Consider the following 133,551-nt stretch of genomic DNA (forward strand, 5'->3'; position numbering starts at 1 on the left):
TGGGTACATGGTTGACTCAATAGCGCGCGGTTGGTGTTAAGTATGAGATTCATCACTGGGTGCTATTGGGTCCATCACGCTTCTCACAAGCTTCGTTTTGGATTAATACAATTTGGATTGAATTTCTTTTTTATTTTCTTAGAACAGTAAATACTTAAGCATAGGCTGCATTTATGGTATGTGCACTATCAACTCAACAATGCACAATTGATGTTGTCATTTATATTCATCACTGGGAATTGTTGGGTTGGAAAATGCCATGTGTTTTCTTCGTTCAGGTTAGAATTTATTATTTTACATCAGTATGTTTTGCGTTTATTTGTTGTTGCCGTGATGTGATTGGTCAGAAGTAATAGCTTCGTCCAATCGCGTGTCGGCATTTGTTTACATTTCTGTTCCGCTTTCTGCGTTGTATATATAGCAAGGTGTAATGGTGTTTGATGGTGCAGTGGTATCTGAGTTGCAGTGCAGTGTTGGAGACCTGTGGTATGGTTTTATTTTATTTTGTAATTTGTTAAATACTAATCTCGTGTTGGTGGAGAGTTTCCAGTTGCTGTGTATATGTCTGGTTACTGGGTTGTCTCCTCCAGTATGGGATGGGTTTTCGTCGATCTTTACGAAGTATATGTTGCTGTTCAGCCTCTCTGTGGCTTTAACATTATGATAGGTTGTTAAAGCTAAGGAGTGGTTGGTTTGCAGCGTGTTATTGCAACATGTTTTCTTCAAATCAATTACTTCTTACGGTAGATGGGTACATGGTTGACTCAATAGCGCACGGTTGGTGTTAAGTATGAGATTCATCACTGGGTGCTATTGGGTCTATCACGCTTCTCACAAGCGTCGTTTTGGATTAATACAATTTGGATTGAATTTCTTTTTTATTTTCTTAGAACAGTAAATACTTAAGCATAGGCTGCATTTATGGTATGTGCACTATCAACTCAACAACGCACAATTGATGTTGTCATTTATATTCATCACTGGGAATTGTTGGGTTTGAAAATGCCATGTGTTTTCTTCGTTCAGGTTAGAATTTATTATTTTACATCTGTATGTTTTGCGTTTATTTGTTATTGCCGTGCTGTGATTGGTCAGAAGTAATTGCTTCGTCCAATCGCGTGTCGGCATTTGTTTACATTTCTGTTCCGCTTTCTGCGTTGTATATATAGCAAGGTGTAATGGTGTTTGATGGTGCAGTGGTATCTGACAAGTAAACCTTACGTTTGGGTGAATCGGGTTGCTGACTGAGACACATATCAGAAAGTAGTACTAAATGTGGTCAGTATTTCAATGAAGTTGTAGGTGCGAAGCTCCAGGGGTTTAGGAGATACAGCTACCAGAACATCACATGGAAGTGCAGAATAGTCTTCATACAGTTGGAGGTAAAAGCTCTGTAAGACCTCTTGTAGCGACAAAAGGTGAATAACAAATATATGGGTACATATTAGGACTAGGGGGAAGTCATATAGTAAGGGTATACCTGACGGCGGCCATCTTGAAATCCGCCATTTTGAATTAAGGTTAAGTTTTTTAAATAGGAATAGGGTCATGTGATACATGATTTAGGGCGCAAATTTAATCAGAAGAACAATGGTGACGTTAATTTTGATTTATGCGCAATTGGTAAAAAGTTATAGGGAAATTAAATATTGTTGCAGCATATGTATTAGTCCTTTACCCCACCTTGTAAATTTTGAGTTAATGATAATAATTAAATAAAAAGCAGGTGGATAAATATTAGGTCTATGGTAAGAGTTGCCTTGATGGCGGCCATGTTCAAATCCGCCATTTTGAATCAGACAAAAGTTTTAAACAAAACGCATAAGAGTGACACCTTATTAACAGCAAATTTTACCATAAATCCAACGGTATAACCATTTTTGCTTTATCATTAACCAGCACAAAATTAAATGGGAATAGAGTTATGCAATAGATGACTTCGGGCTGATACAGCAGTAACAGAAAGCGACGTGAACATATGGCATCGTAATAAGTTCATACAACTTCAGTTGTTTACAATTTACCAGTTAAGTGCTCCTCGTTTTCGCAATATGATTCGATTCGCTTTCAATCAGACTGGATATTTGAATGAAGAACCTGGACGTTGGATCGCTCCTTACCACTACTGCTTTGACGGAATTGTTTACGACAAATGTGTCAAGTGTAACTCGATTGCCTTTGTCAGGTGTGCTCACTGTGAGCAGAGCATTTGTGCAAGTCATGCACTCTTTTCTGAACTACATATTGATTGTACTAATTGAGGACTTTTCTGGAAGAAAGACCCAATTTCAATTATGACTCAATTCCACTTTGGTCATTTTTCCTTAAATTAGCAACTTGTTTATGCGATAACAAATGCTGGTTAATGATAAAGCAAAAATGGTTATACCGTTGGATTTATGGTAAAATTTGCTATTAATAAGGTGTCACTGTTATGCGTTTTGTTTAAAACTTTTGTCTGATTCAAAATGGCGGATTTGAACATGGCCACCATCAAGGCAACTCTTACCATAGACCTAATATTTATCCAACTGCTTTTTATTTAATTATTATCATTAACTCAAAATTTACAAGGTGGGGTAAAGGACTAATACATATGCTGCAACAATATTTAATTTCCCTGTAACTTTTTACCAATTGCGCGTAAATCAAAATTAACGTCACCATTGTTCTTCTGATTAAATTTGAGCCCTAAATCATTTATCACATGACCCTATTCTTATTTTAAAAACTTAACCTTAATTCAAAGTGGCGGATTTCAAGATGGCCGCCGTCAGGTATACCCTTACTATATAACTTCTCCCTAGTCCTAATGTGTACTCATATATTTGTTATTCACCTTTTGTCGCTACAAGAGGTCTTACAGAGCTTTTACCTCCAACTGTATGAAGACTATTCTGTACTTCCATGTGATGTTCTGGTAGCTGTATCTCCTAAACCCCTGGAGCTTCGCACCTACAACTTCACTGAAATACTGACCACATTTAGTACTACTTTCTGATATGTGTCTCAGTCAGCAACTCGATTCACCCAAACGTAAGGTTTACTTGTGAGTTGCAGTGCAGTGTTGGAGACCTGTGGTATGGTTTTATTTTATTTTGTAATTTGTTAAATACTAATCTCGTGTTGGTGGAGAGTTTCTAGTTGCTGTGTATATGTCTGGTTACTGGGTAGTCTCCTCGAGTATGGGATGGGTTTTCGTCGATCTTTACGAAGTATATGTTGCTGTTCAGCCTCTCTGTGGCTTTAACATTATGATAGGTTGTTAAAGCTAAGGAGTGGTTGATTTGCAGCGTGGTATTGCAACATGTTTTCTTCAAATCAATTACTTCTTACGGTAGATGGGTACATGGTTGACTCAATAGCGCGCGGTTGGTGTTAAGTATGAGATTCATCACTGGGTGCTATTGGGTCTATCACGCTTCTCACAAGCGTCGTTTTGGATTAATACAATTTGGATTGAATTTCTTTTTTATTTTCTTAGAACAGTAAATACTTAAGCATAGGCTGCATTTATGGTATGTGCACTATCAACTCAACAATGCACAATTGATGTTGTCATTTATATTCATCACTGGGTATTGTTGGGTTGGAAAATGCCATGTGTTTTCTTCGTTCAGGTTAGAATTTATTATTTTACATCTGTATGTTTTGCGTTTATTTGTTTCTGCCGTGCTGTGATTGGTCAGAAGTAATTGCTTCGTCCAATCGCGTGTCGGCATTTGTTTACATTTCTGTTCCGCTTTCTGCGTTGTATATATAGCAAGGTGTAATGGTGTTTGATGGTGCATTGGTATCTGAGTTGCAGTGCAGTGTTAGAGACCTGTGGTATGGTTTTATTTTATTTTGTAATTTGTTAAATACTAATCTCGTGTTGGTGGAGAGTTTCTAGTTGCTGTGTATATGTCTGGTTACTGGGTAGTCTCCTCCAGTATGGGATGGGTTTTCGTCGATCTTTACGAAGTGTATGTTGCTGTTCAGCCTCACTGTGGCTTTAACATTATGATAGGTTGTTAAAGCTAAGGAGTGGTTGATTTGCAGCGTGGTATTGCAACATGTTTTCTTCAAATCAATTACTTCTTACGGTAGATGGGTACATGGTTGACTCAATAGCGCGCGGTTGGTGTTAAGTATGAGTTTTATCACTGGGTGCTATTGGGTCTATCACGCTTCTCACAAGCGTCGTTTTGGATTAATACAATTTGAATTGAATTTCTTTTTTATTTTCTTAGAACAGTAAATACTTAAGCATAGGCTGCATTTATGGTATGTGCACTATCAACTCAATACTGCACAATTGATGTTGTCATTTATATTCATCACTGGGTATTGTTGGGTTGGAAAATGCCATGTGTTTTCTTCGTTCAGGTTAGAATTTATTATTTTACATCTGTATGTTTTGCGTTTATTTGTTGTTGCCGTGATGTGATTGGTCAGAAGTAATAGCTTCGTCCAGTCGCGTGTCGGCATTTGTTTACATTTCTGTTGCGCTTTCTACGTTTGTATATATAGCAAGGTGTAATGGTGTTTGATGGTGCAGTGGTATCTGAGTTGCAGTGCAGTGTTGGAGGCCTGTGGTATGGTTTTATTTTATTTTGTAATTTGTTAAATACTAATCTCGTGTTGGTGGAGAGTTTCCAGTTGCTTTGTATATGTCTGGTTACTGGGTTGTCTCCTCCAGTATGGGATGGGTTTTCGTCGATCTTTACGAAGTATATGTTGCTGTTCAGCCTCTCTGTGGCTTTAACATTATGATAGGTTGTTAAAGCTAAGGAGTGGTTGATTTGCAGCGTGGTATTGCAACATGTTTTCTTCAAATCAATTACTTCTTACGGTAGATGGGTACATGGTTGACTCAATAGCGCGCGGTTGGTGTTAAGTATGAGATTCATCACTGGGTGCTATTGGGTCCATCACGCTTCTCACAAGCTTCGTTTTGGATTAATACAATTTGGATTGAATTTCTTTTTTATTTTCTTAGAACAGTAAATACTTAAGCATAGGCTGCATTTATGGTATGTGCACTATCAACTCAACAATGCACAATTGATGTTGTCATTTATATTCACCACTGGGTATTGTTGGGTTGGAAAATGCCATGTGTTTTCTTCGTTCAGGTTAGAATTTATTATTTTACATCTGCATATTATGCGTTTATTAGTTGTTGCCGTGATGTGATTGGTCAGAAGTAATAGCTTCGTCCAATCGCGTGTCTGCATTTGTTTACATTTCTGTTGCGCTTTCTACGTTTGTATATATAGCAAGGGGTAATCGTGTTTGATGGTGCAGTGGTATCTGAGTTGCAGTGCAGTGTTGGAGACCTGTGGTATGGTTTTATTTTATTTTGTAATTTGTTAAATACTAATCTCGTGTTGGTGGAGAGTTTCCAGTGGCTGTGCATATGTCTGGTTACTGGGTTGTCTCCTCCAGTATGGGATGGGTTTTCGTCGATCTTTACAAAGTATATGTTGCTGTTCAGCCTCTCTGTGGCTTTAACATTATGATAGGTTGTTAAAGCTAAGGAGTGGTTGATTTGCAGCGTGGTATTGCAACATGTTTTCTTCAAATCAATTACTTCTTACGGTAGATGGGTACATGGTTGACTCAATAGCGCGCGGTTGGTGTTAAGTATGAGATTCATCACTGGGTGCTATTGGGTCTATCACGCTTCTCACAAGCGTTGTTTTGGATTAATACAATTTGGATTGAATTTCTTTTTTATTTTCTTAGAACAGTAAATACTTAAGCATAGGCTGCATTTATGGTATGTGCACTATCAACTCAACAATGCACAATTGATGTTGTCATTTATATTCATCACTGGGTATTGTTGGGTTGGAAAATGCCATGTGTTTTCTTCGTTCAGGATAGAATTTATTATTTTAAATCTGTATGTTTTGCGTTTATTTGTTGTTGCCGTGCTGTGATTGGTCAGAAGTAATAGCTTCGTCCAATCGCGTGTCTGCATTTGTTTACATTTCTGTTGCGCTTTCTACGTTTGTATATATAGCAAGGTGTAATGGTTTTTGAGGTGCAGTGGTATCTGAGTTGCAGTGCAGTGTTGGAGACCTGTGGTATGGTTTTATTTTATTTTGTAATTTGTTAAATACTAATCTCGTGTTGGTGGAGAGTTTCCAGTTGCTGTGTATATGTCTGGTTACTGGGTTGTCTCCTCCAGTATGGGATGGGTTTTCGTCGATCTTTACGAAGTATATGTTGCTGTTCAGCCTCTCTGTGGCTTTAACATTATGATAGGTTGTTAAAGCTAAGGAGTTGTTGATTTGCAGCGTGGTATTGCAACATGTTTTCTTCAAATCAATTACTTCTTACGGTAGATGGGTACATGGTTGACTCAATAGCGCACGGTTGGTGTTAAGTATGAGATTCATCACTGGGTGCTATTGGGTCTATCACGCTTCTCACAAGCGTCGTTTTGGATTAATACAATTTGGATTGAATTTCTTTTTTATTTTCTTAGAACAGTAAATACTTAAGCATCGGCTGCATTTATGGTATGTGCACTATCAACTCAACAATGCACAATTGATGTTGTCATTTATATTCATCACTGGGAATTGTTGGGTTGGAAAATGCCATGTGTTTTCTTCGTTCAGGTTAGAATTTATTATTTTACATCAGTATGTTTTGCGTTTATTTGTTGTTACCGTGATGTGATTGGTCAGAAGTAATAGCTTCGTCCAATCGCGTGTCGGCATTTGTTTACATTTCTGTTCCGCTTTCTGCGTTGTATATATAGCAAGGTGTAATGGTGTTTGATGGTGCAGTGGTATCTGAGTTGCAGTGCAGTGTTGGAGACCTGTGGTATGGTTTTATTTTATTTTGTAATTTGTTAAATACTAATCTCGTGTTGGTGGAGAGTTTCCAGTTGCTGTGTATATGTCTGGTTACTGGGTTGTCTCCTCCAGTATGGGATGGGTTTTCGTCGATCTTTACGAAGTATATGTTGCTGTTCAGCCTCTCTGTGGCTTTAACATTATGATAGGTTGTTAAAGCTAAGGAGTGGTTGGTTTGCAGCGTGGTATTGCAACATGTTTTCTTCAAATCAATTACTTCTTACGGTAGATGGGTACATGGTTGACTCAATAGCGCACGGTTGGTGTTAAGTATGAGATTCATCACTGGGTGCTATTGGGTCTATCACGCTTCTCACAAGCGTCGTTTTGGATTAATACAATTTGGATTGAATTTCTTTTTTATTTTCTTAGAACAGTAAATACTTAAGCATAGGCTGCATTTATGGTATGTGCACTATCAACTCAACAACGCACAATTGATGTTGTCATTTTATTCATCACTGGGAATTGTTGGGTTGGAAAATGCCATGTGTTTTCTTCGTTCAGGTTAGAATTTATTATTTTACATCTGTATGTTTTGCGTTTATTTGTTTTTGCCGTGCTGTGATTGGTCAGAAGTAATTGCTTCGTCCAATCGCGTGTCGGCATTTGTTTACATTTCTGTTCCGCTTTCTGCGTTGTATATATAGCAAGGTGTAATGGTGTTTGATGGTGCAGTGGTATCTGAGTTGCAGTGCAGTGTTGGAGACCTGTGGTATGGTTTTATTTTATTTTGTAATTTGTTAAATACTAATCTCGTGTTGGTGGAGAGTTTCTAGTTGCTGTGTATATGTCTGGTTACTGGGTAGTCTCCTCCAGTATGGGATGGGTTTTCGTCGATCTTTACGAAGTATATGTTGCTGTTCAGCCTCTCTGTGGCTTTAACATTATGATAGGTTGTTAAAGCTAAGGAGTGGTTGATTTGCAGCGTGGTATTGCAACATGTTTTCTTCAAATCAATTACTTCTTACGGTAGATGGGTACATGGTTGACTCAATAGCGCGCGGTTGGTGTTAAGTATGAGATTCATCACTGGGTGCTATTGGGTCTATCACGCTTCTCACAAGCGTCGTTTTGGATTAATACAATTTGGATTGAATTTCTTTTTTATTTTCTTAGAACAGTAAATACTTAAGCATAGGCTGCATTTATGGTATGTGCACTATCAACTCAACAATGCACAATTGATGATGTCATTTATATTCATCACTGGGTATTGTTGGGTTGGAAAATGCCATGTGTTTTCTTCGTTCAGGTTAGAATTTATTATTTTACATCTGTATGTTTTGCGTTTATTTGTTTTTGCCGTGCTGTGATTGGTCAGAAGTAATTGCTTCGTCCAATCGCGTGTCGGCATTTGTTTACATTTCTGTTCCGCTTTCTGCGTTGTATATATAGCAAGGTGTAATGGTGTTTGATGGTGCAGTGGTATCTGAGTTGCAGTGCAGTGTTGGAGACCTGTGGTATGGTTTTATTTTATTTTGTAATTTGTTAAATACTAATCTCGTGTTGGTGGAGAGTTTCTAGTTGCTGTGTATATGTCTGGTTACTGGGTAGTCTCCTCCAGTATGGGATGGGTTTTCGTCGATCTTTACGAAGTATATGTTGCTGTTCAGCCTCTCTGTGGCTTTAATATTATGATAGGTTGTTAAAGCTAAGGAGTGGTTGATTTGCAGCGTGGTATTGCAACATGTTTTCTTCAAATCAATTACTTCTTACGGTAGATGGGTACATGGTTGACTCAATAGCGCGCGGTTGGTGTTAAGTATGAGTTTTATCACTGGGTGCTATTGGGTCTATCACGCTTCTCACAAGCGTCGTTTTGGATTAATACAATTTGAATTGAATTTCTTTTTTATTTTCTTAGAACAGTAAATACTTAAGCATAGGCTGCATTTATGGTATGTGCACTATCAACTCAATACTGCACAATTGATGTTGTCATTTATATTCATCACTGGGTATTGTTGGGTTGGAAAATGCCATGTGTTTTCTTCGTTCAGGTTAGAATTTATTATTTTACATCTGTATGTTTTGCGTTTATTTGTTGTTGCCGTGATGTGATTGGTCAGAAGTAATAGCTTCGTCCAGTCGCGTGTCGGCATTTGTTTACATTTCTGTTGCGCTTTCTACGTTTGTATATATAGCAAGGTGTAATGGTGTTTGGTGGTGCAGTGGTATCTGAGTTGCAGTGCAGTGTTGGAGGCCTGTGGTATGGTTTTATTTTATTTTGTAATTTGTTAAATACTAATCTCGTGTTGGTGGAGAGTTTCCAGTTGCTTTGTATATGTCTGGTTACTGGGTTGTCTCCTCCAGTATGGGATGGGTTTTCGTCGATCTTTACGAAGTATATGTTGCTGTTCAGCCTCTCTGTGGCTTTAACATTATGATAGGTTGTTAAACCTAAGGAGTGGTTGATTTGCAGCGTGGTATTGCAACATGTTTTCTTCAAATCAATTACTTCTTACGGTAGATGGGTACATGGTTGACTCAATAGCGCGCGGTTGCTGTTAAGTATGAGATTCATCACTGGGTGCTGTTGGGTCTATCACGCTTCTCACAATCTTCGTTTTGGATTAATACAATTTGGATTGAATTTCTTTTTTATTTTCTTAGAACAGTAAATACTTAAGCATAGGCTGCATTTATGGTATGTGCACTATCAACTCAACAATGCACAATTTATGTTGTCATTTATATTCATCACTGGGAATTGTTGGGTTGGAAAATGCCATGTGTTTTCTTCGTTCAGGTTAGAATTTATTATTTTACATCTGTATGTTTTGCGTTTATTTGTTGTTGCCGTGCTGTGATTGGTCAGAAGTAATAGCTTCGTCCAATCGCGTTTCGCATTTGTTTACATTTCTGTTCCGCTTTCTGCGTTTGTATATATAGCAAGGCGTAATGGTGTTTGATGGTGCATTGGTATCTGAGTTGCAGTGCAGTGTTGGAGACCTGTGGTATGGTTTTATTTTATTTTGTAATTTGTTAAATACTAATCTCGTGTTGTTGGAGAGTTTCCAATTGCTGTGTATATGTCTGGCTACTGGGTTGTCTTCTCCAGTACGGGATGGGTTTTCGTCGATCTTTACGAAGTATATGTTGCTGTTCAGCCTCTCTGTGGCTTTAACATTATGATAGGTTGTTAAAGCTAAGGAGTGGTTGATTTGCAGCGTGGTATTGCAACATGTTTTCTTCAAATCAATTACTTCTTACGGTAGATGGGTACATGGTTGACTCAATAGCGCGTGGTTGGTGTTAAGTATGAGATTCATCACTGGGTGCCATTGGGTCTATCACGCTTCTCACAAGCGTCGTTTTGGATTAATACAATTTGGATTGAATTTCTTTTTTATTTTCTTAGAACAGTAAATACTTAAGCATAGGCTGCATTTATGGTATGTGCACTATCAACTCAACAATGCACAATTGATGTTGTCATTTATATTCATCACTGGGTATTGTTGGGTTGGAAAATGCCATGTGTTTTCTTCGTTCAGGTTAGAATTTATTATTTTACATCAGTATATTTTGCGTTTATTTGTTGTTGCCGTGATGTGATTGGTCAGAAGTAATAGCTTCGTCCAATCGCGTGTCTGCATTTGTTTACATTTCTGTTGCGCTTTCTACGTTTGTATATATAGCAAGGTGTAATGGTGTTTGATGGTGCAGTGGTATCTGAGTTGCAGTGCAGCGTTGGAGACCTGTGGTATGGTTTTATTTTATTTTGTAATTTGTTAAATACTAATCTCGTGTTGGTGGAGAGTTTCCAGTTGCTGTGTATATGTCTGGTTACTGCGTTGTCTCCTCCAGTATGGGATGGGTTTTCGTCGATCTTTACGAAGTATATGTTGGTGTTCAGCCTCTCTGTGGCTTTAACATTATGATAGGTTGTTAAAGCTAAGGAGTGGTTGATTTGCAGCGTGGTATTGCAACATGTTTTCTTCAAATCAATTACTTCTTACGGTAGATGGGTACATGGTTGACTCAATAGCGCACGGTTGCTGTTAAGTATGAGATTCATCACTGGGTGCTATTGGGTCTATCACGCTTCTCACAAGCTTCGTTTTGGTTTAATACAATTTGGATTGAATTTCTTTTTTATTTTCTTAGAACAGTAAATACTTAAGCATAGGCTGCATTTATGGTATGTGCACTATCAACTCAACAATGCACAATTGATGTTGTCATTTATATTCATCACTGGGTATTGTTGGGTTGGAAAATGCCATGTGTTTTCTTCGTTCAGGTTAGAATTTATTATTTTACATCTGTATATTTTGCGTTTATTTGTTGTTGCCGTGATGTGATTGGTCAGAAGTAATAGCTTCGTCCAATCGCGTGTCTGCATTTGTTTACATTTCTGTTGCGTTTTCTGCGTTTGTATATATAGCAAGGCGTAATGGTGTTTGATGGTGCATTGGTATCTGAGTTGCAGTGCAGTGTTGGAGACCTGTGGTATGGTTTTATTTTATTTTGTAATTTGTTAAATACTAATCTCGTGTTGTTGGAGAGTTTCCAATTGCTGTGTATATGTCTGGTTACTGGGTTGTCTTCTCCAGTACGGGATGGGTTTTCGTCGATCTTTACGAAGTATATGTTGCTGTTCAGCCTCTCTGTGGCTTTAACATTATGATAGGTTGTTAAAGCTAAGGAGTGGTTGATTTGCAGCGTGGTATTGCAACATGTTTTCTTCAAATCAATTACTTCTTACGGTAGATGGGTACATGGTTGACTCAATAGCGCGCGGTTGGTGTTAAGTATGAGTTTTATCACTGGGTGCTATTGGGTCTATCACGCTTCTCACAAGCGTCGTTTTGGATTAATACAATTTGAATTGAATTTCTTTTTTATTTTCTTAGAACAGTAAATACTTAAGCATAGGCTGCATTTATGGTATGTGCACTATCAACTCAATACTGCACAATTGATGTTGTCATTTATATTCATCACTGGGTATTGTTGGGTTGGAAAATGCCATGTGTTTTCTTCGTTCAGGTTAGAATTTATTATTTTACATCTGTATGTTTTGCGTTTATTTGTTGTTGCCGTGATGTGATTGGTCAGAAGTAATAGCTTCGTCCAGTCGCGTGTCGGCATTTGTTTACATTTCTGTTGCGCTTTCTACGTTTGTATATATAGCAAGGTGTAATGGTGTTTGATGGTGCAGTGGTATCTGAGTTGCAGTGCAGTGTTGGAGACCTGTGGTATGGATTTATTTTATTTTGTAATTTGTTAAATACTAATCTCGTGTTGGTGGAGAGTTTCCAGTTGCTGTGTATATGTCTGGTTACTGGGTTGTCTCCTCCAGTATGGGATGGGTTTTCGTCGATCTTTACGAAGTATATGTTGCTGTTCAGCCTCTCTGTGGCTTTAACATTATGATAGGTTGTTAAAGCTAAGGAGTGGTTGATTTGCAGCGTGGTATTGCAACATGTTTTCTTCAAATCAATTACTTCTTACGGTAGATGGGTACATGGTTGACTCAATAGCGCGCGGTTGGTGTTAAGTATGAGATTCATCACTGGGTGCTATTGGGTCCATCACGCTTCTCACAATCTTCGTTTTGGATTAATACAATTTGGATTGAATTTCTTTTTTATTTTCTTAGAACAGTAAATACTTAAGCATAGGCTGCATTTATGGTATGTGCACTATCAACTCAACAATGCACAATTGATGTTGTCATTTATATTCATCACTGGGTATTGTTGGGTTGGAAAATGCCATGTGTTTTCTTCGTTCAGGTTAGAATTTATTATTTTACATCTGTATATTATGCGTTTATTAGTTGTTGCCGTGATGTGATTGGTCAGAAGTAATAGCTTCGTCCAATCGCGTGTCTGCATTTGTTTACATTTCTGTTGCGCTTTCTACGTTTGTATATATAGCAAGGGGTAATCGTGTTTGATGGTGCAGTGGTATCTGAGTTGCAGTGCAGTGTTGGAGACCTGTGGTATGGTTTTATTTTATTTTGTAATTTGTTAAATACTAATCTCGTGTTGGTGGAGAGTTTCTAGTTGCTGTGTATATGTCTGGTTACTGGGTAGTCTCCTCCAGTATGGGATGGGTTTTCGTCGATCTTTACGAAGTATATGTTGCTGTTCAGCCTCTCTGTGGCTTTAACATTATGATAGGTTGTTAAAGCTAAGGAGTGGTTGATTTGCAGCGTGGTATTGCAACATGTTTTCTTCAAATCAATTACTTCTTACGGTAGATGGGTACATGGTTGACTCAATAGCGCGTGGTTGGTGTTAAGTATGAGATTCATCACTGGGTGCTATTGGGTCTATCACGCTTCTCACAAGCGTCGTTTTGGATTAATACAATTTGGATTGAATTTCTTTTTTATTTTCTTAGAACAGTAAATACTTAAGCATAGGCTGCATTTATGGTATGTGCACTATCAACTCAACAATGCACAATTGATGTTGTCATTTTTATTCATCACTGGGTATTGTTGGGTTGGAAAATGCCATGTGTTTTCTTCGTTCAGGTTAGAATTTATTATTTTACATCTGTATATTTTGCGTTTATTTGTTGTTGCCGTGATGTGATTGGTCAGAAGTAATAGCTTCGTCCAATCGCGTGTCTGCATTTGTTTACATTTCTGTTGCGCTTTCTACGTTTGTATATATAGCAAGGTGTAATGGTGTTTGATGGTGCAGTGGTATCTGAGTTGCAGTGCAGTGTTGGAGACCTGTGGTATGGTTTTATTTTATTTTGTAATTTGTTAAATACTAATCTCGTGTTGGTGGAGAGTTTCCAGTTGCTGTGTATATGTCTGGTTACTGGGTTGTCTCCTCCAGTATGGGATGGGTTTTCGTCGATCTTTACGAAGTATATGTTGCTGTTCAGCTTCTCTGTGGCTTTAACATTATGATAGGTTGTTAAAGCTAAGGAGTGGTTGATTTGCAGCGTGGTGTTGCATCATGTTTTCTTCAAATCAATTACTTCTTACGGTAGATGGGTACATGGTTGACTCAATAGCGCGCGGTTGGTGTTAAGTATGAGATTCATCACTTGGTGCTATTGGGTCTATCACGCTTCTCACAAGCGTCCGTTTGGATTAATATAATTTGGATTGAATTTCTTTTTTATTTTCTTAGAACAGTAAATACTTAAGCATAGGCTGCATTTATGGTATGTGCACTATCAACTCAACAATGCACAATTGATGTCATTTATATTCATCACTGGGTATTGTTGGGTTGGAAAATGCCATGTGTTTTCTTCGTTCAAGTTAGAATTCATTATTTTACATCAGTATGTTTTGCGTTTATTTGTTGTTGCCGTGCTGTGATTGGTCAGAAGTAATAGCTTCGTCCAATCGCGTGTCGGCATTTGTTTACATTTCTGTTCCGCTTTCTGCGTTTGTATATATAGCAAGGCGTAATGGTGTTTGATGGTGCAGTGGTATCTGAGTTGCAGTGCAGTGTTGGAGACCTGTGGTATGGTTTTATTTTATTTTGTAATTTGTTAAATACTAATCTCGTGTTGTTGGAGAGTTTCCAATTGCTGTGTATATGTCTGGTTACTGGGTTGTCTCCTCCAGTACGGGATGGGTTTTCGTCGATCTTTACGAAGTATATGTTGCTGTTCAGCCTCTCTGTGGCTTTAACATTATGATAGGTTGTTAAAGCTAAGGAGTGGTTGATTTGCAGCGTGGTATTGCAACATGTTTTCTTCAAATCAATTACTTCTTACGGTAGATGGGTACATGGTTGACTCAATAGCGCGCGGTTGGTGTTAAGTATGAGATTCATCACTGGGTGCTATTGGGTCTATCACGCTTCTCACAAGCGTCGTTTTGGATTAATACAATTTGGATTGAATTTCTTTTTTATTTTCTTAGAACAGTAAATACTTAAGCATAGGCTGCATTTTTGGTATGTGCACTATCAACTCAATACTGCACAATTGATGTTGTCATTTATATTCATCACTGGGTATTGTTGGGTTGGAAAATGCCATGTGTTTTCTTCGTTCAGGTTAGAATTTATTATTTTACATCTGTATGTTTTGCGTTTATTTGTTGTTGCCGTGATGTGAATGGTCAGAAGTAATAGCTTCGTCCAGTCGCGTGTCGGCATTTGTTTATATTTCTGTTGCGCTTTTTACGTTTGTATATATAGCAAGGTGTAATGGTGTTTGATGGTGCAGTGGTATCTGAGTTGCAATGCAGTGTTGGAGACCTGTGGTATGGTTTTATTTTATTTTGTAATTTGTTAAATACTAATCTCGTGTTGTTGGAGAGTTTCCAATTGCTGTGTATATGTCTGGTTACTGGGTTGTCTCCTCCAGTACGGGATGGGTTTTCGTCGATCTTTACGAAGTATATGTTGCTGTTCAGCCTCTCTGTGGCTTTAACATTATGATAGGTTGTTAAACCTAAGGAGTGGTTGATTTGCAGCGTGGTATTGCAACATGTTTTCTTCAAATCAATTACTTCTTACGGTAGATGGGTACATGGTTGACTCAATAGCGCACGGTTGGTGTTAAGTATGAGATTCATCACTGGGTGCTATTGGGTCTATCACGCTTCTCACAAGCGTCGTTTTGGATTAATACAATTTGGATTGAATTTCTTTTTTATTTTCTTAGAACAGTAAATACTTAAGCATAGGCTGCATTTATGGTATGTGCACTATCAACTCAACAATGCACAATTGATGTTGTCATTTATATTCATCACTGGGTATTGTTGGGTTGGAAAATGCCATGTGTTTTCTTCGTTCAGGTTAGAATTTATTATTTTACATCAGTATATTTTGCGTTTATTTGTTGTTGCCGTGATGTGATTGGTCAGAAGTAATAGCTTCGTCCAATCGCGTGTCTGCATTTGTTTACATTTCTGTTGCGCTTTCTACGTTTGTATATATAGCAAGGTGTAATGGTGTTTGATGGTGCAGTGGTATCTGAGTTGCAGTGCAGTGTTGGAGACCTGTGGTATGGATTTATTTTATTTTGTAATTTGTTAAATACTAATCTCGTGTTGGTGGAGAGTTTCCATTTGCTGTGTATATGTCTGGTTTCTGGGTAGTCTCCTCCAGTATGGGATGGGTTTTCGTCGATCTTTACGAAGTATATGTTGCTGTTCAGCCTCTCTGTGGCTTTAACATTATGATAGGTTGTTAAAGCTAAGGAGTGGTTGATTTGCAGCGTGGTATTGCAACATGTTTTCTTCAAATCAATTACTTCTTACGGTAGATGGGTACATGGTTGACTCAATAGCGCACGGTTGGTGTTAAGTATGAGATTCATCACTGGGTGCTATTGGGTCTATCACGCTTCTCACAAGCGTCGTTTTGGATTAATACAATTTGGATTGAATTTCTTTTTTATTTTCTTAGAACAGTAAATACTTAAGCATAGGCTGCATTTATGGTATGTGCACTATCAACTCAACAATGCACAATTGATGTTGTCACTGGGTATTGTTGGGTTGGAAAATGCCATGTGTTTTCTTCGTTCAGGTTAGAATTTATTATTTTACATCAGTATGTTTTGCGTTTATTTGTTGTTGCCGTGCTGTGGTTGGTCAGAAGTAATAGCTTCGCCCAATCGCGTGTCTGCATTTGTTTACATTTCTGTTGCGCTTTCTACGTTTGTATATATAGCAAGGTGTAATGGTGTTTGATGGTGCAGTGGTATCTGAGTTGCAGTGCAGTGTTGGAGACCTGTGGTATGGTTTTATTTTATTTTGTAATTTGTTAAATACTAATCTCGTGTTGGTGGAGAGTTTCCAGTTGCTGTGTATATGTCTGGTTACTGGGTTGTCTCCTCCAGTATGGGATGGGTTTTCGTCGATCTTTACGAAGTATATGTTGCTGTTCAGCCTCTCTGTGGCTTTAACATTATGATAGGTTGTTAAAACTAAGGAGTGGTTGATTTGCATCGTGGTATTGCAACATAATTTCTTCAAATCAATTACTTCTTACGGTAGATGGGTACATGGTTGACTCAATAGCGCGCGGTTGGTGTTAAGTATGAGATTCATCACTGGGTGCTATTGGGTCTATCACGCTTCTCACAAGCGTCGTTTTGGATTAATACAATTTGGATTGAATTTCTTTGTTATTTTCTTAGAACAGTAAATACTTAAGCATAGGCTGCATTTATGGTATGTGCACTATCAACTCAACACTGCACAATTGATGTTGTCATTTATATTCATCACTGGGTATTTTTGGGTTGTAAAATGCCATGTGTTTTCTTCGTTCAGGTTAGAATTTATTATTTTACATCTGTATGTTTTGCGTTTATTTGTTGTTGCCGTGCTGTGATTGGTCAGAAGTAATAGCTTCGTCCAGTCGCGTGTCGGCATTTGTTTACATTTCTGTTGCGATTTCTACGTTTGTATATATAGCAAGGTGTAATGGTGTTTGATGGTGCAGTGGTATCTGAGTTGCAGTGCAGTGTTGGAGACCTGTGTTTTGGTTTTATTTTATTTTGTAATTTGTTAAATACTAATCTCGTGTTGGTGGAGAGTTTCCAGTTGCTGTGTATATGTCTGGTTACTGGGTAGTCTCCTCCAGTATGGGATGGGTTTTCGTCGATCTTTACGAAGTATATGTTGTTGTTCAGCCTCTCTGTGGCTTTAACATTATGATAGGTTGTTAAAGCTAAGGAGTGGTTGATTTGCAGCGTGGTATTGCAACATGTTTTCTTCAAATCAATTACTTCTTACGGTAGATGGGTACATGGTTGACTCAATAGCGCACGGTTGGTGTTAAGTATGAGATTCATCACTGGGTGCTATTGGGTCTATCACGCTTCTCACAAGCGTCGTTTTGGATTAATACAATTTGGATTGAATTTCTTTTTTATTTTCTTAGAACAGTAAATACTTAAGCATAGGCTGCATTTATGGTATGTGCACTATCAACTCAACAATGCACAATTGATGTTGTCATTTATATTCATCACTGGGTATTGTTGGGTTGGAAAATGCCATGTGTTTTCTTCGTTCAGGTTAGAATTTATTATTTTACATCAGTATATTTTGCGTTTATTTGTTGTTGCCGTGATGTGATTGGTCAGAAGTAATAGCTTCGTCCAATCGCGTGTCTGCATTTGTTTACATTTCTGTTGCGCTTTCTACGTTTGTATATATAGCAAGGTGTAATGGTGTTTGATGGTGCAGTGGTATCTGAGTTGCAGTGCAGTGTTGGAGACCTGTTGTATGGATTTATTTTATTTTGTAATTTGTTAAATACTAATCTCGTGTTGGTGGAGAGTTTCCATTTGCTGTGTATATGTCTGGTTTCTGGGTAGTCTCCTCCAGTATGGGATGGGTTTTCGTCGATCTTTACGAAGTATATGTTGCTGTTCAGCCTCTCTGTGGCTTTAACATTATGATAGGTTGTTAAAGCTAAGGAGTGGTTGATTTGCAGCGTGGTATTGCAACATGTTTTCTTCAAATCAATTACTTCTTACGGTAGATGGGTACATGGTTGACTCAATAGCGCACGGTTGGTGTTAAGTATGAGATTCATCACTGGGTGCTATTGGGTCTATCACGCTTCTCACAAGCGTCGTTTTGGATTAATACAATTTGGATTGAATTTCTTTTTTATTTTCTTAGAACAGTAAATACTTAAGCATAGGCTGCATTTATGGTATGTGCACTATCAACTCAACAATGCACAATTGATGTTGTCATTTATATTCATCACTGGGAATTGTTGGGTTGGAAAATGCCATGTGTTTTCTTCGTTCAGGTTAGAATTTATTATTTTACATCTGTATGTTTTGCGTTTATTTGTTGTTGCCGTGCTGTGATTGGTCAGAAGTAATAGCTTCGTCCAATCGCGTGTCGGCATTTGTTTACATTTCTGTTCCGCTTTCTGCGTTGTATATATAGCAAGGTGTAATGGTGTTTGATGGTGCAGTGGTATCTGAGTTGCAGTGCAGTGTTGGAGACATGTGGTATGGTTTTATTTTATTTTGTAATTTGTTAAATACTAATCTCGTGTTGGTGGAGAGTTTCTAGTTGCTGTGTATATGTCTGGTTACTGGGTAGTCTCCTCCAGTATGGGATGGGTTTTCGTCGATCTTTACGAAGTATATGTTGCTGTTCAGCCTCTCTGTGGCTTTAACATTATGATAGGTTGTTAAAGCTAAGGAGTGGTTGATTTGCAGCGTGGTATTGCAACATGTTTTCTTCAAATCAATTACTTCTTACGGTAGATGGGTACATGGTTGACTCAATAGCGCGCGGTTGGTGTTAAGTATGAGATTCATCACTGGGTGCTATTGGGTCTATCACGCTTCTCACAAGCTTCGTTTTGGATTAATACAATTTGGATTGAATTTCTTTTTTATTTTCTTAGAACAGTAAATACTTAAGCATAGGCTGCATTTATGGCATGTGCACTATGTCTGGTTACTGGGTTGTTTCCTCCAGTATCGGATGGGTTTTCGTCGATCTTTACGAAGTATATGTTGCTGTTCAGCCTCTCTGTGGCTTTAACATTATGATAGGTTGTTAAAGCTAAGGAGAGGTTGATTTGCAGCGTGGTATTGCAACATGTTTTCTTTAAATCAATTACTTCTTACGGTAGATGGGTACATGGTTGACTCAATAGCGCGCGGTTGGTGTTAAGTATAAGTTTTATCACTGCGTGCTATTGGGTCTATCACGCTACTCACAAGCTTCGTTTTGGATTAATACAATTTGGATTGAATTTCTTTTTTATTTTCTTAGAACAGTAAATACTTAAGCATAGGCTGCATTTATGGTATGTGCACTATCAACTCAACAATGCACAATTGATGTTGTCATTTATATTCATCACTGGGTATTGTTGGGTTGGAAAATGCCATGTGTTTTCTTCGTTCAGGTTAGAATTTATTTTACATCTGTATGTTTTACGTTTATTTGTTTTTGCCGTGCTGTGATTGGTCAGAAGTAATTTCTTCGTCCAATCGCGTGTCGGCATTTGTTTACATTTCTGTTCCGCTTTCTGCGTTGTATATATAGCAAGGTGTAATGGTGTTTGATGGTGCAGTGGTATCTGAGTTGCAGTGCAGTGTTGGAGACCTGTGGTATGGTTTTATTTTATTTTGTAATTTGTTAAATACTAATCTCGTGTTGGTGGAGAGTTTCTAGTTGCTCTGTATATGTCTGGTTACTGGGTAGTCTCCTCCAGTATGGGATGGGTTTTCGTCGATCTTTACGAAGTATATGTTGCTGTTCAGCCTCTCTGTGGCTTTAACATTATGATAGGTTGTTAAAGCTAAGGAGTGGTTGATTTGCAGCGTGGTATTGCAACATGTTTTCTTCAACTCAATTACTTCTTACGGTAGATGGGTACATGGTTGACTCAATAGCGCGCGGTTGGTGTTAAGTATGAGTTTTATCACTGGGTGCTATTGGGTCTATCACGCTTCTCACAAGCGTCGTTTTGGATTAATACAATTTGGATTGAATTTCTTCTTTATTTTCTTAGAACAGTAAATACTTAAGCATAGGCTGCATTTATGGTATGTGCACTATCAACTCAACAATGCACAATTGATGTTGTCATTTACATTCATCACTGGGTATTGTTGGGTTGGAAAATGCCATGTGTTTTCTTCGTTCAGGTTAGAATTTATTATTTTACATCTGTATATTTTGCGTTTATTTGTTGTTGCCGTGCTGTGATTGGTCAAAAGTAATAGCTTCGTCCAATCGCGTGTCTGCATTTGTTTACATTTCTGTTGCGCTTTCTACGTTTGTATATATAGCAAGGTGTAATGGTGTTTGATGGTGCAGTGGTATCTGAGTTGCAGTGCAGTGTTGGAGACCTGTGGTATGGTTTTATTTTATTTTGTAATTTGTTAAATACTAATCTCGTGTTGGTGGAGAGTTTCCAGTTGCTGTGTATATGTCTGGTTACTGGGTTGTTTCCTCCAGTATGGGATGGGTTTTCGTCGATCTTTACGAAGTATATGTTGCTGTTCAGCCTCTCTGTGGCTTTAACATTATGATAGGTTGTTAAAGCTAAGGAGTGGTTGATTTGCAGCGTGGTATTGCAACATGTTTTCTTTAAATCAATTACTTCTTACGGTAGATGGGTACATGGTTGACTCAATAGCGCGCGGTTGGTGTTAAGTATAAGTTTTATCACTGCGTGCTATTGGGTCTATCACGCTACTCACAAGCTTCGTTTTGGATTAATACAATTTGGATTGAATTTCTTTTTTATTTTCTTAGAACAGTAAATACTTAAGCATAGGCTGCATTTATGGTATGTGCACTATCAACTCAATACTGCACAATTGATGTTGTCATTTATATTCATCACTGGGTATTGTTGGGTTGGAAAATGCCATGTGTTTTCTTCGTTCAGGTTAGAATTTATTATTTTACATCTGTATGTTTTGCGTTTATTTGTTGTTGCCGTGATGTGAATGGTCAGAAGTAATAGCTTCGTCCAGTCGCGTGTCGGCATTTGTTTATATTTCTGTTGCGCTTTTTACGTTTGTATATACAGCAAGGTGTAATGGTGTTTGATGGTGCAGTGGTATCTGAGTTGCAATGCAGTGTTGGAGACCTGTGGTATGGTTTTATTTTATTTTGTAATTTGTTAAATACTAATCTCGTGTTGTTGGAGAGTTTCCAATTGCTGTGTATATGTCTCGTTACTGGGTAGTCTCCTCAAGTACGGGATGGGTTTTCGTCGATCTTTACGAAGTATATGTTGCTGTTCAGCCTCTCTGTGGCTTTAACATTATGATAGGTTGTTAAACCTAAGGAGTGGTTGATTTGCAGCGTGGTATTGCAACATGTTTTCTTCAAATCAATTACTTCTTACGGTAGATGGGTACATGGTTGACTCAATAGCGCGCGGTTGGTGTTAAGTATGAGATTCATCACTGGATGCTATTGGGTCTATCACGCTTCTCACAAGCGTCGTTTTGGATTAATACAATTTGGATTGAATTTCTTCTTTATTTTCTTAGAACAGTAAATACTTAAGCATAGGCTGCATTTATGGTATGTGCACTATCAACTCAACAATGCACAATTGATGTTGTCACTGGGAATTGTTGGGTTGGAAAATGCCATGTGTTTTCTTCGTTCAGGTTAGAATTTATTATTTTACATCTGTATGTTTTGCGTTTATTTGTTGTTGCCGTGCTGTGATTGGTCAGAAGTAATTTCTTCGTCCAATCGCGTGTCGGCATTTGTTTACATTTCTGTTCCGCTTTCTGCGTTGTATATATAGCAAGGTGTAATGGTGTTTGATGGTGCAGTGGTATCTGAGTTGCAGTGCAGTGTTGGAGACCTGTGGTATGGTTTTATTTTATTTTGTAATTTGTTAAATACTAATCTCGTGTTGGTGGAGAGTTTCCATTTGCTGTGTATATGTCTGGTTACTGGGTAGTCTCCTCCAGTATGGGATGGGTTTTCGTCGATCTTTACGAAGTATATGTTGCTGTTCAGCCTCTCTGTGGCTTTAACATTATGATAGGTTGTTAAAGCTAAGGAGTGGTTGATTTGCAGCGTGGTATTGCAACATGTTTTCTTCAAATCAATTACTTCTTACGGTAGATGGGTACATGGTTGACTCAATAGCGCGCGGTTGGTGTTAAGTATGAGATTCATCACTGGATGCTATTGGGTCTATCACGCTTCTCACAAGCGTCGTTTTGGATTAATACAATTTGGATTGAATTTCTTCTTTATTTTCTTAGAACAGTAAATACTTAAGCATAGGCTGCATTTATGGTATGTGCACTATCAACTCAACAATGCACAATTGATGTTGTCATTTATATTCATCACTGGGAATTGTTGGGTTGGAAAATGCCATGTGTTTTCTTCGTTCAGGTTAGAATTTATTATTTTACATCAGTATGTTTTGCGTTTATTTGTTGTTGCCGTGCTGTGATTGGTCAGAAGTAATAGCTTCGTCCAATCGCGTGTCGGCATTTGTTTACATTTCTGTTCCGCTTTCTGCGTTGTATATATAGCAAGGTGTAATGGTGTTTGGTGGTGCAGTGGTATCTGAGTTGCAGTGCAGTGTTGGAGACCTGTGGTATGGTTTTATTTTATTTTGTAATTTGTTAAATACTAATCTCGTGTTGGTGGAGAGTTTCCAGTTGCTGTGTATATGTCTGGTTACTGGGTAGTCTCCTCCAGTATGGGATGGGTTTTCGTCGATCTTTACGAAGTATATGTTGCTGTTCAGCCTCTCTGTGGCTTTAACATTATGATAGGTTGTTAAAGCTAAGGAGTGGTTGATTTGCAGCGTGGTATTGCAACATGTTTTCTTCAAATCATTTACTTCTTACGGTAGATGGGTACATGGTTGACTCAATAGCGCCCGGTTGGTGTTAAGTATGAGATTCATCACTGGGTGCTATTGGGTCTATCACGCTTCTCACAAGCGTCGTTTTGGATTAATACAATTTGGATTGAATTTCTTTTTTATTTTCTTAGAACAGTAAATACTTAAGCATAGGCTGCATTTATGGTATGTGCACTATCAACTCAACAATGCACAATTGATGTTGTCATTTATATTCATCACTGGGTATTGTTGGGTTGGAAAATGCCATGTGTTTTCTTCGTTCAGGTTAGAATTTATTATTTTACATCAGTATATTTTGCGTTTATTTGTTGTTGCCGTGCTGTGATTGGTCAGAAGTAATTGCTTCGTCCAATCGCGTGTCTGCATTTGTTTACATTTCTGTTGCGCTTTCTACGTTTGTATATATAGCAAGGTGTAATGGTGTTTGATGGTGCAGTGGTATCTGAGTTGCAGTGCAGTGTTGGAGACCTGTGGTATGGTTTTATTTTATTTTGTAATTTGTTAAATACTAATCTCGTGTTGGTGGAGAGTTTCCAGTTGCTGTGTATATGTCTGGTTACTGGGTAGTCTCCTCCAGTATGGGATGGGTTTTCGTCGATCTTTACGAAGTATATGTTGCTGTTCAGCCTCTCTGTGGCTTTAACATTATGATAGGTTGTTAAAGCTAAGGAGTGGTTGATTTGCAGCGTGGTATTGCAACATGTTTTCTTCAAATCAATTACTTCTTACGGTAGTTGGGTACATGGCTGACTCAATAGCGCGCGGTTGGTGTTAAGTATGAGATTCATCACTGGGGGCTATTGGGTCTATCACGCTTCTCACAAGCAACGTTTTGGATTATTACAATTTGGATTGAATTTTTTTTTTCTTACAACAGTAAATACTTAAGCATAGGCTGCATTTATGGTATGTGCACTATCAACTCAACAATACACAATTGATGTTGTCATTTATATTCATCACTGGGAATTGTTGGGTTGGAAAATGCCATGTGTTTTCTTCGTTCAGGTTAGAATTTATTATTTTACATCTGTATGTTTTGCGTTTATTTGTTTTTGCCGTGCTGTGATTCTTCAGAAGAAATTTCTTCGTCCAATCGCGTGTCGGCATTTGTTTACATTTCTGTTCCGCTTTTGCGTTGTATATATAGCAAGGTGTAATGGTGTTTGATGGTGCAGTGGTATCTGAGTTGCAGTGCAGTGTTGGAGACCTGTGGTATGGTTTTATTTTATTTTGTAATTTGTTAAATACTAATCTCGTGTTGGTGGAGAGTTTCTAGTTGCTGTGTATATGTCTGGTTACTGGGTAGTCTCCTCCAGTATGGGATGGGTTTTCGTCGATCTTTACGAAGTATATGTTGCTGTTCAGCCTCTCTGTGGCTTTAACATTATGATAGGTTGTTAAAGCTAAGGAGTGGTTGATTTGCAGCGTGGTATTGCAACATGTTTTCTTCAAATCAATTACTTCTTACGGTAGATGGGTACATGGTTGACTCAATAGCGCGCGGTTGGTGTTAAGTATGAGATTCATCACTGGATGCTATTGGGTCTATCACGCTTCTCACAAGCGTCGTTTTGGATTAATACAATTTGGATTGAATTTCTTCTTTATTTTCTTAGAACAGTAAATACTTAAGCATAGGCTGCATTTATGGTATGTGCACTATCAACTCAACAATGCACAATTGATGTTGTCATTTATATTCATCACTGGGAATTGTTGGGTTGGAAAATGTCATGTGTTTTCTTCGTTCAGGTTAGAATTTATTACTTTACATCAGTATGTTTTGCGTTTATTTGTTGTTGCCGTGCTGTGATTGGTCAGAAGTAATAGCTTCGTCCAATCGCGTGTCGGCATTTGTTTACATTTCTCTTCCGCTTTCTGCGTTGTATATATAGCAAGGTGTAATGGTGTTTGATGGTCCAGTGGTATCTGAGTTGCAGTGCAGTGTTGGAGACCTGTGGTATGGTTTTATTTTATTTTGTAATTTGTTAAATACTAATCTCGTGTTGGTGGAGAGTTTCCAGTTGCTGTGTATATGTCTGGTTACTGGGTTGTTTCCTCCAGTATGGGATGGGTTTTCGTCGATCTTTACGAAGTATATGTTGCTGTTCAGCCTCTCTGTGGCTTTAACATTATGATAGGTTGTTAAAGCTAAGGAGTGGTTGATTTGCAGCGTGGTATTGCAACATGTTTTCTTCAAATCAATTACTTCTTACGGTAGATGGGTACATAGTTGACTCAATAGCGCGCGGTTGGTGTTAAGTATGAGATTCATCACTGGGTGCTATTGGGTCTATCACGCTTCTCACAAGCGTCGTTTTGGATTAATACAATTTGGATTGAATTTCTTTTTTATTTTCTTAGAACAGTAAATACTTAAGCATAGGCTGCATTTATGGTATGTGCACTATCAACTCAACAATGCACAATTGATGTTGTCATTTATATTCATCACTGGGAATTGTTGGGTTGGAAAATGCCATGTGTTTTCTTCGTTCAGGTTAGAATTTATTATTTTACATCAGTATGTTTTGCGTTTATTTGTTGTTGCCGTGCTGTGATTGGTCAGAAGTAATAGCTTCGTCCAATCGCGTGTCGGCATTTGTTTACATTTCTCTTCCGCTTTCTGCGTTGTATATATAGCAAGGTGTAATGGTGTTTGGTGGTGCAGTGGTATCTGAGTTGCAGTGCAGTGTTGGAGACCTGTGGTATGGTTTTATTTTATTTTGTAATTTGTTAAATACTAATCTCGTGTTGGTGGAGAGTTTCCAGTTGCTGTGTATATGTCTGGTTACTGGGTAGTCTCCTCCAGTATGGGATGGGTTTTCGTCGATCTTTACGAAGTATATGTTGCTGTTCAGCCTCTCTGTGGCTTTAACATTATGATAGGTTGTTAAAGCTAAGGAGTGGTTGATTTGCAGCGTGGTATTGCAACATGTTTTCTTCAAATCATTTACTTCTTACGGTAGATGGGTACATGGTTGACTCAATAGCGCACGGTTGGTGTTAAGTATGAGATTCATCACTGGGTGCTATTGGGTCTATCACGCTTCTCACAAGCGTCGTTTTGGATTAATACAATTTGGATTGAATTTCTTTTTTATTTTCTTAGAACAGTAAATACTTAAGCATAGGCTGCATTTATGGTATGTGCACTATCAACTCAACAATGCACAATTGATGTTGTCATTTATATTCATCACTGGGTATTGTTGGGTTGGAAAATGCCATGTGTTTTCTTCGTTCAGGTGAGAATTTATTATTTTACATCAGTATATTTTGCGTTTATTTGTTGTTGCCGTGCTGCGATTGGTCAGAAGTAATAGCTTCGTCCAATCGCGTGTCTGCATTTGTTTACATTTCTGTTGCGCTTTCTACGTTTGTATATATAGCAAGGTGTAATGGTGTTTGATGGTGCAGTGGTATCTGAGTTGCAGTGCAGTGTTGGAGACCTGTGGTATGGTTTTATTTTATTTTGTAATTTGTTAAATACTAATCTCGTGTTGGTGGAGAGTTTCCAGTTGCTGTGTATATGTCTGGTTACTGGGTAGTCTCCTCCAGTATGGGATGGGTTTTCGTCGATCTTTACGAAGTATATGTTGCTGTTCAGCCTCTCTGTGGCTTTAACATTATGATAGGTTGTTAAAGCTAAGGAGTGGTTGATTTGCAGCGTGGTATTGCAACATGTTTTCTTCAAATCAATTACTTCTTACGGTAGTTGGGTACATGGCTGACTCAATAGCGCTCGGTTGGTGTTAAGTATGAGATTCATCACTGGGGGCTATTGGGTCTATCACGCTTCTCACAAGCAACGTTTTGGATTATTACAATTTGGATTGAATTTTTTTTTTCTTACAACAGTAAATACTTAAGCATAGGCTGCATTTATGGTATGTGCACTATCAACTCAACAATACACAATTGATGTTGTCATTTATATTCATCACTGGGAATTGTTGGGTTGGAAAATGCCATGTGTTTTCTTCGTTCAGGTTAGAATTTATTATTTTACATCTGTATGTTTTGCGTTTATTTGTTTTTGCCGTGCTGTGATTCTTCAGAAGTAATTTCTTCGTCCAATCGCGTGTCGGCATTTGTTTACATTTCTGTTCCGCTTTTGCGTTGTATATATAGCAAGGTGTAATGGTGTTTGATGGTGCAGTGGTATCTGAGTTGCAGTGCAGTGTTGGAGACCTGTGGTATGGTTTTATTTTATTTTGTAATTTGTTAAATACTAATCTCGTGTTGGTGGAGAGTTTCTAGTTGCTGTGTATATGTCTGGTTACTGGGTAGTCTTCTCCAGTATGGGATGGGTTTTCGTCGATCTTTACGAAGTATATGTTGCTGTTCAGCCTCTCTGTGGCTTTAACATTATGATAGGTTGTTAAAGCTAAGGAGTGGTTGATTTGCAGCGTGGTATTGCAACATGTTTTCTTCAAATCAATTACTTCTTACGGTAGATGGGTACATGGTTGACTCAATAGCGCGCGGTTGGTGTTAAGTATGAGATTCATCACTGGATGCTATTGGGTCTATCACGCTTCTCACAAGCGTCGTTTTGGATTAATACAATTTGGATTGAATTTCTTTTTTATTTTCTTAGAACAGTAAATACTTAAGCATAGGCTGCATTTATGGTATGTGCACTATCAACTCAACAATGCACAATTGATGTTGTCATTTATATTCATCACTGGGAATTGTTGGGTTGGAAAATGTCATGTGTTTTCTTCGTTCAGGTTAGAATTTATTACTTTACATCAGTATGTTTTGCGTTTATTTGTTGTTGCCGTGCTGTGATTGGTCAGAAGTAATAGCTTCGTCCAATCGCGTGTCGGCATTTGTTTACATTTCTGTTCCGCTTTCTGCGTTGTATATATAGCAAGGTGTAATGGTGTTTGATGGTCCAGTGGTATCTGAGTTGCAGTGCAGTGTTGGAGACCTGTGGTATGGTTTTATTTTATTTTGTAATTTGTTAAATACTAATCTCGAGTTGGTGGAGAGTTTCCAGTTGCTGTGTATATGTCTGGTTACTGGGTTGTCTCCTCCAGTATGGGATGGGTTTTCGTCGATCTTTACGAAGTATATGTTGCTGTTCAGCCTCTCTGTGGCTTTAACATTATGATAGGTTGTTAAAGCTAAGGAGTGGTTGATTTGCAGCGTGGTATTGCAACATGTTTTCTTCAAATCAATTACTTCTTACGGTAGATGGGTACATGGTTGACTCAATGGCGCGCGGTTGGTGTTAAGTATGAGATTCATCACTGGGTGCTATTGGGTCTATCACGCTTCTCACAAGCGTCGTTTTGGATTAATACAATTTGGATTGAATTTCTTTTTTATTTTCTTAGAACAGTAAATACTTAAGCATAGGCTGCATTTTTGGTATGTGCACTATCAACTCAATACTGCACAATTGATGTTGTCATTTATATTCATCACTGGGTATTGTTGGGTTGGAAAATGCCATGTGTTTTCTTCGTTCAGGTTAGAATTTATTATTTTACATCTGTATGTTTTGCGTTTATTTGTTGTTGCCGTGATGTGAATGGTCAGAAGTAATAGCTTCGTCCAATCGCGTGTCTGCATTTGTTTACATTTCTGTTGCGCTTTCTACGTTTGTATATATAGCAAGGTGTAATGGTGTTTGATGGTGCAGTGGTATCTGAGTTGCAGTGCAGTGTTGGAGACCTGTGGTATGGTTTTATTTTATTTTGTAATTTGTTAAATACTAATCTCGTGTTGGTGGAGAGTTTCCGGTTGCTGTGTATATGTCTCGTTACTGGGTAGTCTCCTCCAGTATGGGATGGGTTTTCGTCGATCTTTACGAAGTATATGTTGCTGTTCAGCCTCTCTTTGGCTTTAACATTATGATAGGTTGTTAAAGCTAAGGAGTGGTTGATTTGCAGCGTGGTATTGCAACATGTTTTCTTCAACTCAATTACTTCTTACGGTAGATGGGTACATGGTTGACTCAATAGCGCACGGTTGGTGTTAAGTATGAGATTCATCACTGGGTGCTATTGGGTCTATCACGCTTCTCACAAGCGTCGTTTTGGATTAATACAATTTGGATTGAATTTCTTTTTTATTTTCTTAGAACAGTAAATACTTAAGCATAGGCTGCATTTATGGTATGTGCACTATCAACTCAACAATGCACAATTGATGTTGTCATTTATATTCATCACTGGGAATTGTTGGGTTGGAAAATGCCATGTGTTTTCTTCGTTCAGGTTAGAATTTATTATTTTACATCAGTATGTTTTGCGTTTATTTGTTGTTGCCGTGCTGTGATTGGTCAGAAGTAATAGCTTCGTCCAATCGCGTGTCGGCATTTGTTTACATTTCTCTTCCGCTTTCTGCGTTGTATATATAGCAAGGTGTAATGGTGTTTGGTGGTGCAGTGGTATCTGAGTTGCAGTGCAGTGTTGGAGACCTGTGGTATGGTTTTATTTTATTTTGTAATTTGTTAAATACTAATCTCGTGTTGGTGGAAAGTTTCCAGTTGCTGTGTATATGTCTGGTTACTGGGTAGTCTCCTCCAGTATGGGATGGGTTTTCGTCGATCTTTACGAAGTATATGTTGCTGTTCAGCCTCTCTGTGGCTTTAACATTATGATAGGTTGTTAAAGCTAAGGAGTGGTTGATTTGCAGCGTGGTATTGCAACATGTTTTCTTCAAATCATTTACTTCTTACGGTAGATGGGTACATGGTTGACTCAATAGCGCACGGTTGGTGTTAAGTATGAGATTCATCACTGGGTGCTATTGGGTCTATCACGCTTCTCACAAGCGTCGTTTTGGATTAATACAATTTGGATTGAATTTCTTTTTTATTTTCTTAGAACAGTAAATACTTAAGCATAGGCTGCATTTATGGTATGTGCACTATCAACTCAACAATGCACAATTGATGTTGTCATTTATATTCATCACTGGGTATTGTTGGGTTGGAAAATGCCATGTGTTTTCTTCGTTCAGGTTAGAATTTATTATTTTACATCAGTATATTTTGCGTTTATTTGTTGTTGCCGTGCTGTGATTGGTCAGAAGTAATAGCTTCGTCCAATCGCGTGTCTGCATTTGTTTACATTTCTGTTGCGCTTTCTACGTTTGTATATATAGCAAGGTGTAATGGTGTTTGATGGTGCAGTGGTATCTGAGTTGCAGTGCAGTGTTGGAGACCTGTGGTATGGTTTTATTTTATTTTGTAATTTGTTAAATACTAATCTCGTGTTGGTGGAGAGTTTCCAGTTGCTGTGTATATGTCTGGTTACTGGGTAGTCTCCTCCAGTATGGGATGGGTTTTCGTCGATCTTTACGAAGTATATGTTGCTGTTCAGCCTCTCTGTGGCTTTAACATTATGATAGGTTGTTAAAGCTAAGGAGTGGTTGATTTGCAGCGTGGTATTGCAACATGTTTTCTTCAAATCAATTACTTCTTACGGTAGTTGGGTACATGGCTGACTCAATAGCGCGCGGTTGGTGTTAAGTATGAGATTCATCACTGGGGGCTATTGGGTCTATCACGCTTCTCACAAGCAACGTTTTTGATTATTACAATTTGGATTGAATTTTTTTTTTCTTACAACAGTAAATACTTAAGCATAGGCTGCATTTATGGTATGTGCACTATCAACTGAACAATACACAATTGATGTTGTCATTTATATTCATCACTGGGAATTGTTGGGTTGGAAAATGCCATGTGTTTTCTTCGTTCAGGTTAGAATTTATTATTTTACATCAGTATGTTTTGCGTTTATTTGTTTTTGCCGTGCTGTGATTCTTCAGAAGTAATTTCTTCGTCCAATCGCGTGTCGGCATTTGTTTACATTTCTGTTCCGCTTTTGCGTTGTATATATAGCAAGGTGTAATGGTGTTTGATGGTGCAGTGGTATCTGAGTTGCAGTGCAGTGTTGGAGACCTGTGGTATGGTTTTATTTTATTTTGTAATTTGTTAAATACTAATCTCGTGTTGGTGGAGAGTTTCCGGTTGCTGTGTATATGTCTCGTTACTGGGTAGTCTCCTCCAGTATGGGATGGGTTTTCGTCGATCTTTACGAAGTATATGTTGCTGTTCAGCCTCTCTTTGGCTTTAACATTATGATAGGTTGTTAAAGCTAAGGAGTGGTTGATTTGCAGCGTGGTATTGCAACATGTTTTCTTCAAATCAATTACTTCTTACGGTAGATGGGTACATGGTTGACTCAATAGCGCACGGTTGGTGTTAAGTATGAGATTCATCACTGGGTGCTATTGGGTCTATCACGCTTCTCACAAGCGTCGTTTTGGATTAATACAATTTGGATTGAATTTCTTTTTTATTTTCTTAGAACAGTAAATACTTAAGCATAGGCTGCATTTATGGTATGTGCACTATCAACTCAACAATACACAATTGATGTTGTCATTTATATTCATCACTGGGAATTGTTGGGTTGGAAAATGCCATGTGTTTTCTTCGTTCAGGTTAGAATTTATTATTTTACATCAGTATGTTTTGCGTTTATTTGTTTTTGCCGTGCTGTGATTCTTCAGAAGTAATTTCTTCGTCCAATCGCGTGTCGGCATTTGTTTACATTTCTGTTCCGCTTTTGCGTTGTATATATAGCAAGGTGTAATGGTGTTTGATGGTGCAGTGGTATCTGAGTTGCAGTGCAGTGTTGGAGACCTGTGGTATGGTTTTATTTTATTTTGTAATTTGTTAAATACTAATCTCGTGTTGGTGGAGAGTTTCCGGTTGCTGTGTATATGTCTCGTTACTGGGTAGTCTCCTCCAGTATGGGATGGGTTTTCGTCGATCTTTACGAAGTATATGTTGCTGTTCAGCCTCTCTTTGGCTTTAACATTATGATAGGTTGTTAAAGCTAAGGAGTGGTTGATTTTCAGCGTGGTATTTCAACATGTTTTCTTCAACTCAATTACTTCTTACGGTAGATGGGTACATGGTTGACACAATAGCGCGCGGTTGGTGTTAAGTATGAGTTTTATCACTGGGTGCTATTGGGTCTATCACGCTTCTCACAAGCAACGTTTTGGATTATTACAATTTGGATTGAATTTTTTTTTTCTTACAACAGTAAATACTTAAGCATAGGCTGCATTTATGGTATGTGCACTATCAACTCAACAATGCACAATTGATGTTGTCATTTATATTCATCACTGGGAATTGTTGGGTTGGAAAATGCCATGTGTTTTCTTCGTTCAGGTTAGAATTTATTATTTTACATCAGTATATTTTGCGTTTATTTGTTGTTGCCGTGCTGTGATTGGTCAGAAGTAATAGCTTCGTCCAATCGCGTGTCTGCATTTGTTTACATTTCTGTTGCGCTTTCTACGTTTGTATATATAGCAAGGTGTAATGGTGTTTGATGGTGCAGTGGTATCTGAGTTGCAGTGCAGTGTTGGAGACCTGTGGTATGGTTTTATTTTATTTTGTAATTTGTTAAATACTAATCTCGTGTTGGTGGAGAGTTTCCAGTTGCTGTGTATATGTCTGGTTACTGGGTAGTCTCCTCCAGTATGGGATGGGTTTTCGTCGATCTTTACGAAGTATATGTTGCTGTTCAGCCTCTCTGTGGCTTTAACATTATGATAGGTTGTTAAAGCTAAGGAGTGGTTGATTTGCAGCGTGGTATTGCAACATGTTTTCTTCAAATCAATTACTTCTTACGGTAGTTGGGTACATGGCTGACTCAATAGCGCGCGGTTGGTGTTAAGTATGAGATTCATCACTGGGGGCTATTGGGTCTATCACGCTTCTCACAAGCAACGTTTTGGATTATTACAATTTGGATTGAATTTTTTTTTCTTACAACAGTAAATACTTAAGCATAGGCTGCATTTATGGTATGTGCACTTTCAACTCAACAATGCACAATTGATGTTGTCATTTATATTCATCACTGGGAATTGTTGGGTTGGAAAATGCCATGTGTTTTCTTCGTTCAGGTTATAATTTATTATTTTACATCTGTATGTTTTGCGTTTATTTGTTTTTGCCGTGATGTGATTGGTCAGAAGTAATAGCTTCGTCCAATCGCGTGTCTGCATTTGTTTACATTTCTGTTGCGCTTTCTACGTTTGTATATATAGCAAGGTGTAATGGTGTTTGAGGTGCAGTGGTATCTGAGTTGCAGTCCAGTGTTGGAGACCTGTGGTATGGTTTTATTTTATTTGGTAATTTGTTAAATACTAATTTCGTGTTGGTGGAGAGTTTCCAGTTGCTGTGTATATGTCAATTACTGGGTTGTCTCCTCCAGTATGGGATGGGTTTTCGTCGATCTTTACGAAGTATATGTTGCTGTACAGCCTCTCTGTGGCTTTAACATTATGATAGGTTGCTAAAGCTAAGGAGTGGTTGATTTGCAGCGTGGTATTGCAACATATTTTCTTCAAATCAATTACTTCTTTCGGTAGATGGGTACATGGTTGACTCAATAGCGCGCGGTTGGTGTTAAGTATGAGATTCATCACTGGGTGCTATTGGGTCTATCACGCTTCTCACAAGCGTCGTTTTGGATTAATACAATTTGGATTGAATTTCTTTTTTATTTTCTTAGAACCACTCCGCTCCGTATGTTTGTACATATAGCAAGGTGTAATGGTGTTTGATGGTGCAGTGGTATCTGTGTTGCAGTACAGTGTTGAAGAGCTGTGGTATGGTTTTATTTTATTTTGTAATTTGTTAAATACTAATCTCGTGTTAGTGGAGAGTTTCCAGTTGCTGTGTATATGTCTGGTTACTGGGTTGTCTCCTCCAGTATGGGATGGGTTTTCGTCGATCTTTACGAAGTATATGTTGCTGTTCAGCCTCTCTGTGGCTTTAACATTATGATAGGTTGTTAAAGCTAAGGAGTGGTTGATTTGCAGCGTGGTATTGCAACATATTTTCTTCAAATCAATTACTTCTTACGGTAGATGGGTACATGGTTGACTCAATAGCGCGCGGTTGGTGTTAAGTATGAGATTCATCACTGGGTGCTATTGGGTCTATCACGCTTCTCACAAGCGTCGTTTTGGATTAATACAATTTGGATTGAATTTCTTTTTTATTTTCTTAGAACAGTAAATACTTAAGCATAGGCTGCATTTATGGTATGTGCACTATCAACTCAACAACGCACAGTTGATGTTGTCATTTATATTCATCACTGGGTATTGTTGGGTTGGAAATTCCATGTGTTTTCTTCGTTCAGGTTAGAATTTATTATTTTACATCCGTATGTTTTGCGTTTATTTGTTGTTGCCGTGCTGTGATTGGTCAGATGCAATAGCTTCGTCCAATCGCGTGTCTGCATTTGTTTACATTTCTGTTGCGCTTTCTATGTTTGTATTTGGTCTAGGAATTAATTCGTGCGGGTGGACAAGAGATGGCGCAACGAACGGAGCGTCCCACAGTTCCGTGTATCCACACATGTGTTGCAAACCAACTGTATCGTTCCAACTGTATCCAGTTGTATCGTTCGTAGTATAGGGCAGTGGATTAAAGCGTCAACAACACCAGTTTGTAGTTAAGTGAACATATCGCAATTTGTGCCTGATAAAGTGTTTTTGCGGGGTGTCCTGCTGCATTACTTTAACATGCAGAAAAGTGCGACTGAAAGTCATCGTATTTTGGTGGAAGTGTATGGTGACCATGCTCTAGCTGAGCGAACGTGTCAGAAGTGGTTTGCACGGTTTAGAAGTGGTGATTTCGGCTTGGCAGACCAAGAGCGAGCTGGACAGCCAAAAAAATTTCAAGACGATGAATTGACAGCATTGCTCGAGCAGGATTCGTGTCAAACGCAGGAACAACTTGCAGCAGCAATAGGCGTTGATCAAACAACAGTCTCCAAACGCTTGAAAGCCATGGGAATGATTCAAAAGATGTCACATTGGGTTCCACATGAATTGAAAGACAGAGACGTTGAAAGACGAAAAACCATTTGCGAATTGCTGCTTCAACGACAGAGCAGAAAGGGGTTTCTGCATCGAATTATTACGGGTGATAAGAAGTGGATCCATTATGAGAACCCTAAACGAAAAAAGGCCTGGGTGAAACCAGGTGAACCAGGTCCATCACAACCAAACCGAGATATTCACTGTGCAAAGGTTATGCTGTGCATATGGTTGGATATGAAAGGTGTGGTGTACTATGAGCTGCTGCAACCGGGTGAAACTATGAATGGAGAACGTTATCGACGACAATTAATGCGTTTGGAGCAAGCTCTGGCCGCAACACGACCAGAATGGGAGAACAGACATGATAAACTTATTGTTCAACATGATAACGCTCGCCCACATGTCGCAAAACCGGTCAAAACCTATTTAGAAAATGTCGGATGGAAAGTTTTACCCCACCCGCCGTATTCACCAGACGTTGCTCCTTCGGACTACTACTTGTTCGATTGCATGAACAACGATTTGATTGGACAGCGGTTTACTTCTTCAGAAGATATCGAAACATGGGTCTCTGACTGGATCGCTTCCAAGGATGAGGACTTCTTTCGCCTCGGAATCCGTACATTGCCTGACAGATGGGCGAAGGTGGTGGCTAGCGATGGACAATATTTTTCTTAAGGTATTTATGTATTTTGTGTTTGTACTACAGCTTCAACGTGTGCGTACCAACCGCACGAATTAATTCCTAGACCAAATATATATAGGAAGGTGTAATGGTGTTTGATTGTGCAGTGGTATCTGAGTGGCAGTGCAGTGTTGGAGACCTGTGGTATGGTTTTATTTTATTTGGTAATTTGTTAAATACTAATCTCGTGTTGGTGGAGAGTTTCCAGTTGCTGTGTATATGTCTGGTTACTGGGTTGTCTCCTCCAGTATGGGATGGGTTTTCGTCGATCTTTACGAAGTACATGTTGCTGTTCAGCCTCTCTGTGGCTTTAACATTATGATAGGTTGTTAAAGCTAAGGAGTGGTTGATTTGCAGCGTGATATTGCAACATGTTTTCTTCAAATCAATTACTTCTTACGGTAGATGGGTACATGGTTCACTCAATAGTGCGCGGTTGGTTTTTAGTATGAGATTCATCACTGGGTGCTATTGGGTCTATCACGCTTCTCACAAGCGTCGTTTTGGATTAATACAATTTGGAATGAATTTCTTTTTTATTTTCTTAGAACAGAAAATACTTAAACATAGGGCTGCATTTATGGTATGTGCACTATCAACTCAACAATGCACAGTTGATGTTGTCATTTATGTTCATCACTGGGTATTGTTGAGTTGGTAAATGGCATGCGTTAACTTCCAGGAAAAAGGAGATGTAGACATTACACATGAGTATACGGTAATTTATAGAATATAGTATTGTCAACGGACATATGTACATGAAGTTCTAGGTCTTTGCATAAGTGGTAAGCTGACAAGTGACAACTACCCTTCCAGGAATTCGCAGAATTAAAAGAAAGAGAAAAGAGAGAGGGAGAGAGATGAGAAAAGAAAGTTTTGGTTGTACTGCTGTTTATGAGTCACCTGATTGGAACAACTTGAGCGAGGCAGAGAACTAAACTTGACGCTCGACTCGGGAGGTAAGGAAAAATTATACCGTCGCAGGGAGTTCAGGTTTTACTGTTGCCATGTTTTCAAAGTTAAAGATAGAAGTTTCCTTACTGTGTTTTTTTCAAAATCTAAAACAGACATGGCATAGATATGTGTCTCCTCTAGGTTTATTCAAATTTTGACGATTGTAACTTTAATAATAAAGAAGAAAATAGTGAAAAACTTTGCTGTACTTTTCAAATGGGCTAACTTTCAAGGTTGCTAGGGGTACCAGATCACCTTAAGTATATTACTTTTATGGTGTTTTCATATTTTTAGACCACCCTGTATAATATCGAGCTACACTTGAAGCTTTCCCTTCTGCAGCGATGTTATGAAAGGTGTGGATCTATAGCTGGATACGATGTACAAAACCCACTACCGGGCCCGGTATATGTCCACTACCGAGATTTGGCGCACTAAAGAAGTTTATGCAACCACACGCCCACCAGGAGCTCTTTCCTTGCTCATAATTTCGTTGTGTTATAAATTTGGGAGTTTTTTTTTTTTTTTTTTTTTTTTGCCTTCACTTCAATGTTTGAACCCATGGATGTAAAATAAAAGGTGTTTGAGCCAAAGTAGGCACATTTATTCCAAAATATACATATGACATTAGTAACATTTTTAACATGTAAATTATTCCCATATATGATAAAGTTAGATAGAAATATTAAACTAGATAATCGTATGAGGAAAGTATTTAATTACTCAAAATTCTTACTGTAACTCTATGAATTGAAATATCTAAACACATACATTTCAAAATGTGGACGGTGAAATATATATATGTTGTACTTTGTTCAAAACCCCAACGTAATATAAAATAGAAATATTATTGTTGAAAGTGATATACTTATTTCTATGTAATGTCTATGTTCTAAATTAGACGGAAATAAAAGTTTAATGCTAACTTTAGAGAAATATTACTGTGAACAAGGTTAGATAGATTTATACAATACTTTCGCAAAATAAGTTTCTCTTAGAATACTATTTACATTTTGGTATTTCCTACACGAAATGTCTATCCATTAAATACTGATTTAACTATGCGCAGGCACTTTCTGTCTTAACGTTTCAGTTATGAAGAGATTTTGATACACTGTATATTTTATTGCATATATATACTCTCAACTGGCCGTACTCATACGATACATATATGGAGACAAATGCAAGACCATTATGTACTCGAATAGCAATTTACACGCGTAATACGTACACTTCCATCGCCTTCGTTCATGGCTATTGTTTATTTGAGATAGTGACATCTTGAAAATCAATATTAAGCTTGTCCTTGATTTAAGAAGGTGATGTAAAGCTTATTTCGCCATAAAGCGTGTTTCTCAGTTACCGAGTTATGAAAATTGCTATTTGTTTTAATAATTTACTGATTATACAGCTTTTTTTTTATTTCAATCAAGGGTGTAAGGTAGCAAAAATTACAAACTTTAGTCAAGTTGAAAATATTTTGTCTGTGTATTGTCAGTAGTTTTTAATAAAATATTACATAGGCCATATTCATGTTTGTGCATTAATATATTAATAATCTACTTCACGATGAAATGGTAATTTTCAGAATAATACCTTCGACGGGAAAATAGTGCAGTGAAAGTTTTACATAACTTTTTAAAATATTTTAATGGTACTTTGCAATCCAAAACAATAGTATTTCTTTCAATTAATAGTACAGTACAAGCACTCTTTTCAGTTAGCATTATTACTTATGCTATTTGTAATCTTATTCAGATCCTAAAGTATGTTTTAACTGTTTACGTTAATTTAACCTTTTAGTTTATCATGAATCATTCTCCCTTCTAATTTCATAAACATTAATTGCGGTGCAGGATGATTAACCTTATGCACTGTTTTCTGAATTGAACTTTAATTTAAAATAAGATATGATCTACGTAGTGGATGATAATTTTATGGAATTTCAAGATATTTCGTATTAATTTGAAATAATCTACATTCATAACGAATACTTGTTCCTTAATTGATCACGACGCTAACCTTCGGGTTCCGTATTTTCCCTTTAATACCATAATATTTATTTATTTATTTATTTACTTTTCCATTTCTTAAACAGGTGGGAAATATTTTTACTGGATGTTAGCTAACAAAAGTTAGTAATCTCCCAAATGGTCACTTCGCATGTTGAAACTATTAATAGTCGTCCATTTCTTCGTCTGATCCCGGATTCTCCTGTACTTCTTGGTAATCTAGCTCCAGTGCTGCTAAATCTTCTCGAGCTTCTGAAAATTCACCTACAATGACAATGCAACAAAATAAATTGAAAAGAGTACAATATGTAACAGCAATTCTTGTCTATAGTAAACTGGTCTAAATGAATCATTCCATAATAACAAGAATGATCATTATATATAAGTCAAATTTACATCGATCACATTTCGTTCTCAGTTGGTTCTAAATACAATTTTGTAGGTAATAAATTATAACAGTATATAATAACTAGGAGAGTTATATAACAATCCTCAGTAGCAGTACTGTGTTATAAATTGCAATAGTAGATACAAGGTATACTGTATCTACCTGTCACGTAAGAGATTAACTTATTTCTAATGTTTACTTAGCTCATAAACTAAGCATCAGGGTGATACGGGTATCACGAATAAAAGATAAGAAGTTGGATTTTTTTCTTTTATTATAAAAAGGAATGATGATGAGCTAATGGAGTGAAATTATGAAAGATCCGATGTTATTAAATTAGAAAATGAGATAAATTGAATTTTGAAATGCCGATGAACGCTTTGACCTGAAGAGTCGCGGTTTCGGTCAGTTGTCTCGTTAGCTGAAGGCTAACCAATGGAGACGTCTAAACTGTGAATGCAAGGCTATGTGTATTTAAATAGACTTAAATAGATTTAATAAATGTGTGTGTGTATATAACTTCCTTCTTCCATAATAGTATGATTCACATTGATTGAAGTGATTGTGAATGAAACTAACAATTTGAACATATCGGTAAATTTGTTTTACCGTAACAAATTAATGTTAATTATACCGTTTCGGGGAATACTTCCGAATGGGAGGTCAGATTTGCATTAGTGTTACAAATGGAATTAATTGTCTGAAGTAGTTCTCTGTTATTTTGCAAATCTATCCCGTACTCTGAATTCTAATTTGTCATCGCGTTTGTCTTATAAATAAATAAAAATGATTGCCCTTGTTTCCTGATAATCTTTTATTGACAACTATTTTTCGACAACAGCAACGAAAGATGTTCTCCTAAAACAGTTAAAGTGAATTTAAAGTTGAACATCCCTGATACCAGTAAATGAATATTAAGCATGTTATATTGCAAAATATTCGTTTTAGGTAAATTTTAACGTAGTACAAACTCACGGTTTCGAAATATCTGTCGTAAACATTTTTCTATAAGATTTTGTTATATTGGGTTACAACAAAAAATATAAAACCTAATGACAATCGAAGCTCTGGGCAATCTCAGCAGAATAATATTTCTTCTAGTGTCCCCGTCCCTGAGCCCAGTGCTATTTAGAACCTCAGACGACGGGAAAACAAGGTCTTGGCCCATGTTGGCGGAAGAGATAGTAACTCTTCAATGTCATATGGAAATTTCTTAGCATATGGAATATATCCAGCAAATGCACCTGAGTTATCGCCGTAGTACCTACATCATCAGGTGTTTTGGAGTTTTATTAGTATTTACATGTGTATTAAGCTGGATCTTATAATAAGCAGAGTTATTCTTATTACAATATACAGTCTCACTAGAGTCCATCATAGAAAACCATCTTCAAATAATATGTCGAATCATGACTTAGTACTTCAACCACTTCAGTTTACAAAACATCCTCGTTTTGATTTGCGATTGAATCAGTACTAAGGAGATGAACCCTATTTGCAATCCTGCTAAGATACCGGGCAGCAGAATTACAACAAAGTAATCTCTTTTGACTGCATAACTCTCTCACTTGACCTACAGTTAAAGGAAAATCCCGATTAAAATGTAGTAAATTTATTTAGTCAAGTCATCATGGCAAATGAATTAAGAAAGTAAAAATTTTCTTATATTAAAGTAAGGGATAAATCATTTTGTATGTAACCATCTTATCAACAGCCTGAAAGATCGGAAGAGTTACAGAAAGTCATAGTCAATTTTGTGGATAAAGTGATAGTTGAAGAAGTATGCTTTGTTTCTTGGCTATTTTCCCTGAAAAGTTTAAATGTGTTGTTATAAACTATGATTATATCAATATAAGAGTAAGTATAATAGCAAATACCTTCTCTACTCTATAAGATGATATTTGTATTCCTAACTTGTAACTACATACACTTCTAAGTAAATTGAACTGCAGAAGATCTGCATTTTATCAGTAAACTACGTAGTAAAATCCGTGCGATCTATGCAACCCCTCGAAGGCTTCTCCAACATACGTAGACCTCTTTCTATTGGTTTATAAATAGGGGCGTTGTATTAAGAATTTTTATTCATGGTAATGTAAGTTTGATTAAGCAAATTCATGAATTAAGGATCTCGTTAGTGAATATTTATATATATTTTATTACGATTTGTTAATTCCTTCTTATTGTATTAAAACTCGGAGAAATTCTGAAACAGGTATTATAAATACTAAATACCTTGCCTTTCAGTAAAACTAGTTACTTCCATCCAAAACTTTAATACGTTTGGACTTTCTAGAGGTAGGGTCTAACTTGAATAGTGATAAAGATCTAGGTGTGAAGAGAACCTGCGATCCAGAAATCCGTAACATTAACGTACATAAGAGCGAACTTACAGAAGTAATATTTAAGAAAATGTCACATTCATCTCCATTAACCTAAAGAGCATGGACGTGAATGCTAAATCAAAGTCTTAGAATTCGTTAAGTAGAACTGTGTTGTGCTATATTTAAATTATATATCACGATATAAAATTAATTCTGTATCTAGGTCATCATGTTTTTTTAAAACTAAATATGTAAAAATCTTACTTAAATATGTTTTACCTTCTTCCATTCCCTCTCCCACGTACCAATGCACAAAAGCTCTCTTTGCGAACATCAGATCAAACTTGTGGTCTATTCTTGCCCAGGCCTCCATAATGGCTGTTGTATTGCATAAACTACATACGGCACGCTCCACCTTCGCTAGGTCTCCCCCAGGAACCACGGTTGGTGGCTGGTAGTTAATTCCCACCTAAAAAAAAAAAAAAAAAAAAAAAACTCATTTATGAATAAACTCGTGTCACAGTGAAAAACAAGATGAGTGTTAGAAACATAGAAAAAATCACAATCAACATTTTATATACTTTGAACAAAAGAATATAAAATTATTATTTCGGAAAAGAATATAATTATTACTTCAGACTAAGAATGTTAGTAGAGGAAGGTACTACATGGGACTTCTAAAATAGCAACAAGTATTATGCCGGTAATAGTATATTTCTGATCACAAAAACCTACACTACCTTACAGAGACTAAGTCTAGAAAACTAAACCGAAATCCTTAGATCCCTAGGATCTGTGCTTACAGGAAAATTCATTTTTCCTCCATTCTGACAAAGTAACATGCGTAGCCTTACATTATCAATAGACTATTTTAACGTGTCGGCAAAGTATATATAATTGCATAGAATACTAGCGTTAGTTACCCGCTTCGCTCGGTTAAATTAAGAAAAAATAGTAATATGTTTCGTTAGTCAGCCACTGTTTACTATTACTAAAGCGCTCCTTGATAGTGGTCATTTTCGATGATTTTCATATAGCCCCTCTCCTCCCTATGTTGCGGGCCACGGCATCGAAAGTGTCATTGTTTATCTCAGCGACCCTGAAAAGTATGAATTCGACACTGATATTGGTAATTTTGAATATATATATATGCAGGGTGGTAGGTAACTGCACCGACAAACTTTGGGAGGTGATTCCTTATATGAAATGAAAGAAAAAAAGTTCTAATAAACATGGGAATAAAAAAAAACGTCTCCTTTTAGAGTTATGAGCCGCCGAAAACTGGAAAATTCACGTTTCTAAACGCTCTGCCTTAGAAACTGCAGGACCGATCGCAAGCGGTTTAAGGAATTACAAAGGAAGTAGTATGCGCTCTATCTAAATGTTCTACCGTGGTCCGTTATCGGCGAAACGCACTGTGAAAAGGAAGTTGAGGTATAGGGATACTCCTTTTAAGTACTAATGCGCGTTCATTTCGCCGATAACGAAAGATGGTAAAACATGGATATTTAGATAGAACGCATACTAGTTCCTGTGTAATTCCTTAAACCGCTTGGGATAGGTCCTATAGTTTCTAAGGCAGGGCGTTTCGAAACAGGATTTTTTGAATTTTCGGCGGTTCATAACTCTGAAAGGAGACGTTTTTCGACCTATGTTTATTAGAACTTTTTTCTTTAATTTCATATAAGAAATCACCTTCCAAAGTTTGTCGGTGGAGTTACCTACCACCCTGTATATATACCCTCCCACAGTGTTTGCGGGGCTCAATTTGGATTTAAATGGCATCAAATGTGTCACTGTTTATCTCAGCGACCTCAAAAACTATAGATTCGACACTAATATCGGTCATTTTCGATCATTTGTAAATGTCTTTCCCCTCGTATATGTTTCATCGTCAAAGTGATATGACAAAAATCATCTCATGTTCGAACTTAATCTAAGTTGAAAATTTGATCGAGGTCGGTCCCGTGTTTCACGAGTTATTGTTATATTTATTTGTATATATCTCCCCCTCCTACCTCCTCCCCATAGTTCTATCGTAAAAGTGAATAGATAAGTGCCATCCCAGGCCCGAACCTCATCTATGTTAAAAATTTGATCGAGACCGGTCAGGTGGTTCAAGAGTGAAATCACATAGATAGGAAGTAACCAGGAAATGATCACTTTCAAGAAAGAAGCTTTAAATTTACGTAAGTAATAAACATATTACTTTTTACCATGGTAGAGCAATGCAGTAATTTACTATATGTTTAGTTTGTTCTTGTATAATGCTTTCAAAAGGCAACATTCATTACTAATTCGATTAGCAATGGTTGTTCATATTGCTGTTCATAGTGAAAAATTGTTTTGACTTCTGGGCGAGTATTTTGTGCTGTGAAATTCATCGAATTATCGATGCCTTGTGTGGTAAAAGAGAGTTCCGTGAGAATGATTTTTTTTTTTTATTATTTTGCGCGGTGAAATCTCCCATGTTTTCAAATAATGTTCCCATTAAGGTGTTGAAAATTTTAATCAACCGAAAACCACTAGTAATTGAGGTTAGCGCAATTTATTTGCTGATTGCACAATTTAATGTCATTGTTATCAGAACATTTATTTACAGTAGTGTTTTCTTCGTTTGGGTCTTACGTAGAGCAATTTGATAATGATCAAGCGAATCCACTTTCAATTTTTAGAGGGTACAATCGGTCTAAAATGTGAGAAAATATACTAATAGATTTTTCTGGGTTTTCCCTGTTCTACCAATAGTCTTCCTTCCCGGTGATCGTCTTCTCGCTCAACGGTGATCATCTCGTACGAACAGCAACAATGATTGGTGTAGACCATAAATACAAATAAAAATTGAAACTATGCTTATCCTCAAAGCCAATAACACAAAGAATGATTATTTTAATAATAATAATAATAATAATAATAATAATAATAATAATAATAATTATTATTATTATTATTATTATTATTATTATTATTATTATTATTATTATTATTATTATTATTATTATTATTATTATTATTTACTTAATCTTTATTGCCCAATTCCTCCCACACTATTTACATGTGTTAGGCATCTATGCATTGTATATAGCATCTCTACTCACTGCTAGAGTTAAATATAAATCAAACAATCAATTCATAAGGTTCAAGGAGGAACATGGGCTAAAAATGTCCATGCTCATTATATTCTTCCAGTGAGCTCCATCGTGGCTATATGGTTAATGTACCCTTCTTAGGCGCGGAGGTAGCATCTAGAGCCGACCAGACATTTTTGGCAGTAAATTTTGACGTTTTTTTGGAACAAAATTTACAGGTCTCTCGTGACCCAAAAGCTAAATTTCGTGACTTTTTCTTGATGTTATGACCGCTTTCTGATTTCATGACCTTTTCGTGACTTTTGTGACTTTTGTGATCGATAGACGCCCTGATAATGAAACATCAGCAGTAATCTTGCATTTTAAATATCTAAATTTCTCTTAATGGCAACAGGTAGAGTTGTCATGAATTAGCTTAAAATAGTTTTTTCGGTTGCTCTAATTTAAAAATAGAGAATTATTTTATTTAGTTTAACATCCCACGATTATGTACCGAGGCGAAAGACCTGATAATGAGATGGATAACAATCGTAGAATGAAGAAGATGGGAGAAATCCTAGAAGATCCAACTCATGGTGTTTGTCTAGATCAAAGTCCATGGACACCACGCACTAAGGGTAAAACTAACAAACAAATTATTATTTTTTTCATACAAATTGATAATTTTAAAGATTGTTCACATCGCACATCGTGTTTGTATGTTTCTTTTGAATACTAATTACAGAGTTACTTGATGAAGAATTTTACCGAAAATAAATTCCGAAAGTTTCATATCTGTTTTTCTTTTAAAAATAAAGTTTTAATAGCCCTGTTTGTAAAAAAAAAAAAAAAAAAAAAAGGAAAGAAGTAACTCGCCTTATAGGTAGCAAAATTTATTCGGGTTTCTGCTTATTTTCTGCTAATTTGTAATACTGACTAATTTCTAATTACAAGAAAATGTGATTTTAGTTTGTTTCTTGAAATCTCATATATATATATATATATATATATATATATATATATATATATATATATATATATATATATATATATATAAGTTTCCACTAAACCTCGTATAGAAAAGACAGGTTGGGTGAATCATATATTATATCAGGAAACAGCAGAATGTTTTCAAATATTCTTGCACTTACCCTGCTGATTTCGATGGGTTCTTCATAAATTACTTCTTTGTTTACACTCCAAGAAAAGTAACCGTAAAAAGGTATGTTTGGGAACAGTCGAATAGGCAGTAAAACAATATCAAATCGCGTAAGACAGATGGTTAATCACTGCAATCTATTTGTAGAAATGATATTTCTCCTACCTCCATCGCTTTATTAAAAAAAATTCTAGACTAAAAATATAAATAATATATCAAATTTGCGAATTAAAATTACTTAATTTTATGTATTGTAGCTATTTTGTTTATCTAACATGAAATTTTCATATACATACTGCAATCTTATCGTTAATTTTCACCCCTGACTGACAAAAATGCAGAGAGAAATGATCCAGACCTAAATAAAATTCGAAAGGATTTAGTTGTATTTTTTCGGTCTCTGGAGGACAGCCTAAGTTCTTGTGACCAGAAGTGTACAATACCTATTATTATGGAATGTGGAAACGGTAGGTTTAGAATTTAATTTATATTCAAAATGCTAAATCTTACTTTAAATCCTGTTGGACACCACTCAACAAACTGGATACTCTTCTCCTTTTTAATCAGAGCAATGGCCGAATTTACATCTTTAGGTACTACATCTCCTCTATAAAGCATACATACTGCCATGTACTTCCCATGTCGCGGGTCACAGTTCACCTGCAATAAACCGAAGTAATAATTATTATTTAGTTTTAGCGCCTTACATGTGCACATGCAAAGAAGATTGTAGTAAGTTTAGTTATACATTTCCACAAAAGAGAAAAATTAGTTACACTGCCCAACAAAGTATTGGAATGAATGTTTGAATGAAGTGTTTTCTTACATAGTCTCGCCAACTTCATGTGCCGTATACAAGTACTTGGAAGCTGTGAGCTCGTGGGTTTTCTCGAGGTTCTTCCTTTTCCTCCCACTTTCTTCATTACACCATTTCACTCATCTCTCATCATCACTGTCTCCTTTAGCCTAACCGGCATAACCATGGGACGTAAAACTTAAAGATTTCATTTCATTTCATTGGAAGCTGTGAAGAACATAGGAAAGTTAATGTTATTAAGAGGCAGAAAGATTGTTTACATTTCCCTTTCGAATGCTGTCGAGCTTCTTGTGGAATCTGAAATGACAATGTTAAAGATTTTGGAATAAACGAGGAAATGCTCTCTAAAGAAATTGGAATCAAATTAAATATTAAACACGAAATTAATAGGCGTGTGTAGTCCTGGCCCTCCCACAATCACGTAATACTTCGTAAACAATTTCAGTCGTTTATAAATCGTTTGCTCCCATTTGCTCCGCAGTAGCTCTGTTTGCTCCCTTACCATTCCCGAGGAAATGGAACACTAAAGTGGGCGGAAGAACAACGTTGTCTCAGCCCCCCCCCCCCCCTTAACTAAAAATAATCACTGAGGGGAACGGATGGTGGCATTTGTTTGTACTTTGGTTGCTCCCATTTGCTCCGCAGTTTCTCCTTTTTCTCCCCAACCGTTCACGAGAAAATATAAATTTAAACTGGGGGCCAGAACAACATGGTCCCAGCCCACCCAATAGCAGAGACGAACTGATGGTGACATTCGTTTGTACTTCGTTTCCTACCATTTGCTCCGCAGTAGCTCCGTTGGCCAGAAAAAGGGGTCGCAGACCCTGGAATTAAAAACAAGCATAGAGAGGGACAGATGGTCGCCTTAGTTTGTAATTCGTTTGCTCCCATTTCCTCCGCAGTAGCTCCGTTTGGCCAGAAAAAGGGATCGTATCCCAGACCCTGGAATTAAAAACAATCATAGAGAGGAAAAGATGGTCGCATTCGTTTGTAATTCGTTTGCTCCCATTGCTCTGCAGTAGCTCCGTTTGCTTCCTTACCGTTTCCGAGAAAATGGAACATTAAAGGCCCCTCACACTAAAAATAGACTCAGAAGGAAACAAATGTTGGCATTCGTTTGTACTTCGTTTGCTCCAAACATGGAAACTGCGGAACGGATGGGAACATATCTGCCATTATTTATAGTTGGGTGAGGACTGGGAATTTGTTGTTGTGGCTCCTCTCTTTAAAATTCCATTTTCTCGGGAACGTTACTAAATCAAACACATTGTTCTGGCTCCCTGCTTTAATGTTCCATTTTCCCGGGAACGGTCCGGGAGAAAAGGCAGCTATTGCGGACCAAATGGGAGTAAACAAAGTACAAACGAATGCAACCATCTGTTCCTCTCTGTGATTGTTTTTAATTCGAAGGTTTGGGGCCCATGCAACCATCTGTTCCTCTCTGTGATTGTTTTTAATTCGAAGGTTTGGGGCCCCTTTTTCTGGTCCCTCAGTTTAAAATTCCGTTCTCTCGGCAATGTTAGCGGAGCAAACGTAGAAACTGTGGAGCAAATGGGAGCAAACGAAGTCACTAAACAAGCGAATGTCACTAAACCCGTTCCTCTCTGCTACTGGGTGGATGGCTGGTACCATGTTGTTCTGGCCCCCACTTTAAGTTTCTATTTTCTCGGGAACGGTAGGGGAGCAAACCGAGAAACTGCGTAGCAAATGGGAGCAACGAAGTACAGACAAATGCCAGCATCCATTCCCCTCAGCGATTAATTTGTTGGGTGGGGGGACTGGAACGACGTTCTTCTGCCCCCCCCCCCAATTTAGTGTTCCATTTTCTCAGGAACGGGAACGGAGCAAACGGAGCTAATGCGGAACAAATTGAAGCAAACGAAGTACAAACGACTGAAATTGTTCTCGAAGGATTACGTGATGGTTGGGGGCCAGGACTACACACTCACCAGAACCACGTCGTCCCAACTAAAAATAATCGCTGAGGGAACGAATGGTGGCATTCGTTTCTACTTCGTTTGCTCCCATTTGCTCCGCAGTTTCTCCGTTTGCTCCTTTATCGTTCCCGAGAAAATAGAAATTTAAAGTGGGGGGCCAAAACAGCATGGTCCCAGCCCCCCACCCAATAGCAGAGAGGAACGGATGGTTACATTCGTTTGTACTTCGTTTTCTTCAATTTGGTCCGCAGTTTCTACGTTTGCTCCCCTAAAGTCCCGAGAAAATAGAAATCTAAAGTGGTGGAGCCAGAACAACATGTTCCCAGCCCCCCAACTAATAGTAGAGACGAACGGATGATAACATTCGTTTGTACTTCGTTTGCTTCCATCTGCTTCGCAGTTTCTACGTTCGCTCCCTTAGCGTTCCGGAGAAAATGGAATTTTAAACTGAAGGGCCAGAAAAAGGATCCCAGACCCTCGAATTAAAAACAATCATAAAGAGAAACAGATGGTTGCATTCGTTTGTAGTTTGTTTGCTCCTATTTGCTCCGCAGTAGCTTCGTTTGCTCCCTTACCGTTCCCGAGAAAATGGAACATTAAAGTGGAGGGCCAGAACAACGACGTTCCACTCCCCACACCGAACAAAAATAATTGCTGAGAAGAACAGATGGTAGAATTCGTTTGTACTTCGTTTGCTCCCATTTGCTCAGCAGTTTCTCCATTTGCTCCCCTAACGTTCCCGAGAAAATAGAAATTTAAAGTAGGGACAGAACAACATGGTACCAGCCCCCCCCCCAGTAGGAGAGAGAAACGGATGGTGACGTTTGTTTGCACTTCGTTTGTTCCCATTTCCTCCGCAGTTTCTACGTTTGTTCCCCTAACGATTCCGAGAAAACGGAATTTTAAACTGAGGGGCCAAAAAAGGGGTCAAAGACCCTCGAATTAAAAACAATCATAGAGAGGAACAGATGGTCGCATTCGTTTGTACTTTGTTAGGTCCCATTTGCTCAGCAGTTTCTCCATTTGCTCCCCTAACGTTCCCGAGAAAATAGAAATTTAAAGTGGGGGCCAGAACAACGTCGCTCCAGTCCCCCACCCAAATAAAAATAATCGCTGAGGGGAACGGATGGTGGCATTCGTTTGTACTTCGTTTGCTCCCATATGCTCCGCAGTAGATCCGTTTGTTCCCTTACGGATCCCAACAAAATTGAACATTAAAGCGGGGAGCCAGAACAATGTGTTTGATTTAGTAACGTTCCCGACAAAATGGAATTTTAAAGTGAGGAGCCACAACAACAAATTCCCAGCCCCCACCCAACTATAAATAATGGCAGAGAGAAACTAATGGTGGCATTCATTTGTACTTAGTTTACTCCCATTTGTTGCGCAGTTTCCATGTTTGGAGCAAACGAAGTACAAACGAATGCCAACATTTGTTTTCTTCTGATTCTATTTTGAATGTCAGGGGCCTTTAATGTTTCATTTTCTTGCGAACAGTAAGGGAGCAAATTGGACAAGCTCCGGAGTAGGGAAGATGTTCTGGCCCCATTTTTAAAATTTCATTTTCTTCGAAATGGTAGGGAGGCAATTGGTGAAATTCGGGAGCAAATGGGAACAAACGAAGTACAAACGAATGCCGCCATCCGTTCCCCTCAGCGATTATTTTTAGTTGGGTGGGGGGACTGGAACGACATTTTTCTGGCCTCCCACTTTAATGTTCCATTTTCTCGGGACCGGTATGGGAGCAAACGGCGCTACTGTGGAGCAAATTGGAGCAAATGAAGTATAAACGAATACGATCATCTCTTCCTCTCTATGGTTGTTTTTAATTCGAGGGTCTCTGACCCCTTTTTCTGGCCCCTCAGTTTAAAATTCCGTTTTCTCGGGGACGGTAGGGGAGCAAACGTAGAAACGGCGGAGCAAATGTGAGCAAACAAAGTACAAACGAATGCCATCATCCGTCCCCCTCAGCGATTATTTTTAGTTAGGTGGGGGCTGAGACGACGTTGTTCTGACCTCTCTACTTTAATGTTCTATTTTCTTGGGAACGGTAAGGGAGCAATCGGAGCTACTGCGGAGGAAATAGGAGCAAACGAAGTTCAAACAACTGAAATTGTTTTCGAAGGATTACGTGATTGGGGGGCAGGAGTACACACGCAAGGATAACTATATTAGTTAAATGGGCGAAGTTACCATCCAATAATAAATACTAGGGAAAAGTATGATTGAAAAGAATGATATTTGAGGTAATTAAATGGAATAGAATATAATAATAGGGAAAATGAGAAGAAACGATTGGTATATATTTAAAAATTATTCCAAGTTTAAACGTGAGTATTCCAACTTTAAACATGATTTTGTACTAAATACATAAGTATAAGATTGATAGATATACCAGTATAGATTCTGAAGATTATACCAATATTACTGCGAATATGGCTAACTATTGTATTGTTCTGCATTATATTTTTTCGTGTTTTGTTTATAAAATTTTAGAACATAAAATGAAGAGATATGAAATATTAAATTGTTGTGAATTACCTCAAACTAACGACAGGGTGTTTGTGCAAAAAAAAAAAAAAAAGCCATTATAAAATACCTTCAATATTAAAATGGTGATTTAAAGCATGTGTCGCACAATATACATATACATTCATAGATTTTTTCCATTACTTAAACTTGCTATCCCCCAGGTATAGATGTGTGTATTACTTAAAACTATTGTAGTCCATCGTTGTCAAATATTAGCTCAGAAGTACAGAAAGACGAAGCATCATTCTTGTTATGAATTGTGATCCTCTCCTATTGAATATGTTACCTGTTAAGTGTACTCGTAATAACAGAATTCGACAAAATTAAGAGATTCGTTAACCCAAAAGATTTATGGTATAATAAAAATATCTGAAAACTTATGTAAATAAACTACATACAACTTATTGTTCATGACTGTCCATGCTTCAGTATCAAAGGTTGGTGATGTGTGAGAAGATATATCGTTAGGTACTGCAGGTGATGCCTTGTTGGTTGGGACTTGGTTAGACCTTCAAGTTTTAATAATGTAAATATTTCGAAAAACATTGTAAAAAAAACAACACATCAAATTTGACTTTCATAAATATCTTCAAGAATACCAATTCAAGTAACTAAAATTATGCTTGCAAAATTCAGATTTGGGTTATCTACATTCTCCGTGCCCCAGAGTAGCTTGAGTATCATCATTCACAAATTAAATGTTTATGTATATAAGCAATAGTTATTACTTTGCAGGGTGGCACTCACTGAACAAAGAATATCCCCGTAATTTTCTCACAAAGTAGTACAATCGAAAAGTTTTGTTTTATATAGAATAAAATGATACATTAACGCCGTGGATGCAATAACGTCGTTCGGTATTCAACAATGATGCCACCATGCCATAAACTACTCAATACAATGACCTTTTGCGGTGTAAGGGCTTCCCGTAAATTTCTTCTGGATTTGTCAAACCACACCAAAAACGACCAAATCGGACCAAAAAACTCGTAATTTTTAAGCATGGCGTGGAATCGACAAATTCACGTACAGCAGCAATATGCTAAAAGGGATATAAAAAGTCAAAATGTATGCCAAAAATACTAGTATATCGCGAGTCCGTCAAGTTAGAGAAATAAAATTCGATATATGTGCTAAACTCTTCATTTTAAAAAAAAGGGACGACTGTCTCAGCTTTTTTGGAAATTTCCGTTTTAAGGAGGGAGTGGGTAAATCTATATTTTTCGCCACATTAACACCGACTGTTTATTTTCTGTGATTTCATCACAGGAAAATAGCTCAAACGTTTAAACTGAATTTTGAGACATGGTTATTACCTACCTCTGCCTGTTTTTTTTTTTTTTTTTTTTTTTTTTTTTTTTTTTTTTTTTTTTTTTTGCTTTTATGAAAGGGTGGATCCTAAAGCGATGGAGGGGATTCAAAATGTATCTGTAAAATAGAGTATTCTATCGGTTCTTATCCTTAAACTGACATCGAATTTTGTATCCAGAGGACGTGAACAAGATCAAATATTTTCCTTAAATCTATGCAAAGAACGGGCAATTTCAGGTAGCAGAAATATATTTTCGTAACGTACTTAGTTATGCGAACTTCTTTCGTACATCTCTATAATCAAAGAAATGTCCAGAAGCAAAGCAGTGTGTATAATTTAAGATTTTGGATTTAGATTTCTGGGTTTTCGGCATTATGGCCTTGTTAGCCCGCCACGTATGAGGAATAATGTCCCTCGGTGATCACACTACCTGAACTGGGGAGCAAGAAAGGAATGGGGAAGGAAGGAAGTGACCTAGGACCATTATGTTAGGTACCATCCCGACATTTGCCTCGTGTGAATGAGGGAAACCCAGGAAAACCTCATTCACGATGGCTGGCCTGAAGCTCTTACACTTTTTCGACGAAGTGTCCCCACTGTGTGCATAATTTATTTATCGTGTTTTCACCACACTGTATTTCTCTTGGTTGAATAAGTTGAATCAGGCCCACAAACAGAGGGGAGGTAGGGGGCCTGACCTCCCCCCCAAAAAAAAACTTTTCGTGGCCCCTCCACACCTTAACACAAAATGCTATCATTAATACAAAAAGCACAATTTAGCTATTTGTAAGACCATTTTTAATGATTTGCCCCCCATAACATATTCATGGCCCCCCGAAACCTCTGTGGCTGGTTCCGGGCCTGAGTTGAATTATGAGAGGTACGGTCTATTGGCCAGTAAAACAACTGCTCAAGTGGTCTCACGTTTAAATACGTAAGGTCCAGTGCCTATTTTCCATTACCTTTCATCCCCTTGTTTAACACAAGTTTATTTGAAATTGAATAATTTCAAGTTAGTTTTACGTAATTCTATTCACGTTATTACAATTCATTGCAATTATAACACATTCTTCCCACAGGATCACTATGCCTGTAACATCCGTCATTTATATACAATTTGTGTTAAAGCAAATATGCAAGTGAAGGTGTGTGAACCGTTTGCAACAAAGAATTCTGAGAGCCCTGTGTTGTGAGTGAAGGTGATCTATGTGTGTTAACTTTCCCAAAGCGCAGACTTCAATAATCTCAGATTTCTTTCCAAAAGTATTATACATCTTTATTCATTGTTCACCATAACCAAACTAAAAAGTTATTAAATTTCCACATTATTTTAGCTTTAATTGATTAAGATAAATAAATACGAGTAGTGTCAAATCCTACATCTGTTATTCATATACTTTATTACTGTTTAAATTAACTGTTATTTATATTTGAATACTTACCATTTGATTTTGTGGCTCAAAGCAAGATTTGGTGATTTCTGCTACGGTAATTTGTTCGTGAAACGCTCTATCTGCTGACATTACTGGCGCGTAAGTAGCCTAGAAGGATACAAAGATTCTTAAGAAACAATATATGTTATAAATATGTAATTTCTAATACAGATAGTTAGCAAAATAGTAGACTTAACATGGTGTTAAACGTAACACGTTACAATGATAATGCGAATATTTTGTTTTATTAATTACTTTCTCAGAAAAGAATTGTTTTATGTCAATTGGCAATATCGAAAAAGAAGAAGAAGAAGAAGAAGAAGAAGAAGAAGAAGATGATGATGATGATGATGATGATGATGAAAGTAATATAGTGTTATGTATAATTTGTGTTTATAGGCTTTTTTATATTTAGAGTAGGAAGATGCCAATGTTTGTCGGTTCTGTTGGTAAGGACATTAGTCCGTTACATGACATAATATTTTTGTGACCAGACCTGCAGTTATACATAATAAGCAAGGACGCCATCACCGATAGATGTATATTTAATTTATAACGAAGAAATCATAAGTATTTAAGAAAATGCAAGTTATTAATTGAACAAGAAATAGTTTAATTTCTTAAAGTAATTATCGTAGTAAAATTTGTTGGTTACTAAAGTTAGCTTTAACGAAGTGTGAATCTTATATTTAGTTGTGTATAGGTTATAATCTAAGTTACCTAATTAACACGGTGTAGGACCACTTTTAGTTTGTAGTATATGTGCAGAACTGAAGCAGTATTTCGGTATTTATTCGGAAATAGTGGAGAGTATTTAGAGACTGCAGTACTCCGTCACTGTTGATAGAGTAAAAAATATGCACAGGACTCGCTGCTCTAAAACTGCTCATAGCTTTGAATAATCAAATCGGAAAATAGAGCCATTCAGCAGTGATATCAAAGTTTAGTCTTATTTTCCTTACCCATTAAACTCTATACCGTAAAATGAACATGGTCACCTAAATTTTTAGATAATTATTACCATTAATTTCCCTTTTGAAAGTAATAATAAGACCAACAAAACAAAATATAATTGCGTCATCAGATATTTAACGATATGTAGAGGCGGTCCGGGAAAGTCTTTTGGCATTCGTGATACATAAAGCTGGGCTCTTGTAGTAAATAAGGAGAAAGATGTTTCATCAGATAATATTACTCTCTTCCTATCATCGACGGAGCCTGTTTTATATTATTTTAGTTACTGCGTTGGTGGTTGCGACATAGATGGCCATTTTCCACTGGGCTCGCTCGGGCTCGCGCTCACCTGTCTCAGCTGGGCTCGCGATCAGTTCTCCCAACTGAGCTCGCGCTCACTGGTGCTCGCACTCACTAATCTTATCTGGGCACGCACTCACTCGGGCTCGCGCTCACCTGTCTCAACTGGGCTTGCGCTCACTTGTGCTCGCAATCACTTCTCTCAACTGAGCTCGCGATCACTTCTCTCAACTGGGCTCGTGCTCACTTGCGCTCACGCTCCCTTTTCTGGACTGGGCTCGCGCTCACTGGGGTCATACTCCCTTCTCTGGACTAGACTCGTGCTCACTGGGGCTCACGTTTCCTTCTCTGGACTGAGCTCGCGCTCACTGGGGCTCACGCTCCCTTCTCTCGACTGGGCTCGCGCTCGGGCTCATTTCTCCCAATTGGGCTCGCGCTCATTTGTGCTCGGGCTCAGTTCCCTCAATTGGGCTCGCGCTCACTTATTTCATTGGAGCTCGCGCTCACTTGCACTCGGGCTCACTTCTCTCAGTTCGACTTGCGCTGACTTATTTCACTACGTCTCGGGCTTATTCGGATTCGTGCTTAATTATTGAGCCGGAGCCCTGTTGAGCGCGAGTTCCGAGCTCGTGAGCGTCGGGTTCGGGAGTTTGGATACCTATGAAGTGGGCTTATTAGTGGCGTACTTCCCGATACAATTTCCACTCCTGATACAGTTGTTAAAATTAATCGGAATTTTCTAACTTCTCCTGTTTTTGCGACAGCCCAAACTACACCAATCGATTTTTGTTAAAATAATGTTAGTCACTATTGTATCCATTTTCATTGTTTCAGCTTGCAGAAACTACGTGGATAGAGCTATCATTTAGTTACAAAATAATGTTTTTTTCTTATTTCATAGAAATATCTGACACGTTAATACTGAACTCTCGTTAAAACAGCTGCTTTAACAAAATTAATTCAACCAGTCCCACAAGTCATAGATTGTTTACGCAGCTGAAATTTCCAATACTGTTCATTGATTTATTGATTCGTTGATAATCGTTTAGCGTCTCCTTTCATCAGCGAGGCTATATGAGACGTGGACTTATAGTTTTAACGTGGAATCTGAACCACTGTCGTTCAATACTCTCCCTTCGGGAATCGATCACCAAAGACGCGCGTGCTACCCACTAGACCAGTGAGGAGGGCTTGTAATACTGTTGGCTAATGATTTTTATTAGGAATAAATTATAGGTGATTTTATTATCGTTTAGTCAGCATAACGAAGATGTCCAAATTACAGTATGATATACTGATTGTGAATGTGATAGTGCAAGTATTGAATCATTGTATGGTCCACAATCCACCTTACCCTCTGAACCCCTGTCACCAAGTCAGCCTAAGGCATTCAAAGTGAAGTGCTCTGAAGAATGTTAACCCTCCCCCCGTCCCATCCCCATTGCTAAGAAACACACTACCCAATCCCGAGTCAGTGAAGCTGAAATCGACCTACAGCCGATGGGAATTTTGTGCTCAGGAACCGCATCAATTAAATAAGTACAACAAAATTAGCAAATCCCAGGTGTGCTAAAAGCATACCACCTTCAAGTTTTATTCTATTGCAAAACACCGAGGCTCATTCATTGTCGTGCTCTGTAGATAATAGCTATGTAGCCAAAACCATGTTTCAAAACTATACTTATAAATTGTTTTCACTCTTTTATCAAAATACGTTTGGCTTACGGTCCAAAGCCCTATCAAATGATTATGATGTAATAACAATCGCTGAAAGTTTTTTTTTTCTTTCTTTTAACAGACTGTCATATTGATGGTTAATTCTTTGATAAAAGATACCAAGTTTTTCAAGACAGAAATCTTGAACTATCAAATAGTTGTAAGGGAAGGAGGGTAGTAATAATAGCATTACATTGAAATTACAATGTATCCTATATAAATTCTTGTTATCTAAATTTTGTGTAATTGTCAAGCTTTCCAGTCACTCACTAAAGATGTTTATTTTGCAGTATACATACATTCCTCCGAATGCAATTGTAACGACATATGAATTCTTTTATGAATTATTGAGAGTAATGTTCTAATAGGAAGCACCGTTCTTTACATAGGAGACATTAATATAAATAAAATAACATGTTTTAATTTTGACCTATTTTCAACAAATAAATGTAAAGCATGGATGCAAATAACCACTCGCCCACTCGTCCGCGGCGAGTGGTTCATCGATGCTGGCGAGTATTTAATATCATACCGAAGACAAGTAAATGATTTCTATTCTGGTATGTGGGCCAGTAGCTTTTTTCTTGGGCTAGTAAAATTTTGTTGCTTATTTGCATCCCTGATGTAAAGACTTAAATAACTTCATGTCCCTGCAGGCCGGTAGCCAGCCCAAAAATGTAGAGGGGGGCGATCCAAACATATTATAGTTTATCACTATATTATAGTTCATTTGCAAGCCTACCATGAAAATTTTTGGGGGGCCAGCAAAAATTTAGGGGGGCCGCCCCCAGACCCCCTCTGGATACTGGTCTGCGTCGCTGTATTACTTAATGCCCCATAATGATATTCAAAATAGTAATGGTCGAACATTAGTACTTTCAAATCTTCTGTAATAAAAGAGTGTTCTCTTGTCTCTAATGAAGATAGGTATGACCCAGCTTTACTTATCTCTTTCCCATTTTAACACCTGCAGAAACATAAGAAAGAACTTAAGGAATCCGGTTTTAATTTTACAAAAGCAGATTTCCAAAAGATGTACATAGAACTAACTAAAGTAAACTCGGGGACGTACCACTAGGGATTCCGCCAGACCCCCTAAACTTTCTCTAACACCCCTCCAAACTTCTGTTTTCATCCGAGCCTGAACAGGGAATTTTTCACGTATTTCATGTTTTGTGCGAAGAAGTCCAATTTGAATATACACCCTGTTTCAAAAAGAATATAGATATTACGAAGAATTATTTTATCCAAACTATCGATCGCTGCGCCTCGGCTCGGCTCTTGGAGAAACGAACACATAGTCTAGTTTATATTAATAGGCGTTAGATGTCAGTTGTCTTCTGTTTTGCTTGGTAACCGTCATATGTTTAAAATGGTTACTCCGCAGCAGAAATCATTTTGTGTTCTCAAGTTTGCTAAGTGAATTTCTGTGATTACAGTGTAAAGACATTTCAGGTTAAGGTACCAAATTGATCCTACGAATGGGTGGAACATTAGCAGATGGTATCGACAGTTTGTAGACACAGGATGTGTATGTAAAGGAAAGAGTCCTGGCCGCCCTGGTGTTCCTGAAGAAAATGTTGCACGAATTCAAACTGCTTTCCAACGTAGTCCTTCAAACAACTCGTCGTGCCAGTCAGGAGTTACAAGTGTCGACAACAACAATTTGGCGTGTTTTGAGACGTCGGTTGGTCATGAAGCCGTACCAGTTACAGCTATTACAAGCTCTGCGTCCTGATGACAAACGCAAGCGTGTGGCATTTTGTAACGAGATTCTGGATGCTATTGACAATGATAACACTTTTGCACAACGCATCGTGTTCAGTGGTGCAGCAACTTTCCGTGTTAGTGGTCAGGTAAACAAACAAAATGTTCGAATTTGGGGCCTACAGAATGCACATGCAGTCATTGAACATGCACGAGATTCGCCCAAAGTCAATGTGTTTTGTGCGATATCCCGATCATCTGCCCATTCTTCTTTAATGGAAACACGGTTAACAGTCAGCAGTATCTCGCTATGTTACAAAACTGGTTGTTTCCGATGCTGCACGAAGACAACTTCATTTTTCAACAAGACGAGGCACCTCCTCACTGGAGTCACCAACTGCGTGACTATCTGAATGAAACTCTACCAAACCGTTGGATTGGTCGTCAAGAAGCTGGCGACTTAGCATGTCTTAGCTGGCCTCCACGGTCACCGGATTTGAAACCCTGTGACTTCTTCCTGTGGGGTTTCGTTAAAGACAATGTTTATGTACCATCACTCCCGCAGAACCTGGAAGAGTTGAAGAACCGGATCCGTACTGCCATAACATCAGTGACGCAGGACATGCTTGCCCGAGTATGGGAGGAATTTGAGAATTTGAGATGTGATATTGTTCGAAAACTCCGAATGCTCTATTGGAAAAGACACAAGCCAAATCTGTTATTTTATTAAACGCAAAACATATTTGTCATCAAGCACCCTTACATACAATGACCATGATAGATATCCACCATGCCAATGAAATAGCATAGGCATTTGCACATTATTTTCATTCAGTTTACACTGACACCAATGTCAAAAGCTCGCAAATTAATTACAGTAATTCATATGTAATTTAGGTACATTTCATATGTTACGAATGGCTGAAGTAATGGTTAGCTGTGTAAGTGTAATAATTATGGATATTCAAATATCTGAGCTCCCCATGTCGATACATTTCGGTGTGAAGAGATTTTTTTTTTTTTTGTACTTCTGTCTCCTCCCACTTTGACTGTTGCGATTTTGTACCCTGTGTTAGAACCTTCAGCATGTTTACTGCATGCTGAATTTCATACATTTTGGCAGGAAACTTAATGCGCATTTCGTTGAAACTTCAACAGATATTTCAGACAATTATCTATTCGTAAACGTTATAATTTGTTTGCTTAGTGTTGTTCAATACTAATGCTCTCTTAAATGTTTTCCAGTGAATTATGGAACCATTATGACAACGGAGAAGAAAGGATGACCAATATAGTAGAGGGCTGGTATTCGAAGTTAAATAAAAGGCTGACAAAGGAACATCCGAATATGTTTACCCTTGTCCAGCTTTTACAGCAAGAGCAGAACGAAAATGAAAGATCCATGATGCTTCTAAAAGTTGGGAGGAAACCAAGAGAACAGGAACTAATATATAAGCGTATTCAGCAGAGAATCAAGTTCTTGCAAAGTAGATTAGAGTCGGGTCAATTGAATTTGATTCTCTATGTAGACGCTGTAGCTTACAGTTTACATTTATAACAATGAAGGTTGTGTGGGTTTAGTATGTGCTTCTAAGTTTCGAAGTTTTGTTCTCTCTCAAATTGAAAAGATATACAAATAAAACTGTATTTCCTTTCCGATACTTTAATTTGTTATTCTAGAGCAAACTTTGTTCTTCTAAAGTTCCTTTGTAGATATTTGGAAGTATTTATCTCTAATAAATTGTGTAATCATTTTACTCAACGTAATTGTGGTGTTTTGCTTTTTACATTATACCGGACACTTTCTCTACATTTGTTATACTAAAAATGATTTTTAGGGGTATTTGGTCACATGAGACAATTCGTTCTACTCGCGTGTTCAATCTAAAGAGTTCTTGAATGATATTTGAAATCAAGGGAAAATAAGTACTAATAAATTTCCCTCAAATCTAAATGTCCCTTTTTGTGTGAATTAGGCAGAACTGGAACTAAGAGAAGATTAAATCAAAAATGCGTTACAAAGTGCTGGAGGGTCATTCAGCAGAACAGGAATTAGGCAGAACAGGCAGGAACCATCTTCACGGTAATAAGATTTGTTAAATCCGCAATGAAAATATTGCGTCAAACAACACCAAAATTGTAACCTGGGGTAAAAGTGGATGTGAAAATGTTGGGGGACGCATACCGTCACGCCGTCCCCTGTGCCTATCTTTGCCCATTATATTTTTTAGGAAATGGGGGAACGCCATATATATTTTTGGAAGTGGGGGACGACGTCCCCGGTGTTCCCCCTCACTTTTATCTCTGGTTGTAACAAACGACACGCCATCGTTTCAGTGTATCTTTCGAAAAAAAGACTAACGAAAGGAAGTGTGTGTGTGTGTGGGTGTATGTCAGGGGCATCATTTAGGAAGGGGCAGGGAGGGGCGTTTGCCCCTTCCCCTGAGTTTCAGATGTATATAGATTTTATCAATAGAACAGTAGTAAATCAGTGAGAAACGCGAAATTTTACTCATATCAAAGGGTCTTGCCCCCCCAAGCAAAATCTGAAATGACGCTCCTGGTGTATGTGTGTTATTTTCTTGGATGTTGAATTCCTATATTTCTTTTTTTTTTTCTAGCCCATTAACTTATATGAGGAAGTATTTTTCTTTTAAATATACGAGGTTTTAATAGTTCAATTTTACTAATTTCTCCTTCTGGCCTATTTAAGTGTTCCTTGCTTTAAAAATATTCTTATATATTAATGTACTGTAATATTGTTTTAGTTTTTATTTATAAATATTAAAATTACATTATACAGTAGTTAAATTTCGCATAGAATATCTCAAGGAAGAAGTCAGTAAAATTAACTGGCTAAAATTCTTGTTTATTTCAAAAAATAAATTAAATGTTTCCTCATATTAATTAATGGGCCGAAAAACCATGATGGTGCAGATATTCAACATTCTTAAGAGCTACTCTTGTTTATTGGGATGTAAAGAAGCTACAATTAAATAATACATATTTCGCTCGACTTTTCTATGAACGTATAGCTTCATTAGTTGCTAGTATATAAATTTCCTACTTTGCAAGGTCAAGCAGTTTCCTTACTCTATGCTCTTAATAATAATAATAATAATAATAATAATGATAATAATAATAATAATAATAATAATAATAATAATAATAATAATAATAATAATAATAATAATCTTGGGTCATGGAAGTTGTTACTGATACAATAAAAACAAATACCTGCCTCAAATAAACACCATCCCCTCATAATAGCCATGAAAAAGTCGATTTTCTATCGAAAGGTGTTTCAAGTCCTTTGGACAATGAAATAACAGCTCAGACCTCAAGAATGTGCTTTTTATTTTCGTAAAGTTGTTTCAATCTTCCTTTTCATTTCTGCACATGGAATGCGTTTTCTATATTTTGACTCTGAACCAAATGAGTCCACGTGAGTGCGAAGTGAGCGCGGGCTCGCACTCAATTGAGATCGCGATCGCTCGGGCTCACGCTCAATTCTCTCAACTGAGCTTGCACAGACTCGGGCTCGCGCTCATTTCTCTCAACAGGGCTCTCGCTCACTCGGGCACGCACTCATTTCTTTCAACTGGGCACGCAATCACTCGGGCTCGCGCTCATTTCCCTCAACTGGGCTCGCGCTTACTTGAGCTCGCGATCACTTCATCCAAGTGGGCTCGCACTCACTCGCGCTCGCGATCACTTCTCTCAACTGGGCTCGCGCTCAGTTGAGTTAACGATCACTTCTTCCAACTGGGCTCGCACTCACTCGCGCTCGCGATCACTTCTCTCAACTGGGCTCGCGCTCAGTTGAGTTAACGATCACTTCTCTCAACTTAGCTTGCGCTCATTCGCACTCGCGATCATTTCTCTTAACATGGCTCGCGCTTACTCGCGCTCACGATCACTTCTGTTAACTAGTCTCGCACTCACTTCTCTCGATTGGGCTCGCGCTCACTTATTTCATTGGGGCTCGAGCTCACTCGGGCTCGCGCTCAATTATTGAGCCCGAGCCCGGTTGAGCGCAAGTGCCGAGTTCACGAGCTTCGGGCTCGCAAGTTTGGACACCTATGGGTTGTGATCAGAGATTTCAAAATCGCAGCTCGGGCAAGGATGTTGATGTACAGCTCTCGTGATTCTAGAGATAGGTTGTTGCTGATTTTAATTGACTTGTGCAACCAGTGGTGCCGCATTATGGGGCGTTTACACTTAGTCGATTTGCGTTCGATTCAGTTGAATTGACGTCACTTTCAACTTAATCGACCGTGTAAACGGGACTTCAACTTAATCGCTTGTTGATCGAAGGCAACTAATCGACTGGCAACTGAATCAAAAGACGTTCTATTTTCTGTGGTTGAAATAATTGAACACATCCATCAATCTGATTCGGCCTAGTTGCTTCGATTTAGTGGCAAATGCAGCGAGTCGATTTAGTCGTGCGACTAAATGGACTAAGTGTAAACGCCCCATTAGCTGTATGGTTCTTTATTCCAATCCTCTTCAATGTTTGGCCATCCATCTCATCTAAAGTTTATTCAAGGAACGTTCAGTACCTCATGTAAACAAATACACGTGGTGATGGCTTCGTTTCATTGATTACAGAGCCTATCAACATCCATGCGGTAGAAGAAAATAGTCCATTATCAGGTAAGTTATTTTTTAAATGTTTTTGTTGCTTATAAAGCTCATTATCAGAAATGCAATTGCTTTACAATTAAATAATAGAAACAATACTGTATCTAAAAATTAAATTGAATTAATTCAATAATAGAGAATACGCATGTGCAGAAAGTGGCTTTGCTTCACTTTCGCGCGAATTACAGTTTACAATATGGCCGCGTGCGGGAAATATGTACAACATCGACAGGGTAAACCGTTGCGTAGGAGTGAAAAACGTATTGTTCTCAATGTTTTCCATAAGCTGCGTGAAACACATCCAACGCTAGCCATAAAAGACATACTGAAATTAACTACAGGATTTATTCGTGTGTCTGTGTTTAGTGTTAATGGTGCTCGCAGTGAAAGATTAAAAAAAGGAATACAGTCAACTCCCGGGAAGAAACATAGACGTGAAAAACCAGTATTGGAAGTCCAGTGTGATGAATTTGTAAGAACTGCTGTACATAGAAACGTTCATCAATTTTATGTGAGAAATGAACCACCGACAATCAATTAAGTGCTCCGCTGTAAACAGTGATACAGATTTACCTCATTTCAAAAGAATAAGTTTTTATACTCTACTGTGTGAAATCGTGTTCGAATTTGTCCGCAGAAATCGAAAACAAATAATTATTGATCGTGAAGATATAATACACTGGCGTAGGGAATACCCAAGGAAAATTCGTTTCTACTGGCAACAAGGTAAATTTTATATAACCTTGATGAGACTTGGATCAATGAAGATCATACAACAAAAGTGCGGGTTGATTCAAGTATAAAAGATTGTCACCGCCCTACAGCTCATTTTTGCGATTTAAAAGAAATGTTGAAAAAGGATAGGTTTATTTTGAACTTTATTAACTAACCCTCGTATAAATCCAAATGTTCCAGAAACTCTTTGTCACCGCTTTGGAATGCCTTTTCATCTGTGTTAGTAGACTTCCGGTAGATTTCGTAACCATATACGGACATACGACGCAGAAACAACGACTCTCTTTGTGAACGTTCTCTAACTCCGGAAAATCGGGAAAGTCGCAAAAATACTTTACTTCTTGTCATTGCTCCACGCTGATTTGATTATTTAAAATGTCCGCACTTCTTCAGCCAAGGAGTGTGAACTTGGTAGTATACGTCATCACCGGGGCGCTCGAGCACCTACAACTTATACACAATAGCTGACTGGACAAAGGGGCAGTTGCTCTGCACCTAATCGACGAGGCAATCGTCGACGTTCGTTCCAACGCGCTTCTGAAAGCAGCATTTAGGCTGCCTATACTCACTTTTACTAATAGTCAATGACATGCACGTAAACGTTCTATATTAAAACTCAAAGTGACAAAGTTTTCTATCTATATGCGGAAGTGATAGTTCGTTGTTCTTCACATCAAATTTTTTACGTAAGCGTACTCGTCTGATAATACGGCGACAACTTGGAATTCTCATCGAGGAAGTAGCAGTTGATATTTAACGTTGGGACTTCAACTTCAGAGACAGCTCATATACCCCCAAATGCGGGACAACGAGGGAGCAACTTCAACAGGCTAGCCGAAGAAACACGTGAGTTTATTAATATTTTAAGCCTCCATCGTCATTTATTATCATAGCTACGCCGCCATCGTGTCAATAGTGTTAAATTGGTAATGGTGAATATATTGCAAATATAAAGGCATGTAATGTTTGTGCTCTTGTAGTAACATTATATTTCTTTTATCGAAAAGCGACTTTATCATTTGTTGCATGTTTAATACTTAATTTTCTTTATACGTGTAGCTAAACAACAAATTTTACGTTGCTTACATTTTCATCTACCATATTCCCAGTTATCGTAGGTGGAAACTGAAGGCATGGGCAAGTGATCGTATACGTCATGGCGTGACTGGGAATCACAATTAAGAAAAGGGGGAATGTATGAAAAATAAAAGTTGTTCCGAACCACGACGTAAATAACGATTACACCCGAAATGGCGACCGTGACAGGACACACTTTAATCTTCAGATAGAACTGCATTTAATTATTTCAGAGTTCGTTTATTAAAATACGAAAATAGTAAACATTTGAATCACGTAGTTGCTAGTAGCCAACTGGGCGTAGAATCATGCGTAGATTGTTTTAACTCGTGAAAAGAAAAGAGAAAGAAAAGAAAAAGAAAATAATAGGTAGTGTTTGAAAACAGAAAGTAAATTCAATTACCACAGAAATAGTATTAGCATAATTTGTTTCGTGCGAAATTAAAACATTTTGTTTGTTCGCGAATTTTTCTTCCGCTAATTTTTCATAGTACGCATAAGCGAACATGTCGAACAGCTGATTACACATACACATACTACAACGACTCACCAAAGGTAGTCATCAACCTGGTTCGGCTAATAATATAAGTAGATCTTGAGTGGTAGTATTTGTTTACACATTAATATATCTTCCGTGATTACATTTACTAGTATTCTCACCTTTTATATTGAAATTACAAAACGATGATACGTTTTAAACAATTTTATTCGTTGATTCTCTTTGAACGAATATGTATATAGACTGTATTGCAATCGTACATGTTTGTTAGGTATCTATCAACAACAACATAGCAACTAATTATACTATAATGTATGTTTCTTACATATATTAAAAACATTCTTCTTTTGTTATTATTAAATTAACATTATATCTGGTATAGTGCTTATGTAGAAGCACTTTCTGCCCAAAATACAAGTAATTATCAATTTGTACAAAGTATCTCGTTGTATAAAATGTCGCCCGACGATGGGACTGAATATAAAAGTTACAAGGGAGCTTGGTTTTTATATTTAAGAACCACTGGTCCGTTTATAATAACAATATTCCATTAATTATGTCCTATATATTTTGATCGACCCTCGCATATATATAACATTATTTATTTTCATTCATATAAATATATTTATAATAAATATTTCATTTCATTATCATTTATCCTTTATTACATTAATATATATATTTTATTATTAAAACGTCGTCGCTTATTTATATAATTAACGAAGGGTACGAATTCAAAATAGTAAGAAGCAATTACATTTTAAAACATGTCACCATGATCAAGGGCGCATTATATAGTAACTACCTTAGATGATATTCTACAGTATGCATTGTATCAATTAAGCGTCAGAATATAGAATAATCTTATTCAAGTAACATATAAGATTGTGCATGAAGACAGTCGTCGAATAATTAGCTTAATAGAATGAATCATATACTTAACATAATCTTTGACAATTAAGTTTCAACACAAATCAAATATACTATAAATAACCTTTGCTTTTAATGAATCGAACTATAATTTTTCATATTAACGAGAAAGAATTAAAATCATTTGAAAATTATCATTTGTTGAAACAAATGTGATAAAATATTTATGAGTCCATTAACTAATCCTATCAAGTATAGTGCTTGTATATCGAAGTCATAAGAATTGTTTTCATTATTGATATTAACACATAAACTTAAAAATAAATGTTCACAAGAATCTATAGCTGGTATGGGTTTAACCCTTACTTCATTAACTAGAGTCAGTTTAAATTTGTACTAGCATATGATTCTAATAAAGTACATTGTACTGCACAATCATGATTAGGTTCCGTACTATTTTGTACATGTATTGCGTCGTGATTCTGATTTTGATACGAAGTGCCATCTCTTGAACAACGATTATGTCTATACATAGGATTTGTAGCATTTCTAGAGTTTCGCCATGTATTTCGATTGTTTTTGTGTCTACTTCGGTTGAGTGATCTGACATAATTATTGTCATGATTGGTTAGGTTAGGTTGATTCCCAACATAGCTTTGCCTATTTTGCTCGTTCTGATTGCTTGAATTTACTCGATTTAAGTTTTGTTCCGTATCGTTCACACTACGGATATGTAGATTTCGAACAGGTACAAAATAATCTGAATTGTTTTTAATTTTATCTACTCCCGCTTGATGATTCGGTGGGAGTAATAAATGAGGGATTAGTTTCATATACCTAGGTATTGCGATCTATCTACACACATTATATTGCACTCGTCCTGAAATTTTTCTAGGAAAGAAGTAGCATTTTCGTTACATTTACCAATGCATTTACTCATAACACGTATTTCACTCATATTTACGCTTAACTTTACCTTCCTTTTATCATTCCGTGTTCTTGTTGAGTGACCATTCCTATCTACGGCATGATGTGTAGATCCACCGTCTCTTTTCCGCTCAATTGTATTCTTCGGATGGATTTCTTCCAAAATAATGTCCTCATCAGATACGGGTGAAGGCGAAGTCATCTCTTGTGAACAAGGGAATTCTACACGATCATTATCCATGTTGTTGTGGTATGTGTTGTCCTTGATCTGTAGTGTCCTGATTTTCTCTTGTAAGGTAGCTATCAACTGTGTAATCATACGTATCTGGTTGGAGTTATCCGTGACCTGAATCTTTTGTTGCTGTACCGAAGATTCTATTACTTCCAAATCTCTTTTTACACCACTGACTTCTTGGATTAGATGGTTTTGATTATCCTGGCAATCCTCAGATATTCTTTTTAATTTTTCATCAAACTGCGAAGTGATGTCATTCATTGCCTGGATAATAAATTGTTTCGTCTCATCTGACTTCTGCTCCAATCGTCTGTTGCATTCCTCGGACTTCTGCTCCATCGTCTGCTTTAATTCTTCATATTGTCTGTTGGATTCCTCGGACTTCTGCTCCATCGTCTGCTTTAATTCTTCATATTGTCTGTTGGATTCCTCGGACTTCTGCTCTATCGTCTGCTTTAATTCCTGCTTCATGGCTTCCATATCGTCTTTTCGGCTTTGTTCTTGCCGCTGTAAGACTAGTAAAATTCGGTCTTCTAATGTCATTCCTGGTGCTGCACTTTGTTCACCGTTATTACTATCACTGGTTCCTTTCTCCATTGCCTCACCGTTCATTTCTCTTGTGATTATTCTACCACTTCTAAGTCTTGTCAAGTTCGTAGTCATTAACCTTATTACAGAAGTAAATTCACCCTTACTTCACTTCGGGATATGAATTTACAAGAATCCCGGGTGAGGTAAACCAAAATTTTTACAACGACTCACCAAAGGTAGTCATCAACCTGGTTCGGCTAATAATATAAGTAGATCTTGAGTGGTAGTATTTGTTTACACATTAAAATATCTTCCGTGATTACATTTACTAGTATTCTCACCTTTTATATTGAAATTACAAAACGATGATACGTTTTAAACAATTTTATTCGTTGATTCTCTTTGAACGAATATGTACATAGACTGTATTGCAATCGTACATGTTTGTTAGGTATCTATCAACAACAACATAGCAACTAATTATACTATAATGTATGTTTCTTACATATATTAAAAACATTCTTCTTTTGTTATTATTAAATTAACATTATATCTGGTATAGTGCTTATGTAGAAGCACTTTCTGCCCAAAAATACAAGTAATTATCAATTTATACAAAGTATCTCGTTGTAATACACACACACACTCATAGTAGTATGCACCTCGATAAAATAGTGAATCAATAATAATACGTTTGTTTATGTTAATTGTCTATCCAAATACTTTTACAAAATGAAATTTTGAAACAAAATAAAAACTCTGTGCAATTGAAATGATGAAATAGTTTGAGAAAAGGTTTGTTTATATTGTTACTTACTTCAAGTGTTTATTTTTGCATGTTTTATATTGTGATTTAGTTACTTGTAAGTTAAGTAAACATGGAGAGTAGTATTACATTAGAACAAATTCAAACATTATTAGAGAAACAGTCAGAGAAATTAGAGCATAAAATTGATAGTACTAACGAGCGAATAAAGGAATTGGCAAACGAGTGCACGAACAATAAGTTAGAGTTAGGAAATAAGTTTGATTGCAAATTCGACCAATTGAGTACCGGTATTACAACCACCAATAATTCCATTATCGAGGTACACTCTGGACTAATTGATGTGACCAATCAAGTTGAAGCAGGAACTGTTGAGTTTAAAAATAGTGTAGCAAAATGTAAGGAAAGTCTCGTTGAGTTTCATGAATGCATGCAGACGGCACGACTTGAATGCAAAAAAGTGCAAGGCGAAAGTGAAATCGTAAATACTCTTGAATTCGCGCAGGCCCCCATTGCGGAATATAGATGCCTCATAAGTCAGAGAGTTAGTTATAGTCAGGAAAAGGAAATACGTAGTGTGGAGGTAGCAGTAAGCAAAAGCTTGTTATGTGTATCCGTAGACAATTGTGATTCTAGTATACTTAGCGTTATTGATTTACCGGCTAGGGATGCCGATGGCTCACACACAACGAATGGTAGCGTTGGGAATACGCGTACCCATCCTCTCCAAGAAGCCAGGGAAGGCTTGAGAATTGAATTGTTGTTTTTGTGTGAAGACGTAGTTACAGTGTTGTCGCTTTTACGTCGGGGGCAAGTGGCCTTGCGCGACCGAACAGATTCAAATTTGTCTTTGGTACCATACACGGCCAACGTGAATTGCATTTTTATACTGCAGATCCATTCCGACTTTACTAACTTCGAGTACGGTAGTAAGAGACAACTCCAGATTGATAATTTGAAGTGTAGGCCTATCCAGCGAATTGTGTTTTACGTGCTAAGCGCTTTATTTGTGAATAACTTGTCAGAAACGTTCACGGTAATCGGGCCTAAAGATAACATTCATATTCAAGTGCATGCAAACCAAGGGAAACGGCCATCAGTGAAAAAGTTAAAATGTAATACCGAGGTCAAGAAGAACAGTGAGATAGTCCACGGTAACCAGTTGGGTTTTGCTGATTTGGTAGTTTATCTGAATTCGGTCTCAATGCGCACCAATAATAAACATGCTGTAGAAGGGCGTAAATTAGATTCTAGTATGGTCACCTTTTATCAAGCTAGTACGTCACCATTGCGAAAGTGTAGAAAACGAAGGTTCAAACGTAAATCTACTCGAAAACAGCTGATCGTTCGTGATTATGCTCATGCTCGTCAATTTCAATACAAAACGTTCTCACAGCGCGCACAATCCCGCATTAGGTATGTAGCGAAAAGCAGGGCAAGAGTAAAACAAAAGCGTTCTCAAAAACGAAAGTTGGCACAAAGTAATCGTGGGAGAAAGAAATTTAAGTGTAGATCGAAGTTAATGGCATATCAACAAACTCGTGAGAAAGCCAAGACGCGAAAAAAGTGTACGTCGACTCCGAAGAATGCTAAAAAGCGCAAGTGTAAATACGTACGAGTCTCGTGCAGACAGTTTTATGGTAAATGCAGAGGTAGTAAGTGTAAACTTAAAAGGAAAGTTGTGCATGATCCTAAGTTTAAGCGCCGTAAACGAAAACGCGTTACTATGTGGAAGTTCAGTAGATGCATTGCAAAGAGGAGAAAAGCCCCTCAAGTCATAAGAAGTAACTGGAAGAGTACTCGTAAGCGTATGAAATTGCAGGCGTACAAGTGTAATAGACATCGGTGGAAGATTAAAATTCTAGCGCGACCTAGGCGTAAACTTTGCCCGAATTTAGACTGAATCCCGGAAGAGACGAAAATTAAATACCGAATTTGATTCGTCAGATTTTATAAGAAATGAAAATAAAGATTGTTATTTCTTTTATTTTAATTATTCCCCACCGAACCTCGCAAGTTAGGAATTTGTTTTTCAGCTTCAAGTGTGTGCCTACCACCACCGACGCGCCTGTTTCAAGGAACCACCAATATCCATCTACAATCAGGTATGATCATTTAAATATCATGTTTTATTGTTTCTTTACAGTTTTGGGAGATGAAAGAGGAATGTCAAAAGCAGAGGAAGGACAGTATTGGAAAATTTTAAATAGGTAATTAATTTAGATCGCGATTTCGGACTTTGAAATTTCAATAACACTCATCCACTTTTGGAAATTTTGATTATCCCGTTTCGGATACGGAACTTCTGTATCGAACTTTTGTTAGGATGTTTGTGTTTTGTATGTCTTATTTCTTTTCAGGTGCTTCCAGCCTTGGGAACTAAATGTCATTAATAAAATTCTACCATTCCATTTTCTTTCGAGTTTTTATTCATTTATCTTATATGATTATATAAACATTTAGCTGTCCCCATACCATTAGGCATTTAGAGAAATGTTAGGCAATTAGAGATACTTAAAATTCAATTAGAGAAATACTAATGAATGTTACAGTTAATTATGAAATTTGGATTTTTGAAAAAAAAAATAATGTTTCCCCTTCAGTTAATGAATCTTTTCATCTGACTGTCATTAAGTATGTCCAAGAGCATAATGAGTTTTGTAATATAAGACTGGTTAGGCGTCGAAATATTGAAAATTAAACCTTGTTTAGTATGGTTTTGTAAGTAATTGGAAATAATGTTGAATTTAAGAAATCTGTTTACGAATTTATTCACGTATAATGTTCGTTATGTAAAGTCAGTGGGTATTTGTTACGACATTAATGAAATTTGAAACTTAATTGAATTTAATTACAAAAACTGTTCTACAAGTTAAGAAGAGGCAAAAGGTTGAAAAATATGATTCAGCCCTTAGAGGCGTCACTACTATTCTCTTTCAAAATTAAAGTGACGAAATCGGGATGGCGTCCGGTTGGGCCTCAGCTAGTGTGTGAATTTGGCCTTTAGACACACACACTTCTAAATTCCATTTCGGCTTGTGACATTTTAAATATATTTATTTAAGAACAAGATATTTAATTTGACGCTTAAAATTTCACATTTTATTAGATATTCATTTTTAATTAACGAAAAAGAGATCATAAATTGCGTTTATTTGGGTTTTTGGCAAATAACTTTTCTCTTCTTTTCTTCCTGTAGTACGCTTTTCCCGAAATATTACGTACAGTCATAATAATGTTTCGAGAAAATTGGACTACCAATGATCACCGACACAATTTGGTATCGATATGTAAAGTGTTTGTTTTAATTAGGTAGCGATTACCTATAATAAAATTGGTTTATAAAAATGGAAAATATACATAATATAAATTGGTTATAAAATATTATGGAAACTGAATAATCAAAAATATTATCAACCTTGAAATTCATTAATGTCGGTAATTTTGAACAAAATTTGATAAGTGTTGTTTTAAATTTTGAAAATAAATTTATTCTCGGAAATGAAAAAGTGAGTAATATTTTGCATCGTAAAGAATTTAATGTTGAAGTATTCTCGTTATTTGTTTAAGTTTGAATCAGAAACTTGTTTCAGTTTAGTGAAATGTTTTCGAAATCAGTTTTGTTCAGTTTGAAATGCTTTTGAAAAAAAAAGAGAGAGAGAGACGTATAGTGGCAGTAAGTAACTGAGATATGCAAGACAAAAGGCCAGTGGCAATTTAAGAACTATAATTGGGCAAGAATGGATTAGAAGGGGCTAATAAGCAGCTCCATGTTGCGGGTTAATGCCGGTGTCAAAGGCTGATTGAAGAGCGACATCGATGTTGAATTTCAGGATGTTAGCAATGATATTCGCATAGAGGGCGATCATAGCGTATAGGGCCTATAGAGAGGCAGACGCTTATATTGAGGACCATGAATTATGTATATTGCGAAGTGTACACGATGCAAAGGGCAATGAAAGGCCGCATCTGTGTTTTTCGAGGTTGATTTTTCCCTCGTTGTCGTTGTTAAGTTCCCAGCCAAGGGTGCTGGAAGAGGCAAGAAGCCTATATTTTTGTGCGTTTATGCTATTAAATGACAATGGTCCATAAGGTTGATATGTATATCCCTTTTACGTACGATGTTGGGTATGTGTAGGAAATATTTCTAGAAACGCCCATGCTTTGAGGTGAAGTTATCCCTCTTATGTTGTGTAAACTGTCTTTTTAAAGACAACCGCAATACGAATTATTTTAGCCCAGTTTTATAAGTGCCCATAACCCAGTTAGTTGCCATTAAACGTCTATCACAAAATTGTTGTTGATAAATTATTATAGCCAGGTTAAAATAAATAAGTAAATTTAAGATGTTAAGTTGGGATTTCAGGCAATGCTTTTCAGAATTAAAGTTACGAGAATACATCAACTTTATTACGTAACAGCAGGTGCTAAACTGTATTAAGGTTTAATGAGCAAATTATAAACATTATGGAAATTTAATAGTCAAATTTATCGTCGATCTTGAATTCATTAATTTTGTTGGTTTGATTTTGGATAAAATTTGATAAATATTGTTCTAAATTTTGAAATGAGTGTATTTTAGAAATTGAGGGAACGTGAATAATAATTATTAAAGTAAAATTAATTGAATAACGAATACGACATTCTGATTGTAAGTGATATGGTCACCACCCGATATGGCTAAATGTATTGACTTATTCCCGATTGTGACTTAATACCGGATATGACGATATTACTGATGTTGATAAGTGCATTTTTGCCAGGAGGCCGGCACATTTTTTGGCTAGCGCTCTTTAAAGGAACGCAATTGTAAACCTACTAATTTTGTAGGTATGAGCGAGCCGAAAATTATTAATAATCAATAAGTGATTGATGATATTGAGGTGCAGGGCTGTAGTATCGAACTTCCCCCCTCCAGGGTATTCTTCTTGTCCTTTTCATATTTTTTTTTCTCAATACCTTCTGCAGGTCTAGATACTGGCAGTCCAATTGGGGTTGGAACAATTTACCCGATTATGACATAGCTGTAATGCGCGAAGCATTCAGCTGGGTGGAACTAGGATTTGGTGCAGGAGCGATTTCTTAAAATCGTTGGGGAGTTCAACGACCCCGCACACTCCAGTTATGTGAGAAAATAGTAAGTCGGTGCCTTTTGGTCTTCGGGACCAATTCATTAACCTATATTTTTGTTTAATTAACGACTTACAACCTGTGCTGTCAACCAATGACACTCAGGATGGCACTACGTAAGGCTTAACCGCCGTTTAACCTATGTATATATATTAAAATGTTTTAAAGTTTATTAGTTATGTTATGTAATGCAAATATATAGATTGATATTTTAACTATTTTGCATATTATGATATAATCCGCAAAAATGTTAGCATATAGGTGAATTTTGTTTAGTTTTGAACTTTACTAGTTTATGAATATATTTTGCATATTCAGTGAGAAACTGTAATCAGAATTTGAATTTCATTCACATATTGTATTACTTTTATATATATTACGTTCGTATATTCCAATCATTGTTCTGGAAAACAGACATTTAGAAATGGAGAAGTAGCCTTAATGTGGAAAACATATTAAAAAAAAAAGTTTACTTTTGTAATTTTTACAAGTTTATCTATTGCTCAACGACTCACACAAAGAAGAGAATACCTAATTTTGTTTTCTTTCGTCCTAAATAACTCATACAGGTGGAAAAATTTAATTTAATTCACTTTATTAGAGTTCTATTCATTTCGATAAGAGAAAAGTATCAGTTGGAACTTTCGCTACATAGTTCATTTGGACAGAGTGATCATGATTAACGAATTACTTTGTTGTTTATCTGATTATTTTCATGTTCAAAAGTTCGAAAGGAGAGAACATCGTTTTGAATCAGCACTTGTCAATAAACTCACACGATTATAACAAATTTTAGATTGAATTTGAGAATTTTGAGAATGGAGAATTTGAAAAAATAAATAAATAGATAAACAAGTAACAGAAAGAAATTGATTTATTGTACAATTTAATAGTAATTAACAGATTCCATTGCTTATAGTATGTTGAGGCAATCAGATTTAAATCTATTTGGCACGTTGATATTGATAATGATCATCGAGCGAACAAAATGATTGTGTGCAAAGTATTTTGAGCTGTATACGTTTGAGTTTAAATGAATGGCAATTGAGCAGTACGAATGAATTAGGGCTATATTTAAGATGCCAAAGGCTATATAGAGCGGCATTCTTATTTGAATTTATTGTTACGGCATACGTGTACTTTACCGTGAAACCAAAGGCCATTAGAGGGCGGTTCACGTTTAGAGATGAATACTCCTTGAATACCTAGCTTGGGAATGAGAAGAGTAGAGAGAGTTTATTCTAAGTGTTTAATGCGTTTAGAGGTGGATTGTAAATCCCTCTTATTATGTGATATGTGTTTGCGTTTAATGCCCGTAAAATGGAGTTGTAGTTTGCTTTTGCCAATAAGATGCTTGTTGAAAATGAGAGTAGAAAATGATTGTATCAGCCAAACGTTATGTGTTCGCCAATGTTATACAAGTTCCGTGCACTAGTATTGACGCCCGCATACTGATTGCAATTAATAAATAAATAAAATAAAAGTTTACGTTTGTTGTGAGTAATGCTGATAATTAAAAAAAAATGAGAGTTGACAGTTGATTCTAAATTCACTTGAAACAATCCAGCAGAACTCTTGTTTATCGTTTGAGCAATACGATTATTGAAACTTGATAGTATATTTGATTTTAAATTCTTTTTTTTAGTATTTTGATGTTTAATAAGCTGAAATATAGTATTTTGAATGATTAGTATGTGACTTACAGTATATCTATTTTGTGAATTCTTGTTTTGAAAATTCTTTTGGATTATTAATATTTTATATGTATGAATATATATTAGTTGATATAATCATTTGATGTTATATTAGATTTTTATGTTTGATAATCGAATATTATGAAAATTTTGAATAAGAAAATTTAAGTATCAATCTTGTTGTAAGAAGGTGCATATACACACATTACACTACACAAGCTACATATTAGGAATTTCAATATTACCGTTCGTTACGTTGTGAGGCTACACTTTCGAAATCGGTATACACATTTTACTATTGTTTAGTAGTTAAATATCTTCTATATTAATGTTCATTTGTACATTTATTTGGATTAACATGTTTAAGTATATCATGTGCTTTGCAAAAGATGATTGAAAAGTGAATTAAGATATATTTAATTATGGTGAGAAACCAATATTTGGAAAAAAATGAATAAACAAATAAAAGGAACTATAAACTGGAAATGTAAATAAGTGAATTAACTATGAACAATTTACTAATGGTGGCATAAAGGTGGCTTTGTTTAAACAAAAGGTGGCTTAATTAGAACTTGAAAGTGGCTTCATATAAATAAAAGGTGGCTTTAAAGAACGTAATAGGTGGCTTTAGCAAAGGTGGCTTGTTGTCATACAGGGTGAACAATCTCACAGTTAATAAGTGAAGTGCAAAATATACAGTGCAGTCCCAATATGTCGAATTTTCATAGTGAGTCCCCAACGATTTTCAATTTATATACAGAGTGTTCCGTAATATAGTGATTTTCCATTAACACTTCGTGAACCAGTGAAGTTTATTGTGCACAGTGTAGTCCCGATATACTGAACCTTTATGGAGAATTTCCAGTGACAGTTGATTCATATACAGAACGTTCCAAAATACACTGACCCTCAAGTGACATTCCAGTATGAACTATTAACCCTTCAACGGCCAGGGTTCTCTTCACAAAATGAAACAATTTGCTCGGACACTGCTCGGGCCCCAATAGGTTGTCACCGCCCTACAGTTCATTTTTGCGATTTAAAAGAAATATTGAAAAAGGATAGGTTTATTTTGAACTTTATTAACTAACCCTCGTATAAATCCAAATGTTCCAGAAACTCTTTGTCACCGCTTTGGAATGCCTTTTCATCTGTGTTAGTAGACTTCCGGTAGATTTCGTAACCATATACGGACATACGACGCAGAAACAACGACTCTCTTTGTGAACGTTCTCTAACTCCGGAAAATCGGGAAAGTCGCAAAAATACTTTACTTCTTGTCATTGCTCCACGCTGATTTGATTATTTAAAATGTCCGCACTTCTTCAGCCAAGGAGTGTGAACTTGGTAGTATACGTCATCACCGGGGCGCTCGAGCACCTACAACTTATACACAATAGCTGACTGGACAAAGGGGCAGTTGCTCTGCACCTAATCGACGAGGCAATCGTCGACGTTCGTTCCAACGCGCTTCTGAAAGCAGCATTTAGGCTGCCTATACTCACTTTTACTAATAGTCAATGACGTGCACGTAAACGTTCTATATTAAAACTCAAAGTGACAAAGTTTTCTATCTATATGCGGAAGTGATAGTTCGTTGTTCTTCACATCAAATTTTTTACGTAAGCGTACTCGTCTGATAATACGGCGACAACTTGGAATTCTCATCGAGGAAGTAGCAGTTGATATTTAACGTTGGGACTTCAACTTCAGAGACAGCTCATATACCCCCAAATGCGGGACAACGAGGGAGCAACTTCAACAGGCTAGCCGAAGAAACACGTGAGTTTATTAATATTTTAAGCCACCATCGTCATTTATTATCATAGCCACGCCGCCATCGTGTCAATAGTGTTAAATTGGTAATGGTGAATATATTGCAAATATAAAGGCATGTAATGTTTGTGCTCTTGTAGTAACATTATATTTCTTTTATCGAAAAGCGACTTTATCATTTGTTGCATGTTTAATACTTAATTTTCTTTATACGTGTAGCTAAACAACAAATTTTACGTTACTTACATTTTCATCTACCATATTCCCAGTTATCGTAGGTGGAAACTGAAGGCATGGGCAAGTGATCGTATACGTCATGGCGTGACTGGGAATCACAATTAAGAAAAGGGGGAATGTATGAAAAATAAAAGTTGTTCCGAACCACGACGTAAATAACGATTACAAGATCGAAAGCAAGCGTTTCTTTCAGGTTTGAGCACCGGGTTGAAAAATCCTACATTAAAGGGCAAGCGTCTGATTCTCCTACATATTGGAAGTGAAGACGGTTTTTAGGAGAGAGGGGTCTTGCTTTTTGAATCCAACAAAACAGGAGGTTATCATGATGAGATGACAGGTGATGTGTTTAGCAATTGACTTCGAGAAACTTTGAGAAAACTCGAACCTAACAGTGTGATTGTCATGGACAATGCGCCATATCACAGTGTAAAGTCAGAACGCATTTCAAACAGATCCTGGGTCAAAAACGATATCATTGAATGGATGGAAAATAAAGACATATCATACACAAAGGACATGATAAAAGATTGGATAATTCAGGTGATAAACACTGTAAATGTAAAATCAAAATATGATAAATATATTATTGACAGTATGGCAGAAAACGCTGGACACACTGTTTTAACCCTGCGTTACCCGCGCTAGAAAAGTTACACTAATGCTCGCGCACGGACTTTGAGATCGTGTTTTCTTTTTATTGCTAAAATTAGGTTATAATGAAAAATAAACGTTGAAATTATGGCAAACTTTAATATTAGATAAAATAGCAAGTATGCTAGTGGTAATTACATGTTTTACGTAATTACATGCCTACAATAATAGGTGTACTTAAAAATTGTCTTCCAAAACCTTGTAACTAAATATCTAACTACAAAAAAAAACTTTTTGCTGGAAATATCTTAGCAAAAATCATTGCTTTTGGGCCCGTATGCTCACTACAGATTTATGTCTTGCATCTGACACTTGTAAATCTGTTTTTTTCTGTTCTGCTTTTACCTTCGACAGTAGCAGGTAGCTGATGATCTGGAACTCCAGTGGCTCTTCGAATCCTCATTTGTAGTTCACGAGGAAGGTTCGGGTTCGCTCCTCTGGGCTGGGACGGGTAGAAACGGAAGCTATACAGATTGGCCGCACGTGTTGCCAACTTATAGCGATGTAATAACTACAAAAAAAAAAAAATCCTGCGCCCGGAACGTGAGACCGTGCGCGAGTAACGCAGGGTCAAGACTCCCTTCCTACCATTGTTTTTTTTTTAACCCGATTGAGTTGGTGTGGAGTCAGGTCAAGGGTTATGTTAGAAGTAATAATACCACGTTCAAAATCAAGGACGTTAAGAGTTTGCTTCAAAAGAGTTTAGAACAGGTAACAGCTGATAAATGGCAAGAGTGTATTAAACACGTCGTAGACGAGGAGGAAAAATTCTTAGAATTGGATGGGATCTGTTGGGATCTGTGACTCAGTTGTTGTCCGTTTGGTTATAAATGTTACTGACACAAGTAGCAGTGAGAGCGAGGACACAGATATGGAAGGGATTCAACCCATTTAAGATTCGCAATAGGTATTTAACATTCTTTTATTTTTCACATTTGTTTACTTTTAAAACCACAATCAAATCATCAAATAGCATTATTGTTATTTTAATCGCGACTAGGGAAACAAATTGAAATTCCAACTATAATATGTCGTAATTATTGCTTGCTTTTATAATGCAAAATAGCCATGCTTGAAATTAAACGTTTCGTCTGCAAAATCACAATATTTCTCGTGGCGGCCTTGTTTCGTAAACTGCGTGGTACAGCGGGGGACACTTCTAAATGGTACACCTTAGCCGTAAATCTCCATATGGCTGTACCATTTAGAAGTGTCCCCCGCTGTACAAGCACGTGCTTCTCGCACGAAGCGCTGACCGGTAGTCAATCATCACCTGCGTGCAGTTAGCCCCCTCGAGCTAAATTTAAAATTATTTTTATGTCAATCGTTTGATCAGGTATGATCAACAACTTTTAACGTTTGATCAGCGTTAACAACATAAATACAAGCTATTTTTAGTAGGGGGAGCTAACTACACGCTAGCTCCCCCTTTACCTCCGATTCGAAATTTTTCGATGCCAATCGTTTGATCAAGTATGATCAACAATTTCCAAAGTTTGATCAACTATACTAACATAGATATAAGGGTTACAAAATGGGGGACCAGCCCCCCCTTCACCTCCGATTCGATTTTTTCTTATGTCAATCGTTTGATCATCCTTTGATCAGGTATGATCAACAATTTTTAACGTTTGATCAGCGTTACTAACATAAATATAAGCTATTTTTAGTAGGGGGCTAATTACACGCTAGTTCCCCTTCACCTCCGATTCGAAATTTTTCGATGCCAATCGTTTGATCATCGTTTGATCACGTTTGATCAACAATTTTCAACGTTTGATCAACTATAGGCCTACTAACAGAGATATAAGGGTTACAAAATTGCGGGCCAGTCCCCTTTTTACCTCCGATTCGATCTTTTCTTATGTCAATCGTTTGAACAGGTATGATCAATAATTTTTAATGTTTGATTAGCGTTACTAACATAAATATAAGCTATTTTTAGTAGGGGATAACTACACGCTAGCCCCCCTTCACCCCCGATTCGAAATTTTTCGATGCCAATATATAGTAATATAGTAATAAAATTTTATAATGAAGACCGATCTTTACAGAGTTTGAAAGGCAATTTTGGAAGAATAGATGAATGTTCTAGTGTCAGAAGAACAAAGAACAGGACTAATCTTCGTTAATATTAATTGACGTAGTGAGGAACGTATTCTGTCTGTTTCAACTGAAATGCGTATTCCTAACAACAAAAATAGGAAAATGAATTACTCTGTGTAGACTCAAATAATGTGACTCACGACAAAGATACAGGTCTTCAAATATATCGCGTAATTCACTTAAAATTTGCACCGTGAAAAGTAGGAAATGAAAGATACGGTTGATGCGCTACTTCCACAGGCATTAAGTGTATATAAATAATGGTATTTGTAGAATATTAAATTTTTAAAAGTTGACTGGAGATTTGTAAAAGAAAATGTGTTTTATAATGAATGACACGTAAAAGATAGTGCAAATGGGAAGAATGTTAATAGTGTTTATTGCATGGGTCCACTCCAAATACTTCAAGGAACAAACGACGAATGCTAATGTCTCATTCAACAGTGCACGTACCATAGGGTTACCATAAGCAAAACAGCTGTTGTGTCCATGCTGTGATACGGAATTAGATGTGTGCTTCATACTACATGGAGAAGTCCTTGTTACTAGTTGTGTGAGTTAGCGAAATAGGACGTGGTGTTGCTCGAGAAGAGGGTACTTTCGAATGTTGAAACAACCAACATGCCGTTAGTGTACGGCAGATGTAAGATTGCTGTGTTATCGTGTACGGTGTACGCCGAGAGGTACCCCAACAGACGTAAACCAAGAAACCTAACCTCATCGTCATATAAGAGACAACCAAATGACTGGCATGACGAGTGCGGTTAGTGTTGTAACTCCTGTCGCGGGTGACCCCACATTGGCACACATTCTTTTTCACGAAGTTATAATATCAATCAGCAAATGTCGTTCGTATTCTCTGCCCATGGGTTCCATTTGTATCACATGTCACTCCACCAAGAGCTACAAGGAAACAATTGTCATATTCGTCAACAATTTTGTAAATGGACATGAGGTCTGAATGGAACTGATTTGGCTTGAATTTTGCTCAGCAGCATTGACTAATCATGAACATGTTAACCTCTGAATCATATATTACTAATCTGTCGACAGTTCCCACTGGCTGCATCAAGTAGACCGACAGCATCTGTGGAGTGTAAATGTGTGGTGTGAATAGTGGACTAACATAGAGCCGTTTATATATATATATATATATATATATATATATATATATATATATATATATATATATATATATATAGAGAGAGAGAGAGAGAGAGAGAGAGAGAGAGAGAGAGATGGTTTTCAAAACAACGTTGTCCGTAAATATAGTAATTGGAGTATCAAAGTAATTAAAGTCTTTCTCAATATGGTGTTCTATTACCCATCCCGACTCATGATGCCCTCTCCACGAGGCTCTCACAATTGAAGAGAGTGCCTAAGAATACTTTCTGTTAAAAATTGAGAGATGCTGTTTTCCACCTCTATCCGGCTCCTGCTACAACTATAGTACTCATTACAATGTTGAGGTACATCCCTCTGTCTCTCTTTGTCGTCCAATAGGTCTATCATCTTTCGATCGAAATAAATTCTCTCTCTTGAGACTAGCCTTAAATTCCGCCTAAATAAATACTTGTCCACAAGGTCATTGCGGAAGAAAAAAGTTACTGTATTTCTGAGATCCTAGGCTCTAAACAAGTCCTGCCCGCTTGTCTAGTGGCTAGCGCGTTTGTCGTTGGTTCACTTATTACGGAGTTTGATTTCAACTGAAAGCACAAAAATTCAATTTCACAACCATTCACTTTTATTAATGACCCGTCTCCTTCAGTCTAAAGGACATAACCTGCTGAATTGGTAACGTAGCTTTCTCATTTAACATTGGATGCCCTCCAAGTGCGGGGCACGTACTGCTACATGCAACGAGGATATTTCGATCTTTTGTGACCTTTATTCCTGCGATTGGAATGGTCAATGTATGCTAAGGAATTTTCCTTTTCGAATTTCCTGTTATCAATTCTGTAATTTATCGTTTTTTCTCTTAGTTATTTTCTTGTTACATACTTTATATTTTGTTATTTATTTCTTAAGCATTTTTGCGATTTCTGTTTAATTTTTATTGTTTTTGGTTTATATCCTTAATCTGTAGACCTTATATTTGATTTATACTTTTTAAGATGTTTTATTGGGAAATTTTAATATGTAGCTTCTGTCGCCCATTGGCTTTATTATGGTGAGAGCAAATAGCTTTGCTGATCACGTCCCGTTTAACTAATCAACCAATCAAGGAGAAACAACAAACCTTCTTATTTTGTAACTTTTCTGAGATAACTTTTAAGCGTATATTTAACTACACATTCATAATGTGGACGCTTTCATAAAATGCAAAATGAACTCTGAGTGTAGTTAACAAAGCATATGATGCTTAACCTACCTGTGATATTTGAAGTCACAGAACCAATCTTGCTATTACGTATCACATTATAATCTCATTATTTAAAAGCATGTGCACCGAGGCAATATAATTTCTACTTATTATTTAATTTCGTGCGGGTAGTTTACTTGACAAAATCAATACTGCAGGCAAATACAGGAATAGAAGACGATGTAAACAGCAGAATTAGCAGCGGTTGGACAAAATGTAGAGAAACAGCGGGAGTACTGTGTGAGCGTAGGATACCAATATACCTTAAGAGTCTTCAACCCGGCAAAATTAAAATACCGCTAATTTTACAGTAATTATGTGATATCTTCAGATAGATAAAAGATAATTGTAATATGGAACAAGAGCGCCCTAGACAATATTATTTTGCGTGAGGTACCGTTGTCACAAGTCACATAGCGGCTTTCAGTTTTCAGCTGTTTAGCCGGTTTTTAACTGTATTTTAATTTCGCCGGTATGAAGACTCTTAAAGGAGAAGTTTACAAAACAATAGTGAGATCTGCTGTATTATACGGAACGAAATGTTGCATGACATAGAAGAGAGAGGAACAGATATTGCATGTTGCAGAGATGAAGATGCTGGGCTGGATGTGTAGAGAGATGCAGAAGGATAAAATTAAGAATGAAGTGTTCCGGGAAACAGTCAAGGTGGGAACAGTAGTAGAAAGATTGCAAAAATGTAGACTGAGATGGTTTGAACATGTAGGAAGACCTTTGGAATATGTAGGTCACCGAGTCGATGCTATAGAACTGAATGGGGGACGATCAAGAAGCCGGACAAAGAAGAAGTGGGGGTAATGTGTTAAGAACGATATGATGCAGTGTTGAAAAAGCGTATATGATACAAGACACAAATAACTGGAGGATAGGGATCCGAAAAGACGATCCCAGCTACTTGGGGAAAAAGCCTTAGAAAAAGAAGATTATTACTTGAATTGTGTCAGTCACTCTGAAAGTACCTTTTATTACATAAAAGACAATAATTTATGAAGCAGATATACTTACATCCAATCAGTACTCACCAATGGAAAATGAATCCTTGGATAAGGCACAAGGTTAGTCTGGAATTCCGTTAAATCCACATTCAGGGCTCCATCAAATCGTAAAGAAGCTGTAATACTGAAAATAATTTTATTAATACTTAGTATGGAATCGAGAGTATACTACGTATATTTAAAGGCAATGAAATTACAAGCTAAATGTACTGAAAAAGCACTTAATAAATTTTGATTTTCCATAAGACTTTCTCTTATTTAACCCTTAATACAAAATTAAGCTTTACACATAGTAGTAGTGGTCCGCGTATGGCGAACTGAGTCAGCAAAAATTTTTGTGACGTCATAGGTCAAAGGTCAATGACCTTGGCCCGGGGTCAATGACCTAGGGGTACCTAGGACCGCCCCTCTAAATTTTGGCAGGGGTACCTTGGCCCACCCCCTAAATTTTGGCAGGGGTACATAGGACCACCCCCCTTAAATTTTGGAAATTGCCAAATCTAAAAATTTGGTATGGTAGCCTAGGACCATAGTATGTACCTCTATCAGTATTGGGGGTCTATGTCGTTCCCTTTCATGGGTAAAAAATTGCCAAAAATTCAAATTTCGGGGGTTTTTGACCTAATTTATCCCCTTTGATGAGGTGTTATTACCTTATATAGTTATATGGGCGTATACAGGGGTTCATTACCTTTCATAAGACATGGGTATATTTGTGCACCCCTTGAGAAATTTGGGAGGGGTACCTTGGCCCACCCCTTCAATTTTGGAAATTGCCCAATTTCAACATTTGGTATTATAGTACAGGACCCTAATATGTATTAGGTTAAATTTGGGTGGTCCACCTCGTTTCCTTTTAGGGGTACCAAATTGCCAAAATATAAACGTAAGCAATACGTTGTACCACGTGTTTGGTTTTTGGCTCAATTTATCCCCTTTGATGAGATGTTATTACCTTATATGGTTATATGGTCATGTATAGGGGTCCATTACCTTTCATAAGACATGGGTATATTAATGCACCCCGGGAGGGGTACCATGGCCCACCCCTTAAATTTTGGAAATTGCCTAATTTCAACATTGGGTATTATAGTATTGGACCCTAACATGTATTATGATAAATTTGGGTGGTCCACCTCGTTCCCTTTTAGGGGTACAAAATTGCCAAATTTTAGTACAACCACATGTTTGGTTTTTTGGCTCATTTTATTCCCTTGGATGAGGTCCTATTACCTTATATGGTTATATGGTCATGTATAGGGGTCCATTATCTATTATAAGACATGGGTACATTGGTGCACCACGGGAGGGGTACCTTGGCCCACCCCTTAAATTTTGGAAATTGCCCAATTTCAACATTTGGTATTATAGTACAGGACCTCAATATGTATCATGATAAATTTGGATGGTCCACCTCGTTCCCTTTTAGGGGTACAAAAATTGCCAAAATATAAACGTTGTACCACGTGTTTGTTTTTTGGTCCATTTTATCCCCTTTGATGAGATTCTATGATTACAGGGGTTCATTTCTTATCATAAGACATGGGCACCCTTCTTAAATTTTGGCAATGGGGGTCCACTGAAATTGTCCAATTGAAGCATAGTACAGGACCTCAATATGTTTCGGTGGTCCTATTACCAAATTTGTTTAGTACAACCACGTGTTCGGTTACTGACTCAATTAAGGTTATAAGGTATGGATGGGTATCCCCTTTCAATTTGGTAGGACCCTTCGGGTGTAGTACAGTCACGTGATCGATGATTTGGTTTTAATGCGCGACGAGGTCCCTGGTCAATGTTCTCTAGGAATTAGGTGGAAACTTTGCACAGGGTTCTCGTCTTATATCGCACAGTTCTTTAGGAGAATCTGATAACGTTGTATATGGAATGGACAATAAAAACACATAAATAAGCATAAATTGTATTTTATTCATTTTTCTGGTTTCTTCTTTTTCTTTCTTATTGACAATGTTTGTATATTGAGCTGGGTTTCTTCATTAGACTGCCTCCTCTTCTTGATTGCGATGATTTGTTTCCATGTTTTGCAGCATAGCACCCGTTTGCAAAGCTTCGTATTGTGAATTCTGTAAAAAAGAACGAGGAAAAAGATGATTAGTATAGAAATAGATGATGATAAAACAAATACACTTACAATGATAAATATGATAAAATTACCTGGAAGGTATATTGCAACAGTCTACGATCATTAACCGTGGGTACTGTTGTGAACAAGTATTGAATTTCACGCAGAGATTTTCCTTGGGCTTTACAGCACAAATAAAAATAAGCATAATAGCCACATACGGATGAACCAAGACTTTGCATTTGACTATTATTATATTTATAGTACATACAATGAAGTTTTAAGAATGCAACATGTTGTGGTACATAAGGAGGAAGGCCATAGCTGTCAAAATATTCTCCAACACCGCGATGATCAATATAAATTGCAATCCAATGACTTCCTAGTTTTGTGGATGGATCTGTATTTACAATGATTGCCAGAGGAAGAAAAATCCGTGAGGGCAACTCATCGCTTGCAAATACCCCGGTAAAATGATTTCTGAATAATGGACTACCGTGTAAAGCACTAGCTAATTGTAATGTATTCAACATCGTGAATGGAAATGATACATAACGTATACGTACCTTGTAATTTAAAAGTCCAGGATAATGTTGCGCTGGTGGTCTATCTCTAGGAGTGAGGAAAACTCTCCATACACAATACAGTTTGCAGGTGCTGCTAATTTCTCTTGGAAATGAACTTCCAATCGGATGGCTCCATGTCGTTGTAAATTCCAATAGTGACAATCTCCAGCAGAAGAATCGGGAGTTAGGTCAAATACAAACAGTGTATATCCATTCTTGTAGTCGGCTCTTGAAATTGTATTTCCAGTATTGGTAAAATGTATGCCAGAGCCTGAGAACAATGTGTGGTACGATGAAATGTAGAGATTTTCTTCAAAGTTGGGTTGCAATGGTTTTGAAGGTACAGCTTTTCCATCCACGTACAATGTAAAGAAATTAATGTTTAGATGTTGAAATTCAAATGGATTGGTGGTAATAGTTCCACTGGATGCTTCATTCGATGTAAATCCTACAATAATACGATTTGGCAATGTTCCCATAAACAGGTTATCAATAGTTTTGGATTGTATATCCTTCGGGATGGTAAATGATTTCATTTGAACCCTTGTCAGAGGATACTTTGCCGGTGTAGATTGTAAAATTTTATTGTGTGCCAATTTGACACTAGGGCTGATGCTGACTTTTTTCACCTGCAACGATGCATCTAGAATATTGATTTTTGCATTGACACCACTTTCACCGGCCATGAGACAAAAGTTTGGCTTTGCAGGAATAAGTTTCACACGTAATTCCACTCCATGAATTAAAAATTTATCTTGATTAAAAATGTCACAATGAAGATGTCCAATCATATCGAATTTCATACTTTGTTTTGTCAGTTCATAGCGTTGTTGAAATCCTTTGTTCTCACTTGTGGTTGTGTTCATATGACCAGCCGTATCTTGAAACCACATTGCTGTTTGTAAATGTGTATTTTTAGCTCCATCACTATAATTGAGTAGTTTTTCCATGTACGAACGATATGGATGATTATGTGACGGAAATGAAATCAGTTTATTGTTCAAGTAGATTTGTACTTCACTAAACATAGCATTTAGAAAATCATTGACAGGTGCAATTGCTTTATCCGTTTCGGTGAAGGAGGAACCATCTGGTTTCACAATTTGTGCTTGGATGTATAATAAGGTTTGTGGTAAATCAATATATTCATCACTGCTACCACTCACTACAAATTCTATTGGTGAATTTTCAGCTATTGAACTAATTGGTTTGTAGCCTATAATACGATTGTCCAGAACACTGGTTTGCGTGGGCAACGTTGAAAAAATGTCCAATTCACTTTTTACACATTCACAGGATTGATGATGTAAGAAAGCCATCGTTGAATTAATCAAAAATATCTGGTGACGATGCCAATGATCTCTTCTTCTTCTTATGTGATAATTTACGTCTCTTTGTAGGATTGATGGTGTTGTTGATCGTTGGAAGGTCAACCTCAAACTGAGAGCAGTCATCCCATTTTCGTTTATGATATCCACTTCCCAGCATAGTTTTCAACTTGTTTTTAGCTTTTTCTTGTAAATTCGATTTTGCCTCTTGCATACGTTGATGAAACGATTCTTCCAGCGGTTGATTCGAGATCACAACATCATTAATCATATTGGCACCTGATTTTAATAATTCTTTTCCCACAGTTTTAGCGCCTTGCTTCACAAGTGGTAACACTGAACGAAATAAGCCACCAAGGAAACTTCCAATGCCATGTCCTGCTTGATAGGGACTTCCCACATAGACGTTGCCGATACCGGATAACGCTTGTTTTTGGTAGTATTGCAAATACGGATCAGTCATGACGACGACGACGGAAATGTAGTTTTGTACACACCGTTCCAAAGGTGAATGGCATCCGATGACCTGTGCTATCCCTTATATCGATTTGTATTTGCTCAAAATTCATTTTTTCCACCGGAACATAATGTGCAGGATTAAAGATTTGTACTGCATGACTTCCAAAAGTATGATTCACAGGATCCATGTTGACAATTCGTAGCAAGGGTACCATTGTATCTCCAACAATGACAGATTCAATAATGTCACAATAGACGTACATTTGTGATGGTAAGCCTAATCGTACATCCGGTGTATATTGTCCCTTTTCCATATCTTTTAAATCACTTTTCGGGTCAAATCCAAGCATTAAACTAACACTTGGTGACAATTGTACAGAAGTATGGATTTCCTTTTTGGGATGTCTTATGAGGCATATATTATTAGTTGCGTCATGAGATATAAATAAATTGGTTTCTTTATGATGTATATTAATTGCATGAATAAGATCCCGTATATTGTTATAATAGCGTACAGGGATCGTTACAACCTTCCACGGTTCCTGATCATTACTACTTGATGATTTGTAATATATTTTATTGTTTTTACTGTTAATGTTCAGCAAAGAATGTGGATAATGAATCTCTACAATTGCCACATCCCATTTCTGGCGAAACTCTACACGTCGTTGTAATTTCGTAATATATGAAGTCAATGTATTTTCTGGAAAATAATCCATGGAACTATTACTGGGAAGTGTAACGTAAAAATCTTGATCAGGTTCCATTCTTCTTCTTCTTCTTCAATGAAGTTGCAGGGATCCACGAATTGAATGAGGAAGGATATCCTTTCCACTGGACGAGATACTCCTTTCTGCGACCTTTTGTTCTTGTACGTAATATTTTATCGATGAGGAACGTCGAAGGGAGCGGTACTGGTTGTAATTCTTCTCTGTAGAAAACACCATCGATAAGTTGATGATTTAAATCCTCTAGTCGATACACTGGTGGGTTTCTTGGTACAATGGCTTTTACTCTGAATATTTCCCAAGTCCAGTTCTCGAGGTAACCCTTGTCAAAGATACGTTTTGTTTTACTTATACGAACAGTATCACCAACAGACAAATCCGTATCTTGTTTTGAACGTTGTAGCTTTTTGTCGTATAAGTTATGCCACACCTCCAGTAAATTGTCCTGAGAAACGTTTGCAGGTGCCATTTTAATACTGGAATGCCGACTTTCATTGTATGCTTTTACAAGTAAAGGCAATACTTTGATGTAATTGTATGTTTGATATTTGGTAAAGTATTTCCACATACGATGTTTCAATGTCTGATTAAATCTTTCTGCGATGCTGGCTTTAATATCTGGATCCTTTGTTGTAACATGTTGCACGTTGTGTTTTCTGAGAAACTTTTGTACTGTCTTGTTGGTAAATTCAGTTCCTTGATCACTACGTAGTACAATTGGTTTCCTCTCCTGGAAAATCATTTCAAATGCATTCACTATATCCTCGGCACTTTTTGATTTTAGTGGTACAGCCCACCCGTACCGACTAAACACATCAATCACTGTAAGAATATAGCGGTAATTGTCATTATAGTTTTGAAGTGATTGTAAATCATTTAAATCACATTCCCATTGATCATCAATATTGTTGACAAGATAAAAATCTCTACGGAAACGACGACGTACAGGACGATGTAACGTGTAGGTAGGTTGTTTGTTTAACCAAAGTTTTATTTTGGCTAGAGGTATAGATTTTCCTGTGGCTTGCCATAATTTCTTTGCAGTAGAAAACGATGCAGGATGTGCTGAATTGTAATAAATGGATTTCAACTTTTTGTTCATGGTTTGTACGTTGACCATTGTGGAATGATACGTTTTCTTTTTGGTCGGACTTCTAAAACATCATCATCATCATCTTCTTCTTCTTCGGAAGAAAATAATTCAGGTGCCGGTTTTGGTGGTGCAGATCCTTCAGATGCTGTTGTACTATTATGCTTGACAATATAGTTTAATCTTCGTGGATTACCAATCAATTCTTGAGGTATGTTTGACGATGCAAGGTAGTTGCAAAACAATTCCCAGCCTTGAGGATTAGAATGTTTCCTCGGTCGAGTCACATCACACATTAAATCTACAATATTGGATCCATGTAGTTTATTGTCGTTGATGTACACTGTTCCTTTATGATCCCACGTAATTGCGTCATCTTGTTTTAAACGACGGAATAGTAGTTCGGCTTTCTTACGATACATTTGTGGTATTGCGGCTAAAATTTCTTGTTTCGTGCTATCGTCAACATTCGGGACGTCACCATCAGGTTTCATTGATGTAATTGTAAGTGGTATTGGTTCTTCTTGTTTACGTATCACATAAAGATATTTCTGTAATATTCTATTGTACTGATTCCATTTTTCTTCATCACTTGGATACGATGTATTCAATATGGATTGCATTTCACGATCGAGATTAGATTCTCGATTTTCACTCACACGGGATGATGATGCATGCATTCGTTGAAGCATTTCTGGTGGCACTAAAATCATCTTCTTGCTATGTTTCATGAAGTTTATTGTTTAAACAAAATACTGGATAACACACTTCCTACAATAGGTGCAAGTAATGCAGGTAAGAATCCTCCTTGTTGTACGGCTAAATGTTTCTTCTTTTTATCCAATGATTTTGTATTGTCTACGAGATAGCGGAGAGTGTTCTTGTAACGCTTTAATCTTGACTTCTGCGCACTTGTCAGTGGAACATTGCCTTTTAAGACATTATAACAACATTCACAAATACTATGAATTAATGAAGCGTCTGCATTGGCAATAATAGCTTTACGCAATCTTGGTTTAGCTTTGTGCAGAGCACGTAGCAGATCAGCGTGTTTCACTGTAGGAGACATCGTGACAGACTAAGTCATTTTTTCACATGCACAATAATTTAAACATGTTTTGTTGGTACGTAAACATAATGATGCAAATCGTCGGGAAAAATATTTGTACGAAATCGCATTTCATCGGGTGTATCTTGTTTAAGATCCATCAGTAAATAACCATGTGGATTTCTTGTTGCGTCTGCATAACTTTCTTGTAGAAACAGTGGATGCTCAGGCATGATTTGATAACTCATATGCTTGATTTGTGACTTGTCACGTGGATTTTTAAACAACACCAAATACGAACAATTTAAACTCATATTTCTATTTGCTTTACTTTGATGAAATACATTTTGGGTTATAAAAATCACACTAATATTTCGATGATGTGATCCTTTTGTGAACATATCAACAATATCACTATTCACTTCTCGCATATGGTCATCAATAATAATCAAATGTGGTCCATCGTGAGGCTGAAAATCTTTCATTCGTGGAAGTCCTTCGTGAAATTCTACTGGAACTGGCATTGTTGCATACACGTCTTGCCATTCTGCATAATACCAATATATCTTACGAAATTTTGCATTGATCATGGTTGGGAGATGTGACAGTAATCGCTTCACAAAATACGTTTTTCCACACCCACTAGGCCCTGCGAGAATACAGGTAAATGGATGTTTCCACTGTGTATCCATGATGAACACTAACACCTTGTTTCAAAAATGATGCGTATTTAAAGCGAGTACACATTTTTTTTGTTTTAGTTTGTAAATTCTTGCACTCACTGGTGTGAAAAGGAAAAAAAACAGTTCATCTGTTTATCGAATAGTTGAAAACCGTTTATTTGTTAATCGAATAGTTAAAAACCGGATAAAGTTTAACGGTTAACCGTGAAACCTGATCACTGTTTGATTTAAATTCTATTTGAAAATTTTTTGTTTCAAATTTTTTGTTCGAAATTTTTGTTTTGAAATTTTTCGTTTCCAAATATTTTTTGTTTAAAATTTGTTTTGAAATTTTTGTTTGTAAATTTATTGTTTCAAAATTTTTTGTTTGAAAATTTTTCGTTTCAATTTTTTTTTGGTTGAAAATTTTTCGTTTCAAAATTTTTGTTTCAACTTTTTTCGTTTCAAAATTTTTCGTTTCAAATTTTTGTTTTGAAAAATTTTTTAGTTTCAAGATTTTTGTTTAAAAGTTTTCGTTTCAATTTTTGTTTTGATTTTTTTAAGTTTGAAAAGTTGAAAAAAAAGTTTTAAATGCCAAGAATCTTGTTCAAAGTTTCCACCTAATTCCTAGAGAACATTGACCAGGGACCTCGTCACGCATCAAAACCAAATCATCGATCACGTGACTGTACTACACCCGAAGGGTCCTACCAAATTGAAAGGGGATACCCGTCCATACCTTATAACCTTAATTGAGTCAGTAACCGAACAAGTGGTTGTACTAAACAAATTTGGTAATAGGACCACCGAAACATATTGAGGTCCTGTACTATGCTTCAATTGGACAATTTCAGTGGACCCCCATTGCCAAAATTTAAGAAGGGTGCAACAATATACTCATGTCTTATAATAAGAAATGAACCCCTGTAATCATAGAATCTCATCAAAGGGGATAAAATGGACCAAAAAAACAAACACGTGGTACAACGTTTATATTTTGGCAATTTTTGTACCCCTACAAGGGAACGATGTGGACCATCCAAATTTATCATAATACATGTTAGGGTCCAGTACTATAATACCAAATGTTGAAATTGGGCAATTTCCAAAATTTAAGGGGTGGGCCAAGGTACCCCTCCCGGGGTGCACCAATGTACCTATGTCTTATGAAAGGGAATGGACCCCTATACATGACCATATAACTATATAGGGTAATAACACCTCATCAAAGGGGATAAAATCGACCAAAAACCAAACACGTGGTTGTACTAAAATTTTGGCAATTTTGTACCCCCTAAAAGGGAACGAGGTGGACCACCCAAATTTATCATAATACATATTAGGGTCCAGTACTATAATACCAAATGTTGAAATTGGGCAATTTCCAAAATTTAAGGGGGTGGGCCAAGGTACTCCTCCCAAAAATTTAAAGGGGTGCACCAATGTACCCATGTCTTATGATAGGTAATGGACCCCTATACATGACCATATAATCATATAAGGTAATAGGACCTCATCCAAGGAGATAAATTAGGTCGAAAACCAAACACGTGGTACAACGTATTGCTTACGTTTATAGTTTTGGCAATTTTGTACCCCTAGAAGGGAATGAGGTGGACCACCCAAATTTAACCTAATACATATTAGGGTCCTGTACTATAATACCCAATGTTGAAATTGGGCAATTTCCAAAACTGAAGGGGTGGGCCAAGGTACCCCTCCCAAATTTTTCAAGGGGTGCACAAATATACCCATGTCTTATGAAAGGTAATGGACCCCTGTATACGTCCATATAACTATATAGGGTAATAATACTTCATCAAAGGGGATAAATTAGGTCAAAAACCCCCGAAATTTGAATTTTTGGCAATTTTTTACCCATGAAAGGGAACGACATAGACACCCAATACTGATAGAGGTACATACTATGGTCCTAGTCTACCATACCAAATTTTTAGATTTGGCAATTTCCAAAATTTAAGGGGGGGTGGTCCTAGGCACCCCTGCCAAAATTTAGGGGGTGGTCCAAGGTACCCCTGCCAAAATTTAGAGGGGGTGGTCCTAGGTACCCCTAGGTCATTGACCCCGGGCCAGGTCATTGACCTTTCACCCCGGTCATAAAAGAGAGTGAGGATGAGTCATTCGCGCCAACGGGGGGGACTACTACTCACATATTCGTAAAGCTTCGCTAAACCTATTAATATTTGAATTATTTGTGCACTATTGATTCAAAGTTTATCACGTCAACGAGTTCTCTCTACGCGCTACATTGAAACTGAAAGTTACTAATTAATAACAAACAGAAGCTTATAAAATTAATTACTAAAAGCTAATTTTAATATTGTAATTCCATTCTTGGATATAATTTTAGTCGTTAACAAAAAAAATGAATCAAAATAAATGTTATCTTGAGTTTCATTAAATTTTAAATAATAAGTATAATAAACAAAAATATACCTATATAAATACGGTATACTATTGACTGTCCGGCTCAGAACTATCTGGCCTAGTTTTAAAAATCTCTATAATACAGTACGTATGTTTCTTTTTCTTTGAACAATCTATTCGACTTGTAATGCCTTCATAAAGACGCTACTTTGCCAAGGAGAAGCAGTCACCTATCAAACATTAAAAACTATAACTTTTGACTCACTTTTTTCTTAAACCTACCTTTTTACATTTGTATCATCATTTTGCAAAGATCAGTAAAATAAGCTTAAATCATTTTTTTAACCATTAGGCCTAAGTTTTGCGTTAATCTTTTATTTATTTTAAAATTGTATGTATAGTGTACATCATTTTATGTTTACTGTACTTAAGCTAGATATTATCAAATTTATCTTAAAATATGTGCAATATGTTTAATCTTCTGTTTCTTTTTATGTAACAAATTTTTTAACATGTGCGGTATAGTAGTACATAACAAACATTTATAAAGTACTGGCATACGAGTATGGAGTCAGAAAATAATTATAAATAAGAACGAGTTTTGGCACAAACAGTGTGTTCTAATCGTATAAGTGAGGCAGCAAGCGACAATTACAGAACCTCATCCTTTGCAGCTTTTTGGTTATCCGGCCTACCCTTCCGCCACGTTAGACAAGATAGTCCAGTGTTGACTTTATTATTATAGATAAAATTAAGGAACTTTCACAGATATGTAAGTTCTGATACTGGCGCATAATAAATTTAACTAGACACGGCTTCGCTTTACAGGCTAAATCGGAATGTATTTCACCGAAATCCATGAAATTCAACTTAAAAAATAGTCAGAAAAGGTGAGTTTGCCTAGATTATTTAAGTCAAATTAGTCATTATCTTAATTAATTAGTAAATCTTTTATGGCTGGTAAAACGTAATATCCATTACTTCTGAAGATCATCTTAACAAGTTTGACCACAGACTATGTCATTAATCTAACTTGTTTGAAGTTTATTTTTATCACTTATTTTCTCCTCGTAACTTAATTTCTTCCTTTAAATTCACTCGTATCGCACATCATTTTTATGAGCTTACTAACAGATGTGTCAATTCTGTACAGAAGCTCGGGGGGCGGTGGCTCAGTGGTAGAGCGTTCACCTCTGATGTCTGAGATCCCTGGTTCGACCCCAGCTCGCGACAAATGAGTTTTGTAGTGGACAAATATCGTGTGCGTGGGTTTCCTCGGGGCTCTCCCGTTTCCTCCATTTCACTCATTTCTCATCATCACAGTCTGCTTTAGCCTAGTCAGCATAACCGTGGGACGTAAAACTCAAAGACTTCATTTCATTTTCTTTACAGAAGCTTAACGATATGCAACCTGGAACACGGAAGAGTACTCCGTGGCGTATCCAGAGAGGAATAGGTAGAAGTTGTAACTCACCACGTACTGAATCTTTCATATACTATTGAAACAGAAACGATTCCAGTTATTTTAAATCTTGGAACTGCAACAATCCGTGTGGGAGGACTAGGGTTTATTCAATGGTATGATGATACATCAGTTCTCAATATTTAGATTATGTGAATGGACAGAGAGGACAAAAAGACAAAGAAATTTTGGTTAAAACATACGATAACTATATGTCATTTTTAGCGATATGAGTGTTTGTCTAATTGTTTAAAGCTAACTGAAGCGGTGAGAAAATGGACGGGTATAAACTATTACTTGCAGTACTGCATTATACTTGCATAGATGGGAGATCTGAGTGAGAATCCCGACTTAATACATTTCCAGGTTTTCCCAGAGGAAGGTATTGTATCACAGATTGTGCCAAAGTATATTATATATGGGAGACGTACTTGGTTCTTAACGGGTTAACTATGCTTGTGGCTGTAAATCTTCAGTTGGCTTCTTGACGATATTAGTCATCCTGTTGTTGTAACGTTCTTTTTGTTATTACTTGTGCCGATCTAGCTACAGGCCCACTAATAATTGTTAGGATAGGCTAACCATCGATTGTGGATAGTGGTTGTCGGCGACTAAACCTAAGTCCAGAATCGACTTGCGGTCCTTCTAACTTCTGAGATTCATTGCCATATTAATGGCTTGAACATACTTCTTCATCCATTTTGGATTTCTAACCAGAAGGTTTTATATAAAAAGAAATCCTGAGGTGTTTAGCCTGTTGTACAACTATTTGACATAAGTCCCACGTGTGACGTCGAATTCTCAGAATTCAGTGTTATACGAAATATTGGTGGATGAAAACTTAAATGTTCACAAACATATTTATGTAAAGAAGAATTTTCCGCACATAATCTCCAATTTCAGCATCTACCAACCCATTCACATCCATACTACAAAAAGATAGTAGGCCTACATTACAAATTTTAGGACAATTTTCCAAACAAACAGGTTTTTTCTACAATAATTATAATTAAATTGAGATTAATAAATTATCAATCTTTGACATTATACGACCTTTTGCTTTTTGTAAAATACTAGATTTTACCTTAAGATTTCCAAACGTAGGCGTACATATTCTTAACTTGTACTTTTTAAAAACTATAATCCTTTGTTTTTGCTACAAAGAAACCATATTATTTTTATGTTACGTTGTTTACATATAACCGCTACCAGGTTATAAAAGGATTTTTTGTGGACACTCTGTATATTTCAACAAGACAATGATCATTATTTTCAATTTATACTTTATTCTGCAACGCACATAAGTTCTTTCTTTGGTGGGAATTGCTTCTTTCCCACACAATTGGACAAAGAAGTCTTTCATCGTTTTTTCATATATATATTTAAAACATTGCTTTTGCTAAGAACATTTCAGTTAGTGACTAACCATTTCAGTGTTTCTCCCTGACTTATTATATGCACAGTATATATTCTGCAGTTATTTGGAACTGAATTAAGTGCTTTCTTCAATCGCTTATGGAAACATTACAATAGATTAGAGAAATACGGGTTGACCAGATGTCCCAGTAGCCAAAGTGGCACCAGCCTCACAATTTTCGTAGTTCGTTATCTGTACTTTCTCACGCCAGTGTTATCGCCGTGTCTAGTGCATTATAGGCAGTTGACTAAAATTAACATAAACTGTTTTCTATATTCTGTTTGTATGCGCATACAGGTGAATAACTGAGTGATTTTCAAAATGAACTGCCAACACTTTTCCGTTGATCATTGCAACCCGTAGCTTGAGCTTGGGTGCTCAGGGAGTTCGACTCCGGTGTTGTACGCAGCCACCACGCACTTTGCGTTGGTTAAGTTTTGTGAAGGGGCACAAGCTATTTAGCCGGTGAAGGACGATTTCTTACGGCTAGCCCCAACTAGTAAAATCCCAGGTCCGCAGACCTTGTGCAATTAAAAAGTTATATACGCGCCCTCCAATATCTGTATTCCATTGTGGAGATCTTCTTTTGCGTGTTTGCTGAAGATTCACCTTTACGCTGCAGAACTGTTCGGCGTAACAACTAGATTCATCGTAAAACAATCCCGACAACGTTTCCCCAGTGTGAAATCAACAAGTGTGTTAATGGTGTGAGCGAAGTATTTATAGTGATATCTAAATTATAATTATATATATATAAAGGGCTATATTACCCGAAAAGGGCAAAGCGTGATTTCAGCAACTAAAATTAATATATATCCTCAGTGTTCAGTGTTGTATCCATTCCTCTTCGCTATTTCTTTTTCAAAATAGTGTTCTAATAAATAAGTATAGTGTCATTTAATTCAGTGTGTTTTCGTTGCTTGTATGAGTGATGTTTGTGTACGTTATGGTCTGGATGACCGTCTGATCGTCCATAAGGTTTTCAAGACGAGACACCCAAACCTCTCGGCGCCTAATGCTCATCTCATTATTGAGACCGACGAGCTTTTTGGAAAATAGTTTGTAACCTTTCTTGGAGAGGTCTTCATCCTCCTGTCCAGGTAAGTTAAAGTATCAGGAAGATACCTATTGGTAGTACCACGAGCCGAGGACAGCGACTTGAACTCCTGTCGGTTACAAATAAATGGCGCCCGAACAGGGACTCGAATCGAGACCGTTGGTGCTCGAATATACATATAAAATTAATATTTTAAGATACCATTTCTCTTTCAGCTTAGTACCAGGAATCCGAAAAAAAACCTTCTCTTTTAGGTGATTTTAATCATAGCTTGTGACATTATATTTTATTCTAATTATATGTTTTTTTAGTTTTATTCTTGTTTAAGATGGCACACCAGAAACTTAATGCGACAACTAGAATAAGTTCACTTCTCGAAGAATCAATGAAAAACAATAAAAAGAATTTTGCTCAATTTAAAGAGAATTTAGATAGGTTAGAACGAAAGCTAGATAAAAATAATGAAAAAATTGAGAAATACATAAAGGAAAGGAAAGTTGATTTTAAAGAGAGCTGTGTTGAGTTTAAAGAGAATTGTGCTCGCTTGAAAGAGAATCTCGTTGAGTCAAAGAGTGGATTAGGTCAAAAGATAGACGCTTTACGGGACGTGTTTCGTAAAAATAGTCAGCAAACTAAAAATGCTGAAAACAAAACACCGGAATGTGAACCCCAGTTACAGTCAGATGTTCCTACTGGATACGAAACACAGAAATCTGATATCCAACCAAAGACAGGTAGTCTAAACCAACCTCGTAACAAATCTGGCAACGATTTTATCTATTTAAAATCTAGTGACGCCGCTTGTACTAGAAGTAGTGAAATCCACGAACATATGATTGTAGACGACAGAGGTCGTAAGCGCACAAGAATAACTACCACAAACCACAGAGAGAAAAGGCACAAACGAGATTACAGTTATAGCAATAGGCAAAGATACGCAAACCGGAGCGTAAACAATACAAAATTTAAAGGGAATCAAAACCAAGACCGCACTCGAAAAGGTAGTAACAGAAAGAGAAGGAGTTGTAAATCACGGCCACGTAGCCTGAGTTATCACAAACGACATAGGAAACGCAACTTGAGTGAGAACATTAAGAGTATTTTTGTACGTAGTAGTAATCATTGTAGGAATAGACGAACAAACCGTAATTATCAAAGCAGAAACAGTAATCATAGAAAAAGAAAAAAAAGTAACCAAGAATTTGTGTGTTGATACAAATTTTTCTCCTAGGAGAGCGACGCATTTCTAAGCGATAAACATGTATTCATTTTCTTCCTTTTTGCTTTTAGTTTTTGATCAGAATACCTGGATACGAAAAGAAAAACTACGCATTTCTTTTAATACTCCTTTTTGCTTCCAGCTTTTAACTGTTCGGCAAAGAGCAGATAACACGTTTTTTTTCTTTATTTTGATAAGATAATCGCTACATTTTCGATTACTTGTTAATGTCGACGAATAACGGACGGTATACAGCTATTCATTCTTTTCTTTTTCTGACTTTGCTCTGTGTAGCGCTTCGTACCTCAGTCAGCTGTGCATTTGTGTTGCAAACCTTACCATTGACTTACTATTAGTTTAATGTCATTAATTTTTTCTTGTTTTCATTTCAGATGTTTGAATTTAGGTTTTTTAGTAAATAATTAACGTATCACATACGTAGGGAGATTGCATTTATCCAAAAGTAATTTTGAACTAGTGGCGCAGTTCCGTATTCCTAGCTAGTGGGAAGATGTTTTGGCCTTATATTTTTATTAAATGTTTTAAATTTTAAATCCCTTTTTAGGATCCCTTCCCACTTTCGAAATTCTTAAATGTGCTATTACGTGTTATTTACAATTAATGTTCGATTTTCTTTTTAGAATTTTTCCAAAAAAAATATCCAGGTGCGCAGGTCAGAAAATTTTTAGTTCTTACTTATATATATAGTTATACGTTTATAATTAAAATTTAGTATGTAACCATATACGTAGGGGAATTGCATTTTAAAAGCAATTTGAAAATTTGGCGCGATTTCCGTACCTCCAGCTAGTGGGAAGATATTTTGGCGTTATAATATATATATTTTATTGTGTTTTAAAATTTTAAAAAATTCTTTTAGGATCCCTTCCCACTTTCGAAATTCTTAAATATGCTATTACATGTTATTTACAATTAATGTTTGATTTTCTTTTTTTTAAAAAAAAAAGAATAATGTATCCAAATGCGCAGAATCAGAAAAGTTTTAGTTGTTACTTATATATATAGTTGTATGTTTATAAATAAAATTTAGTATGTAATCACATACGTAGAGGGACCGTACTTATCCAAAAACGGTTTGATATCTTGGCGAGATATCCGTACCTCAGCTACTGGGAAGATATTTTAGCGTTATAACATATTTCTATTATTTTTCATTAAAAAAATCTTTTTAGAATCCCTTCCCACTTTCCAAATCCTTAAACATGTTATCATACGTATGACTCACAATTAGTTTGATTTCCCTTTAAGAAAAGTAGAATGTATAGATAAGAAAATTTTTAGTTGTTAATTATATGTACTGTACACGTGTATAGTTGTCATTGAAACTTAGTATGTAATCTCATGCGTAGAATATGGAATTTTACACTTATAATCAATGTTAAATTTCTTTTCAGTGTTAATCTTAGATTTTCGTTTTCATTTTGAAGTGTTTACTGTAATTTTATTGAACCTCATTTACGTCATTTACCCGATTTTGACTTATTTGAATTTCCAGGATGTGACATGATATATTTTGTTCGAAGAGAAAAGTTCAGAACGGAAAGTAGGCTAAGCCTTAAACAAGTGATAACAGACATTTCCTTGTTGGTAATAGAATGTGCAGGAATGTCGTGTGAATAGTATAATTCTCCGAACGAAAGCAGTAATCTTTTTATTGTAAAAGGAACTATATGAACAGATATTCTGATGGTGAACGGTCGTTTTTCCCCTCATATTAATATATATGCGGAAATATGTTTATCTTCTATATTTTCTTGTAATTTCTAATTAACATTTTTTTCGTCTTCTCTAAACCACTGAACGACCGTAGGGAAACATCTTCGGGTAGGATATTTTATGGGAATAAAGATAAATATTTTTTTTCAGGGAGGCAATATTTCCTGGAATTACAGATCTGTTGCAAAAATGGATGTGGCTAATCCATTGGATATTCCGTAGCTAACTGTATTTTCGCCATCAATCGCAAAATATAGTTTTCATTTCCCTTCTTCCTTTATGGTATCCGTAACTAAGTATGCGTATTCTTAGGTTAAATATTTTGAGTATATTTTATTGTCTAGTAATATTCTAGTGAATATTTTAATGTTTATGAATCGTACCTATATTGTGTACTTGTATGCTAATGAGTTGTAATGTTTATTTTTCATGTTAATTTTGAAAAAAATGTATTTTAGTTCCAGTATGTCCTAAAAACTATTCGAATTCGATATAGATCCCGAATAATAAACTTATTTTCTTTCCAACAGCGTAAAGCCATAACGATTTTTGAAAATTATTTTGTTAATTATTTCGTATGCTCGATGACTGAATTTTAATATGTTAATAAGACCATTTTGAATATTTGTAGCGAAGATGCCTAAGGAAGCTTGTTACATATGTTTTGTAGGGAATTTAATTTTGATGTTTTCAGACCGACCAAAAAGTTGTAATGTCGTTGACTATACTCTTGTTTGTATCCCATGTTTTTCTTTTCACCGGTCTCATGTATTTTGTCTTATAGAAACATATCTTTACGATGCTAGGAGAGCATTTGTATTTCGTGTATTTACACATCTTTTTCAAGATGGATGATGTACGTTATGTTCCAGGGAACATACGTGTATTTTACTAAATATCAGTGTTGATATTTCAGTTATGTATAGAAACATTTTGTAAGTGCCTATGGTCGCAGGCCTTTCCACGTTTCTAGTTTTTTGCCTCGCAGGTGTCGATGGCATATTGTGTGTGTAAGTACGTGTAATATTACACATTTTTCCCACCTATGCTTTTGGTCAATTCATGGTGTAATGACCATTTATTTTCAAGAATGTTTGGACTAGTGAGTCAACTTCCTTGATTCAAACCTTTGAAAAACTTGGATCAACACTGTATAGTTTTCAACGCTTTATTAATAAGTTCTTTTGCAGATAATACCCATCTATTCTGGTATCCGTACAATGTTTACGTTTTTGAAAGTGAACAACGACCATTATTCTAGGCCTAAGCTAATAATAACTTTGTTTCAGAATGAAACCATTTGTTGCATTGAGCATTATTGAATTAAAGTCTCGATTTTCACGACGAGCAGATGGCATTTGATCTTATGGCGTGCCAAATTTCCTTCATACATTTCAACGAAATCACGATCTTTTTCTTTGATATGCAAAATCATGCTTATTCCTTGAAATCACTATGAACGTTTTTTTGACACTTAAGTTTATTTTTTATATATATATTTTTGAAAAACGATTTTTCGTTCTTTTCTGCCAAACAACACGAGGCACAGTTAAAAAAAAGGGGGACATACAGGTTAAAATCTTATTTTGTTTATATATTGTCAGTTTATCATGTGTTTACATTTCCATTCATTTTACTTTTTCAATGATTTTCATATTTTCCAAATATATTATAGTAATATCGAAACTTTAACAATAATTTTAATATTTTAGTACCTTTAACATGTTCTGCTATTTGCTTATTCATTCACATTTTGATATTTTAAATACAGATATCAGTATATTTACTAATTTTTATTGAGATATTTGATAATTCTTTAAATCGATGTTTTCTTGAATAGTTATTGAGTGTGCATATTTACTTCATATTATATCAAATAAAGTGATCGAAACGGAACACTTAAACATTTTATGAAAAGAATTTATTAGTGTTTAAAAAAAACATTCAAATAGCCCTATAACGTATTTACTTCATATTATATCAAATAAAGTGATCGAAACGAAACACTTAAACATTTTACAAAAAGTATTTGTGTGTTAAAATATATATATATATATATTTCTGTTTAAAAAAAAGGTAAAAATTTTAATAGCCCTCTAAACGCTTTCTGCGAACTTAAAAAAAAGTTATCATACAGGTGTTGTAACCGTACTTCGTTTCTCACACCAGTGTTAAAAAAAATAAAAAAATCTCCCCTTCTCCCCTTATCAACTCCTCGTTGAAGAACCATGGAGGAATGGAGGATACTCAGACAGGAAGACAGTATGGTTTCAACATGTAAAAAAACGAAAAATAAGGAAACTCAACTGCACCAATTGTTCAAAAGGATCTTATTACTTTATGAAACATTTGGATTGGACATTGCTCATGCAGGAACCTCATCATGTTGTAGTGAGTGAACAAAATATTTAACTATTTTAATAGCCCTTTTTCAGGTAAAAAACCATTCATCGTTTATACACGTAAGTCTCACACCATATGACAGTGTTGCCAACTAACTTATTTTAAATTTTCAGGTGAAAAACTTAATTTTATTCATATTTCATCATACGGCCAAGGGTTCTCAACCTGTCCACGTATGCACTTGACAGGTCGTTCCACTTTCGGACACCATATATAACCGCTACCAGGTTATAAAAGGATTTTTTGTGGACACTCTGTATATTTCAACAAGACAGTGATCATTATTTTCAATTTATACTTTATTCTGCAACGCACATAAGTTCTTTCTTTGGTGGGAATTGCTTCTTTCCCACACAATTGGACAAAGAAGTCTTTCATCGTTTTTTCATATATATATTTAAAACATTGCTTTTGCTAAGAACATTTCAGTTAGTGACTAACCATTTCAGTGTTTCTCCCTGACTTATTATATGCACAGTATATATTCTGCAGTTATTTGGAACTGAATCAAGTGCTTTCTTCAATGGCCTATGAAAACATTACAATAGATTAGAGAAATACGGGTTGACCAGATGTCCCAGTAGCCAAAGTGGCACCAGCCTCACAATTTTCGTAGTTCGTTATCTGTACTTTCTCACACCAGTGTTATCGCCGTGTCTAGTGTATTATAGGCAGTTGACTAAAATTAACATAAATTGTTTTCTATATTCTGTTTGTATGCGCATACAGGTGAGTAACTGAGTGATTTTCGAAATGAACTGCTAACACTTTTCCGTTGATCATTGCAACCCGTAGCTTGAGCTTGGGTGCTCAGGGAGTTCGACTCCGGTGTTGTACGCAACCACCACGCCCGTTGCGTTGGTTAAGTTTTGTGAAGAGGCCCAAGCTATTTAGCCGGTGAAGGACGATTTCTTACGGCTAGCCCCAACTAGTAAAATCCCAGGTCCGCAGACCTTGTGCATTTAAAAAGTTATATACGCGCCCTCCAATATCAGTATTCCACTGTGGAGATCTTCTTTGCGTTACTTTACTGAAGATTCACCTTTACGCTGCAGGACTGTTCAGCGTAACAACTGAATTCATCGTGGGACGATCCAAACAACTTTTCCCCAGTGCTACCCCCCTAAATGTGTCAAGGGTGTGAGAAAAAAATTTGTAGTGATATCTCAATCGTAATCATATATATATATATAAAGGGCTATATTACCCGAAAAGGGCAAAACATAATTTCAGCAACTAAAATTAATACATATCCTCAGTGTTCAGTGTTGTATTCATTTCTCTTCGTTATTTTTTTTTCAAAATAGTGCTCTAATAAATAAGTATAGTGTCATTTAACCCAATGTGTTTTCGTTGTTTGTATGAGTAATATTTGTGTACGTTGTGGTCTAAATGACCGTCTGATCGTCCGTGAGGTGTTCAAAACAAAACACCCAAACCTCTCGGCGCCTAATGCTCATATTATTAAAACCAACAAGCTTTTTAAAAAACAGTTTGTAATCTTTCTTGGAGAGGTCTTCATCATCCTATCCAGGTAAGTTAAAGTATAAAAAAAATACCTATTGTTAGTACCACGAGCCAAGGACAGCAAATAGATTATCCACACGCTTACAAATAAATGGCCGCCCAAACAGCAATTTAAACTCCAGCCGGTTACAAATAAATAAAGCCCAAACATAAACCACGAACTCCAGCCAATTATAAATAAATGGCGCCCGAACAGGGACACGAACTCAGGTCGGTTACAAATAAATGACGCCCGAACTACCGACCCGAATCGAGACCGTTGGTGCTCGAATATACATATAAGATTAATATTTTAAGATACCATTTCTCTTTCAGCTTAGTACCAGGAATCCGAAAAAAAACTTCTCTTTTAGGTAATTTTAATCATAACTTGTGACATTATATTTTATTCTAATTGTATGTTTTTTAAGTTTTATTCTTGTTTAAGATGGCACACCAAAAACTTAATGCGATAACTAAAATGAGTTCACTTCTCAAAAAATCGATAAAAAACAATAAAAAGAATTTTGCTCAATTTAAAGAAAATTTAGATAGGTTAGAACGAAAGCTAAATAAAAATAATGAAAAAATTGAGAAATACATAAAGGAAAGTAAAGTTAATTTTAAAGAGAGCTGTGTTAAGTTTAAAGAGAATTGTGCTCGCTTAAAAAAGAATCTCGTTGAGTCAAAGAGTGGATTAGGTCAAAAAATAGACGCTTTACGGGACGTGTTTCGTGAAAATAGTCAGCAAACTAAAAATGCTGAAAAAAAACACCAAAATGTGCACCCCAGTTACAGTCAGATGTTCCTACTGGATACAAAACACAGAAATCTGATATCCAACCAAAGACAGGTAGTCTAAACCAACCTCGTAACAAATCTGGCAACGATTTTATCTATTTAAAATCTAGTGACGCCGCTTGTAGTAGAAGTAGTGAAATCCACGAACATATGATTGTAGACGACAAAGGTCGTAAGCGCACAAGAATAACTACCACAAACCACAGAGAGAAAAGGCGCAAACGAGATTACAGTTATAACAATAGGCAAAGATACGCAAACCGGAGCGTAAACAATACAAAATTTAAAGAAAATCAGAACCAAGACCGCACTCGAAAAGGTAGTAACAGAAAGAGAAGGAGTTGTAAATCACGGCCACGTAGCCTGAGTTATCACAAACAACATAGGAAACGCAACTTAAATGAGAACATTAAGAGTATTTTTGTACGTAGTAGTAATCATTGTAGGAATAGACGAACAAACCGTAATTATCAAAGCAAAAACAATAATCATAAAAAAAAGAAAAAAAGTAACCAAAAATTTGTGTATTAATACAAATTTTTCTCCTAGGAGAGCGACGCATTTCTAAGCGATAAACATGTATTCATTTTCTTCCTTTTTGCTTTTAGTTTTTAATCAGAATACCTGGATACGAAAAAAAGAACTACGCATTTCTTTTAATACTCCTTTTTGCTTCCAGCTTTTAACTGTTCGGCAAAGAGCAGATAACACGTTTTTCTTTCTTTATTTTGATAAGATAATCTCTACATTTTCGATCACTTGTTAATGTCGACGAATAACGGACGGTATACAGCTAATTCATTCTTTTCTTTTTCTGTCTTTGCTCTGTGTAGCGCTTCGTACCTCAGTCAGCTGTGCATTTGTGTTGCAAACCTTACCATTGACTTACTATTAGTTTAATGTCATTAATTTTTTCTTGTTTTCATTTCAGATGTTTGAATTTAAATTTTTTAGTAAATAATTAACGTATCACATACGTAGGGAAATTGCATTTATCCAAAAGCAATTTTAAACTAGTGGCGCAGTTCCGTATTCCTAGCTAGTGGGAAGATGTTTTGGCCTTATATTTTTATTAAATGTTTTAAATTTTAAATCCCTTTTTAGGATCCCTTCCCACTTTCAAAATTCTTAAATGTGCTATTACGTGTTATTTACAATTAATGTTCAATTTTCTTTTTAAAATTTTTCCCAAAAAAATATCCAGGTGCGCAGGTCAAAAAATCTTTAGTTCTTACTTATATATATAGTTATACGTTTATAATTAAAATTTAGTATGTAACCATATACGTAGGGGAATTGCATTTTAAAAGCAATTTGAAATCTTGGCGCGATTTCCGTACCCCCAGCTAGTGGGAAGATATTTTGGCGTTATAATATATATATTTTATTGTGTTTTAAAATTTTAAAAAATTCTTTTAGGATCCCTTCCCACTTTCAAAATTCTTAAATATGCTATTACATGTTATTTACAATTAATGTTTGATATTCTTTTTTTTTTAAAAAAAAAGAATAATGTATCCAAATGGGCAATCAGAAAAGTTTTAGTTGTTACTTATATATATAGTTGTATGTTTATAAATAAAATTTAGTATGTAATCACATACGTAGAGGGACCGTACTTATCCAAAAACGGTTTGATATCTTGGCGAAATATCCGTAACTCAGCTAGTGGAAAAATATTTAGCGTTATAACATATTTCTATTATTTTTCATTAAAAAAAATCTTTTTAAAATCCCTTCCCACTTTCCAAATCCTTAAACATGTTATCATACGTATAACTCACAATTAGTTTGATTTCCCTTTAAGAAAAGTAGAATGTATAGATTAGAAAATTTTTAGTTGTTAATTATATATACTGTACACGTGTATAGTTGTCATTAAAACTTAGTATGTAATCTCATGCGTAAAATATGAAATTTTACACTTATAATCAATGTTAAATTTCTTTTCAGTGTTAATCTTAAATTTTCGTTTTCATTTTGAAGTGTTTACTGTAATTTTATTGAACCTCATTTACGTCATTTACCCAATTTTGACTTATTTAAATTTCCAGGATATGACATGATATATTTTGTTCAAAGAAAAAAGTTCAAAACGGAAAGTAGGCTAAGCCTTAAACAAGTGATAACAGACATTTCCTTGTTGGTAATAAAATGTGCAGAAATGTCGTGTAAATAGTATAATTCTCCGAACAAAAGCAGTAATCTTTTTATTATAAAAGGAACTATATAAACAGATATTCTAATGGTGAACGGTCGTTTTTCCCCTCATATTAATATATATGCGGAAATATGTTTAACTTCTATATTTTCTTGTAATTTCTACTTAACATTTTTTTTCGTCTTCTCTAAACCACTGAACGACCGTAGGGAAACTTCTTCGGGTAGGATATTTTATGGGGATAAAGATAAATATTTTTTTTCAGGGAGGCAATATTTCCTGAAATTGCAGATCTGTTGCAAAATTGGATGTGGCTAATCCATTGGATATTCCATAGCTAACTGTATTTTCGCCATCAATCGCAAAATATAGTTTTCATTTCCCTTCTTCCTTTATGGTATCCGTAACTAAGTATGCGTATTCTTAGGTTAAATATTTTGAGTATATTTTATTGTCTAGTAATATTCTAGTGGATATTTTAATGTTTATGAATCGTACCTATATTGTGTACTTGTATGCTAATGAGTTGTAATGTTTATTTTTCATGTTAATTTTGAAAAAATTGTATTTTAGTTCCAGTATATCCTAAAAACTATTCAAATTCAATATAGATCCCGAATAATAAACTTATTTTCTTTCCAACAGCGTAAAGCCATAACAATTTCTAAAAATTATTTTGTTAATTATTTCGTATGCTCGATGACTGAATTTTAATATGTTAATAAAACCATTTTAAATATTTGTAGCGAAAATGCCTAAGGAAGCTTGTTACATCTGTTTTGTAGGGAATTTAATTTAAATGTTTTCAAACCGACCAGAAAGTTGTAATGTCGTTGACTATACTCTTGTTTGTATCCCATGTTTTTCTTTTCACCGGTCTCATGTATTTTGTCTTATAGAGACATATCTTTACGATGCTAAAAAAGCATTTGTATTTCGTGTGTTTACACATCTTTTTCCAAGTGGATGATGTATGTTATGTTCCAGGGAACATACGTGTATTTTACTAAAGATTAGTGTTGATATTTCAGTTATGTATAAAAACATTTTGTAAGTGCCTATGGTCGCAGGCCTTTCCACGTTTCTAGTTTTTTGCCTCGCAGGTGTCAATGGCATATTGTGTGTGTAAGTACGTGTAGTATTACACATTTTTCCCACCTATGCTTTTAGTCAATTCATGGTGTAATGACCATTTATTTTCAGGAATATTTAGACTAGTGAGTCAACTTCCTTAATTCAAACCTTTGAAAAACTTGGATCAACACTGTATAGTTTTCAACGCTTTATTAATAAGTTCTTTTGCAGATAATACCCATCTATTCTGGTAACCCTACAATGTTTACGTTTTTAAAAGTGAACAACAACCATTATTCTAGGCCTAAGCTAATAATAACTTTGTTTCAGAATGAAACCATTTGTTGCACTGAGCATTATTGAATTAAAGCCTCGATTTTCACGACGAGCAGATGGCATTTAATCTTATGGCGTGCCAAATTTCCTTCATACATGTCAACGAAATCACAATCTTTTTCTTTGATATGCAAAATCATGCTTATTCCTTGGAATCACTATAAACGTCATTTTTAACACTTAAGTTTATTTTTTATATATATATTTTTAAAAAACAATTTTTCGTTCTTTTCTGCCAAACAACACGAGGCACAGTTAAAAAAAAGGGGGACATACAGGTTAAAATCTTATTTTGTTTATATATTGTCAGTTTATCATGTGTTTACATTTCCATTCATTTTACTTTTTCAATAATTTTCATATTTTCCAAATATATTATAGTAATATCAAAACTTTAACAATAATTTTAATATTTTAATACCTTTAACATGTTTTGCTATTTGCTTATTCATTCACATTTTGATATTTTAAATACAAATATCAGTATATATCCTAATTTTTATTGAGATATTTGATAATTCTTTAAATCAATGTTTTCTTGAATAGTTATTGAGTGTGCATATTTACTTCATATTATATCAAATAAAGTGATCGAAACGGAACACTTAAACATTTTATGAAAAAAATTTATTAGTGTTTAAAAAAAACATTCAAATAGCCCTATAACGTATTTACTTCATATTATATCAAATAAAGTGATCGAAACGGAACACTTAAACATATATTACTGTTTTAAAAAAAAGGTAAAAAGATAAAAATTTTAATAGCCCTATAAACGCTTTCTGCAAACTTAAAAAAAAGTTATCATACAGGTGTTGTAACCGTACTTCATTTCTCACACCAGTGTTAAAAAAAATAAAAAAAATCTCCCCTTCTCCCCTTATCAACTCCTCGTTGAAGAACCATGGAGGAATAAATGATACTCAAACAGAAAAACAGTATGGTTTCAACATGTAAAAAAACGGAAGATAAAAAAACTCAACTGCACCAATTGTTCAAAAAAATCTTATTACTTTATAAAACATTTAAATTGGACATTGCTCATGCAGGAACCTCATCATGTTGTAGTAAGTAAACAAAATATTTAACTATTTTAATAGCCCTTTTTCAGGTAAAAAACCATTCATCGTTTATACACGTAAGTCTCACACTATATGACAGTGTTGCCAACTAACTTATTTTAAATTTTCAAGTAAAAAACCTAATTTTATTCATATTTCATCATATGGCCAAGGGTTCTCAACCTGTCCACGTATGCACTTGACAGGTCGTTCCACTTTCGAACACCATATATAACCGCTACCAGGTTATAAAAGGATTTTTTGTGAACACTCTGTATATTTCGACAAAACAGTGATCATTATTTTCAATTTATACTTTATTCTGCAACGCACATAAGTTCTTTCTTTGGTGGGAATTGCTTCTTTCCCACACAATTGGACAAAGAAGTCTTTCATCGTTTTTTCATATATATATTTAAAACATTGCTTTTGCTAAGAACATTTCAGTTAGTGACTAACCATTTCAGTGTTTCTCCCTAACTTATTATATGCACAGTATATATTCTGCAATTATTTGGAACTAAATTAAGTGCTTTCTTCAATCGTTTATGAAAACATTACAATAGATTAAAAAAATACGGGTTGACCAGATGTCCCAGTAGCCAAAGTGGCACCAGTCTCACAATTTTCATAGTTCGTTATCTGTACTTTCTCACACCAGTGTTATCGCCGTGTCTAGTGTATTATAGGCAGTTGACTAAAATTAACATAAATTGTTTTCTATATTCTGTTTGTATGCGCATAATATTATTTATAGGTAAGTAACTGAGTAATTTTCAAAATAAACTGCCAACACTTTTCCGTTAATCATTGCAACCCGTAGCTTGAGCTTGGGTGCTCAGGGAGTTCAACTCCAGTGTTGTACGCAGCCACCACGCACTTTGCGTTGGTTAAGTTTTGTGAAGGGGCACAAGCTATTTAGCCGGTAAAAAACAATTTCTTACGCCTAGCCCCAACTAGTAAAATCCCAGGTCCGCAGACCTTGTGCAATTAAAAAGTTATATACGCGCCCTCCAATATCTGTATTCCATTGTGGAGATCTTCTTTTGCGTGTTTGCTGAAAATTCACCTTTACGCTGCAGAACTGTTCGGCGTAACAACTAGATTCATCGTAAAACAATCCCGACAACGTTTCCCCAGTGTAAATTCTCCAAGTGTGTTAATGGTGTGAGCAAAGTATTTATAGTAATATCTGAATTATAATCATATATATATAAAGGGCTATATTACCCAAAAAGGGCAAAGCGTAATTTCAGCGACTAAAATTAATATATATCCTCAATATTCAGTGTTGTATCCATTCCTCTTCGCTATTTCTTTTTCAAAATAGTGTTCTAATAAATAAGTATAGTGTCATTTAATTCAGTGTGTTTTCGTTGCTTATATAAATAATGTTTGTGTACGTTATGGTCTAAATGACCGTCTAATCGTCCATAAAATTTTCAAAACAAAACACCCAAACCTGTCGGCGCCTAATGCTCATCTCATTATTAAAACCAACAAGCTTTTTAAAAAATAGTTTGTAACCTTTCTTGGAAAGGTCTTCATCCTCCTGTCCAGGTAAGTTAAAATATCAAAAAGATACCTATTGGTAGTACCACAAGCCAAAAACAGCAACTTAAACTCCTATCGGTTACAAATAAATGGCGCCCGAACAGGGAACTCCTGTCGGTTACATACATATGGAAAAAGTGAAATGTAGACTACCTATAGAATACAGTAGACAACACTCATACACGTAAAATTGTAGCCATAGTACATCACTGATTTGATTACTTGCCTGGAAACGATTTGTCCAATCAGTCTATTAAGGTTGGTGTACGTCGGGCGGTCAATGCCAAGGTTTCTCCTGCAGATTTCATAAATTGCCTGATTGTCAACTATAAAAGCCACCTCACAGTGTTCCAACGTTGGATGAGTGTATAAAATGGCGTTATATGGCTCCACAACTGCAGTTGAAACCTTACAGGAAGAAAAAGAAATTTCTTTAGGCTTTATGCTAATGTATTTAAGTCTTCGATCCCTATATTCTACAGTTCCACTTTCATGCGCAAGGTAGTAAGTAAAAGTATATTAGGGTTATAAAAACGATGAAATGAAAATGCAGATAGAAAGAAATCAGTTACATTTAAATTCAACCTACAATGTTTGTTCTGAACAAGCGCAAGTGGATGGTTCAGTTGCCAGCCAATCACCGTAGCGTAAGAAGTGAAGAATAGTATGATTCCGTGAAATAGTATGATTCACATTTATGTGCACCTAGTGTCACTAGTTTTTCGATATTATTGTGATTTCGAGTTGTTGGATTTTTCAAGATAACAGAAACTTTATTATATTAGGAATAATGTGTCATTTTCGTCGACATATTATTAAATTTTAGCCTGATAGGTAGACTTTGCTTGGGCAGGTATTTAACAACAGGTATACCTGAACGCTCCCTTTCAGTCAGGGATGCGAATAACTGATTTTGATAAAAAGTTTCAAGTAAAATTTGTACATTCAATTTTATTGTTATATTCAAGTGTAGTCTGTTATTCTAAGCAAATACATGATTTTAACAGCATTTTAAAGCGAAATTGGCACATTCGATTTTGATGTTATGTTCCTCAAGGTAATACAGAAATCATCGCTACACTGTTGGTAACTATGACTATATTGGTGTATAATATAGTTAAGACTTTAAAAAATGCTAATAATTGGAGCAAGGTGACTACGTTCATTTATGCCTCATATCTTAAACATAGAATATTTCAGTATTTTGATAAGTCATGTTGTATCCAAAATTATATAAAGTACAACAGACAATTTAAACCACAATCATATTGAATTCATTTTGTTTGAAATATTCAGAACAATTACTACAAGCCTAAAATTTATAATCCTAAACAATGTCAAGAAAACATAACTACCATACAGAAAAATAACATCATTCTCGACTATCTAGAAGTCGAAATAGAATTTACATCTCAGCTATATATAAATACTTTAAGATAAAGCAAAGAAATGGTTGCATATGAATATAGGCAACGTTACATATCACTAGTGATGAGTTGTTGCATTTATCTCAGGAAGTCATTGCTAGAGGTATGAGAGATTTTCGGATTATTTTATAGCAGTGATTCCCAACCTTAAGGACATGTCTCCCTGAGGGAGCATGAAGAACGAGTAAAGGGAGCAAACTAGTGACAGAAATAAACTACATTAATAATTACAAATATTATGAATTTTGTAACAAATAGACGTTAAATCAAATCAGGGGCGGATCGAGGATGGACTTCTGAGGGGGCGGTGGGTTGCAATACTGCTACTTAGAGCAACTTTTAAGAGCCCCAAACTCTGGGATGGGTTTTATTTATATATAAAATAAAAAAAGTTTCCTCTTCTGGGGGAGGGGCGATCGCCCCTGAATCAAATAAAGTACAAACATAAAGTAACTACTGAGTAAGAGCTGCGGTTCCAACTTTAATAATAATAAAATAATATGTGTGTCTGTAATCAGATTTTCACATTGCAAAAATAACCTGAAGCGATCACATTTTGTACACAGATAGAACTTCACCAGATCAATGCGTGTACGAAGCCTTTTCTTTTTAATTTTAAGTCCAGGAGGGAAATTGCGGGCGTGAAAATGTATGAGCACACAAACTTTTTTTGTTCCACATTAACACGTCACTAACTTGTTCCTTCCTATGCCTCTGCAAACAAGACTATTAGATGAGTGGCGATGCACATTTCCCTGCATGTTCAGAACTGATGTGGTCTTGTAGTGCTCATGGTTTTATTCGGATTGCAAAGCCCTATCTAAGCGATTTTTAGAGCTTTCAGATCAGCCCACGTATTTTAAGACTAATATGATACTATTTATTGTCTTAATAGAGTTTACACAGAATTCCCCAATTTTTGCTATTTAAAAAATTAAGGAAAGATCGTCTTGTTTTTAAGTCCATTTTCTGTGAATGAATTCAGTATTTTTCAAAGCACTTTAAATACACACCCAATTATAATAAAATATTGAATTTACAGTTGGTTTTTAGTTTTGAATGAGCTGAATAGAAGCAGGAACTTACTCATTTAAGAATATTGTTATTCAAGAATATTTCATTAAGAACGATTTCTTCTGAAAGAAAACAATGAATTAGTTTCTAGCTTACACTACTGATAAAAATGTTACTTTCTCCTGGAAAAATTTATTTAGGTAACACCCGAATTATGCTTGTTTTTATGGATTAAGTTGCCATTAAAATATTCACTTTTTAAAATGTATATTGTTTAATGAAATATGTATATAATGTAAGCTAGATAGCAACAATTTAAACTAACGTAGGCTACATTAGTATTTCTTAGCTTTTGTTTTATTGTAATATTCATAATCTAGTGTAAGTGTGTTATAACGAGTCATTTCGGAACCTTCTCTCACGAACTTTAACAATGAAATCACTATTATTGAAGATTATTATGCATACGCCTTTGGTATCGAATTGACATGATATACACTTACGACTGGTAACTGACTAACTCTATGACCTATCGGTTCGACTATTCGTCTCAGAATATTGTTCTGAAATACTTTCAGTTTACATTCTTCCCTCAGAGTAAGTGACCATATTTCGAAACCCATACAGACACTTACCACTGTTACGTAAAATAAATAAAGGTCAGCCCCATTTCGGATAGGACATTAAGACCCGACAACTTTGTATGGAGGTAAAGGTGCTCCTGTAGTTGTGTTGTCAGCACCACACTCTGCTCTTTACTTCCTCAGATGTTGTTATATTTTAATACCTACGTCTATCTGTTTATATATGGACCGCGGAGGCTCAGTGATAAAGTATTTTATTTCTCTCTGCTTAGAGGGATCTGCGATTCGATCTCAGCTCGCGCCAAGTGAGCTATGTGGAGAACAAGCATCGTGCGCATGAGTCTTCTCGAAGTTTTCCCATTTGCTCTTACTTACATTATTCCACAATTTCGTTGATTATCAACGTTACTGAAAATTGTTTTAGAACTTTTTATTATTTTAATATTTCTTAATTATCAATTTTAATAGTCATTTAATTTTCCCAAGTACATAATTTTATCCATTAAATTTTACATCAAGTTTCACAATTCAAGACAAATGTTATTGCATAGTTGTGAAATTGACATTTTAAATTTCAATCACTTAATTTTCAAATTAACTTTAATTTTAACCATTATTTTATTCACATATTAATTTTTAATTTAATCAATTATTTTTTCATAGCTTCAATGTTTAATTTTAATCCTTTAAATTTTTAGTTAATTATCACAACAACAGATAAGGTTGTCTTCTGCTGGATGTACCCTGATAGAAATATTCATCATTCATTTTGTAATTTCTTTTAAATTTTCAGAAGGTAATTGAAAATACACTAATTATTCCACGCATTTCAAATGCTTTTGGTTTTACAAAGCTCACTAAGGACAATATGTTTCATAACGATAACATTTATATAGAGGAAGGTTACCAACACTTAATATAATCTTCAAAAACCCCCTAAATTAATGAAACAAAAATTGTACATAATTTTGTTTGAAGTTTAGGCTACATCGTAAGAAATAGAAAAGTTTACTACTAGATGTAGAAATGGGGATATACGTTAAAAAGTTTAAAAAACCGAAATGCGTACTCTTAAGGACCAATGTCCCAAAGAGTGCGTTTTGCGGTTCCTAAGAGGGCGCACTCAACACCTATCATACTTGAATCCCAAACCTCTTCGTAAGACGAACACTGCTCATGTCACCATCGCTCACAATTAATGCACTGAATCCAGTCTTCGTCAATTGGTTCTTCATTCAATTCGTGACACATTGCGCATAAAAGTTTGGTTGATCTCAGCTGCAGTTTTCTTTGTTGAAGTTAATGGTTCATCGGGATGATCAAAGAGTTTTCTCTTTGACTTAACATTTCCTTTGACTCGTTTGCACTGAAGAAACTTGTGAAATGGAGAAATACTAAAAATTTAGACCGACATTTGGTACGTCCTATTTGTCGCATTTTTTTTTTTATTTCGGAAGAGGAATGATGTATTTAGGATGAACAGACGTGCTTGTTGTTGCGGCTTCTGTAGGTCTAAAACGTTTTCTTTCTGCATGGTGTAATGAAATTATAAGACTTGAGTTTGGAGAAAAATAACATTTTCTGAAAAATATTGTTTTTATCTAACGATGTAAAAATAAAAAGGATTTTAAACTTTAATTTACTCTGTTTCCTTCCAATTGTTCGTAATTTTATCCAAAATGTTAATTACTACTAATAAACACTATGTTATTTAACTACAGGTGATTCTAAACTATTTTGCTTTTCCTTCCAACAATTTCTTGATTACACATCCATGTGATTTTAAAAATTATATTATGAACGTACACGAAATTTAAAATATTAAAGAAAATCTTCGTTCAGTTCCACGAACAAATTATGATTTTTAATATGAGTAAAATTAATGATGATTTTTTTAGTTCTTAGTTCGTGGTTTCATTACATTATCGCACCAACTGGAAAAAAATCCTGAGCAACACCTTTAATGACTCTTTTTTTTAATTCTTAGTTCGTGGTTTCATTACAATCGTAATCGAAGCCATATTTCGCTCAACACTTCCAGAATCTTCATTTTGATCATTTCCTCACTTCTTAGGACGACATCATCATATCGTGAAGGGCAATGGCAAACTACCATGGACCAGAGGCCTACCTTCGGGCAGAACATCACATCATCATCATCATCATCATCATCATCATCATCATTGTGATTTAAGAAATTTTGTGCATTTAAAATACTTCTTATAGATGATTTACAGTTGGTGCTTGAATCGAAGACAAACAATTGCAAATAATGCTACAATCCATTCAAACATCAGATTACACTCCGACTAACTGATGAGAATAACCACATAGTCTGTAATATGAATGCCGCTACCCACACACACTCTCAAAGAAATTCTCCCAAAGAGTACGCGCGCTTTCTTTGGTAACTCACTAACGCGCACGCCTTGGGAAACAGCAATCAACTCCAGTAAAATCCATCCATGTGGCTGCACATGCAAGACCCCCGAAACAAAGCCATGGCAAAGAATTCTATCTGCATTCATGTTTTCTACCATGCAACAAGGGTACTATAGTTAACTGCTAAATCAGAATAATTTCTTAACTAAGACTACTAAAATATTACATCAAGAATTCAAAAAAAGTTATTTTGAGCTGTATTTTCTGTTTGCAGCGATACGTTAACTTCCCTTTTCTTGGTATCAACTCTCACACAAAGACGCGTCAAACAGCGTAGCAATAATAATTCTGTGTGTTACCACTTCAGCGTAATTGGCACTGTGCGCTCTTAGGGCGTGCGTGCTCTTTGGTAACCCTCCTCTACTAAGAAATTATGAACGCGAGAGGAGCTAGCTCTGGGTCTGCAGTTGCTCGGTAGTACGATACACATGAAATTCTGTAACAGTATATAGCGGGCGTGGTCAATCACCAGTCCTTTTAGGTTCGAGGGCTGCTTTTCATTACAGAATTCACTGGCGGTCTACTTATCTGTTTACTAGCCCATTTCAGAGATTCATAAAATAATAGCAATAATCGACATAGGCAATATGACAGCTTACTTGTGGTATATAGGCTTAAAAAATCGTATACATGTAATAATCGAGCGTCGATGTCGATTAATTAGTTCATTGGGAGTTTAATGTCACTTTCCACACCGATGCTCAAGTCATATGTAATCACACTCGAATCAAACTCGGATTATATGTTATACGTGTAGCAACGAGGAAGCTATATGTAGACATTGAGTAGGGGAGAGTGGGGTAAAACCGAGAAGTCGGGTGCGAACCGGGTACCCCCTTCTAGCCTCTGTATTCGCTGCGATCGCGCGGACAACGGACGAACTAGGTTCCATCTTGACGAAGGAGCAGTGGTCATTACTAGAACGCAATAGACTCACTGTTTTTGTTGCTATGAAGAAAATTCTGTTTGAGTGTTTTTTGCTTACGACTTTTGAAGAAAACCTGACGGGTTATACTGCATTCCTGTTTCTGCAAGAGTGAAGGTATGTAGCTATCTTTGTACAACATTTAATTATCTTCATTATCATTCTAAGTAATTGTCTGTAGAAAAGAAAAGAAACCTCGTAAAGTAAGCAGTGGTTTTGAAATGGTCTTCGTTCTTGCATATTTCGTCATCTAAATCGATAAAATCATAATGAACCCTTTCAAAATGGGAAACATATTGACACCCAGGGCCGTAGCTAGGCTTGAAGATTTGATCGGACAGACATCATTTCGAGTCAAGGTCTTAAATATTTAAAAAATAAAATAATAAATAAAGAACGATAAAAATGACATAATCGTGTTTTAAGAGTGTAGAAGGCGACTTCAAATTATGCTCAAACATAGTGGTTATTAAATCTATTAATGTGACTATGGAATATGTATTCCAGTGTTAAACTAAAGGAAACAATTGTTTGTATAGCACTAAAGAGTTTTCTCATCATGATTTCTTTGGTAAACAAATCTGTTGCAGTTATTTGATGTTTCTTTCTCAATATTAAGTTCTAATAGAATTTCGTAAAGTTGTAATGCGTCTTAGTATGTATTAGAGGTCTGCACGGGCTCGGGCCGAGCCCGCGGGCTTAAGATCGACCATGGGTTGTCGGGTCGGGTCAATCGGGTCAGGTCGGGTCGGGTCAATCGGGGCGGGTCGGGTCAGTCAATTCGGGTCACGGGTCGGGTCGAGTCGGTCTTCAACCCGACCCGACCCGTTGAGAGCACTATTATTTATTGTAACTTACAATAAATAACATTTTATAATTAATAAACAATAGTGGTGAGAAATTTTAAAATAGCTCATTTACGTAATACAATAATTAAAAAAATTGTTTTAAAATGTAGTGGCTGAACCACAGAAAACTTTTAAAATACATTTTCTTATAAGTTTCGTGATACTTTGTACAAGATCATGAAGTGGGTTCGAGTTTAATTAAACTCAAAACAAATATTTTGCTCTTACAATAACTCACAAACTACTTCCTCAAGTAATTTGAACGTTTTCTAAACATTTCTGCGAAACAGTGTTCTCCCGTCAACCTGTATAACCTGAGGCGAAAGTGAATTGCGGGGACAATGATTTACCGTAGATGAGAATTCCATATCCAACATAAATAAATTATTTTGTGTCAATTTTGTGTTTTTCATATCAATGATAGTGTTATCCTCTTCTGAGTGTGGTTCAGACATTAATAGTTTGTAACTGTAAAAATGGCTTGCTGAATGATGAATCATCATATCTAAATATTTTGAATTCTAAGAATAAACTAGAAATAATAATATTGTTACTTTTTCTGTAGAGACTTACTCTTTTCTCCTATGTTGCGGAACCTGAGGCTCACTATTTCTAGATAACTAATGAGTGCGAGCCTCATTATTTACAAATCGCAAAAGGTGAACATGTTTAGTTACATCAAACCACGAGTTCTCAAAAGGGGAGGGGGGTGCAAAAGCTTCTACTTCAACATCCTCCCTAATACTGGCATTAAGCATGATATGTAGGAACATTGAATTTACAATTTTGTTGTTCAGAAAACTCTTGTTTCCATGATTGTCTTAAACAACATGTATGTGCACTTTCTGAAGACATGAAAATATTAAATTAATCGAAAATGGGCAATGAAATTTTAGTGTTCTGAATAATTTTAAATTTCGCAACGTTCTGAAAACTGCAGAAAGTGGGTGCGTGACTGATGAGTACCACAATATCAAAATTTCACAAGATATAAAATATTTGTTGACCTCGAAGTCTGACAACTCAAAATCCACAAAAATATTGCCTCATCAACTATCTTGTCTTGTCCAAGTGTCAATTGATTCTTGTCACAACTTGTAACATTTGCTGCAAGTTAATCAGAACGTTGCAAATTTCAAATATTTTATTTTTTCATTATATATTTTACCTCGAAATTCGAGACTTCTCGTCTAAAATTTCAAGACACGTCAAGAGTCTCAAATCAATATATATCAATTCTCAACTCGACTAATCTCGTGCGCAGCCTTCAGTTCAGTGTCGGACTGGACAGGGTGGAGAAACGGAAATTTCCGCCTGCGCCCTCCCTCTTATGATGCCCCTTTGTCACAATAAAATAGGCTTAGTTGTATTGAACTCAAGACAATTTTAGTTAAAATTTCCATTATTTTCTTTTTAACAAATATCATATGACAGAGTTATTGTTGGTTTGCGTAGATTATTTAAAGGCTGTAAGCTGTCAAGTTACCGTGCTTTCTTCGTTGCGGGAGCCAGCACTGCCAGATATCCTAGGTGATATGTAACAACTCGGTCTGATCTATTATTATCACAAGTGGCCTTGTGACTGCTGATAGCTCATTCTCTCGTTGCGCTATTTGACTGTGGTAGTGTTATACTGTTAGCGTCGAGACTCAAGGGAGTTCTTTAATGAAACAAAGTACTTTCGCTCGATTGATAAAAGTCCGAAACGATTGATAAAATGATTGATAGAAGTCCGAACAGCAGCGTAATAGTCAAGAAAAGAAAGAAATGTTCAAGAGCGCAGAATAGGACTAGAAAAAAAGAAAGACAGCTACGTCTGCAATTGGTATCGGGAAAATTCCATTTTTCCAAGTGCAGAAACACTAGCTAATTAAGAGGAGAGTATTTCTCAAGATGAAGCGCAGTCCTATATGTGTGATGAAGTAAATTTGGTAGACAGTGAATTTTGATTCAGTTATAATTCATGAATCAGACTTCAATTTCTATTCTTGATTCAGCTACCAATCCTACCATTTTACCAAAGAAATCGAACCCCTCTTCAAATGACAAAGGTGTCTCGGTACCCGAAAATGTGAGCGGCCAGCAGATTTCTTCTGCTTCCTCAACAAAGGGTTCTGAAATAATCGGAGCAGAGGATTAACTTGGTTGCTCTTCTGTAAGTTCAACAGGTGATGACACTGAAAATACTTTGCGCCACGTAGGTATTGCAGGACTATTTACTGCACCTGACAGAAACGAAAGTATTAACTGTTAACTTGCCTTTCTTGAAAATCATCCTATACAGCCAGTCAGTGACAAGAGTACGAAATTTCCATTTGATCATAAACGTGTACTATCGTGTTCTTCCAAATGGAGGTTTAGTTCAATGTAAGTTCGTTGTCCTTTAGTACTGAAATCAAAAGTGTGTATCGTATTGTTTGTATGGTATTCTCCAATGACAACGGTCCTTTTGTTGCTACATTTAAGTTAAGTCAAAAACATAATAGTCATCCACAATACCGAAACACGAAGTATGCGCAGGTCCAGAGAATTCCGTTTTTACTCTCACATCCGATAATGCAGTGGCGACATCGGTTCGCTTCTGAATTTCACCTTCAGCAACTGTCCACAAGAATGAAACAGAGGAAAGGTGTCTGGTTGTTCAGAGAATAATTGATATTGTTTTGTTCATATGGAAAGTGCCTACTGTCTCTGACAGAAGTATAAACCATGAAACTTCTTAGAGCTAACACTGTTAATTGCTGAATATGATCCATTGTTAAAGAAGCTTGTTGAATTGTCCATAAAACATAGTCAAAAACGAAAATTAGAAAGGCAAACCATTATTTCAGAAAACTATGGTTAGTAGGAAATTTCTTTCTACTGGAATTATTAGTTTTCAAGCAAATTCTACTCAAGATGATCAATTCTAGATCTAGATTAACTATGCATAGTTTTACGATATGCATAGAAAAGTTTTGTTTGTGAAAGCTTAAGCTAATTAATCTTCACAAGACCAGAGGAGAACAAATGCTGGAAGTTATGAAACGAAAGCCCAGCAATATTGGACTATTTACTGGCAAGCCTGTTGGACGTTCATTTGACGAGCAGCAAATATGAAGGACAAATATAATGACTTCCAAACCTTATAAATACAGAAAAATCCTAGAGTGATGTATAGTCTACTCATTGTATGGCGCATAACCTTGTTGTCAGTGATGCAACACTGTGCTACGAAAAGGTAGAAAATTTATTTGAACTACTTCAATCTACAGGAAAATTTCATTTGAATGGAAACAAGTGAAAAGGAATATATGGTCACGAAATAGTTAAAACGGTTCAGAAGCTTGGAGTAATATGGTGGTGGTCGAAACGTAAATATCTTTCAGCCGTGTTCTGTAAGAACGAAGATACTGTTTACGATAAAGTAAGTACATATAGTGACTGATGGAAATACAGTTAGAGCAAGAAGTTTACAGAAGCTCTAATGACAGAAGCTCTTTACATAGAGCTATTTGAGCTTATAACAGCAACTTTGAATTACCAACTGTCCCCAAAGATGGACTACTTAACGGCATAGGGAATGGTCCAAACACAAGCAAGAAGTTTAAAGTCACTCAGAGAGAAATTTTCTCATATGTATGAAAATGTTAATTTTTTATCGAAAGATCTTAACAGAGAATGGGATGAAAACGAACTTCATCTCAGGGTGGATGTTGATTTTGCAACGAAAAGTATTCGGCGTAAAAAGAACTTTTTGATGAAAACTGCTCTGATGAAGACTCATCTTTGCAAGAAGAAGGCCAGTGGAAAAAGTTCAAAGTAGAGACCTTCTACAGAATTTGACTACGCATCTACAAGTGTTGAGGAGACGTTTATTCCAAGTGAACATTTAATGAAAGATTGTGCCTGTTTGGACCCAAAGAGATTTGAAAAAATAAAGAAAAATGGATTGCCAGAGAGAGCCCTGAAAACATTAGCAGAAAATACAGGCGTGTGTAAAGAAATCCTGTCACTCGAACTCAAACAATTTGCGACTTATTACAAAGATTGCTTCAAGAATTTGAAGGACTCGACTAGTGACTTCGATGTTGTTCAGTGCCCAGCTGATTCTGGAAATGAAAACGAAAAGCGTGAAAGCAAAACGAAAGATCAGGATCAGCTGAATCCAGAGTTATATCCACTGTGCATTTACACTCTTGTATGAGCTGACTTTAAATGAAAGCAATTTATATTATGTGTACTAATATGATATGGCTCTTCCAATTAATCCAGTAACGTGTGAATGCTTATTTTCTAAGTTGAAGATCATTAAATCAAAACTGAGGTCACTTTTGGGGCAAAGTCTACTGGAAAATTTAATGCTCCTTAATACTGAATATGTCCAGAATTTTCCTGTGGTTTACGATGTTATTGGAATCGAAATGGCAAAAAGTTCGATATCTTAAACGATTACTCATGCTGTGAACTTTAATAATTATAGTCACACAATTATACCGAATGGTATTTTTTCTTCTGTTTATGCTAGAATAGGTAGGCTACTGCTAATTTATCTATCGTAAATTCACATTTTTATTGGCTGTAACTATAATATAATTCTGTACTATGCAACATTTACGGTATTTCGTCCTACTGGTTTTGTGTATAACTGTGTATGCTTAATGCTGTGAACAAACTACAAGTCATTTTAAAAGCCATAATGTTTAAATATAAATTTCCCCCTGAGACGTCTCTCTGTTTCCATCTCCGCCTAGCTCTGACAGCTCCAGTCCGACACTGCCCCAGTTCCAGGCGTAGTTATTCTGACTTTAACGGTTGGGATGCTGCTGTATGAAAGATTACGTGTTGTTTGCCACGAGTTTTCTCAGGGTTGTTCTGTTTCCTCCTACTTTCTTCATTACACTATTTTTCATTCATTCTTATTATCATATCTTCAGCTTACACGGCTAAACGTGGAACGTAAAACTGAAATAGTTCATTTAATTTTTCTTAAGTATGTATACAACGATAGTGTATTTTTTGTATGTACTCCTAAATATTGTTTATATTTATGGGCAAAAGTGCTATTTAAAGGGCACAAGCTACTAAAAAGAAGAAGAAGAGGAAGGTATATATATATATATGAAGAAATAATTTAAATATCTGTATATCCAGATTTTTCTTGTTTTTCGTTGCTATGACAACTTGTTTGTCTGGTTGGTATGGTAATGTAGAAAGATATAGAACGAAGAACCATATTGTTATAATTGGATGTATATTATTTTAATGAATGTGACAAATAAGGTATATGTGTAAAAATATATATAATCTAAAAGTGTATAACTGTGGTGCAATTCATTTGTAATCTTTGAATCAGGGAAGGTAACGAAGAAATAACGTTACATATAAAACCCAGTTCTTTAGATGAGTAGCATAACGAAAAAAAAAACATTACATAAAAGGAGATGATATTAAAACTCCAGTTAAAAGAGAAACTGCAATTACCTAGGTCAGCGTTTCCCAACCTTTTTCAACTTGCGGCACACTACGGGTGTGACTTGAATTCTCGCGGCACACTTATGGATATTATTTGTAAACCTAAAACACAGTGGCATTTTTCTGTGATTATTGATCTCCTTCTCACAGACTAGAGAGCTCGAACACTGTTTTTTCCCCGTGGTAAATCATTATGGTTATTTTTCATTCTAATTTAAAAATAGAAAACAATTGCAAAGAAATATTGGACTCAAGTTTTTAAAAATACGCTTTCTTTCTAAAAACTGTATCCAACCTTTTACTAAGAAGGAAGATCACTAAATAACGAACGAATGAACAAACAAATCTCATTTACTTTTAAAACACAAATGTAGGTAATTTGTCGAAAGGATTGAATTATATTTTAAATTTTCAAGTTTCGAAATGGTCTGCAACAATAAAGAAGTAATAATGGTTATAACAATGACAACAAATACTTTTTTCAACATTAGAAATGTACAGAACAGTAACACGGTATGAAACTTAAAATTGTAGATTTATAGTAGAGGTCCATAGTAACGTGAAATGCAAATATATATATATATTTTCCCTACCTTTTACAATTTGATTCCTCTAAAATTAATAATTTTGTTTCGATTTCTCGCGGCACACCAGCGTCCCATTCACGGCACACTAGTGTGCCGCGGCACACCGGTTGGGAAACGCTGACCTAGGTATATCAATTTATTAAGCTACTGTGATATTAATGATATTTTGTGTTCATTTGTTTGGAGCTTAATGTTCTCTTAAAGCAGTAAGTCTAATGAGCCCTCTCTCGTCCCAAAGGCGAGAATATTTACCAGTTGTTCCAGAGGATCAAAAACAGAGGTGCCTGGCAACCCTTCCTTTTACCCCAGGACTGACGTAAGAAAGGAAAATGGCATTTGGCAGGACAAAAGAATTCCTCTTTCCAACATTCGAATTTGCAGAAGGAGGATCCCAGATCACAAATTCTCGAACTTAAAAATTCACTGACTGGTTTGGTTAAGGCTTTCGAAAACAAGTTAATGTAATTTTAATTTTGTAGATAAATTATACTGTGAAATATTGACATCTGTGGTATTTATGCCTTTTGTAACCCAATCTAAAATTAGGATTATGTTCTTCTCTCCCTGAGCGCAGATTGGATGATACTATTCATACCAAACATCATGAGAAACGTATTCCAAAAAAAAGAAGAAAGAAAGAAAGAAAGAAAAGAAAAGAAAGAAAAAAGAGTATGTCGCGAACTTTGAAACATCGTGTGACAAAAGAATGAAAGTTATTTTGAGCGTCAACAAATATCTATCATTTATAATGTAAGGTGCTACCTGCAAACGATAAGTTTGTAAATAAGTAGCTTTCTTTTGTTAAACACCGGACGACATATTTATTGCGGAAATTGAGTTTCGTGTCGGCTCCTTCTCTGGTTAACACTAGTGGGTCACGAAATCGATTATGTCTTCTTTCCTTCTCTCACATACACTTCAAAATCACGTGATTCACAATTGCAATATGTTGCGTTCACAGTAGGTGGAAGAACTCTCGGGAACTATCTAGAAAGGAAGGAATCGATCAATTCCTCTTCTGACTATTATCCATCATCCCACTCATGTTTACAGGGCTTTCAATCTTGGCATCTCTCCTCCCTCTTTCTCTCTCGCTCTTTCTTTCTCTGTCTCACACACATAATTCCTTTTTGAAATATTTCCCATGGTCAGCATTAAAAGTGCAACCAATTATGGCGTTGCATTTTGATCACGTGGCAGTTAACTCACATGTTTTTCTCACGCTATATTGGGTAGAATAGGCAGTATGACCACTCAACCTTAACCCGGATCTTACTATGTGGGGTATTTCAAAATCTGAATTAAATGTTATCATATGTAGATAATAAAATAGAGACGTCCAAAACAGAAGAGAAACGTTCCTCACGTGAGAAATACGTGCTGAGTGCACATAATTTTAATAGGTCAGAGATTGACGAAGAAGAGTTTTAGAGAAGTTGTTAATAACAATTTACAATGAATTGGTTTAACACAAACTAGGACTTGATGTCGAAATTTTATTCATGCATTGTTGGGCCATCAGATTCATGGATCACCTGATTCTTTAAGATATAGGGTTATTACAGTCATTTGTTCTTAAAATCAGGGATTTCATTATCTTCGGGTGAGAAACATATTCCAACCAAAGGCAAATGTAATATTTGTAATAAAATCCTCATTGATGTTCTGTACTTGCAATAACATATACAAATCTGAACGGCCCCCTAAAATTGTTAAAAAAAAAAAAAGGTGCCGTTGATTGCAACAGTTGCTCTTGACATTTGCATATTAAGAATTTCAAGGAAGCATAGGGATATTCGAGAAAATGTATTGAAATTTATGTTGATCATAATCCGGTACGCTTGCATTAAAGTAATTTCCTGTTCATCCCTATGCTCCTATTTGCTCGCGACATTATAGTCCATACTATATTTTTAAGAATGTTTCTTTAGCTATAGACCCCGCCATCGAAACACCAGGAAATAAGAATTTCAGTGTTCCATGACAAATATGTGTCAAATCGTATGACTCGATATATATTGCAACATAAATTATTAATAGAATTCCTAGCAGTGTGTTTCATATCTATCAAAGAAAATCATACGAATTCGAGTGGTAATTAGATCCCTACCATAATACATTTTTTTTGAAAGTGTGAGACACAAACTGTCATATCTATTTTAGAATATGTGTACTATGTTAAATTTCCTCCTAAATAAAATATAATTCATAAGTATCCGACAACTAAATATTAGGTCATATATTGTCAAAGAGAGGGAATACTGAGATAGAAAACTCAGCAACCAAGAAAAAACTTCATTTCTTCCCCTCTTTTGTCAGTATCATCACTATAAGTACTCTGACACTACTGTTAGGTTGCTTTGTGCAAATTTGGAAATTTTCATGAACCTTAACTCATTCCTTTAACAAATCTTACAAAGAGAAGAAGCGGATAATTAAATATAATCTATCAATGAGAATCATCATTTTCCCCTTTCTTGCTACCATACCTTCTATCATATCTCTTAGATGTTCTCATCAAATTATGCATTAACCAGGTTATTTTTCTCCATGCTAACATTTCCTCGCAGATTTCATGTCCTCCAAAGGAGTTTCCTCCTTCTCAATACCCACATGTAACACGTTTCCAATTGTCTTACATCGCTCCTTCAGTTCAGTTTCTCCTAGTACAGTGAATCATGAAATATATAGAGTGAGCTGAAAGTTAAGAGCTAACCTTCTTTCGTCAAAGAGAAGGAGGTACTGTTCACTGATATTATCATTGTACACTTCTGTTCAGAAACACTGCGCATGTCTTTTCAAATTACATATGAGAATAACTCTCTTTCTTATGATCAAAAATGCCACACGTTTTCTTGGAAATATGTACAAGAAGGAAACACATATTTCCAAATAATATTTCAATAAAAAAATAAGAAATAAGCAAGTTATAATAAAACAAAGAAATCTCCGAAACTTTCATCGCCAAATTCTAAGTTCCATTTTCGTAAACGTGGCAAACGCGCAGCGAAATTTACAAAGAGAGACGGAATTTTATGCTTTGTTAGAAAAATAACGTAAATTGCTCATAATGTTAGAAACTATATATATAAAACATCTCTAATAGTCACAGGTTAAACATTTTACACGTAAATAAACGACTAAATAGAAACAAGATACGAAATATGCGAAGCGACCAGGCATTTTGTGTCAGTGATTTCCTTATATATGTCTACCAAGTAGGTGCATGTTAAGTTACTTTCGTAGAGTAGTTGGTTAACGAGTATTTGTTGGATGTTTAACTGTTTCCACGATCGTCAGTTCAAATCCCATACTCTACAGTAGCTTTTATTTAGAAAAGTTTAATTCTGTCTATTCGTTAAACAACAATATTTTGTTCTAATAATGTTTCTTAATATTATCCTCTTCATTCTATTTTTATAAATATTTCCAAATAATTCAGAATTATGTCTTTAAGCAAAATAAAAAATATTATGTATACATGAAAAATTTCAGTCTGTATAGATTAACTAATAGTAATACTGAAGAGAACATCACACAAACGTTTCCTGAACTCACGTTTATACCTACCCTTGAGCGATCTATATCTACCCTCAAGGTCAATCGAGTGATAATTCTGCTTCAGTCGTGTTCGTATTGCTTGGAATAGTTTCGCCTTATTTATTTTGTTTCCCAAACGTTATTCATATGGGAGACATAGGCAGGAATAAATTAATCCTATTTTATTTTCATGTAGTAGTATCTCCTCGCTAGCTGTATGAGGCGGGTCATGACATGTAAAATTTTACTTTAGGGTTCGTAGGAAAAAAAAAAACTTTTCGCTTTCCTCTTCGCAGAAATTGACAGAGGGATAACGTAAGAATATACTGTACATCAGCCCTGGCCACGGCGAGCAGATAGTGGAAACTCTCCTCGTGAACGCTCACGAGCATTCTACGAGCAAATACCGTTGTTCGTGCTTCGTGAATCTTCGGGTTTTGTCCTTAGAGGAGCGGAAGTGTTGTCAACATTGGCGGTAATCACTAGCTTACCAAATAAAAAAAAAAAGTATGTATAGTAACTGATTGCCATTTAGTGTATAGTGTTTTTTACAATGTGGTAACCGTTAACTATAGACAACACAAACTGGTAACAGCAATCAAATGATAAACTATGTACGTTCCTTTTCTTCTTTTTTCTTTCCTTTTGTTAAAGAAGGATGTGGTGGAACCAAACCATCGCTTACATTTATAAAAATTTGCCAGTTTGCCCAATGGAAAACCAGTTTTCAATATATATATATATATATATATATATATATATATATATATATTATCAAGTTCTTAATCCGAGTGTTACGCGCCTTTGGCGTGGGAGACCCGGGTTCGATTCCCGGCGGGAGCTCATGTGGTTCGGATTCCACGTTAATCAGTAGGTCCACGTCTCATATAGCCTCGCTGCTGAAAGGGACGCTAAACTAAAATCAACTCAATTAATCCGAGTGTGGGTATGTTGTTTCGCTTTTTAGGAAAACAGATAATCTGTTGATACAAAAAAAAAAATACTGTAGCACTTGTTTGTAATTATCTAAGTATTATCTCCAGAAAATTAGCTTATGCATGTATGTGTGTACGAATAGGCTTAGCAAGGGGTTGGTTGTGGAGATTAGAAGCCACTATCAATAGGAAGAATAGTATTTCTTACTCCACTTTTAAAGTGGGGCCGCGGTGGCTCAGTGGTAGAACGTTCACATCTGGTGCTTGGGGTCCCGGGTTCGATCCCAGCCCCCGCCAAGTGAACTTTGCGGTGGACAAACACCGTGTGCGTGGGTTTTCTCGGGGTTCTCCCATTTCCTCCCACTTTCTTCATTCTATCATTTCATTCATTACTCATCATCACCGTCTCCTTTAGCCTAACCGGTATAACCGTGGGACGTAAAACCCAAAGATTTCATTTCATTTTTTCCACTTTTAATGTTACTTTGATCGCAAAGAATCAAACAAAATATTAAGAGAGCCAAAGAGATTTTCCATTTTTAAGAGTGACCATTAGTGGGTACCATTAGTTTTTTTTTTTTAACAAAAAGTGTCTTTTTAATAAGGAAAAATATATTGTCCCTGGCTGGTTGCTTGCCGGTAGCTTGTTAAAAGTGAAAAAGAATGTTAAATCATATCAACGACTGAAGCTACACGCTTGTCTTTCTTCGATAGTTACTGACTGGTTTTGAAAGTCACGATGTTGTAGGCCTACTGTAACAGCGTAAACTTGGAAGGGAACGTTCCAACTGAATGATACGAACAATTATTCCCAATGTCTTGAACATGAAACGTGGATTGCACGGATAACGCTTAAAGTGGGCTGGACTGCACTGGAATTTCCTTCCGGCAAATTAGTGTTTGGTCGGAACTCAGTTCTTCTGTGTAATTGTCTCTTAACAACATTTGAACATTTCTTTTAGATAATAATATCTAACTAACTCTATGGCCTATGGAACCCGAAGGTACAATGCGGCGTTTACAACATATTTCCACTAACTTCGGTCCTTAGCCAACTGGATCCAGTTTCTACTCTGTACTCTTATTTCTGCAAGATCCATCTTAATATTGTCTTCCCATCTACGTCTAGGTCTTCCTAGTGGTCTTCTTCCAATTGGGTTTTCAGTTAAAATTATGAAAGCGTTTCTAATTTCTTCCATTCTGGCTACACGGAATGGCCACCTGAGCCTTCTACACTTAATGACCCTAACAATGTTAAGTGAGCGGTATAAACTATGCAATTCCTCGTTATGAATTTCCTCCAATCCCCATTTACATCCGTCTTTGGTCCGAATACTACTACTACTACTACTACTACTACTACTACTACTACTACTAATAATAATAATAATAATAATACGCATTATTATTATTATTATTATTAATCTAGCAACGAAAGGCGTTCACAACTTAGCAAACGTGAAGCGAGTGACAAGTTACAGACCGAGTGCTAATGTAATACAATGTCACGAATTGTGTAAGCAAGCTAAAAAAGGCCTGAAACAATTCGTTTTCGATTTTTGCAGTCGTTTTTACGTCTGTAAGCTGACATGTTTAATATTAGTTTCTTTCTTTCTTTCTTTCTTTTTCATTTGTTAGTTACTTCAACGCTAACTGTAACCTCTATCATGCGTCTTCCTGAATCAAAAAACGTACCAATTTTATTTCCTGCAGTGTTTTCGCGTCACTGCTTTCGAAATGGGGAGGGGGAGAGCACACCTGCACATTTCACGCTTGCGTCTGCTCAATGCTTCAACATCGTGCGAATTTGTGACCAGGCTTGGCCGTAGGTTTTTTACCATCATGTGTGGTTGGCAACACTTATCGGATGCAGTGGAAGGGGCGGAGCTACCAACACCTGTGCTCACCTGTTCTTATCTCCGCTCGTTGTCGCTCACGCTTCGGCTCCGGGAGCCAATTCAAGGGCAGGCCTGCTGTACATCATGATGGGTCGAAGAATGATCCTTTCAAAATGAATAGCTTTTAAGTAGAATACATTTCACTAGAGGTTGTGCTTCTGTGGTGATGAACATTTGATGTTCTTTAGTCATACGGTAAATTCAAAAAAAATAATAACTGTATTTCAATAGAGAACGGAAATAACATAGTAAAGAAAGAAATGAAATCTGTAAGTTTTACGTCCCACGGTTATGCCAGTTAGACTAAAGGAGACGGTGATGATGAGAGATGAGTGAAATGGTGGAATGAAGAAAGTGGGAGGAAACGGGAGAACCCCGAGAAAACCCACGAGCACGGTGTTTGTCCACCCATAGTAAAGAAAGAAACAACAATTAAATCATGAAAGCATAATTTACTGGTTAGGAAACTTCATTGTGCATGAATACATTTCATATTCAATCCAAGTATTGACAGCAACGAGAGTAAATTATTCTTATTATAAAATGATTTCCCACGACTAGGTAAAATAACTGCCCAATACTTCATGGTTTACGTGAATTGTTTGTTGATGAATAGAATAGCGGAGGTGTTTAGGGCATAATACTTGTAATCTTCCGAACGTAGATTTGAGTCCCCATTAGGTATAAATTTTCGTTTTATTTATTTACTGGAGCAGTTTTCTACACCTTACGAAGTATTCATCGACAAACGCAAAACCAGCTAAAGTATAGGAGATGACAGAATTCGTAGGTAAAACGCAAGACATGGTTGTTTCATGATGCCAATAATTGAAGCAAATGAGTCTTTGAAAACAACACTTTCCATTGCTTAATGTGAACATCCGTAATACATTCGAGTCAAGCAGAGTGTAGGAAATTACAGTTATTGTTTAAAAGTAATATTTCTTTACGCTCTTAGAAACATAATTTCTAGATTAGAAACATATTTATTAACTTCTTTATATAAACTATACTCTATGTTTTTTTATCTTTCGCTGCTGGAGCTCATGAAATTAAAAGAAAAAATACTCCCGTTTCCTGCTTAGCCGCAACATTTCTACTGTTAGTGAATAAGTACATTCAAAGTGTTCGAAATGCGACATGTGTCAGGAATTCACTACTTGTTCTTTTAATTAAACGTTTTCGACGGTTACTGATATCTAAAGGTTGCCTAAGACGAAGTTATCAAATTTAATCCTGTTGCCACAAGACGAGACAAGATTGTAGAATATTTCGTCTGGTCTCGTGCCAACGCCGTCTTGTCTAGAAAATTATATATCTGTCTCGACTCGAAGTCTCCGCTCGTTATCGAGACGATCCACGAGAAATATTTTGTCTCGTGGTATCACTAGTGTTGCCACGAGACGAGACAGCTTCAAATATCGACTGCTCTTGTCTCGTGAAAATGCTGTCTCGTCTCGAAGTATCACTACTTAATTAAATGAATGAAAGAACTATCACCTCAATAAATGTTTACAGAGAAAATTAAACATTTAATAGGGAATTATATGAAACAAGTTGATAGACGGGATAGAGTTGATAGCTCTACAATGCATTTAATTAAGCAGTGATACTTCGAGACGAGACAGTCATGTAATTTTCGAGACGATGCGTAATGTGAAAATTGATTATGAAATTCCTTACATTACTGCTTTTAAGAAATAAAATTTACTGGAAAGCTTTCTTTATTGCATCAATGAGCACACAGAGAACACTTACGAACAGGGTTGGCAACCGTCCCGATTCTGTCGGGACTGTACCGATTTTTGACTTATTTGTCCCGCGTCCCGACCGAACACTCACCGGGATGCATATTGTCCCGATTTATCGATTTTCAAAGTTAATATTTTCCTGGGCTATTTTTATATAGGAATAGGCCTACCTTATTCTTTTATGCGCAGTTTTACATGTGGAATGTAATTTTCTTTCTAAACTTTGTTTATATTAATAATTGCAGTTGTTTTGGTTTGAATTGGTTGCATATATTGCTTATACCTAGTGATCAGCAGTGAGTGGGAAAATAAAAAACTAAGGTGCCGCATTCATTCAGGCTCATGTTATTCAGCTGATCATTTACATTGTTCTAACAACTCGCTGTATGTGTAGTC

The 133,551-nt window shown here is 36.2% G+C and overlaps 2 protein-coding genes across 2 annotated transcripts in view; both read right to left on the reverse strand.

Moving 5' to 3' along the window:
- Positions 1-37,289: 37,289 nt before the first annotated feature.
- On the reverse strand, positions 37,290-112,012 carry LOC145678503 (tubulin alpha chain-like). The gene is made up of 6 exons (XM_081748723.1): positions 111,977-112,012; positions 83,638-83,734; positions 53,687-53,785; positions 46,157-46,306; positions 41,699-41,888; positions 37,290-38,971 (listed from the first exon to the last, which is right to left on the reverse strand). The coding sequence occupies exons 3-6, from the start codon at positions 53,765-53,767 to the stop codon at positions 38,871-38,873; spliced, it is 522 nt and encodes a 173-aa protein (XP_081604849.1). The 5' UTR covers positions 53,768-53,785; positions 83,638-83,734; positions 111,977-112,012; the 3' UTR covers positions 37,290-38,870.
- A 15,572-nt stretch (positions 112,013-127,584) lies between these two features.
- The window catches only part of LOC145679433 (tubulin alpha-1 chain-like), a 94,657-nt gene continuing 88,690 nt past the window's right edge, over positions 127,585-133,551 (reverse strand). Inside the window, exon 3 of the mRNA XM_081750015.1 lies at positions 127,585-127,694. Coding sequence (XP_081606141.1) covers positions 127,585-127,694 — 110 coding nt within the window. The remainder of the gene's footprint in view (positions 127,695-133,551) is intronic.

This window comes from Thermobia domestica, chromosome 2, assembly GCF_964235325.1.
Source record: "Thermobia domestica chromosome 2, izTheDome1.hap1.1, whole genome shotgun sequence".
In the NCBI taxonomy this organism is placed as follows: Eukaryota; Metazoa; Arthropoda; class Insecta; order Zygentoma; family Lepismatidae; genus Thermobia; species Thermobia domestica.

Bases quoted from the DNA above. Each gene is read 5' to 3' on its own strand.
- LOC145678503 (XM_081748723.1), bottom strand. From the start codon at position 53,767: ATGTCAGCAGATAGAGCGTTTCACGAACAAATTACCGTAGCAGAAATC. The intron at 41,889-46,156 runs GTAAGATTTAGC...TTTTTTTTTTAG, and splicing joins GGTGTCCAACAGGATTTAAA to GTGGGAATTAACTACCAGCC. The intron at 38,972-41,698 runs GTAAAACATATT...TTGTCATTGTAG, and splicing joins GGGAGAGGGAATGGAAGAAG to GTGAATTTTCAGAAGCTCGA.